A 113,683-nucleotide genomic window follows, 5' to 3' on the forward strand; every position below is an offset into this window, starting at 1 on the left:
ATGTACTATTGAGAAATAATTAATAGTACCTTTGTTTTGTTTTTTTAATAAGATATGTTAAATTTATACTGTTTAAGCTTTTTTTTAAAGTGGTTTAGCATATGTGAAGGGTATCAGCCTATTGATAAGAAATTTAAATAATTAATTTGCAGCAAGATGTTGTTGTTAAAAAGAAATATGTGAAGGGAGAAATTAAAAAACTAAATATGACCAATAAATCTTGATTGAATCAAGTTGGTTAAGTGTGTTTTGGTAAGGTATTATTATGGTAGTTTATAATTTTTTTTTACTAACTTATAAGTTAGTTTGATCTAAACCATATCTCTTTTATTTCATGTTACCTTCACTTAAGTTTATTAAGTCAAAAAGAATAAAAATAATTTTTTTAATAAAAACAAAAATTGTCTACATTTTATGATTTAATTGTGAAAACTTTTACGTTGGTTGATAATTGATTTTTTTTTTTGAACGGATGGTTGATAATTGATATACACATTATATTATTATTTGTTAAAATATTACTTATCGCAATTTAACTTAAACGACTCTTATCTAATGATTATTGAGTTGATACTAAATAATTCCCCGCTTCTCTTAAATTACTCTTTTTTTTTTTATAAATCATTTTGGTTAGTGAACTAACTTGTTAACATGATTTACTCAGAAAAAAGTATACAATTAAATTTTACATGTTCATAAATTAAATTAAAATTATGGAGATGCATTCTTATGATAATAGAAATAAAAAAATTACAAATAAAGAATTTGACTATTTGAATATGTTTTTAAGGCTTGAAGGGATAAGATAATTTTTTTTGGAGAAATAGTCTATTTAATCTGAATTATTCATTCGTTAGCAAGATAAATTTAACCAACCATTAACACATACTAATAATTTTTTAAAATATGACACTTAATGTCAAAGATCCAATAACTATATGTTTACGGATAAATTAGTTTATAACATATATATAACTTATAATAAATAGTTTGATTAAATTGTCACAACATCTACATATTTATAAATTAAATAAATTATTTTTGAAAATATTGAAATTAAATTATCATGCATAATTGATTAACTAAATAAAGTCTATTTATCTTCTTATTTTTTTTTTCATATTCTATACTCTGCCGACAGTGGACTTCAACTTGTGATCTCCGGTGTTTCCGGCTCCACTTTCCCACCATCACTTCCTTGCTTTCAATCCCGCGTTACTTTTATCTCCAGTTGCCCGTCACCTCCCAAATGCTGTGTTCTTTTACTAATTTCTCAAGAGAGAATGCATTTTGTTTTGCAGTTGATTAGTTGGCAGCATACTTCACAAATAAAATATAGGGTTTGTTATTTTTTTTTCTCTTATCTTTTGTATTTTTTCGTTTTAAGTTTCTCAAAAAAATTTGTTTCTAAAAAAGACATATTATTCCATTTTTGCCCTTGATGTAAAGTTTTTTTAGAGAATAAAAATGGAACAATTTTTTTTAAGAACTAAATATGATTCTTTTTAATGACTAAGACAAGTAAAAAATTTATGAGAGATTAAAAAATCACAAAAAATTGAGGACCAAAAACTTACTAAACCCTAAAATATAAAGTTACAATTTTCTTACTAAAAAATAATTCATAACCAAAAATTCAACAATTTCTTAACTTATTATCTTAGTTTTAACTTGATTAATCTTAACAAAAGTCTCATTATGGGTTGGCATATTATTTTTGGCACACTATCAATCTCGTTTGTCTTTTCATTTGACCGTTATTTTTGACTTTTTGGGTTGGCATATTATCACCAATTGGCAATTTGGCATGCAAGCAAAAATGTGTTTCTGCCTAAACTATCTGAAATTCCTCCGCGTTACTCAAATCCGGTGTAGCAGCAATGTAACCAAAACCTCAAAACTCAGCTGCATAAAAATAAACTTTGTCACATTGTGTGCAATGTTTTGAAATTGAATTAGAAATCAAAATGGTAACATCGATGTAAAATATTGTTCTTCTAAAATAAAAGTATACTGCAAATGAAAAAATATAAAAGATCATTACAAATTTAAATTGTTTATAAATTTAATTAACATGATTGCACCGTAAGAGAGAGAGAGGGTGAAGGGAAAAATATTATAAAGAAAAATGAGCCCATACTGATACTGCACCAATAAATAACTCGTGGCAGAGGTTAGTTTTTATATTTCTATACACATAAATCACATAATAGTCCTTTTGATCATAACAGATACCAACTCAACTTAAAACCCAAATCAATTTTTTATGCATAAGATGAAACCATGAATTATGCATAAGATCATTAAGATGAAACCTTGGGACAACAAATCTGAGAGCAAGTAGTATCATCCCAGTTTAAGATTAGGCAGAATTTAGCAGGATATCAGTATCAGAGAGTGTGAGGTACTGAAATTTTCTATTACTGACGTCATATGTCTACTGAATGGCTCCTGTATCCTTATTAAAAGGAAAAATTGTAAGTTATATATAATATTGGGCCTTGTGACCCACCCCCATTCATCAGAGACTGATACCATGGGCTCACCAGGCCCAAGTGGAAGACCCAAAAACCCTCCTGGTTGAACGGCTTTTGTTGAATTGGACTTTCCTCATTTTTTTCTCAATTGCTTGCTTTTTCTTCTTTTCCTAAGGGTGTGTTCAACACAAAAGAATGAGAGACAGTAAGTAGGTAAAAAGAGAAAAGAAAAAATAAATGAAAATAGATGGAAATAGAGATTGTTTCAGTGAAAAATAGGATGGAGATGAAATTGTTTGATTGAAAAAAAAATGAAGAGAAACAGAGTGAAAGTTAAATTTTTGAGATCATTGATTTATGAAAAGAAAGAAAAAATTACTATTATTATCGTTGTTGGTACAATCATCTTTCGGACCGAAGAAGAAAGGCTGGAACTCAATATTTTTTATTTTTATCTTTTTCTTCACACTTTCGAGAAGAAATTTAGTCATGTTAATTTAAAAAATTTATCCTCACTCTCAATTATACGAGGTGAACCGGAAGAACTTTTGTGTGGGTAATGCTCATAACAAAAATTTGGAAGGAATGATATAATAAGGGGAATTATTTGGTATAAGCTGGATAACATACAATCATATGCTATAAACAACCATGTTCATATGTAATTAAAAGGTTTAACGGTATATTTTATCATTTAATTTATTATTTTACAAATATTATCATCTAAGCTTTTTTTTTTTTCAAATTTTATCATCCAATTAATGATCACTAAAAAGTTACAGAAAAATAAAATGACTTCATTCTTCCAAATTTTAGTGTTAAATTGATTTTTTTTCCACTACTTATCTATTTATTTTAAAATGTGACATCAAAACACACTAGTTATAATTTTATTGATCAAGTAAAAAAGAGACATCAAAATTATTAGAAAATACTTAAGTCCCACATCATCTAAAAATAAAATCACATTAGAATGTATAAATAAGGAACATTCCTCATCTCTTGAGTTAGTTTTTTGGGGTTGAATTAAGTCTTTCACATTATTCATTTTAACATGATATCATAACACAAGCAATCCAGCACTAACAGTTGAATAAGACGAAATTAGAAGAGTTTACTATTCTAAGATGTTCAGTGGTGAATTACCTATCTTGTATAAGAATATTAATGGATTCTTGTAAACATAATCCATTTTAAAGATAAGAATATTAATGGATTCTTGTAAACATAATCCATTTTAAATTAACAATGGATTCAAGTACTCTTTTTATTTTATTTTTTTCACTTCACACATATCTTTACATTAGCAGAGCTAAATCTGATTCTATGATCTATGATCATAAATGAATCTCATTTATTTTGGTTTGCTTCTTAGAACATCATAAAACAGTTCACAGTGGTTGAATTAAGTTCCAAATCTAGACACTTGACCAAAGGACAGATCACCCACTAAGAAAAGTTCAATGCCTGCACTTACTGATATTTGATTAAGACAATGCCTCATATTAAAAATAAATATATATGGTTCAATGAATCTCTCGAATTAAATACAATCTCGGCAACTTAAATATGCGATATCCAAAATGGAGCAATTATATATACAAGGTCTAAAATTCATATAGAGAATTACATCGTTGGAGAAATTTTCCAAAGGGCTTTCAGCATATTCCTCATACCTCAATATACTCTGACACATAGGACATAGGTTAGGCATCAGGTATGAGCCAAGTAAGTAACATGTTTACAATCAAAACTTCCAGCAGTTATACCAGAAAATGTAATTGCTACTCAAAGTAGATGGAAAATTTAGTTTTCTTTCACTTCATTATGCAATAAGACCCTCTAGAGTCTAGATGTAGGGGGTACTCACAGAATTAATCAGCACTAATTAAGGAAAGGTTTACTATTAAACTTGAATTGATTGCTCGAGATCCTGTCACCTTCGTCAATATTATAATATTTGAGAAAATTAGATTATACTATTACACATGTTTTTTATCCTCCCAGTATTAATTTTGAAATAAACATAATTAAACACAAAATAAAGAGATCAAACGAGGAAACACCGGAGGACACATCGAATTGCACCATGATAATCTCTCTTTATATGAGTTGGATCAATTATGTTAAACGAGAGTATTCTTAGAAGTTATTTTATAATAAGAATGTTTTTAGGATTTTTTTAATATCTTATCTCTTTAAATATATTATTTTTGTTTTTAAATTGAATGTTATTATTTTAAATATAAATTATCAATAATTAAAAGTAACATTATATCACAATGTAAGTTATTTATCGTAAATCTAAACGAATTTTAATTATATATAATTTATACATTCAAATATATTTATTCATTATGAATTTTAGTTATACAAAATAAATATTTATTATGCATAAACTAAAAATACTAGTTTTTAATAAAATATATTTAATATTGCTTTCATTTTGTTACTGTAAATGTCTATTGTAAATTATTACTTAGACTTAGCGGGAACTTGGCCTTGAAATGGAGTAGTAGACTTTGTCTTCCTTAACTTTTGATTACCATTATCTATCTTGCAATTCAGATGAATCAGGTCAATATGACAATATGTAAAAGATTGGATCAAAAGAAAAGGAAAATTTTGCAGCCTCAGTTATTTATATCAATTGTCGGTGAGTTTTAACTTAGAAGTTAAAACCAATTTGGGTTTCTGTTTCCTCTTTCCATTATTTTATACAGGCAAGTTAAAGTCCAGTTTAAGTTAAAGCTCAAATCCATTCTATTTGGTATTTGTTGGTGGCTTTTGACTTAGAAATTGGTTTTACAAATACGTCAAGATCAAATCAATTTCAATTCAAAACATTTCATGGCAGAAACAAAAGGAAAAATATATATTTGGAAAAACGTTAAATTCAACTGCTCCACTCGGATAATTCTTTGCCAGCTGCAAAATTTTCTGACATGAATTTCTCTAAGTCTTCTAATTATTCATGCATTATTATACTCTAAACCAATGTAGTGTGACATAGTTAATAAATAGTTTTGTCTCTTAAATGAATCTTAAAAGAAAATTTTTATTAAAAGAAATAATATTGTTTTTTGGTTATCTCTATATCTCAAAAAAGTTAATTTCCAGTGTCAACCAAGAGATGTCCTTCATGATTTCTTTTTTGAAAGTATATATCAATTAGGTAAGTGAAAGTCGAATACCTTTGCCCACTGAAGTGGAACCTCTCTGAACAGTATTTTTTAGTACTCAAATTTTAAAAAGTAAACTCCAAACCATGTACTTAAAGATATATTTGAGAGTATAGTTTTAGAAAAAAGAAGAAAAAGAAAAAGAATTTATTTTTAAATTAAGTTATATTCTGCTTATGATAATAAACAACATATTAAATTTATATCAATTTATCAGTTTATTTCCTCTATTTTAAAAAATTATCAAATTAGATCATGTTTATTAAAAATAAAAATTTGCCGTTTTTCTTCAAAATCCAACTCTCAAATATTCTCTAAAAAACCCAATTCCTTTTCGCCCTAACCAACTAGTGTTTAGCAATGACATTGACTTACATCATGATTGAGATCCTTGACAAAGTGAAAGAGTGAGAACGATAACAACTACTTCATGCTACTTTGCTCATACCCTACCTCATAATTCACATCATTTAAATTTTTTGATAGAACGAAATGACACCTTAACCGTTTTCACGCATTGGATGCATGAATTAATGTACTAAAAAAACAAGTTTGATAAAGATTTTTCAAATCAACATAGTGTTGGATGCAACCACTATCTACCACTCTCGCATTACAGCATAGCATGTGGGAGATAGCATACATGCAGGGTCCTCACTCCCCAAACCATTATTAGCAAAAGCATGGATGTTATAATGATATATTTCTTTTAACAGTGCAAATGCTAAAGCATATCTCTTGATTGATTACTCTGGTTGCTTGAAACAGAGTCTTCAAGCAAGATTTTGCCACTGTCTTGGTTGAAGCATGAGTGTGTTTAGATAAATGAAGAGTGAATATACAATTTCACTCCTCGAAGTTACAACCTGTGTTGTAAAGTTGTAGTCCTTGAAATTGTTTTGGCCTATATAATTTAGTCGTTTAAGGTATGTTTTGAGAGTTAAGTTTTGGAGGAGAAAGCAAGGGAAACCGATTTTTTTATTTTCAATAAATATTTTTAAATTAATAATTAAAAAAAAACAAAAATTTATTCTATTGAGTGAAGTTGCTTATATACATCATACAATGTTATTTCAACCTATAAAGTAGTCTAAGAGGTAAGGGTTGTCTCTCACTTATATATTTTTATGTGGGATTATTTTTAGTCGATGTGAGACTTAAATTATTTTCAACATTAAAGATCAAATCTTCAAAAATATTATTCACGGTGATATTTCTCTTATCGACTTTTTCCAAAAAAATTCACCATCTTTCTCTTTCCCTTTTCAAACTAAAAACCACAACCGTGATTTTCTTTATATTCGTCTAAAACATCTCAACTGATTTTCTATCCCTTTTTTTTTCCAATAAATATACATTGATATCTCCTTGTATGCAAAATAATAAATTAGTGTAAATCCAATAATATGTTAGAGTTTTGTTTCATTTTATTAGCATTATATAACTGTCATGATTTTAAAAATAAATCATTCGATCACCCTCCTCTTCCTCCCCTTCACACTCTTGAGAGATGAAATTGTTTACAAGTTAACAACTTGTATAGACATGTAGTTGTTGGAATCAAAGCAGCACACATTGTCATTTCAGAGACCAAATTGTAATTAACTCCATAATGAAGCTTCCTTGATTATTTAAAATCAAAAAAGAAAAATAGGCATTATATTGACATACAAAATATTTACTTCTCATCAAAGAAATGCACAATTTCTGTCTCATCAAAGTCACAAAAAGAAAAAGAAAAAAGCAAAATCTAATTTCAATGGTTACTCTTTCTGCCATTCTTTCCAACATTGTGCAACCATCCAATTCCTTTGAGTGCCTTGGAGAATTTGAGAAGGTTAGGCCTCCCCATTCCTAAATTCATCTTCCCTGTGGAGAATTTCAAGGCCTGCAAGCAGCACAACTTACCCTCCATGTCCTCTTCTTCCTCTTCCTCATCATCCTCACTATTCTCAACCTCACCTTTCTTCTTCCCTCTCTTGGTGTTGCTCTTCTTCAGAATTTTGTTGGACTCTGTCTCATATGTCTCCCAAAGCATGTCCATTCCTTCACTCCCATCTGCATTGTGCCTCTCCTCAAAAAGCTTGCAAGCCAATGTCCTCCTCCACTCTTTCTCCACTCTCATTGAACCAAAACTACCAAGTGCTTGATTATTATTCCCCATGCCTTTTCCACTGTACACCCAGTTGCTTTCTGGACTCCCAATATTTGCTTCTAGCCTTTGTGATAAGGACTTGACCCTCCCTGATGCAGCAAAAGCAAATTCCCCATCACTGTTAGTACTCACTTTATTGTCTCTATTACCCATCACCACTTTGGATCCACTTCTCAAGGGCCATTTCTCTTTGCTTTCTTCAACTTTATTGAACTCAGCAATCAGTGGCTTCACTTCCTTGTGTTCCTTTTGACAGGACAAATCTTCTAACTCTTGATTCTCTTGGAACAAGCTCTCTAGGCTCTTGACTTCTACAATGGAGATAGGGGCTTCCACTTTATCAACCTTCTCAACTGGGTTTTCATCCCAGTTTATTTGGTTCTCCACTAGTATCTTCCTGTGGGGGCAATCTTTTTCGAAGCTCTGCCGGGCACTAAATATAGGCACCTCTTCGGACGGGGATTCGAACTTTGGTTGTGAGTGAAGGATTTCATCCACGACTATCCTCTTTTCTAGACAATCTTGTTCGAGATACTGTCCAACACTGAATGCGGACACTTCTGACGAATATTCCAACATTGGTTCACCACGTTGTTGTGAGGAAAGGTTTTCGTCCAAGTTGACACTAGGCTTTGGCTCTTCCATTGGACGAGAATCTTCTCTTCCTTCAACTGAGCACTCAACATCAACTGCTTCAAAGCCTTCTGAGCAATCTTGCAGTGACTTAGGATCAACCACTTCAAAGATTGATGCCTGGAACATGACAAGATATGCCTCAACCTCACCTAGGAGCCCCATTTCCTCATCTATCTCATCAGCTTTGGAATGAAGCCATGCTAGAAAAGATTGCAAAACAGAAAGCAGAATGCCCCATTTGGACTCAGAAAGCTCAGAACCACCCTTTTCCTGATCAAGATTGTTGGGAGTGAAAGTGAGAAGGGCCACAAGGAGAAGAGTTGTGGTGATGAACAAAGGGGAGAGGAAAGACAGGATCCTGAGGAGGTAAGGGGAGAAGAAGATGAAGTAGGAGAAGTATAAAGGGTGAGAAAAAATGGAGAAACAGAAGTGGAAGAAGATAGAGAAGAGGTTACTAGATAACTCATTCTTCTTGTTTGAGAAAGATAACTCAGTCATGTTTTTTTTTTTTCTTGTGACCAAAGAAGAAGAGAGAAAGAGAACAAATGGTTTGGTTTAATAGAAAAAACTAAGCATGATGTTGTGTTGCGTTGTGTGTGGATTGTGTGATGATGTTGCTTTTGGAAATAGAGAAGAAAGTGTGAAGTTGGAAGTGAGCACGGCGTGAATATAGGGGAAGAGATTGGTGAGAGAGAGCAATAACTGATGAAGAGTAAGGAACACTTCGATTTATGAAGAAAAAAGCAGCTTTAGAAACTTTTCTTCTTTCTTTTCTTGTCTACCCACCTCTCTTTTTTTTTTTTTTAATTGTACAATCACTATTAACGGGAAGGTAACTAGGACGATTAAAACACAAAGAGAGCTCACATATGAGTGTACTAATGCAATAAATATTTGATACTTAATCACAGATAGTTGGTCAATAAATAATAATAAAGGAAGCTGTACATAATTTGATGTAAGAACTCGACAAAATGAACTGGGTCAGATTCAATTCAAAGATCATATAGATTAGTGCTCTTGGACACACAAAAAGAATCTTATTTAGAGCGTGTTTGGATTGTTGGTATCAACCTCCGTTTGCGCCAACCTCCGTTTTCAGGAAGCATTTTCTTCCTTGCTTGTATGTTGAATTTGCCTCATACTTCATGTTACAGTAAAATCGCCAGAGATTCAAACACACATTTACAATCATGAAACGTGTTTTCGTTGAATTCTATATACAAAATAATATAAGATATGTTTGAATTAGTTTATTTTTATTCGTAATGATATCTTATAATAAAAGTTGAACTGAGATTTTTTTTTAAAAATAATAATATTTTTATTAAAAAAAAATAAGTTAATTCAAACGTGGACTTTGAACATAATTGGGTAGACATAAACTCTTTAAAAATAATTTGTTCGTAAATTTAAATGTATAACTTAATTACTAAAATATATTTGTTTGTGTAACTAGATGGTACCTAAAGTTTAACATACTTAGTCCAAAAGTATTCAAATGAGACAAGTGTGATCTATCTTCTAGCTTAGTCATGTCCTCCAGATTATTATTTTTGGAGCCTTCCTCTTTGCTTTGTAATGGTCACCCCAACCTTTAACTCCTCGTAAATCATTATTATGGGTATCTTGTAACGATATTTTTTGAGTAATAATTACAATTCTAAAGGAAATTATAAGGATGATTATCGTTATTGGTACAATATCGATTACCAATCGACAAATACTATATGAGAGAAGTCATGGACCGATCGGCAAATGATCGGTGCAGAACAATATTAAGAAGAGTTTATGAAAAAAATAAAAATATTTTCATAAAATCAAATAAGTTCTTCCAAATTTCCTCTATTCTATTAAATATATAAATGCATTATTAGGTTATATTTGGTGTTTGGACAGAGCATAATGAAACCTAATGTTGTGTTATGTTATCCATAATTTTAATGTATTATTTTTTAATAATGAATTTTGTTTTGTTTTTCTGTTTATGTTAAACATAAAATAAAATTCATATGTTATATTTTGTTTCGCTCTAATACATATATAAAGAAAGATGTACCCTAAATTAAGTCAAAATGCCTTACTCGTTCTAATACAGAGTAGAGGAACGAAATACCTTACTATTAAACCCAATAATATGTTTCCATTGAAGAGTGGAAAACGGAAGCAATGAATTGTTCATTTATGTAACAACTCATTAATGATAATCATGATTGTTTAGACCAATAAGAGAACAAAACTATATGCAAATAAGGATTTGTCAGACTTTGTTCCATTTTTTTAAGGAGGAAACTTACTGAACTTCGTTCATAATAAGAGAAAAAAATACAATGTAGAATATAATCAAAATCATGGATGCTAACATAATATCATGCAATCCTAATTAAGGTGTGGGTTACATGATTGACTTGTCTCTTAATGAAACTCTCCACTGAATTTTGTAAACTGTTAAAATAAGCTCTACACTTAGATATGATGCCGAGAAAAACAGTGAGCCCCTGTGAAATATACAGATTTCCAATAATTCCATGTTGAAGAATTAGTGCTTTATTTTTGGGAAAAGATCATTAATCCCCCCATAAATTTTACTTCTTCTTGCAAATAGACATCCTAAACTTTAACTTGTCTCAATTCATCCTTAAATTTTACTTCTTTTAAAATGTATGACACTTTATAAAGTTATGAACTTAAATAAGGGTTTTATAAAATGAAATATTAAAGGAACGAGCCGTTTACAATCTCAAGTACTAAAAATGAGGTTTATGTGTTGCTTAGTTACATTGTAAAGTATAGTATAAAAAGGAGATGATACCTCTAATCCTATAGATGATACAAATTTCTACAATCCATAGTCAGATGCATATTCGTCTCTAATCTTATATCTGTTTTATTTAGAGACGAAAATTTTCAATTTTAGATACTCTAATTCAGTTTTTTTCTAGTAGTGAGCATAATGAATGATCCGAATCTAAGAAAGGGTCAAAGAAAACACGTAGAGATTCTGAGGAAACAAGAAAAAGAAAAGGAGAAGGGTGTGGTTTAGTTCATATACAGGGCCAGTTATATAATAGAAGGTGAGTAAGGGGTTTGGGATATGGATGAATATTGCACATGGGAAACTACTCATGGCTACTCATGTGTATGCTATGCATGCTCCCTTCCCTCCTAGAAAACTTTTCTCCTTACAATGGCCCATATGTTTGTGGTTACACTTTAATTTACTTTATATATCTAAGTCTTCACATACATTTTTTATTTACCTTTTCCTTTTCTTTTTCTTTTTATTATTGTTTGACCGGTAATTATTTGTCTTTGTTTCCCCTTGGTATAGACCAGTGATTATGGTTCCTTTCTAAAGCAAAAGAAACAATAAGATCCTTTTGTTATCAGAAAGTGAAATCACAATTTGATGAAATGAATATGTGTGGAATATACAGGGAGATCTCGCGAATTTTAAGAATTAAATGGCGACTAATGATAGAAAAATTATTCATGTTTCAGAATTTGAGTTATATATTCAGATATATAAGTTATTATATTTCTTTTTATACACTTTTTTGTTTGAGAATGCGAGTTGTCAGAATATTAGAATATTTAGCACTGTAAATTAATGGATAGATGACAAGATATGGTCATCATCTTCTTGTAAGAATAAATTATATTTTTATACACTGAAAGATGTTAAACTAAATTAGTTTCTCTCTTAGGTGGTATTTGTTTTGAAGGATGAAAATAATATTCTAAATTTTTTTTTGTATTTTTTTACGTGGAAGTCATATTTTTTATACTCTATTTTAATTAAAAACATTTTTCTATTTTCATCCTCTAAATCAAACATATCTTTAATTTTAAAAAGTTACACTTTACTTTCTTTAAAAAAATATACTTTGGTCTATTTTAATGTAAATAATCAATACTTTTTTAGTAATATTTTTTCTATTGTCGTGATTTTCAGAAATATTAATAATTAGTTTGACTTCTACTATTATCTTAGATGCAGTCTAAGATGATTGTTCATTCTTTTTTAAAAGTTTTTTTTACTGCATTTTTTTAAGTTTTTAAAATTAGCTGGTGGTGCAGTGACTATGATAATATTCATAACCTTATGACAATAATGTGAGAATGTAAGATAATCAGATTTATTGTTATGTATTAAACTTAATTATTCCTTTAGTTATGCAATAAACTTTCAGGACTATTTTCCTTCACGAGTCCAAATTCTCAGCTTTAGGGGCAAAAATGAGGATTTACTTTGTATATTTTTATCAAATGTCTCAAAAATATTTAGATTTATAAATAAGATGAGGGTCTTCAAAAGTTAACAATTTGCTTTTTTTTTTAACATACAATAGTTATCTTTTGTATAAGACAATCTTGAGTCAACAAATTGCTTCTTTTTTTTATTTTTACATACAATAGTTATCTTTTGTATAAGACAATCGTGCTTGAGTATGTAAAATTAGTGAGAGACAATACTCTATTTCAAAGTATGTTATGCAGTTGTATTTTTAATACTTAAACTCAAGATTATTAGTTAAAATTAAACATCCTCATGTTAGTTAATTTACACATCCAATAATAAGAATTCACCTTAGTTAATTTACACATCCAATAATAAGAATGGGTAGACTAACAAATATCAATAATTTAATTATTTACTATATTAATATTAATGTTTGGTTTATAAGAATCAAATGTATATAGATAATGGTCCTTTTAAGAATGTACAAAAGGATTTGATTAACTGTACACATACAGAAAATGGAATATATAAGACATTATTGAAATGGATAAAATTCACTTTTACAATATGTAAACTTTAAGTCTCTAATTATTTATTGTTTATATCTAGTGTGGAAAAAACACTTAATATTCTCATTACTTTTTTCACCTTTAATTTCAATCAAACTAACCTGAATTAAACAATCATCAAAGGCTCATAGCAGTAGATGCTGCTGAGCTCTTCATATATGATTGCAAATCCGTAATTCATAGCAAAATAAAATGTCCAAGAAAGGGACTGATGCAATATATCACCAAATTTAGCAGATCAAACACCAAGTCATAAAACCAAAGAAGAAGAAGCAAGTAATTAAATAATAATAGAGAGGAAGAAGGCTCTGGGCGTTGGAGAAAGTAATGATATAAAGGGCCCTTAAACGTAGCAAATGTCAACCTCCAACAAATGAAAATTATTGCCTTTAATAAGCTTTTAGCCCGACAGAACAGAAACATAAATGAAGCACTCATCAACCGATAGAGAAAGTGCCAATTACACCCCGAGTTTCAACCCATGCAAATTACTAACAAAAAGCACACTTCGAAAGGACCAACGCACTACCATTAAATAACTTCACACCACATCATAAATTAACCACCGCAACTGACGCATTCTATCACTAAAGCTTTTACAAATTTCAAGCAGTATTGTTATCTAAAGAAAGCCAATTAAGAAAACAAGTAATAACAGTTGAAATTGCAATAAAATATATAAATATTCATAATAATATATTTTGTGGAAGACAATTCTTCTCCAACCTTGTAAGATCACTGGACAACTGATTCTTTCTCAATATTCAATGCATCTGCATATACTGGATTCAAATTTAAAATCACCAATTTTGTGCGAGTTGATCCAATTAAAACTTTTAATTTTTAATTAACTCTTTTTTTCATTCAGAAATAGTTTTATCTTTTTGTCTCTGAAGTATAACAATTATTTAAAGGAGTGAAATCCTATTAATTAGCTAGATAATGCACAGGTAACAAATAAAAATAGACATAGCTACCGCACACCTGGCATCACTTGAAATGCATGCAATTGTGACAAATAATAATGGAAGTTACACTTTCCATTCCAAAACTAATGCACCAAGTGTGCTGGGTTAGCCAACTAAGTTGGTTAGGATAATAAATGGAATCCTAATTAATGTAACCTTTTCCATTTCTAGAGCTGGAAAAACAAACTTCCATCATGAAAATGTGTTAATAGTAGTATTAATTAGTATATATAAAGTATTTCATCGAAAAAAATATATAAAAAGTAGGATAAATAGTCATTTTTGTCTCTGAACTTGTAATTCGCTGACACAAATATGTTCTTGAAATATGAAAATACAAAATTTAATCCCAAAAGTGTAAAAAGTATAACAAATGTATCCAATCGTTAACTTTTTTCCGTCACCATAAATAAAATAACCCACATGACACAGAGAGACGAATTTATCACTGAAATGATTGTCAACATAGTCATCTCTAGTTGTCAACATATAGACATATTTCTCATATAATATTTTCTTAACTTTTCATCTTCTTACTCTCTAGGAATATGAATGGGTAAATAGTCACTTTTGTCCCTGAATGTGTAATTCAGTGACAAATTCGTTCCTAAAATATGAAAATACAAAATTTAGTATCCGAAAGTATAACAAATATATCTGGTCGTTAACTTTCAATTGTTACTATTAATAAAATAGCCAAGATTTGAAGAAGTGAAATATGAAATATATTTATCTTTTAGGATAATTTAGAAAAATTTGTAATGGTTGATATATTATTACAATGTTTTATTTTGATAGACTGGTATGATGTTTATTTTGGATAATTTCTATTGTGTCAGACAATTTATAGTTGATAATCAATATTATCGTTATTATTATGTTTGTTTAAAATTATGTTTGTCAATATATTTTTTAAAAGTAATTATTGTAATGTTATGCTTGTAACGATAAAAAAAATGATAAAAAATTATCCTAAAATTATATTTTACCCTTAAATGAAACGAAATTTTGGGTTTAGGTTCAATAAAAAAATTACTGACATTTTCATCTAATAATGGTAATTTATTAACATTTTGTGTCCAATGGAACGTACTGACATTTAAGTACAAAAAAATTATTAACATTTTTCTCCAATAAAAAAATATTGACATTTTCGTCTAACAAAAAATTAGTGACATTTACGTATCTTAGTGACATTTTTGTCCAATCTAGTCAGCATGATCACGTTAATCGTCATTTTAGTGACAAATTCGTCCTTTTGTATCACGTAGGTTATTTTATTAACCGTGACTGACAAAAGTTAACGGTTGAATATATTTGTACTTTTTACACTTTCGAGAACTAAATTTTATATTTTCATATTTTAGTTACGTATTTATCAACAAATTACACATTTAGAGACAAAAATGATTATTTATTCTAAAAAGTATTTGGTCATATTACTAAGCTAGAATGGGATCAAATTACAAACATAACAAAATGCTTTTAAAAAATAAATAACAATGTTATTATCTACTATATTAACAATAGGCCAGTATAATATGATAAAGCGTAGAGAGAAAGTTGGTTACGGCTAGAAACAATTATGAATTTCATTGAAATTATATATGTTTTGCATTCTTAATGCTGTAAAATCTAAGAAACTGAAATTTTCAAAAGGTTCGCAGTTCTTACAATTAATCAAACAACTATGTAAACAAATAGGGATATTGAGGATCAAATCGTATTCTTCAGGCTTCAACTCAATCCAAACCTATATATGTACTTTTACCATGTCCCTAGAAAATCTTTTCATTGTTTCGAGTTCTAACTTAGAATCTTGTTATCAAGATGAATTCAAATCAATATCTGAGTGATATGGCCATATGGGCCAACATGTACATAATATATATTTTTAATTACGTTCAAATAAATTATTACTCATCTTTTCGTACTCTATTTACTTGTTGAAAATAAATACACTTGCTTGACATAGGTTTTTGCATCACCCCTTTTCTCAAATTCCCTCCTTCCTTGTTTATACATGTCCCCTTCCCTTGTTCACTTCGTTTTCATTACTTTGCGGTCCTTTGTTATCTTTTAGAGATTGAGGAAGGCTTATAAAATCTTTTTCTGTTAAAAAAAAAAATATTATTTCCACAATTAATTGGTTACTCACCGACATTTGAAATCGTTTTGTGGTAATTCTTTTCATTTCCACAGTTAATTGATTATTAATCGATATTTTGAAATTTAAGTCAAACAATTAATAACACATGTTTATATTGTTATTTTATTTTATTAAACATTTCAATTTTGGCCAATCAATCCTATTCTACTTTGGCTCAATTTTAATTGAACATAAATCACTAAATTTCTTCATGTTTAGGAACAAATTTAGATCTAAAAAATTGGATAAGAAAAATAATAAGATCGAGACAAGGAATAAGTATAACCCATCTTGTAGGCACTCTTACCATCAAGAAAAGAAACAAAAAATAAAGAATAAAAAGTATATTATTAAATGGTTAAAATATTTTTTTTGTCCCAATTAATATAAAAATACTTAAAATCTATTCCTATAAAAATTTTAATATTTTTTTCATCCTGATCGACAAAATCAAAATGTGTTATTGTTTTAGAGTGGATAAACATGTTTACAACTGTGCACATAAGCCTGCAAAGTTTTGATGCCTGTGTGGGAGAGAGAGAGAAAATGATCATCAGGTTGGAGGTGCGGTGGCTGTTTGGTTAAAGTGTGGTGGTTATGGTGTATGATGGTGGTGGGTGAAGGTGGTGCAGATTCTTGCATTTTTTTTTTCATTTGTGATGATTTTTAATCGTCATAAATCATAAATTAAAAATTTTAAATGAAAAAAATGATATATAGACTTGAATTTACTCAAACTTATATTCAGACAAAAAATTATACATTTTAGTTTTATGAACAAAAAAACACATCAAAAATTTTATAAGAATAAATTTGAAATCTTTCTATATATATAGGAATGAAAAAACATATTTTAATCTTATTAAATTTATCCATAAAAACAACTCAATACATTAATTTCTAGCCAAAAAATAAAATAAAATCCCACGGTCCTTAAGCTTAACCAATGTCAGTCATGTTGGCACGCAAATGAAAATGTCTTCTTTTCATCATGTGCGTAAAAAAAATGCCTTTTCAACATAGGATGCTAAATAAATGACGTCATTTCATTTTTTGTTTGAAAACCCAAAGTTCCTTTTACCCAATGTTTTTTGGTGGAAGTGGACATACTTGGAGTACCAAGTACATTTTCTTCTTTAAGAGAACAGGCTTTTGTTTAAATCTGGTGTTTTTGAAAGTACTGAATTAAAAAAAAATAATCAGAGTTGATCAGTCGCTAGAGAGATCACTATGACTAGTAAAGTTCATCGTTGAAATCCCTCGAACACTCAAAACACAAAGGTGTCATGGGTTCAACTTTCATTTTCTCTTTTGTTTAGGTCTGACGATGACGATGAGAGGGAAGAGCATTGGGTTGAAGTAGTGTCGTGGGTTTAATCGAAGAGGAATGAAAGTTTGGTGTATGGGGAGAAGATTAGGGTAAGGGAAGGAGAATGGGGAGGATTCAACCACTATAGAGTCAAAGTGGTTTTTTGACGCTGTTAAGGTTGAGAAGATTCCAATGATCGATTTTGTGGCCTACTTGAAGAACATTGTTTCAAAGAATGATTTTTTATGTGAAGGATAGATTTTAATTTGATCCCACTAATCACTACTCACTACTAAGTAACTCATAAGCATGTGTCACCTCACCAATTTAATTGGTCAATGTTAATAGACAAACAATCAACTAAGACAAACGGATGAAAGTACGAAAAAAAAATGTCAGCTTTGGAAACAGGCCAGACTTAATTTTACAATTAAAAACAAAAGGATAAAAATTGCTGATTTGCGAAACAATGAAAACCAAAATTACAATTTAACCTACATGTTAAAGCATAAAAGAGAATATATGAGAGATGTCTAATAATCCATTCAACATATATGAAACCTTATCATATATGAATAGCTCGAGAAAAGAGCAATGAAAGCTTTTAGATTGGGCGCTTTTTTACAAATGGCATGTTGGACGCCTTTTTATTTTTCAAAAACATTGGATAAGTCAAGATAGAATGTTATACCTTATGTTTTGTGGATCATTTTTCTGCACTTAACATAATTATCAATATATTTCAAACTTTATTAACTCTTTTTATGAGTCAAACGATTCATATGTTTTTAGTTCCAACAAAAGCCAACCTGACGAAATCCAATATGCCAATAGTAAAAGTTACCATCAGAACATGAGTATTTAAGCTGGTGACGAAGTAATGGAAAAGTATTTCAAACAACTTTTAAACGAGTGACTTCATTGCATGTGTCATGCGTGCATCAAGTTCAACTTGTGTCCATTATAAGTTTTCGTTATAACCATATCCAAAATCAAACCATTACAATAACAAAGACCAACATCGCCGGCATATACTTCAGAACACAGCCAAAAAGATCTTAGTTTAGCACCAAATACAATACCTACCACCTATTTTCATTCTACAACTGAATGCAGCTCAGCTGTTATCACTCAGTCATTATAGGTTTGTTCTCGCTGGCTTTGGGTTTCTGCTCTTTTGGCTTCTGTTCGTCCGATTTCCTGAGACAAAAAAGAACAATTTCATTAATAACCATAACAACATAACAGGACCAACATTATATACTAAGGGAAAAAAATTCCAAAATGCCACTACAAAACAGAATTAAGTTCAGGAAACATTAAGGCACATCTATACATGAGAATCATTAACCACAACTTCAAGAAGTCATTCACACACGAAAAAATATGAGATTTTATAAAAATTGGAAGCATGTAGTTTCAGACATGAAGTTTGTAATGGATAAAGTGTTTTGATGGTAATATTCTTCAAAACTTTCTTTTTCTCACAAGTTCCTATTCGATAACACTAACATTTTATTATTGAATAAAGAATACTTCATTTTGCAACCTAGGAATCATCGATACTAAAATGTCAAATTTTTAGAACCAAATGGCGTGTTTTCTTCTTCAAAAAAAGTGCATGCATGAAGAACAGCAAAATCAAACAAAGTAATAATATAAGATGCTTAAGTCATTTCTTTTTTCTTTTATAACAACAATAGTTGTTTTGAAATACAAATAAAGCTCCCAACCATATAGCAAATTTATATACCGCCCCCTAATAAAAATGAAAAAAATACTGATTCTAAAGGCAAACAACAAGTTATTAGCAAGATGAATTTGTGCTGGTCAACATTAACATAATAAAAACCACAAAATTATTGTGAAAACTGTTTGACAGAATACCCAAACTTCCATGATTGTGACAATCTTACAGACATCATATTGTGACACCAATAGCACAACAGGATTTCAATAATTTCCATGATTACAAGTCTATAACTCCTTTTTCCCTGGCAATGAAACCCAAACTTCAAGACCACAAAAACCAAACTAGTTGCATACACCCAGAAAGAAAAAAAAGGTTATTCATCTTCGTTTACACGTCTATTTAACCAATCCATAATTCAAAATTAACCTTTACAAAATGTTGTTCGGTATCTTAAAATACTTCAAACAGCCAAAGAAAACATCCTTTAGTGGATGACATATTCCAAATTTAACCTAGTTATCTAAAACCTATAGCCAGATACAAATACTACAACCCTTAGCGGCTGCAGATAAAAAAAGTATATTAAAAAAAAAGCAATCATAAATTTCCCTACAAAGAAATTACACAAACAAGCAAAATGGGTAAGCCGTAAAATCAAAGGCAGATAACTAAAGATTAAAACTTCAAAATAATCGCATTCGAATTCGAATACCCCAACGATTGACAAGAGAGAAATAGAGGGGGGGAAAACCTCTTATCAGAGGAGCCTCCCTTCTGGCTGAGGAAGGATCGGAAAAGAGGAGAGTTAACGTCGTAAATCATTGTCGTTTACTGATGGCAAAGATGAAACCCTAGTTCTAGTTCTTTCTCTGCGCTACACCGCTTCTGCTTCAACTTTTCGAAAATTTATTCTTGTTCCAGAGCCCCTAAACGGCGCCGGTTTTGTTTTGGGTCAACCGTTCATATCTTGCTTGTTAGGCCCATATTAATGACTGCATTTTTTTAAAAGGCTGTTAATATTTACACTCCCCTTTTACTAGTGCACCCCCCCTTTTCATTTTTTTATCCCCAACTGCCCACCAAACACTCCTCTCATCTCTTTCTCCCTCTCATATAATTCTCTTCTTTATAAAAAAAAAAGAAAAGAAAAAAGAAACACTCCCCCTACACACCTCTCTTGATAATGCAACACATTTGACAAAATAATTGACATCACAATGTTGTTCGACGTCACAAATTAATTGTTCACTCTGATAGACATTCTCGGTGTTGTCAACATGAATCCCGTTGAAATTCATTGATTGTGTATGTGAGCTCAATTGGGTACTTTAATTTGAGAACAAATATTTAAACTGTATTATATTCAGAATATTGTGCCTGGATTAAAGGCGATAACATGGAATATGACAAATCTTGATCAAGAATCACAGACCATGCAGGCTGCAACTTTTATTAATTTGAAGGTAAATTCCACCTTTTAATCTTTAGTAGACTAGGAAATTTTCTTCATTGCCAATTTTATGTTGCACTTGCTTTTTTAAAAACAAACGAGAAGTAATATATATTCATATCAATTAACTGACTTTATTATTTTGTATATATGTATTGCGTGTAAAATGATCAAATGTGGTTTTATCCCTTTATGTGATTCTACAGTTTGGGAACTGGAGGGGGGAAGGGGGTGGAAGCTTTCTGGAAAAGAGTTAAATTCGGGAGAAAGGGAAGAGGAGTGTCTTTTGCAGGATAGTTTAATGGAAAAAATGAGAATGGGAAGTGTATTAATATAAAGGGAAAGTGTATACGACAGCTGCTTTTTAAGAAGGTATGAAGAGTGTGGGCTTATAGACATCAATTTTGTGCTGCAAATATCTTTCTACCTCAAGGTGTTGTTGGTTTTTCAATAAGCAGTTGCGCTCAAATAATTTTATTATTAAGTAATTAGTTTGGGCTTATAGAGTTCTAATTATTCTAATAACTTTAAATGGATTATATCCTTTTCATTTATTTTTTAGATCTAATGGTTATAATAAATAATTAATCTTAATCATTAAATTCAAAAAAATATGATTAATAAGAAAGTGGAATAAGTCATTTAGAGTTATTCGTGAAATATATGTGTGTGTAGGATGCTTTAAAATTGTTATTCTCGTTGGAGGAATCAGTGTGGTGGCATTACGTGAGTAATAGGATGTAGCGAACGCTGCGTACAACAAAGACAACGTGCTCGTGTCATAGAAGATAGAAAAAAGGAATTTTATTTATAAAAAAAAATGAAGTGAAGTTACATCACTACCTTTATTATTTGTGCCGGTCTAAATTAAGGAACAATGGTTATTTTGTCAAATTAAAAAGTTGTAGGTTGCTATTGTGCTTCTTCTTGTTGAAAAGTGAGTGCGAGTATTATACCAATTTCAGTAGTGGTTTACCGTGGACCATGTTTAATAGTTGTTAGATTCATCTTAGGCCTACAATAAAATTGTGCATCTTACACATTGAACCATTTTCCCACCTCTCTTTACAGCTCTTTCTATCGCATGAGAGTTAATTTTGGATGTCTCATAAATAATTATTTACGAAGAGTTTTGACCAAAAGTTGAATGATGTTTCATAGAGTTGAGTCACTTAGTAGCCCTTAGAATTTATATATAATATTCACACGTCCCAATAACCCACATGCAGCACGGGCCAACAACTTATCAACTTCTACCACTACTATTCTTAGTCGATCTAGGGCACAACAGCTACCCTTACTCCTTCCTGACTTGGAGGCCAAGTCGAGTACGCCAACAACATACTCGCGTTTGCGTTAAGCCCTCTCAGTGCATACGATATTGCCGGCCAAAGATTTTGTGAATGAGCAAATTATTGTTTTGTGATTCATCGAGAAGCTCGAAAGGGTGATGAGCCTTTAGATACCACTAACTTGTCACCACAAAATAGAAAACTAAAAAAAAGTTATTGGACTAGTCAAAATAGGTCACCACAACCCAACAACATAAGGGTGTTGATTATTATACAAATCTATAAAATTGAAAGTGAACAAGAACAGTGCAAGGTGAGTGATCATCATGTGCCACGCTAAAAGATCGAGAAACTCACCAAGAACTTCATCCTCCTAAGTCGAGAAAATCTAATACATCACTGTTGAACTTACAAGAATGAAAGTCCTGGTACCATGATGGTGGGGTCTGTTTGCCCTTGCAGCGGTACAACCGTCTAGTGTAGCAGGAGAGGGGGAAAGAGAGAGAGATAAATTAGTCATGGGATTGTTGAGAGAAAAAGATAAAAGAGGAAACATAAGAAGGAAAGATAGAGTGAAGTGGATCGTCACAAAAAATTATCTCTGATAACAATGTGAATGAGAGCATGATGATATTTTTTTTCGGTGTTTTTTTTCTCTCTCTCTTTAATGACTAGAAAATTGATAGTAAAGGTCACCGGGCAATAATGCATCACTATCCTTTAAAATTTAATTAATAATTCCAACAATTACTATATATTAGTCCATTATAACCCATTTGACAAGTTAGTCCACCTTAGCCACCCTCTAGGATAATATGCACTTGGTACATGCAAATTTTTCAAAAACCACTTGGTACCCGAAGAATGTCAAAAAAAAAAAAAAATGAGATACGTGGGTCACACTTATTTCAATATTCAATATTAATGGGCCACATTTAGGTAGCCATATGGTAACATCGCTAAAGAGTAACGCGTATAATTTACTATGAATGGAAGGAAGCTACCATAAAAATAATGGAAGGAAGCTGAGTGGTTGACCTATCTTATGCAATATAATACTACTTTATATGTGTCTTTTTTTTCTTTCAAAGAGACATATATCTCATCGAGTTAGAGATTAATTTTTATTTGTGATATATATTTATCATTATCTCAAAAAAAATTTATATACGATAAGAATTAAACACATTTCTTCTATTAAATATATTGTTCACACTAGTGTGAGAGAGAGATATTCAGGTGATATTATGTAATTTAAGTTATATATAATTTATTTCAATGAATTAAAATTTCCAAAATTCAATAAGTACTCTATTAATTATGATTATTTATTTTAAACTAAATATATAAATTAAAAAGAGACTTCATGTATAATAATAATAATAAAAAGCGTTTCGTTCTTTTAACAGTATAACAAACATGCGTAATCCATGTCCATTTTATCATATTAACGAACATGATAAGAAATTGTTTTTTATTATATATTTATAAGTAAATAGTATAAACAATGATAAGATAAAAGATTTTCATTGTGTCATTTAATAATAAACTATGCATGTTAAATTTATAAATTTTTATATATATTATATCTTTAATTAAAGTCATACTAATTATGATTTTTAATTAGTTAGAACTGTAAAACTATTTTGATTAATAATACAGAGAAATTAAACTATGTATATATTCAATATAAAATATTAACATGTTGGGCCATTACCTATAATTTTATTTTACTTTTGTACAATGCATTATATTATGAATTCGTTCATATAAATTATGGCAGACTTTGATGTTTGGATGTTGATCCAATGATCCTCACTTTCAATTTAGGTTTGAATAATAATTATCATATAACTGACTTGCGGGCTACCTAGAACAAAGTAAGAGTTTATTTATTTCCTAAAAAAAAAGTACAACCCATGGGTCATATTGCGTTATTTTATTAGGGTAAGGTAAACAATTTAGTGACCTTATTATGATCGAAACAAAGGAATAAGTCGCTGATTAGAAAGATTAAGGTTAATTAAGGTTTAACAAAGGGTTGACGTTGTTGGCGGGACATTATCCGAAGGAAGGCTTTTATATGCCAGGCCACCCATCCAATCAGCATTTCGTCGGTGCCCTTAGTTTGCTACCAACCAACTCATACTATTAATAATTCCCCTAACTCCTTGTCTTGCCCTCCCCAATCTCCACAATGACCATTCTGTCCTCATTCCCTTTTCTTTCAAATTAATGCTGAAATCGCATAATTGACCCTCAGCTTGTTGCACAAGCATATTTAGTAGTTGTGTAGAAGCTAGTGCGTGATTTTAGTTGAGGAAAAAAAATAAGTTTGTAATAACAATGTATTTATTTTAGTACATACTTAATTACTTATTAGAAATTCCTTTAGTATATATCAATAATATTTTTTGGACTCCCTTTGTGTTTTTCATGCCGTCCATGACTCAATAATTTCCTAATTATTTCAAGTGTCAAGTATTGTTACAAGACAATGTCTTACAAGTGTTTGTAAGTTCCACTTCTCATGTCTCTATCACTAGCCAAAATAGTATTTTGTAGGTGAACCGGTTGGATAGTTAATATAGGTCACAGGTCACGTGGAAAGTCCAATAGGAGTACCAAACAGTTGCCCCAAAGTCAGTGGTTTGTGCTAGAATTTGGCATCAACTTGTTAATAAAGCAATTTTAAAAGGGGTCCAAAGCAAATTAGAGTTAGAGACGACTCTCTAAAAAGTCTATCACTGAGCACTAATAAAGACATACAAAGAAAATTCTAGCAAACGATTGAGACCTTTGGTGAGAAGTGAAACCTACAAAGATTTGCACAAACACGCCCATGCCCAAGTCAATGATTGTCGGGAATGTATGTTCAAAGGGATTTTGGGGCCGTTAGACATGGTGGATATGTCATGTGGTGGAGAAAATTCCAACAAAAGGCAAGGACCTTTAGTAAGAAGTGAAGCCTGCAATTACACCTACACAAACACTTCTATGCCCAAGTCACTGAGTGTAGTGTTGGAATGAAAAACTTGGATAATGTCTAACCCCTACAAATCTCATAGTTTTGATCATAACAAAAGACATAAAACTTTGATGAACTAATAAGGTTTATTGAACTATGTAGGAAAAACACGCATCCAACAGCGTTACAGGTATAATCATTCTTACCTTAGACGCGAAAAACTTGTTTTAAATAGCTAGCATCTAATGCCCTAAAGTGGATTTTATAAAATGCTAAGCGTCCAAAGCCCTATATGAAAAAGATGTGTCTGTCTAAAGCTTTTCATAAAATATTCCACTTTCAACACGTTGTTTTCGTCCAACACTTCTTAAGAAAACTGACACTTAAATATTTATATTTTCAATAGTTTTTCTTCCTCCAAACCGAGCACTCGCTTGAGCTCTTTAATTATTCTATAAAGTTTGAATGTTAAGGTTAACTACTTATACTTTTTCTCGTATAACCTTACTATGATATTCCTTGTATTTTTCGAATAAGCTCTATTGTTTGAATTTAATTTCAAGCATTTAATGAAAAGCAAGGATTTTCAAAGTGTAAGTATAACCCTGGATCAAAAACAAACTTCAAATCAAGGTCTAGTACAAGGAGAAGATTGAAGTTGGTGTAAGCATAGTAGCATAACACGTTTCAGAGAGTGTCAAAACCTTTTTGGGAAAGAAAAGACACTTACCTTTTCTCCCTCCTGTAAAAAAAGAAAAAAGTAGTAATTATCTCACAACCAACATAACTCACTTGAATCCTATACAAAGATTTGAAGACAAGATCAGAGACAAATAGAACTAACAAAACATCTTGAACGAAACTTTCTTTTAAGTTTTGAAAAAGTCTATAGGCGAAGATGACTTTTATGGTGGAAGCCGTCATTTCCCTACAGTCATCGGAAGCCGTCGGTGCTTTGATTTCTGAACAACTAAAAGAATGTTAATCGACAATGACGTACGACAACAACACAACCCCTGCGCGTGGTGGTGCTCATTAATCGACAACAAGGGTAAAACGAGGGTTCCAGATCTGATGTGAACAACAAAGTTTGGTGCATGCATAGTCTGAGAAGAGGAATTGGTGCCGATAAAGTCGTGTATGGCGGTGGTACACCGCAGATCTGTGCAAGGTAGTCTGCGCCTTAATTGTTGTTTCCTTTTGAAAATAAGACTGATAATGAATCGTAAATGTGGATTCCTACCATGCCTCACTTTTTATCCTTGTCATCCAAATTATAATGGAATCTCATTTCTTGTGTAATAGTGTAATAGTTTCACCGCTTATTTTTTATGTCAGAATTTATAAATAAATAGATTGAGACAACTTATTTTTCAAACAAACTAATAAATATCAGAGTTCAAAATAAATTAACAGACTTAGGTTTTAAAATGACTCAACTGACTTTGGTCAGTTATTTATTTATTCAAATAATACATCAAAAAAATATTATAGCAACCGATTTTTAAACATTTCTTTGTTTTTTTTAACACAATTATGAAATCGGTTCTCTTGAACCAGTTTTTTTAACACAATTATTTGTTTTTTATATTAATTTATAAAAAAGAAAATTTTATTTTACATATCTTGTTAGTTTATTTTAAATTAATTTATTTTAAAGAAGTCAAATAGTATTTTTTTTACAAAAAATTAATCTATGAAATATTTAAAATAGGTGACATAATTTAAAACTAATTGTACGTAGTTAGTTTATCTAGATTGAAAAAGACAAAAAAATAAGAAAAAAAAACACTTAGATAAATAACTTATGCAGGTGACTTTTTACTTTATTTTATTTATGTTTACCATATTTTATCGATTGAATGTTAATATAGTCCCATAAATATAAATTGTGGATTAAATTTATTGTGTAATTTGTATTATTTATTTTTCAAATAATAAAAGTATTTTTATTCATTATTTATTTTATTATAAAAAACAAGTTTTATATGCATTTTAAGATACAATCAAAAGTAAGATTTAATTTTTATATATACAAAAACTGAAAATAGTATTTTATATTTATTAACTTTAATTATTTGAAACTTTATAAATCCTTTCCTAAAATTATATTTTTTTAATAAATGCCTTTTGAAACTAAAAATTATTAAGATGAAATAGTTAAATTGAATTTAATAATTTTATAAATATTTTATTGAAATTTAAAATGTTATGGGTTAAATTAATAATTTTAAGTTTACTTATTTGAATTATTTATAATGACCATAAAAATACTTTGTTGAAATTCAAAATTTTATATTATGTTATGACAGGTTCCTTGAAATTGAGAATAGTTAGAATTCAAAATGATAATTTCAATTATCTAAAAATTATTATAAACACTTTCTTAAAATTTTAAAAACACTATATATACATTTTTAAAATTAAGAATAGTTGCGTGTAAATTAGTAATTTCAAATTAAAGGATTTTAATTATTTAAAAATTGTTATCAACTTTTAAAAGATGTTATAAATGTATTACTGAAATTAAGAATATTTGAAATCAAATAATTAAATTTATATTTACTAACGTACATTGTTTAAAAAATTTTTTATCAGATAATGTGATATCTGATTAAATTTGACACAAATAAACGTGAATATAATATTATGTTGACTTTTTAATCATTTAAGTATGTGATAATTAGATTTACATTTATTTAATTTTGTTATCAATCATTTTTTTGTATAGAATGTAAAATTATTGATATTCATAAAAGTGATTATAATGGAATAATCTATATTAGTTATTTTGATAAAAGAAAATTGGGGTTTGTTGGGCAGTTTATTTGTTTATACAAACTTCTTTGACTCTAAAAGAATAATATTGTCAAAATTAATTTTATAATTGTATTTAAAAAGTATTCAATTCAATTATATTCTATTATTTCATATTAATAAATAAGTTATATATTGTAGACATTTTAATTGATTTTATCTATTTTCAATAATATAAGAAATTAATAATATTATTAATTGATTGGGGATAAACTTCTTTGGCTTTGGGAGAATAATATTGTCAAATTTTATTTTATAGTTTTATTTAAAACTAATCACTTTCAATTATCTTTTGTTATTTCTAATTAATAAATAAGTTCTTTATTATAAACATGTGAATTGATTTTATTTATTTTTTCAATAATATAAAAAAATTAATAAAATTGTTAATATAACTTTTTATATAATCTAAAAAAAACATTTCTTCCAAATTTATTCCTACAATCTCATGGGTACTATCATGTATGATAAGTTTTTTTTTTTATACAATCATCCAATTACAACTTATCATGTATGATAAGTTTGTTGACTTTTAAAATAATTATTTTAAAGTCATTTAAATGATAATTTATGATTAAATAATAATATAAAATTATTTTACACTGTAAATACATAGACATTAAACTCTATAAATATAATATAAATATTATATACAAACTCTTGATTATTTAATTGTGGTATAGGAAAATAAAAATCATGCCCATAATAATCTAATCCCTATGATACAAGTTACAACATACAAATTAAATATTCCAATATCATTAATCCTGTATTAGTTTCCGTCTTTCCTTTAATAATTATAACAACAAAACCTTTATTTTTCACATTTTAGAATATGCAGTGCATTTGTTAAAACTTATTTTTTATCATAAAAATATTAAAAATAACAAGAAAACAAATAGTCAAATTTTAAGCTAATCATGTTATAAATATGAAATATCTCTTTTGTAAAAGTTACAAGTATAAAATATCTGTCATTTTTATTAATAACTGATGTTTGTAAAAAATCTTATTAGTTAGGTTTAATAATGTCTCTCTTGTTTTTAATTTCATTTAGAATTAGAAGGTTAACATTAATGTTTTAGGTAAGAACTTTGGATTCAATTTCACTTATAATTTTTTTATCAATAAAAATCAAAGATAAATATAATTTTTTTTATAACAATTCACATATTTTATTCCATCAATTAAGTTACACTCATTTAATAAATAAATGCTCAATCAGATATCTTAACATTCCTTTGCAAGACGCCAACATTTATTCATTTTTGTTTTGTTAAGAGTGTGGTGAGTTTTGAATTTTGATAATCATTGACTAGTCAACGAGTACTACTCGTTAAGGTGGAGTAAAGTTCGGAAAAACACCAAAAAAACAGCCACTACAGTACAAGCTCAGTGAAGTGTTGTTGTACAATAATGGAAATAAATAGGTAATATAGGTGTGAGGGCAATATGGGAAAAGAGCAATGTCTCAAACGTAACTAACCCAGTGGTATTTGTTGGCTCTTTAAAGGGTAGCATTGACATTGAACGCTTAATAAAGTACTCAGCAGCTAGTAGTTACGTTCTCATTCTAATTTTTCAACCCTCTCTTTCTCTCTCTACAAAGACTTTCTCTGTCCACAACCATCATACCATTATACCTTACCACCCTTCCCTTCTCTCTTTTATACACACACAGGAAAGAAAGAGGGAGAAAACAAAAACAAAATCAAAAGGTGGTAGATGCATGAGCCACAACACAACACACATTATCTCTTACCACACTCACCACCTTGTATTCCCCAAAATTCACATAATTCTCCTTCTCTTGCCTTTTCCCTCAGATTTCTCACCCCTTCTCTCTTCTGTGTTCCCACCCTTTTCAGGTATATTTGTCAACAACAATGGCTTGTTGTTCATCTTTCTATGCCTTTTTTTTTTGTCTGTTCTTGCCTATGTCTTTCTGGAGGGTCCTTCAGTTTTTCCTCTTTGGTGTGTGATGATGAGATTTCTGGTCATGGGCATTTTCAGTTGACTGGTCTAGAGGCCAAAGACTTGGTCTTTATCTCTTGTTGGCTTTTCTGGGTGTCTTGAATTTTCTTGTGTATGTGTGTGGTCAAATGGGTTTGTCTTCTCTGTCACCACCCCCTTCCAAGAAAGGTGGTAGGTTGATGTGGTTGACTTCCACCCGAGGAGAAAGACTTGGCTTATTTTCGTGATTTTTGTTTCCAAAATTGGATTCCATTTAATGTTGTGGCCCTGTGGGGGAGTTTTCTTGTGAAAACCATGATATTATCAACTTTGTTTTAAATTTTTTTTTTCTTTGAAATGGTTTATCATCTTTCAGCTTTGAAGGGGTTGGTGATACGTTGTTATGATAAAATCGGATTGCTGATTTAAACAATTGTTTATAAGGTTTGTTGTCGGCAACAGTGGTTGAAATTGTATCATCATGATCAAGGTTTCTCTGCATTTGTGTATGTTTGTTTATGGATGAGTTTGGCTAAGGTGGTCCTAGCATGAATAGCAAGATCACTTTGTTTGCACTGCATAAAAGTCAAAGCAGGATGATTAGCTAAATCTTGTATTGTTAGGATCTAGTTCTGAATGTGTAATCAGTGTTTTCCTTCTTTACTGATAACTTCTGATGATTATCTATTTATTTCTGGTCCAGAACTAGGAACAGATCATTTCCTTTTGTAGCATAAATAGTCATGTGCATCCTTCTAACACACCTTTTGTCTTTTACTCATTGGCTGCAAATTATTTTTTTGACTTGATAGTAAATATTTGGATATCTGACATGATATTATTCGGTTTCACAATATGGAACTGATTTTGGAACTGTCTTCTTCCCTTATAGTTATAGGTCTAACTTGTCATTCTCATTGCCTTAAACTATTCTATTTGTAGGTACTCTTCCTGCTAAATTGATGGAAAAAGTTGGTATCATAGGAAGTTAATCACTGTGCTTTGATGACTTGGTAAGAAAACTTGAACTGACAATGGTAAGTTTGAGAAGGCGCAGACTTTTGGGACTGTGCTCAGGTAAATGGTGGTTGGTAAACATGTTTCTATCCATTGGTATGGAGAATATTGATGTGAATTGTATCTTAAACTCAACTGACATTGTTTTCCAATATATTTTCCTATTTCAGGAAACAGTTCCTTTGTCACACCACTTCCTCTATATTGTGAGAATCTTTCTGGTTTTGAAAATTCAAACCAGCAAGCTAAACCTAAGAGTGAACAGCCTGCGCTTTCTGATGATGCAACCAACCCGGACAGTGTATGAACAAGATTAATAGTGATAAATAATTATATACATGCTTTTTTTATGCTTCATTTATTTTTCCTATAAAAGTACTTCTGAGGTTTTTGGTCTTGGTATCTGTTTAGGGAATCTTTTAGTATTTAGCATTCCATTTCAATGAACTATATATCAGAATCATTCAAACATTTATTCTTGAAAATGATAATGAACTTTTACTATATTTTGTTTTTGTTACATTACTGAAAATTCAATTGAAAGAACAGGTCGGCAAAAAACTTTGACATCTGTTTTGCCATTGTCTATTTCCTTTGAAAATGTTTCAATAATTGAGAATTCGACCAATGAGAGTTGCTCAATTCAATTTCAATAACAGCTTTCAAATAATGATTTGTTCTGATCATAAACATTCATCTTTATGTGTTATTATCTCCATTTCTTCAGCATGGGTATGCCCAATAGCTAAGTGGTTGGCAATTCCCTTTCTTTTTTCTTTTCTCTGACATTTTGGCTAATTAGTTGGATAAACCTGATGGTCCAACTATTCAAATTTATCTTGGGTTTATTTTCTTCAAATCTTCCAGTTTCTCACTTCATCTCCCAGTGGTGATTCTTTCTAAACCAGATTAATACCAGCGACTCAAAGACGTCTAAATGCTTTATCTCCTAATTATTGTGTAATGCGCTGACTGATTCTGAAAATACTTTTCAATTGTTAATTTTAGAGGACGTGGAACCAATAGAGATTCTCAAAGGCTTTAGTGCTGTTCTCAATTTGCAGTTATTTGGTGTATCTAGTTGGAAAGAAATGCTACAATTTTTACTGGTTGATTGTTGCCTCTTGAGTTAATTTGGGATCAATTTGTGGTGTCCTGCTAATGGTCCTTTTTGGGAGTGTCTTTGGTAGATATACAGAGAGATTGACATGTTGTATTACATATTTCATGTTCATAGTTTTTTTTTGTTTCCTTTCGTTCTTGGTGTATTTTTTGAGGATTGCTTGTCCTCTTGCATTTGCATCTCTCCTTTTCTTTGTAAATTCTTTGTATATTAAAAAAACATTAATAAAAAAGAACGTAGAAGGTAGAAGTTACCAGTCCCAACTGTTGTTACATATTGGATAAAATGGTTGGCCAATATTTCATTTGAGTTTGAAAATAGCAAGGTATGTGAGTCTAACTAGACTCCTCTGATTTTCAGGAAAGATTAGGACATGTCTGTAGCTTGCAGAATCAATGTTCCTTGTGACTGAAAAACCATTGACTAAACGAAAGATATATTTTTCCTTCTCTCCCATTTCTGGTTGCATAAGTATTCCCATTTCTCCCCAGGATAATTATTATTGTGTTGTGATCTGCTTTTGCTTGGATCAACAACAATGAACACCACTGTCATGAAGCCTTATCCCAATTTGTGGGGTAGCTACATTGATCAATTGATACCACAGGGCTCTATGTTTCAATGCTAGAATCAAGAAGATTTTAGATTGATTTCCATGAACAGGTTGATGAATTAGCATTTGTGGAGTACATGTGAATATGCGATTCAAATAGATTTTTACTAAGTTGATAAAATTAGAAAGTTTTGCCCTTGGTACCATCTATCTGTTATTTAAATCATAGATAGCATAGAACTTACAATAAACTGTTTTATTTTTACCAGAATAATGTTGTGCAAGAAGAACCGGGATCATCAAATGCTTCTGGTTCTAGCTCATCGAAAGAGCAGCTTATTCAACAAATTACAGGTTTGTCACGTAAGAGGCTAATTTTTTCATGTTTTTTGTTTATGTCTGGTTCAGTTTATAATGACTAAACTGATTTTAGTAAAATGATAATATTTCCTTGTGGATATGCTTGGAATTATTAAATTCGAAATGATTTGATGTGATTTTCATTGTTTTGAATTAGAAATCAATTTTCATGTTTGGAGCTCATTATAAAAGAATAGGATTTCAATTGATTTACCAATCAAATTTATTGTTTGGAACACAGAAAAGATGAATTGAATTGACTTTATATTAATAATTTACCTTATCACCCTTAAAATAAGTTAAATGCCTTAACTAATAAGGGAAAAAATGTCAACTCGAACAATTGAAACTAAAATCAAAACACATTCAATTCCTAACATATTTGACTCCTTTTAATATACTTAGATAAGATTGTATTTTCAAAATCAAATCAAATCAATACCTAAAATATGTAGCTCCAAATATACTATTACAGCTATTGTCTTTTAGCTTAACAACCTGAAAAAATTTATACATCAAACAAAGTTGACATAATGATAATTAAACTAACATGACATGAAAATATAACAACAGAGTTTGGTATGAAGTAAAAATCTTAGTCTTAATGGAATCACTTTAGGCCTGTTCAAGTCAGCTTACCCAATTAATTTGTGGGAGCTTTCCCACAGATCAAAGTTATGTATGAACAACATTGTGCACTATACTCATACAAAACTTTTTTTTTAGAACCTCTCATACAAAACTTTGATGATGCATGGTGGAGGGCCTATATGGTGGTTAAAAACTGTATTCATAGATTACGCATGATTACACTGACAAAACCTGCTGAGGTAAATATAAGCCAAGAGGCTTTGGGCCTTGGATTGGGGCGCCACCCCCTCCTCCTAAATTTAAGTATATAAAAAAACAAATGATTACACTTGATTAGGTGAGAAGGACTTGTGCTATTGTTTTCATTAATGTTTCATGTATCTTGAGGAAAAGCCTACCTAATTTGATGTTAGTAGTAGAAATTTTCAGAAGTTTCCATATATTCTATTCTAGGTATCAACAGTTGGTCATCAACAAGTGCTTCATTGATCCATTGTCTAATCATTTCATTAGTACGATGAATATTCACTGAAATGCGTTGTTTTGGTATATCATTTTACACAAAACTCTTAACAATTAGAATCAGCAATAAAGAATGAGTAATCAATTCTCTAGTGCACATCCTGTATATATTCAGTATGTGTGACTAACTAAAGCTATGGGTTATGACCTGCTGGCATGTGACCTTGGACCTTGTGCTCCCTATCTATTTCCATGATCCTTGCTATCATGCAGTACATCATGGTTAAATTGCCAGAAAGAAACTGAATGTAAAAAAGTTTATGATGGACGTTAGTTTGATTGGGGGCATATTTCAATTCAACAAAGACACATTTAGGGTCTATTTAATTTGAGAAAATATTTTCTGCTTTCATTCCTTGTTGATAATAATTACAAAATTGCCACTTTGTTTTCACTACCTTATTTCAAAGATTTGCATTGGAAATGGTGAAACTAATAGAATGCTAATTTCACCATTTCCTACACAATAAATAAAGTGAAAAAATAGTGATATTTTTGTAATTATTATTGAAAACAAGCAATGTACATAGAAAATATTTCTCAAGCAAAATAACTCTATTTTACTTTTCTCATTCTTTTAGGGTATCATTAAATTTTCTGTTGACCTTTTTATTTATGTCTGTAATGTCCATTACCTCTTTTACCCTGATTTAGCAGGACCTCCTATTAAACGCAGAAAGCGACATAGAAGAAAGAATTTGCACAATCAAGAACAATGCATAATGAGGGGTGTCTACTTCAAAAATATGAAGTGGCAGGCAGCAATAAAGGTGGACAAGAAACAGATCCATCTAGGGACTCTCGGGTCACAAGAAGAAGCTGCTCACTTATATGATAGGTAGTACTTTGAATTTGATAATTATAGAATATTTATTACTAACAGCAGTCCCTTTTGATGCCTCAAAGTCACAGTGAGAATATGCAAGCCTTTTCAATTGTAATTGATGAGCTGCCAGTTTACCTGGTTCTGTTCTCATTGTTTGAGTGCTAACAATCTTATACTTTGTATAGTTTGGAGTGATGCTTTTTTACTGTCTGTTCCCTATTCCTTCTCTATTCCATATCCTAACATATGATCTTTTTTTTCCACTTCATAATCATTTATTTTTGGAGTTCTTAGTTACTGCAATCCAACTGAATTGAATTCAGTAGCTGAAAAAGAAAAGGCCTAGTTTGAATTTTGAGCACATTATTTTTATTCCCTGAGTGTTAGGTTTGAGATAAGAACACTCCCTCCGGACAAACATTCTTTGGTGTTCCAGTGTTATACTGTTTGATTTTATTTCGTAGAAAGTAGGGAAGCTACTTATAATCTTCTACTATTTTGATTGCATGTATGTGCATGGTTCCCAGTGGTGGTGATTGATCTATATGTAAGGACTTGTTTGTTGTGGTAGGTTCATGTTAATTTTATTTTTTCTATCCACTTTGACAATGTTTGAATGAGCATGCCGTACATGATGAATGCATTTACATTTTTCTATACATGCATGTATATTATTAAACTGTGCAAGATCATATAGTCGCTTTGAATGTGGTCCACATAGCTTATTTTGCATTAACTTTTCTACTCTAGCAAAGTTCATTGTGCAGGCTAGCTACCATAAAACCCTGGTAAAATGCTCAAAGAAAATATTGTTAGTAATTGAATGACTTGATGAAAAGGACTATAAATCTGTAAGGCATAGAATGTGTCCTGCCATTGCAGAATGTGAGAGATTTGGCACTGTAATGGTCAAGTTCTCATTTACTATATCATGTCAGCCATGACCTTAGTATGATTATATCCCTTTATTTATCTGTAGGGCTGCTTTCATGTGTGGAAGAGAGCCCAATTTTGAGCTTCCCGAGGAAGAGAAGCGGGATTTGAGCAAATTTAAATGGGACGAATTCTTGGCCATGACTCGCCAAGCAATCACACGCAAAAGTAATGTTTCTCTTTGAACCGTTTCCTATGTCTTCCAAGATTTCTTTTTCCTGATATTTTAACAGTTGCACACACATTTTTGCAGAACACAAGAGAAGGCTTAGTCCCGGACCAGGTAATAGTCATGATATGCTTCCACTGTCCAAAGATGATTGGGACACTAAGCAAGGAGTGATTGAAGATGCAGAGCAGGAAACATCAGTGTCGTGAAAATTATGATTCTGGAAATAACCCAAGAGTGAAGATGGAAAGCCTCTAGTCCTAACACTTCAACTCTAATATCATGCTAGATCCATTTTTATTGTAGAAAAATGCAGCATTATGTCAGACCTTGATAGAATTGATTATCCTTAATTTATGCAAATTGCTATACCTAAACCCAATAAAGAGTCCATTCAATGTTAGACGTGTCAACTACCAACTGTTGAACTCTATATCAGTTTCATCAAACTAGTGCAACGCCATTTTCTTCTTCCACTTGGTGGGAATATATGAATTTTTCTCAAGCAGTTAATTGAATTGTTTTTTCAACTTACATTGTCCATATTCATAATGTTTAAATATTTAATTTATAAACTATGAATATAAATATATTCTACCTGCATGGTTAAGTGAAAGGTTGAAACTTGAAAGGTAAGGGTAGGTCTTGATGGTAACAATTCATGTCTGAGTTGATGGTTACACATATGCTATTTGTATATTAAGTAAATTGCTATAACAGCAACCATAGTTTGATTCCACTAGGTGCATGGATCACACGGTGTTATTGAACATGATTAAAAACCAAAATTTCAAGGGCATTATTTATTAAGAGATCATTTTTAATCATTTCTGCTCAAGTCCATTTTTGTTTCCCTCTACCTCTTCATAGGGTTGAAAATTATACAATCTACACTTTTTTCTTCGCCTTTTTTTCCTTATGTCTAACCGATGATTTTTGTTATCTTTTCCTTAATAATAGGTGTTATAGTATTATCTTTTTATATATTAATCATTTCATATTCAATCACTTCTTGTATGATTACATGTTCATCTTAATATTTTTATTTTAATATTCATTTTTTTCTATTTGTTATCTCTTTAAAATCCAACATTCACTACATAGAGTATAAATGTTGTAAACATTATTTTTTAGTTTGGTAGGTACTTCAAGTCACGAGTAACTTTTAATACATTTTTCTATTTTAATCTCAGCTTGTATCCTCTGTGTATGATATCTTTATTTATATTTTCATCATTTCGTAATATTGATTCTAGATACTTAAAGTTAGAAACGTGGTATATGACATTGTTTTTTTTTTTTCAATTTTTTCCTGCAAGTAATTTTTCTCTTATTTTTTGTTAAAATTATAATGCATATACACTATCTCATTCTTACTAAAGTGAAAATCTTTTGATTCTAATGTTTATCTCCAATGCTCAAGTTTATAGTTAACATTTTCTCACAATTCTTCAATTAAAACTATATCATCCAAAAAAACATGCATATGGAAATAATCTTTCATAAACAAGTAAGATTCAAGGTTGAATTTTGATGTAAACCTATACTTACAAGAAAATCTTTAGTTTTGTCGGTAGATTATCTCATACTTTTAGTAAATAAATTGATACGACGATTTATTTCTAAAAATATTTTTTCTATATTCCTTCTCAACAAATTTCAGTGTACGGTGCAAGAAAAACATATATATAAGATGCTTTTGATTTTTTAATAAGTTTTTTAAAAGTGTTTTTAATATTATTTTTTTTTATGTTTTTCAAAAGCTACTATTTCCTAACTTGTGAAACAGAAATAATTTTTTTGGATTATATTTTTTATTTATCTAATTATCTTAAACCTTTTAGACATTTTAAGCTTTTTTTTAAAGACATTTTTAAGTTGAAAAAACATAATGATATATGTAAGTAATAAATTTCTCATACGTCGCATGAGTGTCATTAACTTTTAGTAAACTTTAATAATAAAATTAAAAAAATATATGAGAAATAAAAATATTATCCTCGTTAAACAATGAGGTTGGGATATGTCTTCATATTTAACAATGGAAATTTTATTTTTTTAGATTGGAATAAATGAAAGAGATAATAAATTTGAAACTGAGGAACAAATTATGAAAATAAATTATTTGAATTAAGACATATAATTCCTAAATCTATAATTTGATATGATCAATCGAATTTTGAATAAAAAATAAAATTGATTAAATTTAAATAATAGTATTTGAGAAGAATACAATTTTTTTTTAAAAAAAATATAAGTACAAAGAAGCCTTGCCATTCATCAGAAAGAAAAAGAAAAAGAAAAACAAATGAATCCTTAAGGTGTGTTTGATTTAACGGATGAAAATAAGGATAATGAAATAAATAAAAGATAAAATTTTAAATTAAAATGAAATGTAAAAAGATATAAATCCCATAAAAAGTACAAAAATTCTCTAATATTATTTCCATATTTTCTGTGAGGATCTGCATCTTTTCTGTTAGGAAAGGATTCATTGTTACTTAAGTTATAATATCAATGTTGTATATAATTCACAAACTCCTTGCTGTCATTTCTGTGTGTTTTGCACTTTCGTGTGAGTGTGTTGTTTGGATAAATAATAGAAATAAAAAATAAAGAAATAAAAGATAATTTTTTTAATAAAGTAGACTCATTTTTCTTTTCTATTTCTTTCCTTTTTTCCCTCAAGGAAATTGCGAGCATGAGATTATAGAAATAATTTTGATTATTCATGCATAGTTGTAAAGTTTGATTTACTATTCTTTTTCTTACCTTCTTGTACAAACACTTCTCTTACTAATTTTTACTTTCTCCTGTCTTTCAATTCATTCGTATCTCTTAACAAAGATCAGTTAATTTAGTTAATCAAATTTAAAATGTCAATTATTTGTATTATTATTTCAAAATTATTTTTTCATATTTTTCTATCAACTTAATTATTTTTCATCAATCTTTAAAGAGAAAATAATTAACTAAAAGTATATAGGAAAAAAATAATTAATACATCCAAAAATTAAAAAAAAATCTTATAAAAAAAGATAAATAAATTTCTGAAAATAATCTTATAATTAAAGATGAAAAGTATATCCTCTAATAATAGTATTACCAGGATTATCAAACAAATTAATAGTATTGACTATCGAGGATAGACATAGGTTTCATTTTTTTTTTTGGGAAAGTTTTTTTAGAAAAGAGAGGATAACTCGATCTAACATAAAGATTAGTTTCATTTTGCATTTTAAAAAAGTAGGGATTAAGACCACTTATTTCAAAATATAGGAATAACACCGAATTTTTTACATGTGCAAAAAGACCATTTACCATTTTTTTTACGTATATTTATCTTTTCTTGGGTTACAATTTGCTTTGGGTGTTGCCCAAGAATATTATGAATGATGATGTGGAAATGAGAGGGTGGGTCCTACAAGGTTTGATATTGAAGCATGTTGCCATTGGAGGGTTCCTAACTCATTGTAGGGCTAATTCAGTGGCCAGAAGCAGGTGACTGAGGCTGTGTGAGTGGAGAAGGAAATGAAGGAGAAAGCACATGAAGCTGTTCAAGTGCCCTTCTTCAAACACTCAAATAGACCACGACCGTTTAAAATAAAATTCGTTAAATAATCAAATTCATCGTGTGACTGTGATGTACTCATAAATTAATTTCTTGAAAAAAATTTAATGGTATAAAAAGTGAGATAAATGAGTCTGACTATAAATTTCTGTAAGATCATTTTATCATCAAATTATAATGTTTAAGGATAAATTTGACAATAAATTATATTTTTTATGATTAATTTGATATTAAGTTATAAAATTTATAGATCAATTTATTATTAAATTATATGTAAGACTAATTCGTCATATATTTTGTATGTTAAAAGATTAAATTTAAATTTTATATCTTTCAATGATCAATTTATTAGTATCTCATACTTTAGAAACAAATGTAATTATTAATCATATATTTTTTATTTTCTATCTTGTTAAAATTAGTTTAAGAATGGATTTGTCTTGTAATAACAATAAGAATAAAAATAGTGATAATAATAGACTATAACTTTCTCTATATGCTGTAATGATAATACTTTTACTTTCCTTGTCACGTATTAAATAGTTCTCCAAAAAAATTCTCAATGCAAAGATTGTACTGTACATGTAAGAATTTCTTTCCTTGTTCAGATGAAGCTTAAGTACCAGAGTTAGAACTAAGCTTATGTGCATAAATACTACTATAAGCTTAAGTGCTTATACAAAAAATGGGCTTCAAGATACTAAATGTGGAAAATAATAAATAAAGTTTCTCTCGAAAAAAGACTAACAAAGAAAACATCATTGTTGATGCTAGCTATTTTAGTTTGTCAAATTATTTATATGGAAGTTATTTAATAATTTAGAGACAAATGTGTATAATTGTATATTATTGTAAAAAGATATTATTCAACATTGATTTATTTTTCTTCATAAAATTCTTTTAAAAATGAAATAATAAATGAATTGTTATCGAGAACTAAGAACAACTGATTAATCGTCTTAATACAATTGATTGATGCAGGAAATGTATCCCTATAACCACCTAAAGGGAAACATCATTTTATATAAAAAAACTGGTTTTATATTTACTTGACTGAGTCTTTTGTTTATAATCTAGAATTGTAAATAAATAAATAGACACCTTTTTAGCATATAAATATTTTTTTATATGATATATGTTAAATTTATGAAATATGAATAATTAATCAGATCATAATTGAATGAATTGTGGCATGCATCAAAATAATTAAGAAAGACTAATTATTTATCCTTTTATTTTAAAAGGCAAAGATGAAAGGTTATTTATCTATTAATGTAGTTATTTCTCCATTAATTTGAATGCCTTAAAATATTTCTAAAATAATTTCATAATAGGATAACATTTTCCTTTCCTTTCTCAAAGTCGATAACAAGTATGCATTTAAGATAAAAGATTTTACTGTAAATCTAAAAACATATACTTACCTAAGGTCATAATGGTTTAATTATGTTCTGTCATGAACAGTCGTGTCTATTCAATTTTTTTTTTCAAATAGAAATACTATGGTTTCACCCATTCATTTAAATTCATTCAACTATATATAATACTAAATTTTCGAATGTATATTTAATGTGCATGTGAATTTAAATAATAAATTGTGACAATTAATTTTAATATAACTCATACGAATCATTTAATTTATATATTTTTTATAAATAAAAAATATTCACTATTAAAAAATTTAATATATTAATAAATCAAAAAAACATTTTTAAAAAAAATTAAAAAAAACACTTACAAATTATATCATCTGTATGAATCATACGAATTAACTCATAAATTACGTAATCTGTATAAATTAATTCGTATGACTCATACAGATCACATAATCCATATGAGTTACTCATACGATTAATCCATATGAGTAACTCATACGGATTACATGATCCGTAAGTATTTTTTTTTTCAAAGATGTTTTTTTAATTTATTAATATATTAAATTTTTTAATAGTAAATATTTTTTATTTATAAAAAAAATATATAAATTAAATAGTTCATATGAGTTATATTAAAATTAATTGTCACAAAATTTATCATTCAAATTCACATGCGCATTAAATATATATTAAAAAGTTTAGTATTATATATAACAACATTATTTATTTTATAACATAAATTAGCTTATTAGTTCAATTGATTGAAGCATTGTGTTAATAACTTGAAAATCACATGTTGGATTCTTGTTTGGACCATTAATTTTGAAATACCACTCAAGGTGCTTGTAATGTAAACATAATGGTGCATGCATCTCAACCACAGGCAGTTAATATCCCTGAGGACCTATTTATGGGGTGAATCAACTAGACATAGCCAACTCAGTAATTTTGAAGTCTAACTTCCCATTTTCTAAATCCATGAAAAAGAAAGAAAATAAATAGTTCTTTCTGCTCTCAGAGCACTAGGGGGAGGGGAGGGGGAACATATTTACCCAGTAACAAGACAAAGTATTTACCAAAAACAACAGAAGTGATTTTATACAGATTTCTAGGAGCTAAACCATACCAACGGCTTATAGCTGTTTCCTTTCCAGTTTGAGATTTTTGGGGGCCGGGGGCAATGAGGTCACGATATCAGAGAGACAAGAGAAACAAACTCGAGGGTGACACGGCCCTTGGACCTTGTGTTGATGACAAAATGCTCAGGGTACTTCCTTAACAGCATAAGCAAGCCATACCAAGGCTTCCCTTTGGATTCAGGACCAGGCCAATCTTCTGATGTAAGATACCTCCTCACTCTGTTGTGGTGCCAAACACTGCTATATTGCTCCAACAGCTAAACAAAAATGAAAAAGATAAGTTACGCACTCAGAATTAAACGAATGAGTTTCTGTATCTTACCAGACATGTTTTAGATGCATAATAATGCATTTTAAGCTTATATTAGGGTAATTACAAGTCATTCCAGTCTACCTACCCAGAGTTATTAGAACCATTATTTTCCACATTCACATTGTTCACCTATTAGAATGTTATCAAGCACCCTGTTGGTGCCGCTGTGTACAAGTATAAGCAAAAAGAAAGGATGAAACGATCCAATGGTTTTCCCCAATGTAGGTGTTAAAAACTGAAACCATATAACACATGGAAAAGCATCATATTACTAGGCAAGCAATTGTTACAAAAGCATCAATGATACATTGTAGGCACTCTCAGAAAACAGCTTATTCTTGGACAACAATTGTGATTTGAAGAAACATGGGCAACTACAATGTAACAGTTTACCCAACCCGGGAAATCCAAATCCTACCATCATATGCCAGATGAATGACTGTGCCAATAAAAAACAACATTTGTATACGCCTATGAGCTTGAGACTTTAAGAGTAGGTTTGGAATCAATGATTACAGGAATATTTCTTAATAAAATATTTTGTTCAGAAATTTATAAAATATAATGTTTCGAAATGGAATTCCATTTTTACTTCAGTTGTCTTAAAACAAGGTAGTTGAATCGGGATACAAATCATGATTCTGAAGGCCCATTTTCCAAATCAGGAATCGAATTGTATAGTGAATTGTACGATTCGTGATCAATAATAAAATATAGCACATACAACTAACGAAGACATTAAAACACATATTTCATAACCAAAAACTAAAAATATAACTCTAGGAGCATGAGATGCAGGAGTTCTGTTAAAATTTGCTATAATAGAATAATATTAAAATTTATAATAAATATTCTGCTATTAAAGTTATTATATATGAAAATTTATTATAAATATTCTACTATTAAAATTATTATATATTAAAATTTATAATATATTCTACTATTAAATTTATTATATATTATATAAATATTTGTATTTGAAAAATTATAATGATTTTACTAAGTTTTATAATGGATTTTATTTATGATAAAGTGATTTGAAATAAAAAAATTATAAGAAATATATTTTATTTGGTACTAGATATTAGAGATTAGACAGTACTTAAATATCAGGTCAATAGTAAGTTTAAGTTGACAGTCCAAAGTTCAAACACGTTCTATCTTGCACAAAAGTTGCTAGAGTTCAAAAATAAACAATACGCTGTTGTTTAGGCCTTCTAAGTTTAGGAGATTGGGAATTAGGTCATCTCTTCGCTCTGACCCGCTCGATGCAACCGCAGCCATGAGCGGCGTAATGCAACGCAGTGTGGCGTGATGTGCCCACTCCAGCCATAATGTTCTGCAATTTTGAAAGCGAAAAGTGCCATTTGGCCAGGCCGGCCCTTGGAGGTGTGGCAGGGTGCTATGACTCCTTCTGAGGCCTCGTTAGAACTTGTGCAGGAATCGTCCAATTCTTCCCCAGATCGCAATTCTTGCATTCAAGTCCAATTCAAGTGATTCATGGTGCATTTCAAGCACTAAAACGATTTATATCGCCAGTTGCTCAAATTGTACCAAATATTAGTATCATATCATGAAAGCACTCAAATCTGGTTGGATTTGAGTTGATTTGATTTAAGTTTCAATTGATGTGATTGTTCTGATTGACATTTCCCCCTCATTTGTTAAGTCATTTAATTCTTCTAAGGATAATAAAGTTAATTCTGTTCAAAAATCTGTCTAGGTTGTGAATAGCACACTATAGAGCCACCATAGCAGCATCGCATCACATACTGGCAGCTGGTCACTATTCTGAGTTAGTTGTATTGTGTTTTATTGTAATGGCTGTTGTGGCTGCTATACCAACAAAATCCATGGGTGTTTCACGCATACCTAGGCGTATAAGAATACCTTGCTGGCTATCCTGAAAGCATTCAATTCAAAAACACAAATATGCCCCAAATTTTTAGCATTACAGAGGCAAGTTTTTGTTGAGGGTATTTTGGGCTTTTAGCATTGAAATTGATTTTGGGATAAAACATTTCACACCTCTTCTCATTTTCGTGTTCTCTCTTTGATCCAATTCTCTGCTACTGTTTGATCCATCAACCAATTGCTCCCTGTCTATTTTCTGGCCATGACCTGGTTTTGTTCAGTGACCACATGCTCTCTCTCCACTGACTCTGCATGTTTTTGGCCAGATCATCTGTTTAGCCTTTTGTTCTCACTGTCCCACAGGTTGTTGCTTTTCTCTTCATTCTCTTTTTTATTTCCTTCTCATTTTGTGTTTTTGGTTTCTGACTTTCTGTTCCATTTTTTTTTTCTCTAGTCTGAGATTTTGTGTGAGTCATCTGTCTCCCATAGACCCAAACTCAATAACCTTTTTTTTATCCTCCTCACTGTTACCCTTAGAGTTAGAGATTTAGAGGCTTATACTTGGTGACTTGGTGACTTGTTGTGCCTTGGTGACTTGTTGGTCATGGGTTCGAATCCGGAAACAGCCTCTTTGCATATGCAAAGGTAAGGCTGCGTACAACATCCCTCCCCCATACCTTCGCATAGCGAAGAGCCTCCGGGCAATGGGGTACGAAGTTTTTTTATACTTGTTTTTTTCATCTACTTTCATTGTTATTTACCTGTATGTTTAGTTTTAGACATGTTATTTTTCATTGTTAATTATGAATATGACATGAATAGAGTATTTTTTTTTTAAAAATTGAGCATTCATATGTATATATGTATTATATATTATAAATTATAAATTACACCATGAGTAAAAAATTTCAGAATAGCACCTATGCTGCTATGTGCAATTCTGCAATGTTTTTGTGATTGTTCACCATGCACCGCTATTTAAGATTGATAACTGTAATGTGTTCCAAAGTAGTCAATCACGTGCTGTAGTGTGGCTATAGTGGTGAGGTATGTGTCATGGCCATTTCAGCCAATATAGTGCTCGAAATCGTACAATTTCTCAGCAATTGCTGGTGTGACTGGTAACCATAAACCATAAGGGTTGGAAACCTATTACCCTCATAATACTGTGAACTTTGGGTTTTATTGGAGGGAAATTCCGAGATTCGCATTGCATTTTAATGTTGTGGGCATCCAGCCACAGTAATGCCAGAAATCATACAATTTCATAGCAATTGTGGGCAAGACTGGTAACCCTAACCCACTACAGAAGTTTCAGAGTTGGCTGCTATTTGGGATTGATAACTACATCTGAACATGAATATTTAATTGTAAATCAATCAAAACCTCCTTGTTAATGATGTGTTGCAAAATGAAAATTGATTTCTAAATCAATTCATTTTCAATTTTTGAAGATTCCACACATAACCTTAAGAGTTAACGTTGATTCATAGTGATGGAAAAATGCTAGTTACACGAAATATTCTGGACCCCCACTATTTAGTGTAATGTGAATTTTACCTTACAAGAAAAAGTACGTTGAAGAGTGCATTGTCAATATTCATCCAATGTTCTAATGGGTCCTACGACTACAACATATAACCTTCTATGTAGAATTCTAAAACATATATGAAAGGTTCCCGTACTTTTGGAACTTTATAAAATCACAAAAGTTCTGTAGCAAAAGCAACTTAAAACAAAATGATCAGAACTAACCTCCGTATGAAGTTTCTCCATAGGCATCCACTCTCCAGGACCACAGAGATCAGAAAGAACAGTAGCTACAGATGATACTACATCTTTTTCTTCCAGCTGCTGAAGCTGAAGATTATCAGCATCTCGATCTACTCGGGATCTACCTTCAGACTTCTTATCTGCAGGAACCAAACCATTGCAGTGACATTACAAATTCTGAGACTATTCATGTAAAATAGGAGCTGGGGTAACACCAATAGAGAAATATACAAGCTGGATAAAAATAAAACGAATGGATTTCCTATTTACTAATTTGGGCAGCTTCGTTGTATTTCTGATGAAAAATCATGCGAGTTTTTTAAAAAGTCATGTGAATTTTTTACATTAAATCCCAACCCTCCATTTATGGTTATATAATCCATATTTAATCCTCTCACTCACATATAAGATGTTTCCTCTCATAAGATATGCCCTCTCTCTCTCTCTCTCTCTCTCTATATATATATATATATATATATATAACACTCATACAATTTCCACATGTTAGATGTCCCATTATGTGAAGGGAGGTGTATTGCGATCCCACGTCAACTCAAGATATGGCCAAAGTAGAGCTTATAAAGGTTTTGGGTAATCCCCACCTAATGGGCTAGCTTATAAAGTTATAATTTCTGCTTTAACTTATACCTAACCTAATTGGTTCAGGCAATCAGGTATGTTAAGATCCCATATCAGTTACGAATATGGGCCATGATCACTTGCTACACTATACTCTTCGGTAATCGGTACAGATACAAAGTACGTTGCTATGGTCACATAATATTCACAAGTATATTTGGTATACAAGTTGGGTTCAACTTCAAGGTATTTTCTTAATATAAACTTTAAAGAAACTAAAAAGCCATATAATATGCTCTCATCTATTATCATTTTTTTCGTTCCCAATAACCAGGTGGAGTTCAAATAACCATTTCCCAAACTAGTTTACATTAATTAAACATGCAGTTTTGACAGAAGTCACAAAACTGCTTGCACTTTTGTGAACTATGATCTGCATGTTCACCACTATCTATCTATTGAATTAAACATGCAGTTTTCTCTATCATTTTCACTACTATTACAGCTGTAGATTTCATTTTTGGAATTTGAAATCCCAAAAATAGCCCCATAAAAAGCCACAAACCTCTCTGTTAAGAGAGATTTTTTGGAATCAACACATAGCACTGCTATCCCAGCCGCTATGGCTCCTATTCAGCCTCTATTTGGTCTATAGTACGACCACTACACTAAACTTTTCCAGTACAGCAGCCCCAGACTACAGTAGCAGCCAGGGGCCACTCTGCTCTGCTATGCCACTATAAAGGTGCTATTTAAAACTCTGCTTGCAATTGGGCTATTGACAGTTATATTTATTTTATTATCATCATCTAATCCCTAGCATCCACAATGTAGATCATAGAATACAGAAAAATGCCAGGCATCAACCCAGGTTCAAACTCATCATAACTGTGAAGATCAATTATGACTATAGATGGTGGGGATGAAGATATGTTATCATCACAGCACTATGCTAGAATATGATGTAGAATTTATAGTATCTACACTACCAGAAGTATATGCTAAACTTTATATTCCAGACTATATGTATTGGTGGGTAGTCCAAACATTAGTTACAAGAAATAATATAAAGAGAAGATTGTTTGATTTTAAATTGTGCAGCAATAATCTTATAGGAGAGAGACATTTACAATTTCAACCTATAACATACTATGCTTATTAATCCAATATTCCAGTTGATGACACAATTAACAAACCAAAAAATGTTTGATCAGTGATAATAAATCTAGAAATTGAGCATGGTATAAGTTATAAAATGTGAAGACGGAGGTTGTATTACAATAGAAATAATATAAACATGAAAACTGAACAAAGTTTCCTTTGCAGACAAATACTTGCTCACTGAAATGTTAGAAAGGAGATTGATTACAATTTGCAATATCATTAAAAGACGCATAATAATTTTCTAGAAATTGAAATTCTAAAGACTCCCATGACCAGCATGCTCTCTTTAGCATCCCCACCAACTTAATTGGAAGACCCCAGTTAGTCCTCATTGCCACTCATCTCCCCGGGGGATTGATGTTCTGGAAAATTCCATGTAGATCTTAAATCTAGTCACTGCAAATAATACCAACCAGAGGCACAACCAAATATAATGGCAAGTGGCCACTACAACAAGAGATAACAACAATCGAACCTTGCAAAACTGATGACCCTCATGGAACACAATTTCAAAAATCATAACAAAGTTACATTTCACACTATACTCAAAATCACACCAAAAATTTCAAATATAAGACTATAACAGGCTCCACAATATAAAAGCAAGTTGAAAATGTAAGACCTCAACTTCACACCCGCACTAAATTTCATGGACTAAACCCGAAGAATTAACTAAAAAGCAGACACACATACATGCCCTTCCCTAAAGATAAAAAGACTTGTATCCCCCTTTAGCAAATTTAGTAGCAAGATGGATAGCAAACAGAAACAGTGTACATATCCTACCACATTCACTACATCCAATAAGGCAATCGGTAAATAACCAAAGAATCAGACCAAATTCAGCAGCAGATAAAATTAAGCACACGTCATGTATACGATTCACCATAAAACCTGCATACACTATATTAACAAAAACACAAACAACAAAACTTAGACGTAGTTCCTTAGATGTTTATTGTGCTCTTCTCAAATCAGAATCAGAATCACAATTTCACCAAGATAATTCACATAATAAAGGCTTGCATTAAAACTCAGCATAGGTTATCAGCGAAAAATTCCAATTTTGATTGCAGAAAAACAAACCCTAAGTTAACAATTAGAATTCCAATTAGACTTACAAGTTACAACCAATACATACAACAACAAAAACAATCAACCGAAGCGAAAATTCCAGAAAACAATAACATACCCATAGGTGCGGACAGCGAAGACTTGCCACCAGCGTAGCCATATCCATCATACCCATCCCTCCGCATCTTCCTCCCACCAACATCATCCTCATCATCAAACTCTTCCTCGTAGTACTCCCGTCGCGGCGCCTTCTTCACCGGGCCGGGGCCCAAATGGTAATTATTATAGTGCGGCACGACGGGCCCGGGTGCGGCGTGGTTAGGGTAATGCCTCGGGCCGACGGGCCCAACAAGGATGCTGCGAACGGGCAGGAGAAAGTAGAACTCCTTGTCCCCAATCTGGAGGAGATCTTGGGAATCGAGCTTGACGGGGGGGTTGCCGGGGAGGTGGAGGACGCCCTCCACGAGGCAGCCGTTTTTGCCGAGGACCTCGAGGGCGAAGCGGCGGCGGGCGAAGTCGTAGAAGATGCGGGCATGGTGGCGGGAGATGTTCATGCCGCCACCGAGGCTGGAGAGGTCGACATCGACCGTGGACTTCTTGGAGTTGCGGCCAAGGACGATGGAGTAGGTCTGCATGTAGTACTCGAAGTCCTCACCCTGGAGCTTCGCGAACCCTGCCTCCACGTCGCCGCCCGCCGCCGCCGTTGACATCGCCAGAGAATTGGAATTGTGAAGAACAAGAAAAGGGTTTGGATTGATCGGAGAGAAAGGGAGCGCGCCTGAATGAAGAAGAAGAAGAGAATGGGGACTTTTTAAAAGCTAAAATACATGTTTTTTATTCCCAACAAATTTTTTTATCTGTTTTCTATCGGTCTAAAATTACAATATATTGTTTTTTTTTCCTGAATGAATGAGGATGGCCTATGTGACATTTTTATTTAATTTTAAATTTTAAAATATAATTGATGAGAATTAAAAACTGTTACAAATTATCATCTTGGTAATGTGTTAATGTAATTTGTGGTAATTTATAATTCTCATAAATTGTGCAAACAATGACACTTTATAATTTTAGAGGGATGAAAACACATGTGAAATTTTTTGCAAAAGACTAACTTGGAACTTTGATAATTTTGTGAAAACGGAAACAAGTCTTTAAATACTTGTCCAATTACAAACAAAAGAACAAGTCGGGTGTCTGCAACCCAACGGTCTAAAAACCAGCTCTCAACACTACTCTAAACCTCTAAACAACTATAAACCTCTAGAGAACTCTCCTTTAATTTCTTTTTAACACAAAATCTATGCATTTATCTGGTATCTTCTTTTCTCTCTTGAGCCTTTCCTCTATTCTGGCCCTATTTTAATTCATGGCTTATCAAAGTCTCGTTTAAAAACATCACTTTAACTTTTTTGTTACATAATTTTTTAAAAATCTATCCATTTTTTTGTATCTCTGATGTGTAAAAAAGCCTGCCCGGATTTTCACTTCTAAACATGCATTCGAGATTTCGTGTGTTTCCTGGTAGAAAAATATTGCATAAAACACCCATTTTGTTATAAACATGCATCCGTATTATTCCATTTATAATGTGATAAAAAATATTTAAAAGAATAAGATGTTTGTATATTATTATTTTTTTGAAATAACAATGTTCATTATTTAATTCCCGTGCTTTCCATTATTTAATACCCATGCTTTCCATGCTTTCCACATATATTAAGAAAATGTTTAAAAGAATAAGATGGTTTACCGTGCGTACGTGGAGAATGATCACTGATGCAATTATAGGCATATATAATTTTATAATACTGAGCAAATAGATAACATAGTATTATTAAGTACTACATATTAGCTTTCCCTGAATTCAAATCTTCTTCTCATCTCACACCCCACTGTCACCTGTATTCACAAAGCTCAACAAAAATTATAACAATACACAAAGAAGGGAAAAGACGAATCAGAAGACAGAGATATCTATCAGGTTCGGCCTCTTTTCGATCTCTTAGGAAAAAGGTTTCATTTGTAAAACCACTATTCCTTTCTGTTATTTTTCTTAGGATTTGTTCTTATATATTATAGGACACTTGCATTGCTCTGTAGGAGAAAGGAATTTATGTTATGATTTTATAATATCGAAATTATGTATTTTTCACAAACTCCTTCAGAGTTGCTAGATGATGGTAAGGTAGATTCTTTTGGTTTTAGTTGCTGTTGCCTTTGATCTCAGACCGAATAGGTCTAAAACTCAAATTTTAATTATTTTAGCTTTAGATCTGAATATTGTGGATGCTATTTGTTTGTCTTATGTATTTTGAAGCAAGTCAAACCGCACCGATAACCATGTTTGATATCTGGTTGCCCACCAGACGGATCTACTACTAGTTTTCAAGTTCTTTTTAATATAATATAATGTCTTCCCATAATTTTAGTTTAAAAAATCAATCTATAATATAAATATTGCATTCACAAATTTATATAAATAAATATTCTTCTCACAACATAAATTTTTTTGTATCCGTTTTGAATTGGAAATGACTTAAAAGTAATTGTTTTCTTCCCTCAACCATGCATTTGTGCTTTTAGCAGATCTTTGCATAAGTTGATTAATTTGTCTGTGTTGTAATTGGCGTGTTCTGGTTTTTGTGCGACATAAACAGGACTGAAAAAGCAATTTAGAAAGAGAAATCCGAAGATGGAAGACTTAGAAGCAAAGATATCAGATTCAAAACCAGATGACTCAAGTCCTCTAAAACTCTACTTGCTCCCTTTTCTTGCTCCGGGACACATGATCCCACAAATTAACCTTGCTCAAGTTTTTGCCTTTCGTGGCCACCATGTTACTATTCTTACCACTCCTTCCAATGCTAAACTCATCCCAAAACATCTCAATGTCCACATCTTGAACTTCCCCTCCGAGGAAGTGGGTCTCCCTTCAGGCCTTGAGAATATCTCCTTGGCCAAAGACAACAACACTGCCTACAAGATATGGAAGGCCTCAAAGCTTCTCAAACCCGAAATCGAAAACTTCTTAAATCATAACCCTCCTCACGCTTTGATCATAGACATCATGTATACATGGAGATCCACACTTAACAATAGCATCCCCACGTTTGTTTACAGCCCCATGCCCGTCTTCGCTCTTTGCGTTGTTGAAGCCATCAATCGCCATCCTCAAACTTTGGCTTCTGATTCTTCACTTCCTTATGTTGTCCCTGGTGGTCTCCCCCACAATGTCACGCTTAATTTTAACCCCTCATCAACTAGCTTTGATAATATGGCTCGTACTTTGCTACACGCCAAGGAAAATAACAAACATGGTGTTATTGTGAACACATTTCCAGAGCTCGAAGATGGGTACACTCAGTACTACGAGAAACTCACCCGTGTTAAAGTCTGGCACCTTGGCATGCTCTCACTTATGGTGGATTATTTCGACAAAAGAGGCAAGCCACAAGAGGATCAGGTATCGGAGTAAGCATAAGATTAGTGAGGGTGGTGGATTATAGCCTTTAAGATAATCTATAATAAAAGGATTAAAATTAAGTAATTTTAAATGAAAATTATTCATGTATAGTTGTAAAATTTAAATTTACTCTTCCTTTTTTTTTTTTACATCTTATACAAATACTTCTCTTGATATATACAATATATACTCTGTTAGTATAGAGCAATAAAAGAAGAGAAAGGAATAAAGGGAAGAAAGAAAAAGACACAAAGTTTAACGTGGTTCAGCACACAATGTATGTGCCTACGTCCACGGCTACACTAGGAGAACTTTTTATTACTTGCACATAAAAGCTTACTAGGTGTCTCTATATATAACACTAATGAGACACAAGTTTTACAGACCAAGCGATGTGGGACAAAGGAACTAAGATCACAAACTCTAACAATTCTCCCACTTGGGGTCTAAGTTCCAAACTCTAGCAGTTCCTTGTAAGCAATGAGTCCATCGACTCTTTACCTAGTGTAGCGCCTTCATCTTCAATTATCCTTGAAGGCCAACTGAGGCAATGCAAAGCCTCAGTTTGTCAGTTGTAACAACTTTAGTCAACATATTTGCTGGATTCTCTGATCCTAAGATCTTCAATAAAGATAAGTCTCTATCATTTATCAACTCCCTAATAAAATGGTATCTTAATTGAATATGCTTGCATCTAGAATGAAAGACTGGATTCTTAGCAAGACTTATAGCACTTTGACTGTCACTAAACATTGGAGCATCATCTTGTTCTTTCCCTAATTCATTGAGAAAATTCTTTAGCCAAATCATCTCCTTAGCTGCTTTTGAGATAGCTATGTACTCGGCTTCCGTGGTTGAGAGAGCAACTCTATCTTGAAGTTTAGACTTCCAACTCACAGCAGTACCTCCCAAGGTAAAAATGTAGCCTGTGGTGCTTTTCTTGGTATCAAAATCTCCTCTCAAGTCTGCATCTGAAAATCCCTGTAAAGTGAGATTGCCTTTTGTGAAACACAAACACATCTCTGAAGTACCCTTCAGATATCTGAGTATCCACTTTACGCCTTCCCAATGCTCCTTTGTTGGATTTGATAGGAACCTACTGACAACTCCCACTGCATGTGCTATGTCAGGTCTGGTACACACAATAGCATACATCAAACTCCCAACTGTTGATGCATATGGTACTCTTGACATGTAACATTTTTCTTCATCTGTCTGCAAAGATTGCTTCTTTGAAAACTTCAAATGAGATCCCAAAGGGGTATTCTTGGTCTTAGAATCTCTAAGGTAAAACCTGTCAAGCAATTTGTGTATATATTTTTCCTGAGATAGCTTCAAGATTCCTTCTGATCTGTTTCTAAGAATTCTCATACCAAGGATTTGTTTAGCTGGACCAAGATCCTTCATTTCAAAGTTTTCTGCCAGCTGCTGCTTCAACTTGTTAATTTCTGTCATACTAGATCCTACAATCAACATGTCATCAACATTCACGACAAGGATAACATAACTATTAGTATATTTCTTAACATAGCAGCAATGGTCCATGTCACATCTTTTGAATCCTGAGTTGCTCATAAACTCATTAAACTTCTTGTACCACTGCCTCGGTGCTTGTTTCAAGTCATATAAACTTTTGTGAAGCTTGCATACAAGATTCTCCTTGACTGGCACTTCAAAACCTTCTGGTTGGGTCATATAGATGTCTTCCTCTAAATCCCCATGCAAGAATGCAGTTTTAACATCTAACTGCTCCAAGTGAAGATTCTCTGCAGCTACCATGCTCAGAATAACTCTGATGGTAGTCATCTTTACAACTAGAGAGAAGATCTCTGTGAAATCAATTCCTTGTTTCTGCTGAAACCCTTTCACCACAAGTCTCGCCTTGTATCTTCTTCTACCGTCAGATTCTTCCTTTAGCCTATAGACCCACCTATTCTGTAACGCTTTCTTTCCTTCTGGCAATTTAGTTAAAGACCACGTCTTATTCTTCTGAAGGGATGTCATCTCATCTTTCATCGCTAGCTCCCACTCAATAGTGTCATTCCCCTGTGTAGCCTCACTGAAACATTCTGGCTCACTAGCATCAGTTAACAACAAATAATGCAATGAAGGGGAATACCTATCTGGTGGTACTGAAATTCTGCTAGATTTTCTTGGAGGAGTTGATGGTTCTGGTTCTGACTCAACCTCTACGCCTGTACTCTGGTTTCTGTTGGCTGCATCACTTTTTGAAATTTCTTCAAGTGTTGCTTTCTCAGAAATTTCTGACAGTTTACCTGCACATGTAGATTCTGCAAAAAATTTGTCCTTATAAAATAAGTTCTCATTAAAAGTAACATTTCTGCTTCTGATAACTTTCTTGGTTTGGTCATCCCAAAACCTGTAGCCATACATGTCAGATCCATAACTAATAAAATAACACTTCCTCGCCTTTGGATCCAATTTATCTCTACTATTAGAGTCTGTCAGTATATATGAAACACAACCAAAAATTCTCAAATGTGAAAGTTTTACCTCCTTTCCAGACCATACTTCTTCGGGCAACTGATAATTCAAAGGAACTGATGGTCCTCTATTGATGAGATATGCTGTTGTGTTTATTACTTCTGCCTAGAATGCTTTAGGCAAGCCAGATTGGATCCGCATACACCTTGCTCTCTCGTTCAAGGTTCTATTCATCCTTTCTGCAACACCGTTTTGCTCAGGTGTTCCTGGTATTGTCTTGATCATTCTGATCCCAAGTTCTAAACAGAAGTCTTTAAACTCCTGACTATCATACTCCCCGCCATTGTCAGATTTCAGACTTTTAACCTTTAGACCTGTCTGATTTTCAACTTTTGTTTTCCACCTTTTAAACACAGAAAACACATCAGATTTATTTTTAAGAAAATAAATCCATACCTTTTTGGTAGAGTCGTCGATAAAGGTGACATAATAGCGTGAGTTTCCAACAGATTTCACTGGGGTTGGCCCCCAAACATCTGTGTACACCAATTCTAGCTTTTCAGCTTTAAGAGTCTTCCCTGCCCTTGAGAAACTAACCTTTTTCTGCTTTCCAAGGATACAATGTTCACAAGCACCAACATCAACATGCTTGAGGCTTGATAGCTTACCCTTTGCCGCCATAAGCTTCATTCCTTTTTCACTCATGTGTCCAAGTCTTTGATGTCACATGGTTGAATTATTGACAGCCTCAATAACTGCTACCATATCCTCATCTGCAATCATGTAAAGAGATCCTCGCTTCTTTCCATGAGCCACAATGAGATTGCCTTTTGTTACCTTCCAAGCTCCATCTCCAAAAATGGTGTGATGTCCCTCATCATCCAACTGCCCTATAGATATTAAATTTCTCTTTAAGGCAGGAATATGTCTGACATTGTGCAATGTCCATAGGGATCCACTGGAGGTCTTGATGTTGATATCACCTCTTCCGACAATGTCAATAGATTTTCCATCTGCAAGGTAAACTTTTCCAAATCTTCCAGAAACATAGTTAGACAATAAATCTTTAGAGGGAGTAGTGTGGAACTACGCACCTGAGTCCATGATCCATGAATCAACAGGACTATCCAAACTGCAAATTAATGCATCATCAAGTTCATCGGTTGCTGCATTTGCGGATTCATCATCATCGCGCTTCTTGTTTTTGTGCAACTTGTTCTTCTTTGGTGCCTTGCACTGATTGCTAAAGTGACCTCTCTTGTCACAATTCCAGCAAGTAACGTCACTTTGAAATTTTCTCTGACCTTTCCCTCTTGACTTTGATCTGCCTTGACCATTCTGACCCTTCTAGGTAGTCCTTCCCCTGCCTTCAGTATTCAATGTTGAATTGGAAACATGACTAGAAGATTCTCCTGAATCTCTCTTGCGAACATCTTCGCTTAAGATCAAGTCACGGATGTCACTAAGCTTTAATGTGTTCTCCCTTGTAGAACTACTAACTGCAATAACAGTTGCAGCCCAATTATCCGGTAGTGATGACAATAGAATCAATGCGTTCACCTCATCCTCAAATTTAATCTGCACTGATTCCAACTAGGCAAGAATAATATTAAATTCATTAATATGATCAGTTACAGAGATACCTTCTCCCATCCTGAGGTTGAACAACCGGCGCATCAAGTATACTTTGTTGGCTGCCGACGGCTTCTCGTACATATCTGACAACGCCTTCATTAAGCCTGCAGTAGTCTTCTCGTTCACGATGTTGAACGCGACGTTCTTGGTTAATGTCAATCTGATCACGCCAAGAGTCTGTCGATCTAGCAAGTTCCATTCTTCTTGCTTCATGTCTTCTGGCTTAACCCCTGATAAGGGCTGATACAGCTTCTTCTGATATAGATAATCCTCTATCTGCATCTTCCAAAAGCTGAAATCTCTGCCATCGAACTTCTCGATCTTCACCTTCCCCTCTTTTAATGTCATTGCTCCCACTGCCTCCTCTAAACTGAGAAGACTCTCACTAATTCCTTTAAACTATGGAAATCCCGTGGAGTAATCAAAAGCTCTTGATACCAGTTGTTGGGGAGATTCGAGGGGTACATCTGTGGACCACGAGTCACCACATAAGGAAACCTGACACCACACTCTAACCCAAAACCTTAAGGCTCAGGTTTATGGGTCTTCTCCTCACTTATATGGTGCTCAACCTTTCCACTTCTACCCAATGTGGGACTTCACCTCACACTTGTAACCCAACACATCTCCCCCTCAAGTGTGAGTCTCTTCCACATGGTAGTCTCCCCCTCGAGCGGAAGTCTTTATCATCCACGAGTATAGTCATGGCTACCTGCGGTACTTGCCCTATCCGCTAGCCATTCTGGCCACCCCGCTCCACCTGCGGAACACGCTGTGCCGTTAGCCATTCTGGCCACCTGCGGTACTTGCATACTCGTCTGAGCCAGTCACCAACTTGAACCATCGGCTCTGATACCAGTTGTTAGTATAGAGCAATAAAAGAAGAGAAAGGAATAAAGGGAAGAAAGAAAAAGACACAAAGTTTAACGTGGTTCAACACACAATGTATGTGCCTACGTCCACGGCTACACTAGGAGAACTCTTTATTACTTGCACATAAAAGCTTACAAGAAGTCTCTATATATAACACTAATGGGACACAAGTTTTTACAAACCAAGCGATGTGGAACTAAGACCACACAAGTTTTACAAACCAAGCGATGTGGGACAAAGGAGCTAAGACCACAAACTCTAGCATACTCTTGTATGTAGGATAGGTTTAAGGCCCAAACAGCCCAAACAAAAGCTTTAGACCCTTCAAAAAAAAGGTCCCAATTTTTTTTTGATATTAATATATCTCAAAAAAATATATTATAAAATTATATTTAATTGATCATTTTATATCACAACAAATTTGAAAATTTAATTTTAAATAAAACAATAATAATTTTAATAAATTATTTTATAAATAAATAAAATATTTCATTCTTAAATTTATCTCTTAACTCCTAACTCCTTGAGCCTACCTTGTATATATATGAGGAATATTAGTAACTTGCTCAAATACTCTGTGTCAAATTGCGTGTCAGTCGTGCCAGGCTAGCAAACATGTTAAGAGTATCGAGGGCATGGATTTTTTTTATGGTATCTCTGTCCAAGACCATGATTAATTAATTTCATTGCATTTCAAAAAGTGGGAATTAAAATCAGTTATTTCAAAATGATTAAATATCTTTTTTCGTTGACACTAATTTAGTGCTTTTTTAATTAAAAAAATTATTTCATATAAAATAGGTATATTTTATTTTTTATTCTTAAAATATTTTAAATAATACTTTGAACATTAAAAAAATGTTCTAATAAGTAAAAAAAAATATTATTTAAAGTGTTTTACAGATAAAAAAATCAATTTTGTAAGAATTAAAACGATTTTTTTAAAGAGAAAAATGAAAGAAAAAACATTAAATTAAAGAATAAAAAATATATTCAAATCTTTTAAAACATGAAGATAAACACCACATGAATGTTACACGGACAAAAAGACCACTTACCAATTTTAGGTATATCTATCTTTTCTCAAGTTATAATTTGCTTACTATACTAATTTTTCTTTATCTGACCCTACCCTTTAATTGTAGGTCGACGACGAGTGCCTCAAATGGCTTAACACCAAGGAGTCCAACTCAGTGGTGTACATATGCTTTGGGAGCTTGGCCCGTCTCAACAAGGAGCAAAATTTTGAGATAGCACGTGGAATCGAGGCCTCTGGGCACAAATTCCTTTGGGTGTTGCCCAAGAACACGAAAGATGACGACGTGAAAGAAGAAGAATTGTTGCTGCCACATGGTTTTGAAGAAAGGATGAGGGAAAAGAAGAGAGGAATGGTAGTGAGAGGGTGGGTCCCGCAAGGTCTAATATTGAAGCATGATGCCATTGGAGGGTTCTTAACGCATTGTGGTGCTAATTCGGTGGTGGAGGCGATTTGTGAAGGGGTGCCTTTGATCACCATGCCTAGGTTTGGTGACCATTTTTTGTGTGAGAAGCAAGCGACTGAGGTGCTTGGGCTTGGGGTGGAGTTGGGTGTGTCTGAGTGGAGCATGTCTCCTTATGATGCGAGGAAGGAGGTGGTGGGTTGGGAACGAATTGAGAATGCTGTGAGGAAGGTGATGAAGGATGAAGGAGGCTTACTCAACAAACGAGTCAAGGAAATGAAGGAGAAAGCACATGAAGTTGTTCAAGAGGGTGGAAACTCTTACGACAATGTTACTACCCTTGTTCAATCACTCAGACGGATGATGAATGTTCATGGTTGATGTTAATGCTTCATTAGTTTCTTTTTTTAATCAACTTCTGGTTTGGAACTCTAGATTTGTTTCATATAATTTCATCATGGTTATTAAAGATAATGCTTCATTAGTTTGTTTTTTTAATGAACTTTTGATTTGGAACTCGTTTCATATAATTTCATCATCATTATTAAAGATAATGCTTCATTAGTTTGTTTTGTTATTGAACTTTTGGTTTGAAACCCTAGATTTGTTTCATATAATTTAATGTTATCCTTAAAAATAGGTAAAATTGTATTTTTGGTCTTTTATTTTGTCTCTAATTTCGAATTTGGTTCCCCGGTAAATTAATTTACAAATTTTGTCCTCCTATTTTTTAAAATCATATAATGTTGGTCCCCAGAACACGATTGGACGTTGAGCGTTAGCAAGTGAAATTGACTATCACATGTCACGTTCTTATTGGATGACGACTGTCACGTGTCATATTTTGAATGGTCAATGAAAACAACAATGCATCTCATTTTTCATGAAGTTGGCATCTAATAATCATAACATGGCACGTGAGAGTCGTTATCCAATAAGAACGTAACACATGGTAGTCAACATCACTTACTAATTGTCAACGTCTAATTGTGGTCTGGGGATCAACATTGCATGATTTTAGAAAATAGGAGAACAAAATTTGTGAATTAATTTACTGGGAAATCAAATTCAAAATTAAAGACAAAGTGGGAGACCAAATTTATAATTTTACCTTAAAAATAATGGTATGTATAATAAAAGGCGTCTTAAAAAAATCTATAATAAAGTTTAAAATTAAGTAACTTTTTCAATATTTTTTTTATCGTTAGCACATGTAGATATTTTATTCTTAATTTGATTTATTTCGTTCTCTGATTAATAAACACATATTATTATAACTTGTGTCAGCAAGTCATTTTCTTTCTTTTCATTTACTATTAATTTATTTTCACTTCCAATACTACTTAGTGAACTTTTCTTAATTTTTCTATTTTTCTTAGATGTTTTTTTTTTGTATCCTAATACTTTGTTTTTTTTTTGTCTTTCTTTTCTTTTATTTGTTTTCTCTATCCAATGTATTTTCTACATTGAATGATAAAATTATATTATTTTTAATTTAAATATACACATCAAAATGAATTGATGTATTTTCTTGTTTTAATTAATCTTTTTAGTACAATTGTTATGTTTTAATGCATGCGATTAGTGAGGTAAAAAAATGAAATTAGAAGTATACATATGCATTAGGGTTTTTTCACATCAAATACCTATAATTTTTTAGAATTTTTTTATAAGCCAAAATCTCATAAGAAAAATTAACTTGAGAAAATAGATCTACTCAACACAATATAATAAAAAAAAATGTGATATTAAGCAATGAATTGTAAAGGATAGCAACCCCTCCATACTAATAAGAAAAACCCTAGACCCACACTAAGGGACAAAACAAAACTTATTATTGGAGATTTGGACTAGCACTTGACTTGATGCACACAATTGAATTGAGTCCAAAAAATGAAAGAAGTTGCAAAAGCGTCCAGACTCATTTATCAGATCATAGAGAATTATTTCACATAAAACAAGGAAGTGTGGAAAGGTATTAATCCTTATGCATCAATGTCCGTTGCTTTCTTCTAAATTTTGAAAGATCGATTGATGAATGAAGCAGCAAATTCATCCCTAAGGCTCTGTTTGTTATAGCATACAGAAATAATGATTCGGCACGTTAATTAATTTTAAATTGAATGGGACCACCCAGATTCCTTATTTCTCTCATAGTCTCGTTACATTATTGACGGGTAAATGGAATAATGAGGGTTAAGATAAAATGAGTGTTTATATTTTTTTTTAAAGTCTTTCAACTAAATATTGATCAGTATTAGTCCTGTGATTAATTCCCATGCTTTCCACGTGTATTAAAAATATGTTTAAAAGAATAAGATGGTTTACCGTGGGTAGGTGGAGATTGATCACTGATGCAGTAAGTTATAGGTATATATAACCCCACTCTCAACAAAAATTATAACAATACACAAAGAAGGGAAAAGACGAATCAGAAGACAGAGATATCTATCAGGTTCGGCCTCTTTTTGATCTCTTAGGAAAAAGGTTTCATTTGTAAAACCACTATTCCTTTCTGTTATTTTTCTTACTTGCATTGCTCTGTAGGAGAAAGGAATTTATGTTATGATTTTATAATATCGAAATTATGTATGTTTCACAAACTCCTTCAGAGTTGCTAGATGATGGTAAGGTAGATTCTTTTGGTTTTAGTTGCTGTTGCCTTTGATCTCAGACCGAATAGGTCTAAAACTCAAATTTTAATTATTTTAGCTTTAGATCAGAATATTGTGGATGCTATTTGTTTGTCTTATGTATTTTGAAGCAAGTCAAGCCGCACCGATAACAATGTTTGATATCACTACTAGTTTTCAAGTTCTTTTTAATATAATATAATGTCTTCCCATAATTTTAGTTTAAAAAATCAATCTATAATATAAATATTGCATTCACAAATTTATATAAATAAATATTCTTCTGACAACATAAAATTTTTGTATCCGTTTTGAATTGGAAATGACTAATAGATGCTTTACACAAGTTGATCTGTGTGTATATAAACAGGAGTGGCATGGAAAATCAATTAGAGATGGAAGGGTCAGAGGCTCTAAAAATGTATGTCCTCCCTTTCCCTTCGCCAGGACACACGATCCCGCTCATTAACCTGGCTCAAATTTTGGCCTTAAAAGGGCACCACATCACCATCCTCACCACTCCCTCCAACGCTCAAGTCCTCCCAAACAACCTCAATGTCCACACCTTTGATTTCCCCTCCGACCAAGTTGGTCTCCCTTCCGGCCTCGAAAACGCAGCCTCCGCCGGAGACAGCGTAACCGCCCACAAGATTCTGAAGGCCGCGCTGCTTCTGAAACCACAAATAGAAACCCTAGTGCAGCAAAACCCTCCTCATGTTTTGATCTCAGACTTCATGTTTAGATGGAGTTCGAAACTGGGAGTCCCCACGCTGCTCTTCACCCCCATGCCCATCTTCGTTGATTGCGTTTTTTAGGCCATTTATAGCCATCCCCAAGTGTTGCCTTCGGTTGTTCCTTTTGTTGTCCCTGCTGTTCTCCCACACACTATCACCTTTGATTTCAACCCATCATCAGCACCCGGGTTTGATGCTTTGGCTCAGCTTTTTCTGCACACCAAGCATAACAACACACATGGTATTATTGTCAACTCCTTTGAGGAGCTCGAAGATGGGTATACGCAGTGTTACCAAAAACTCACCGGCGTTAAAGTGTGGCACGTTGGCATGACTTCACTCATGCTCAATTTTACCAAGAAAAGGGCATGCACATCACAAAAGGATCAGGTATGCGGGTGCCTGCGTGTATATTAATTGCATATGTTCTAAAAAAAATATTTATGAAAAGCAAGGAGAGTTGGTGTTATTTCATGAAAAATGAAAACTGAGTGTTTTATTCTAACTTTTTTCATTATATTAATTGTTAGTCTTCTTGTGGCATATCCATTTTATGGGTATAACTTATCCTTTTTATCTTAGCACCGGGAGACAAATCTAATAAAAATCAAATCGAGTAATGGATTGTTCCATGTCAAATCATATATTTAATTTAGTCTTATCTTCATCTGCATTATTGTCGTGTTACATTTCCATACCGAACCCAAGCATTGCTGGTAAATGATATGGACCCAGGTGCATTTAATATTGATTCTCTATTTAACATTTAATATTGATTCTCTCATGCATATATAATATTAATCTTCTATTTTGATTTAAAGACTATTATTTAATCATCTCATCTCTTATAATAAAAGTATATATATAATTATGAATTTATACTTGTGGTTCTTGTTACGTCCTAATTGAATTAAATCAGAATAAGAGAAATATTAGATATATAGTTAAAGAGTGACCTAAAAAATTAATTAATATTATTTGGATAAGGAGATGTATCTACTTTTTTAATAGTTTATTATTTAAGAATTTTAATTATATATTATTGATTTGGAGTAATCATGAAATTAATGACCTATAATAATTATCTTCACAATGGAATGTGAGTAATCAAAAAGTTAAAAATCAAGATGTTAGAGTCCTTATATTTAAATATATTTGAATAAATTTCTCCAAATCACAAACACTTATAAAAATAATAAGAATAAATAAAATAAATTTTCACAAATTAAAATTTTAACTTATGTATAAACTGATTTATATAAGCTTTCTCATCCTGATTTTTTTCAAAAAGTTTATTTTTAATTTATGCATAAATTAATTTGAACTTATGAAAAAATTTCTTCCATTTTTTTTGTATTCTTTTCCTGATTATATAGAAGTTTATCTGAACATATTCGTAATAATGTCATGAAATTTTTGAAATAATTTAATGACAAATAACTTTGTCTCATAAATAGTTTAGAATAAATGAATATGTGTATATAATTATCGATATATACTTTTGACTCTAATGATTAAATGCCTCATGAGTATAGAATTGTGATGGCTTTTTAGTATGAAATAATTTATATTGAAAGAAAAATATCTATCTTGTATATATTTAAAGTCTCCGACAAAAAAATATTGTTGCTTTTGATAGGCAAGACTTCATTCCAACATATGATTAAAAAACTGTCTCATGAGTAATATTAGTAGCACACTGGGATTATTGAAATGTCTAATAATTATAAATTGGTTTGACGTATAAGTGGTTAAGTGTCTTAGGTGAACATTTGATGGCAACTCTTAGTGGGACGATTATAATTCTTTTTTATAAAACAAAAAAGTAATGTAAGACACTCAAGTTTAATTTTTTCACACATGATTTTTATCAAGAAATATGTGGATGTACAATAAAAATAAAGGTAGTGACAAAATTTCTCATTTTGATTAGCTATTCCAAATTTAGTTACTTGGTTTTGTAGGATATATTATGTTCCTTAATTCATTTTAAGTACTTAAAAATAAAATATTTTATTAAGAAATATTATTTTCATGTAATAAACATTTTTAATAGCTTTCATTTATAATTTCTTAAAATTAGTTTCAGTGATGGGCAAGCATGTCGTACTTTTATTGTATATGAAACATTAGTAACTGATTTTTTTTCCTAATATTCTTAATGGCTTTCTTCGTCAGACTTTTATTAATGTTAATAATTGTTTTGATTTGAATTAGAGTTTTACTATTGACACTTGCATAACTCTACAAAGTAATGGGCAAATGACATTTATTGACACTTCCTCAGTGATGTTAATCATTTGTGCCATTAATTCATCTAAATTTTTCTTGGGTTAAATTATCCATTTATTTCCTATATACATTTGATGCTACTTTAAATATTAGAAACGTAAGTTTTAGTCCTTATACCTGCATTTTTTTGTTCACGATTGATCCTTGCCATTACATCTTTGTTAACACTGTTAAGCTGTAGTTGATTAATTGGTTGACACCCAGCAATGTTGCGACTAAAATTAATTATTTGATCCTTATATACTGTTTTAAAAATTATTCTGAAGAAAAAAACAAAATGAGTTTTAGTCCTATACTACCTTTATAAATACAAAAGGGTTCTTATCGATCGATACATTCTTTCTTAACTATCAAGAAATATAGTTGGTAATGGTTCATATTGGTTATGAGCACCAACATTGCAGCAACGTTGGAGATTTCTCCTTTGCGACGGATTGTGATGAACACCTTCTTAGCACACACATCTTATGATCATTTCAACCTCTAAATAATTAATTTAACTTCTTTTTTCATATTTATCAATCCATTGTCATGTTTTAATTTGCCTACTCTAATTATTTTTCTTTATCTAACTCCTCCCTTTTAGATTAGCGAGGAGTGCCTCAATTGGCTTAACTCCAAGGAACCCAATTCAGTATTGTAGATATGCTTTGGGACCTTGTGTCGTCACAATAAAGAGCAACAATTGGAGATAGCACATGGGGTTGAAGCCTCAGGGCACGAGTTCCTCTGGGTGTTTCCTAAAAATATGCATGTTGAGGTTGAAGAATGGTTGCCACATGGTTTTGAAGAAAGGACTAAGGAAAATAACAGAGGAATGGTAGTGAGAGGGTGGGTCCATCAAGAGTTAATATTGAAGCATGTTGCGATTGGAGGGTTCCTAACGCAGTGTGGGTGGAATTCAGTGACAGAAGGGATTAGTGCTGGGGTGCCACTGATAACCATGCCAAGATTCGCTGAGCAGTTTTTGAATGAGAAGTTGGTGACTGAAGTGCACAAAATTGGGGTTGAGGTGGGGGAGTGTGAGTGGAGCATATCTTCTTATGATGCAGGGAGTAAGGTGGTTGGTTGGGAACTAATTAAGAATGCTGTGGAGAGGGTGATGAAGGATGAAGGAGGGTCACTTAGAAAACGAGCCAAAGATATGCAAGAAAAAGCACATAAAGCTATTCAAAAGGGTGGCTCCTCTTATAATAATCTCACTGCCCTTGTTCAATCCCTCAAACAAAAGAATATCCATGGTTGATGTTAATGGTTATGGTTGAACTTTTGTTTTGGAACTCTAGATTTGCTTCACATCATTTTCATCAGTATTGTTGAACACTATGCTTCAAGCACAAAATAATATTTGATAAATGCATCATCTTTTCCAACCATGTGCTCTACATCAAACACTAATTCACGATACCATCACCAATAAAGGAATGATTTTTACACATTTTATTTTGTAAACATATGGTCAACACTTCTTATATCTTTTTGTCTTTTTATATGGTATATCATATTTATATTATTTTTTTTCTTTCTCTCAAGAGGTGTTTAACATTTGAAATGTCTAATTTTATTTTGTTAACAATGGAATAGTTTGATGATGTTAGATAAAATTAGTTGAAAAGTTAATTTATTACTCCCTTTGTTTCTAATGATAAAATTATTTTCACAAATTTATTTGGTCTTTTTTATAAAATTATTTTTTAATTTTTAGATGTATTAATTATTTTTTTCTTCATATTTAATTTTTTTTCAAACATTAATGAAAATCAATTAAGTAGATATATAAAGAGATAAGAAAAGAATAATTTTATAATGTTGATACAAATAATTAACAGATTTAATATGATTAATTAAATTAATTACTTAACTACTTCTTGAGACATAAATTGGTTGAAAATATCTTATAAATGGGAAAGTAGAGGGTAAATTTAAGTGTTAAAAAAATAATTATTGAAATAGTTGAAAAGTGTAAAATGAGATAAAATGATAAAATTATAATTTATTTTTAAGAAGATAATAAAAAAATTGGGTAAATATATTAAAAATAAAAATAAAAGAAAATATAAAAAACTAAAACTCAAAAATTAGTATTTTAGTGTTACATTAAAAATAAAATAATTATTATTTTTTTCTCATACACAATAATTATATTAGGATGGAGGAAATATATAAAGAATAATATGTTTTGATTTTCGATCGGAGCATTTCAAATGTTTGAGAGTAAGATTAATTTAGGATAATGTGCGGAGTTTCGTTACCTAAACATATATTTGAAAATAAATTTTTATCTTTAAAACTCAATTAACGAAACTTGAAAATTGAAATACTCTTCCAAATTTAAGTTTAATAATTTTAATCCAAACACAAATTAAAACTCGTTATACCAATATTTTTTATGATTAAACAGGACTTTACAAAAAATTTATTTAAGTTTATTTTTTTAATTATAATTTCTAATGTGTTTGTTTAAAGTATTTTTTATTAAAAAAATACTTATATAAAAATCATTTATTTTAGTTTTTTTTTTAATTTAAACAAACTGATTCAATGAACTCTCATGCCAAACAACGTCGTCCTCACTCTCTTCTCTTCTCTTCTCTAGACACTCAATTTTCCTTCCCTCAGAGGAAAGCATTCATTGTTAATGGTAACCCATTTTTCCTTTCTGTTTTGTATAAATTATAGAGATATCAGATAAGTTTGTTGTTTTTATCTTTCTTAATTTCTCTGATGCTTTGTTCTTATTCATCTATGACTCGCAAATGGCCTCTGTGTGGGAACGGAATTTAAATTTTTGTGAATCTGAGTTGAACGCCCCTGTCAATATCGTGAATTTAAATTTGATTTATAACGTGATGGTAGTTGTGTATTAAGTGTTTGATAAAATGCCAACTTTAGGTGATCGTTTGCAATGTGAATATGTTTATTTGCGTGTTAGGAACGAGAGTTAGTTAGTTATAAGTTTGTTACTCGTTGAGTTGTATTACTTGGTTTATGTACTTTGGTTTAAGCATTCTTGAGTTAAAAGATCAAAGTTATTATTATTCACAAACTCTGAGTTTTCGCTCTCTTTACTTTGTATTACATTTCGTCCATCTCTCTTGGTTTTGGATATTGCTTCGTTGTGGGCCCCCTTTGGTTTGAACCTGTGCTGATTACATAACAGTAGGGTAGCCTTTTCTTTAGTGTTATTAAGTTGACTTTAGAACATTTTAGTACTTTCTGTTTGTCTTGCGAGTTGTTCATTTTAATCTTCTGATTCGGTTTGAGATGCATCATGGATGCTGGTTGCCTTATGGTTTGTGCGAATATGTTTGAAGCAAGTCACACTGACCTAGGATAGCATCTTGGTAGTTTAGACAACATTATTTGATAACTGGTGGGTTAAGAGGTGTATGATATGTTGTAAATTGGTTATGACTTTAAATGGAAGTGTTTTTCCCCACAATTTTGCATTTGTGATTTTAACAGATCCTTTACATAAGTTGATTTGTCTGTATTATTATTGGTGTGTTCTCTATTGCACTGTACAAACAGAATTTTGGTAGTATTTTTCATAAGCTATTTGAGTACGAATTTGGTTAGTTAGGTGATTAATTACCAGTAGTAAATATGGGTTTGTTTTTTAATCAAAACTTTTACCATCATTCTTGTATGATGTTTACTCCCATAATTTTTATGTTTGGTTTTGTAATTGGTTAGATCCGTTTCAGTGCATTTTGCAATATGACTCTGGTGATTAATGTTTGGTCCTATTTTCCATCTCATCTTGCCATAGCTTGCTGATTCATCGAAGTGAATCTGTGTATCTAGAATAGGAATGGCTGTTGAAACTTTCATTTTTGTGAAATTTTCGTCTGGTTATTCTCATGAGCATATAGTTTTATTTCCCTTCTTTCTCCAACTTCAACTTAGAATAACTACAGTACTGTGTTGTGTGTGGGTCAAAGTTACATAACAAAGAGAATATTGTGCATGAATAAGGAAGGGAATAAAGCAAGTGAGAAAACATTTGAATGGGTAATTTTGGTGGGATCCATGTTATGCTGCAGGTCAGCGTTATGGCCTTGTCTGAGCTGGTTTATGTGAGTTAATGTTCATTAAACAAAATCTCTATAAATTCATACCAAGAGATATATTTCAAGGCTTCTATCACTTATTCAGCACTGTTTTGTTATTTCCTTCAGATGAACGCTTAGCAGTTTAAGTTCATTTCCTTGCATGTGCTTGCTCAGACAATGGATATAGATGTTGTATCTTCATTGTTTTACTTGTGTGTTTAGAGGTACCTCTAGACTCAACAGTCATTAATATTAACAGTGCTACACTGCTACCTGATTATTTTTGCTTCCACATCCAGTATATAATTTGCATCACAATTAATTCATAGGTGTTTTTATAATGCACACAATGGAAATAAAATCTAAAACCTATATGAACTGTGGGTTTCTTGGTATGTCTGTTCTGAACTTCAGAAATAATTATGGCCAGATGCAAATCCAGTTAATGTGCTCTACCTGAGAGAAGATTGCTCTGGTGAAAATTGTTATATGACTCTACATGCTAATTGCAATTTTAATTGCCTGTGAATTTTGGACATCAAATTCTTTCATTAATTATGCTTTCTGATTCTTTAAATTTATTTTTCCTCCAACTATAATTTTATGCCTAGATGAGTTCTTATGAAGATAAGATTTTCTCCATATTCTTTTGCTTATAAATTTGCAGTGCATCAATCACAATATCATTTGATCATTTAATACAAATGGCTGAAGCTGGTAGCTCTCAGACAGAGACAACGACCAAACCTCCTCAACTTATATACCGGTGTAAGAAATGCAGAAGAATTGTTGCTTCAGTGGAAAATATAGTTTCCCATGAGCACGGGAAAGGAGAATCAAGCTTCAAGTGGAAAAAGAGAAGCAGTCAATCCTGGGAAACGGAAAAGCAATCAGTTGATTGCACCTCAGTATTTGTTGAGCCCATGAAATGGATGCAAGCAGGTACTTGTAAAATTCCCCTCATATTTTATTTGCCATAAAATATTTTGTCAAACTTCACACTAACACTGGATATGGATTGGATTTGAAGTACACGAAGGTCATGTGGAGGATAAACTTCTCTGTATGGGTTGTAATGCTCGTTTGGGTAACTTCAACTGGGCCGGTATGCAGTGCAGCTGTGGAGCCTGGGTTAACCCTGCGTTTCAGCTGCATAAAAGCCGATTAGATGAGTGCAATATGTAAACCAATCACCTTGCATTCCTAGAAGACCAGAGCTAGAAAAATTTTAGGTTATCCTTTTTGTGAACAAAAGACATATGGCAGCTTAGCTTGGAAGATTGCATTGTACAACTTCATGCTAGTTTTTGAATGAAACATACAGTAAATGGTTCTTATCATACTAATCTGCAATATAAGTTCCTCTTTTTTTTCCTTCTGTTTTTTCACCATTAAAATTTTCATTTTTTCACCATGTTCAGATGTAATGACTGGCATGTCAAAAGTGATACCACGATGTATGTAATTTGGGTCATGATAGAGGAATAAGAATTTTTGTAATGGAAATTATTTGGACTTCAATATCGTTCACAAACTATCAACTTATTGAGCTAGTAGCTAGACGAAAAAATTAATAATAACTTGAGAGGACTTAATTATAAATTTTTTAGTTTGAATAAAATAATAATTTCAAAACTAATATGTGAAAATCATTTTTCTTATTCTGTATGAAAAAAAAACTAGATCCTAAGGAAAGATACTTCTAGGCGTCCGCTAATAAAACTGCACTATTTTGATCAGCATGTGAAATTCATTTGGGTCAAACTTTTTTTGGTCATGGGTCAGACTCATAGCAGTTTTGGAAAGAGACAAATTTTAGTTAAAATGTTAAATTCAATAATTTTTTTGTAATAAAACTGTCTGACAGGTGTCCATTTTTTAAAGGTTCAACGGACTGTTAGGCCTCCAACTTTCGGAGGAAATAACACTGCTCTAAAAAAACCCTATAAAAATGCTCTTATTCAAGATTAGTTCCTATAAATACTCATTTAAGATAAATATTCATTTATAATCTATAACATTAATAAACGCAATAGCGTAATTTGATCTTCACATTTGTTTAGTTGTTTTTGTCCCTTAACTAATTCTACAAACTCCCCTCAAATTTAAAAAAAAAAAAAAACTAATTCTACAAACCATGTAACTAAATTCAATTTCAACCCCTATGACCTGCTACTACTTCTACTTAAACTCCACCATAGTAAAAGAGAAGAAGGATATGACATATTATTTCCTTCCATTGTTATTAGCTTTTTAACTTAATTATATAAACAAAGTTCTTGAAGAAAAAATTATAATGATTATGATTCAAACTTCAACAACAAATTAAAATCAAACTTTATGATATTGAGTTATTTAAAAATATTTAATTGTTTTCCTAATGCATGAACAATTTACAAAATAATATTAACTATTTTTGCTACTATTGCATACACCAAAAGAAGTTAATTTGTCAAATTTAAAATTGTTAAAATCCTATTTGAAACTATGACTCAAGGTAGATTAAAGAAACTTGTTTTGATTTCTATTGAATATGATTATTTCAAAATTGATTATCCACAAATTATTATTGATTTTGTCACAAAAATGCAAAATAAAATTTAAATGATTATGAGGGTATAATTTTTCAGTTCGCTCATGCCACTAAAAATATCAGTACCTACCCCGATGGATATCAAGTTTTTTACCTTGCAATTGGATCCTGAGATTAACTAATATTTGTTTTTTGACTGGCTGAGATTAACTAATATATTCCCATGAACTTAGAATGGACCACAATTAAATAAGATAAAAAAAATTAACGAACAAGTAATATAGTTATGATCCTCACATATAACAGAAATTTCAAAAGAAGGCGAACAAACAACCCAATGATTAAGCATTCCTGTCATTAGATTCTACAGTTTTAAAAATATACAAAACAACCACCAATATAGCCATGGTGTATAGATGCCTAGCCTAGTAGTTCAGAGGATATAAGTGTTATTCTCAAATCCAATGGTGTTATCTTAGGCAAATAAAGGATTATCTAGTAAACTAAGCACTATGAACATCAGAACAATTCATCATATTAAAAGGGACATTCTTACCATTCCTAGTATAAAAACTAAATTAATTCAAAAAACAAAATCTAAAGAGTCCATGGCATCATTTAGACTATTTGTCTTTGTAAATAAAAAATGTTGATATCAATCCATCCAGACCTACAAATGACCTTTTTATACTTATCAGAATTTCTTTCTAATAAAATTCAAGAACAGCAGAACAAAAACTCATCAAAATGAAAGGAAGCATGCTACAAATTAACACTAAAGCAAATCACATCTCATACACTTAACTAAAAAAGAAAAGGACATATAACATCTAACATAATAAGAAATGTAAACCATCCATTTTACATACAAGAACACGATATTGAGTTCACATACAACGTATGGAATTATCACCTTCTATCTGTCATCATTACAAATAGATAAATAAGACTGCAGTAGTTGGTTTTTAATGTATATATCATGACTACCAGTTGTACCAAAATCAAATGTTAAACCTAAAAAAAAAGCCATTATCCATTCCTGTGGCGAATTTTTTTTTTTACATGAGAGGGCCATAAAAACCGTAGTACTACTTTCTTATGCCACTGTAAAGTTGATAATATATATGTGCAGTGGAAACCACAGAGGAACTAAAAACAAAGTTCGTTAATCGCGGTGGTGTACCTGGACGACGAGCAGTGATAAATAAACACAGCATAAATCCCAATTATTGGCAAAAATAGAATCGAAATGTAGCGTTTTGAGCGCGGGCAGGTGAATGGACCCAATGGTGGTGTACCTGGACGACGAGCGTTGTGCAGTTGAAGACGCTGCTCGGAAATTCGAGGCTGCTGAACGACGACGTTTAGCCATGACTCTATGTGGGAGTAAGAGAGGTCGTTGCGGTCTCAGAACATGCTGGAGTTGAAGCAGAAGCGCGTGAGGGGATGAGTGAGTGAATGGCGGTGTCGGCGAACGTAAAGAAGGAGGAGTAGGGTTTGTCGTTTTGGAGAAAGGCTTTGTCGTCGAGGTCGAGGTCGTCGTCGTCCAACGCGCTCAGCTTGTCCTCCTCTCCCATTCTGCGATTCAGGGGAAGGCGCGCTGAGAAAGGTAGAGTAGAATAACTACCTTCTCTTTCTTCTTCTTCTTTGATGTTTTTTTATAACCATTTTTTTTTTTTTTGTCTTGTGAAAATAAAGTACAATTTCATTAAAATCACTTATGATATATTATTAAATTCTATCCAATAAGATGATTTTTTTTTTGGACATCTTATCTTATATAGTTTAATAAATAAATAAATAAATAATGATATCTTGATCTTTTTTTGTGAATATTTTGATCGTATCTCAAACAGTTAATTAATACTTTTAAGGTTAAATTTTACTTTTACTCTTATTTTATCTTTTTAGATTGATCTATCATCTTAAAAAAATTAAGTTTAATTCTTTATTTATTTACCCTATTTTTAAAGTGGCTCCAAATAATTATTTTCATGGAAGACATTACATTCAACATTAAAAAAAATAATAAATTGACATTTTTGGTTGATTTTAATCCTTTAATTTTTAAATTTGATTTTTTTTTAATGTGAATTTTATGACAGTTTAAAATTACTTGCTAGTGATTTTGAATATCACAAAATATGATTTCTTATAATTTAAACTAAAAGACTAAATTAAATTGATTTGAAAAATTAAAAAACTAAATTGAATAAAAAATAAATTAAAGAACCAAACCCAAAAAATAAATTAAATGACTAAATAATTAATTTAACCAACATATAACATACTAGGAAATGTAAACAAATCAATTGCGTGCAAGAAAACAATAATGGTTGAGTTCAAATACAAAGCATGGAATTATCTCCTAGTACAATTTGGAGGAAAAATCAAATGCTAAACCTAAAAAAGCAATTATCCTGTCCCCTACCAAAAGAAAAAAAAACATATTTTTACAGGAGAGGGGCATAAAAACCATGGTGCTATATTTTCTTGTGCCACTGGAAAGTTGAAAATATGTGCAGAGGAAATTACCAACAAACTAAAAACAAAATTAACCATATAGTATTCTTAGTTTACTTTATCTTCCCTTATATCTTTTAAACACAACTTTCTTGAATGAGCACTCCGCTAAGTTCCAAGTCAATCGCTAACTTCAAAAGCAAATGCATAACCTTTTGTGTCAAACATACATGCTAGCTAGTCGCACCTAACTGAAATTTCAATAGAAGTGGGAGAGGAGAAGGGGGTTGAGGAGCCACAAGAAAATAACATATTCTAAGCAGTTTGTATCTTAGGTCAGCCTCAGTGGTAATGAGTTCAAAAATATTTTGAGGTTAATTTAATGATCCACATTGTAGACATGCTGAAGCATACTCAAAGTTCAGAGCTATAAATCCAGTCCTATGTACTGAATAACAAACAGATTAAATACAAAATGAAACAGATGAATAGCAAAATAGACACTAAATGAGTTAACCTATATTGTACACACAAACACAAATATGTGTAACCAAAATTAGATTTAATATGTAATATACTATATCACAAGTTCATAACAATATACTACCAATCCTCCAAAACCATGAGTCGCATTTTATGTAGAAGCCAATAAAAAATGTAATCATCCGGAAACAATTGCACTACCTACAAGCCTATCAATTACCATCATTCAAATAAAAGTTTGAAAGTCGAATTGCCACTCTGGCACATGGCCAATTTTTGTAGCATTTCAAGGTTGTATCGTCGATTTGAGGAATATCTCTTGTAGACTGTCATGATCTGTAAAGCTCTTGAATTCTGCATTATATATTTTGCAAATTGCAGCTCTCATTCCTTGCCTTCATAATTCTTAATAGTGCACCTTTTAAGTCTCGTAGCAATGCATTTAGGAACATATTGTGGGCAAGCCCAAATCTTCGGACGAGACGAGTGCAAAGACAAAAGCTTATTAAGAACAAAAGTTTGAAGCTTGGGGCAATGCTGTAGCATTTCAAACATCAAATTCCATATAATATTGCTCCTAAAGTTGAGCTCCAAACGAATCAAATTATGAAACACAGGAAAACACTATTGGTGACGCTGCAAAAGTTGTAAAGACAACATGAATATTCAGGCAATATTTTAGTACTTGTTTATCTAAAAAAAGAAAACAAATCAGCAAACCTCTAAGTAACACTGGCGGACCTCCAGTCATGTGAGGGTGTGCACTTGCATCCCCTCATTTTTTAAAATTTATCAAATTTGTAAATAAAATCTTATATTTTTATATTTTATTTCATTTATATTTATATAATTGAATTCACTGATTTTATTTTTTATAATTTGTATCCATTGACTTAGGGTTTAGGATTCGTCACTGGTAAGTAGAACCACAGATACTTCACATTACACACCACCTTGAGAGAAATCTCGAAGCCATCGTTATGACAAATATATATCTGCCCTCAGCAACTTGGGCATGCTCAGTTAAGGAAGGAGGAGTAAGGTTGTCGTCGAGGTCGAGGACGGAGAGCCGCACCGCCTGCCCGCCAGCACTTCGAGAGAAGGCTAGCTTGTGGCGATGGCGTTAGTATTTGGGAGGAAGGACAGAATGTGACATAGCACTCTGTTGGGTAAGCTGATCAGTGTGTCCTCCTCCCTTTCCATTCTCACACTTAATACAATAACCACCTTCTCTTTTCGGACTCAATTTCTTTCCATTCTGAATATAAAAATATAATTTCATAAAAATCGGTTAATATATCATAATATTAAATAAAAGCATTGCTATAATCATAAAAAAATAAAATAAAATACAATGTCTTTATTTTATTTTAAAAATTATAAGCTCATTACAACAAAAAAAGCCACATTGGATCCTACAAGAGCTTCGAGGATTCCCAAAGAGCACATGAACAACAACTTCCGTGGCGTGATCAAAGATATCATTTAGATGAACAAAATAAAAGTTAAAGAAACATAAACATTGTTACATTAATTATTACAAAATTTAAAAGTTAACAATAACAGAAAGGTTGTGGACAGAAAATTGAAAAAAATGACTAAAATAAAATCTTTCGAAAATGTAAAAGATTAAAATAAAATTTTTAAATATTAATGTATCAAAATAAAATTAACCTATATTTTAATGGAAAACACTTGTTAAATAAAATATTTTAATGGAAAACACTTGTTAAATAAAATATTAAATATATCTAATAATTAGTACGTATTTTATTTGGTGTGTTTTGTATGATAAATATTTTATGTAATTAAATTTTATCATAAATAAATATTTTTAATAGGAGTCTTAAAACCAATCAAATCGTTTTAAATAGGTATAAAAAACAAAAAAGGATAAAACTGAAAAAACAAAAATTGAACAAATCGCATTTTGTACTGCGGGTTGATTCAATTTCCAATTTCTACTGTGAAAAATGAATAAAATTAAACCAAATCGCTCATTATAAATCGATAGCAATGAAATCAATGGAACACAAATTAATGAAATGAAAAACTAAATACAAATCTATAAAATCAAAATTGAAACACAAATCAATGAAAAATAAAAGCAAAACATAAATTGTAGCAACAAAATTTGAGAGTAGAAATGCACAAAGATGAGAGAGGGGGGGAGGGACGAACCTAATCGCCAACAAGAAAGAGGGGGGTGGCTATGATGAACTAAGAGCATTAAGTCAAGGGATCGAGTGTAGAGCTGTAGAGAGAGAATACAATTTCCAGTTCCTATTGTGAAAAATGAATAATATTAAACCAAATCCCACGTTATAAAACGATAGCAATGAAATCAATGAAACACAAATTAATGAAATGAAAAACGAAACACAAATCAATGAAATGAAAAGTGAAACATATATTGTAGCAACAAACCCTAATTTGAGAGGAGAAATGCACAAAGATGGGGGAGATGAACCTAACCACCCGCAAGAAAGAGGGAGGCTATGATGAACTAGGAGCACTGAGTCGAGAGATCCAGCGTAGAGCTATAAAGAGAGAACACAATTTCCAGTTTCTATTGTAAAAAACGAAATTAAACCAAATTAGGGGTGAAAACCAAAATAACACCATAAACAAATAGGACTTATTGAAGAGGACATTCTTACCATTCTTAGTCTGTGAAAACTAAAATAACACCATAAAAAAAATCTAAAGAGCCCATAGCATCATTTACACATTTGTCTTGTAAAAAAGTTGAAATCAGTCCACCTAGACTTGCAAAATGGGCTACCTTTTCTACTCTATCAGAATTTCTTTCTAATAAAATTTCAACAACAGAACACACCTCATCAAAACAAAAGGAAGGATGACCACAAATTAACACCAAAACAAATCACACCTCAAGAATTTAACCAAGAAAAAAGTAAGACGTATAGCATACTAGAGAATGTGTAATAGTTGGTTTTTAATACAGTATACCATGACTACCAGTATTCTACATCTGCTTTATTTGCTTTTAAAAATAGCTTTCTTGAATGAGCGCTTATTTAAGTTCCAAGTCAAATACAAACTTCAAAGCAATAGCATAACATTTTGTGTCAAACATGCATGCTTGCACCCAACTGAATTTTAATAGAAGAGGTGGTGGAGGATAAAAGCAGTATGAGGAACTAGAAGAAAATACTCAATTCCAAGTGGTTGCTATTTGGGGTCAGCCTTGGTGGTTATGAGCTCAGAACAAGTTAGAGGTTAACGACCTACCTTGTAGACATGCTGAAGTATACTCAAGTTAGGAGATCTAAATCCAGTCCTATCTACTCAAGAACAAACTGGCCAAATACCAAGCAGATAAATAGGAAAATGGACACTAAATGAATTAACCAATATTATACACACAAATATGAGATAACAAATATTGATTTAACTAATATATATCATAAGTTCATAACAAGCCTAACAACACTCGAAAATAATGAGTTGCATTAATGTAGAAGCCAAACTGAAAATGTAATCATCCAAGAACAATTTGCACCTATCTAGAAGCCTATATATGTAATCATATAAATAAAAGTTCGCAATTTGCACAGCTCCTCAGAAACACCATCAATTCTTGTAGCTTTTCAAGCTTGCCCAGCAGTCCCAAAGATTCAAGGAATAAGTAATGCTGATGCTGTAAATTGTGGATTATGGATTGTCAAGGTATGTAAAGTTCTTGAATTCAGCAATATATTTCACAAATAGCAGCTTGCAGACCTTGTCTTTATAATTCAGAACAGTGCACTTTCTTAGCTATGAAGAAATGCATTCAGGACCATACTCTGTATAATACCAAACCTCGCGAGAATACCTTTCAACAGGAAAAAATTAGGCACAAAAGTTTGAAGCGTGGGGCAATGCTTGAGCATTTCCAACATCAAATGCCAGTTCATAAATCTCCCAAAGATGAGCTCCAAATGAATAAAATTGTGAAACCAAGGAAAGCGTACTTGGTGGTTGATCAGTGACTGTTTTAAAGACAAAACATGAAAAATACTGGTGACATTTTCTAATAGAAGATTGCTAGTATCAATGTTTTAAGACTATTTTCTTGAAACACACTCTTCTATAATTTAAAACCTTGGCCTAAATTAATGGGACTCGCGTAAAATTCAACCACTAAGAGAGCGAGTCCAAAAGAGAAGAAATCATTGTACCCAAGTTTATTAACTTTTTCTTGTTGAGAAATTCGGTTACTTGGAGATTAGTTGGATTAAATATCGGTAGTGTAGCAATTTCGTCGCGTTTCTTGATATCGGGGACAATTAGGGTGGATGCGGTCCCAATCACAGTCCCAGACCGCTTTTTAAAACCTTTTGCAACTAAGGAATGAAGCCAAAAATTGTTTATCTAAAAACGAAAACAATTTAACAAGAAAAGTAAAAAGTTTTTTTTTTCGTTTTGCATTCATACCTAGACAGAATCGTAGATACTCCACATTACAAAGTGCCTCCAAAGGAATCTCAAACCCGTAATTTTCATAAATATTAGCCCTCAGCAACTTGGGCATGCTCTGAAACTCTAGAACAACTGAGTGGGGAGAAATTAAAACCTTAGTCGCTTTGCAAATCCTCTACAATGGGGAAGATACCGGGTCTCCAACATCCTAGCATCATCCAAAGGCGGAGTTTTGAGCTCTGGCAAGTGTACGGACTCAACACTGTTACTGTCCACAAACAACCGACACAGCTTGAGAACGACGAGCGTTTTGTAGTTGAAGATGCTGCTCAAAATTTGGAGCAGCGCCAGACTGTGATTTCGCGGTGCCTCGATTTGGAGGTGTTTGACGTCAAGCTGAACAACGATGGCGTTTAGCCATATGTTGAAATGGAGGAGGTCGTTTTGGTTTCGGCACACGCTGGAGTTGAGGTGGAAGTGCGTGATGGAGTGGGAGGGGTTGCGAGAGAGAATGGCGACGTAGGCGAACGTCAAGAAGGAGGAGTAGGGTTTGTCGTTTTGGAGAAACGGTTCATCGTCGAGGTCGAAGGCGGGGACGGAATGCCACAACGGCTTCCAGCGCTTGGAGAGAAGGCTCGTGGCAATGGCTTCGTGAGTTGGGAGAAAGAGGGAAATGCTAGGTGCACCTATCAATTTTTATGAATGGGTCATTTTGTCCTTTAACATAAAATTATAAAAAGCACGAATTTCTTTCCAAAGAAACACTTTTTTCGAACAGCTTCTTCTTCTCTTCCGTGAACCTGCTTCTTCTTCTCTTCTCCGTGAACCTGCTTCTTCTCTGCGAGGCGCGCCAAGGTTGTCTTCTTCTTCTCCGCGAACAGGTTAGTCTCCCTACCCTTTGTTGTAATATGCAGCATTGTTGTAGCAATGGAACCTTAGGATAGTTACCTTAGGATAGTAACCTTAGGGTAGAAGACGAGAGTAGAAGACGCCGGAAAAAATGGGAAAAAGGGCTCACGGCAGAGGCTTCCGGAAGAACCTGTTCCGGAAACTTTCCGGAAGAAGTGTTCTTCCGGAAGTTACTAAGGCTCATCCCTTTTTCCCATTTTTTCCGGCGTCTTCTACAAACAGCTTTTTACTGGTTTTCTTCTCTAAAAACTAGCCAGAAAACGCAAAAAATATCCATAAATGCGTACTTTCGACGAAATAGGAAGAACAACGACTAACAAAACTTCAAATACGGAACACCTGTTTCACAGGGACCACCAAATCTTCAAATACGGAACACCTACTTCACGGGACCACCAAATCTTCAAAGCTACACAGCGTGGAAAGCAATAGCAAGAAAACGAAAGAAAGCAACGAAGGATGGAGCGCAGTAAGAAATGGAAGCGTGAAGCGCAGTAAATTTAAAGAAAATTACATAGGGCAAAATCGTCATTACATATGCATTAAATATTATTTTATTTTTACTTATTATTATAAAATGAAAATTATTTTTTCTTGACATTGTTATAAAATAATAATCATTTTTTATTATATATTAACTTTTGTAATACAAATTAAATGTTATCATAATAAATATTTTATATCTTTAATAAAATATACGAATTAATTAATTTTTATGATTTAAATTATACTAAATTGTCACACGAATTAATATTTACATTTACATGCACGTAAAAAAATTACAAATATTAGTCATAATTATGTTCACTAATTATTTATGTATAATAATATTAATTATTTTATAACTTAGTTTATTCATTAAAATTAAATTATTAAAAAAATATCATTTTTTTTAAAAAAAAATTTCCGGAAGAAGAAGGTTATCTTCCGGAAGAACTTTCTTCCGGAAACATTCCGGATGACGTTCTTCCGGAAAGTGTTCCTTAGTTCTTCCGGAATCACGTTCTTCCGGAAGAAGGGTCTTCCGGAAATTTCCCGGAAAAAGTGTCTTCCGGAATGATTCAGGAAGAATGTTCATCCGGAAATGATATTTGCAGAAGGGCATTTTCATCCATTCACTGTTTGCTGGGTGCACGTAGCAACTCCCGGAGAAAGAAGAGAATGCGACACAAAAAGTCGTCTGGTAAAGCTCTTGTCTGTTGGGTTTACGAGGAAAAATTATTATGATTTTTGCACACTCATTAGAGAAGATTTTTCATATTACAACTATGGATTCATTCACTGTTGGATTAGACTTAGTTTTTGACGGTAGGTTTTACACATGTGATATTTTAAATTATTCGGTTGAATTGTTAAAATGATATCTAACTGTTTTGCATTCTCTATTCTGCATTTTGGGGTTTCATCTTCCTATCTTTTTATTGTAAGCATTGATATTCTATTTTGATTTGGCTATTAGTAGCACATTTCAGTGTACTTGTTGGAAACTTTCTTGTACCTTTATTGATTATAGTGAAGTTATTTCTTTGGTTTGGACGATCTGTGATTTTTACCCTTGCATTGAGGGGTTTTCCATGTTAAACAAATTGTGTCTCTTGTGTACTCTTGATTTCTATTTTGCATTTTATATTTTATTGTTGTTTTTCATAGGTTCTTGCAAGTTTTAAAAAATTTATTTTCACTGCATATTGCTCTATTATTGATTTTGTTATTGTGTTGATTTATTTTTTCATTAGAGTGGTATCATAGCTCTTTGGTCAAGGGGAAGATGGGATCTTTTAGTGGAGCAAACTATCACTTTTGGAAAGGCAAGATGAAGATGGTATCTCTAAGTGGAGCAAACTATCACATTTAGTTGTAAAGTTTACAAACCAATTTGTCATTAAATTATCTATAAGACTAATTTGTTGCATTTTTTGCACATTCAAAGACTAAATTTGTGTTCTTCATTTTTTAGAGACCGATTTGTCGGTGTCTCACAATTTTGGTCCCTAAACTTTTCAACGACCATTCAATGTTATCCAACTTTTTTCCCATTCAAGGATTTAGTCTTGTTCATCTATTTCACCGTTAAATGATGACATGATGTTTAGTTTTATTATTATTTTACTATGAAGTAAAGTGTTTTTGAAAGGATTAATAAAATGTGACAGTTGATAGTCGTCACAAATTGCAAGAACCTAAAAAGCATGCAAGGTACCAGGAAAAAGATTAATACTATGAAATTGAGTGTAACTCTCTCGCAATGTATTAGATCAGTATGTAGAAAATATGTGTGGTTCATTTATAACTATACACCTTATGTGTAGCTTTACTAACATCATTTCCAAAGTGACTTATATGTCATTGCGTGTGTCGTTGTTGTCACCCTCTATGTGTCTCATCGTCGGCGTCAACGCCCTACCCAAACAACAAGATCTCCAGGTTCGCAATCTCTATGGCTAGATGTACAACCTCTATGGTCAGGTCTGTGGTCTCCATGGCCAAATCTGTGACCCTTAGATATCATATATATGACACAACAACCTTCACATCATCGCTTAACTTGTCGCATGTTGTGAAGGTGGATTCGTGAATTTAAGGCAATGGATTGTCGGTTGTGGACGTAGCACCAGAAAGTGCCATTGAGTTTTATGCTTATGAAATGATGAAAAATGTAATTGCAGATGGTCAAGACAACAAATTAGATATTGAGTAACTAGCGCATGCATATTTTCTTTTGATTCATGGAGGACTTGTTGTACATGGCCATCGCTCTCTCAATTGAGTTGATTCATTATTATTGGGTTCAATGTTTCTTGCTAATTGGTTATGGTTTGTTTTTTAATCTGAATCCATTTTTTTATTTCATTGATTTTTTATGTGTTCTTCAATTTTTGGCGATTTTTAATGACTAGAAAATGTATCATAATAAAATAATAATAATAAAAGTAAGCATCACATAATCATTTAACAATGAAACAAACGAAAATGACCAAGACCTAAGACAAAAAAAAGTTGGAGAACATTGACCAGTTGTCAAAAAGAATAGGGACCAAAATTATAAATGTCGAAGAGTTCAATGATGAAAAACATAGTTTACCTTATTAACTATATTCACTCGAAGCCATATTATATGTTCCTTGTTACATTAATATTATAACCACATGTGGTTATATTATAATTTATTGATTTAGTCTAAGAAGGTACTAATACCCTTCAAAATTTGCACACATGGTAGAATTTCCCTATTTTGCATTAGAAAGATAGAAACAAGGTTAATAAAGCAACAAAAAAATCAGATTATGCTTAGTTTAGAAGAATTTTCGTGTTAAGCATAGATGTTTGCCCACAACTAAAATTCAATATGTGGTCAATATACGGGTTTGGTGAGCTTAGAGAACATAACCTATTCTAAGATATTTCTATGAGGTTAGCCTGGGTGGTCATGAGCTCAAAACAATTTAAAGGTTAATTTAAGGATGTACATTTTAAAGATGTTGAGACATACTCAAAATTAAGACCTTTAAATCTAGTCTTGTTTGCTTAAGAACAAATAGGTTAAATACAAAATGAACCAGATGAATAGGCAAATAGACACTAAAAGAGTTAACATTTACCATACAGAAACATAAATGTGAGAAACCAAATATCAATTCAACAACTATTATATATCATAAGTTCATAACAACAAATTGATGTTCCAAAACCATAAGTTGCATCAACCAATTGAAAATGTAATAATTATTTAGGAACAATTAGTACCCACTTACAAGCCTACTAATTATGATTTAAATAAAATTTTGCAAGTTGTAGAGCTCTTTGGGCACATGGCTAATTCTTGCAAGATTCTAATCTTGTCCTGAGGATTTGCGAAATATGTATTTCTGACTCTTTTATTATGGATTGTCATGGACTGTAAAGCTCTTGAATTCTGCAATATATATTTTGCAAATTGTAGCTCATACTTCTTACCTTTATAATTCATAATAGTACACCTTCTTAGTTTTGAAGAAATGCATTCAGGAACAATTTGTGGGAAAGTCCAAACCATGGGAGGAAATGATTCCAATGGCAAAAAAAGCACAAAAGTTTGAAGCTTAGGGCAATGCTTAATCATTTCAAACACCAAATTCCACCTAACAACGAACCAAAAGCTGACCTCCAAGTGAATCAAATTGTGAAACACAGGAAAACACTCTGTGTCAGGCTGCAAGAGTTGTAAAGACAAAACATGAAAATATTAGTGAAATTATCTAGAAGAAAAATGCTAACAACACACTCTTTTGAGACTCATTTTCTAAAACATTATCTTATTAAAATTTTATTTGAATCCCACTAAATACACGAGTCTTATACCCTATTTGGTGGATCTTATTCCTTCACTAATGAGACCTACATGAAAATAGTGTATGTCACTAGATATGTAGGTCTTATGCCATATTTAGGGAATCTCATTCCCAAATTAATGTTATCCGCATGAAATTCAACCAATGAGAGATTGTGCCAAAAATGAGAAATTATTGTAGATTTGACCATGGCATATTCATTGTCTCAATCAATCTCCATATGACATGTAGTCAATTTTATGACTTCTTTATTATAAGTTGAAATATTCAATTAACAATCTTATGGAGATTGATTGGACCAAGGGTGAACCCAAACCATGCAACATACAATGTTTCTCATAAATGTGAGTGTCTCTTTATCAAAATAGGAAAACAATTTAAGAAACTACACATTTTTTTCTTTTTTCCATTCTTACCTTGATGAAGAATCTCAGATACTCCACATTAGATGCTACCTTCAGAGGAATCTCAAACCTAAAATTAACTTTAATCTCTGCTTTCACTAACTTGGGCATGATCTGAAACTCTACCACATCTGACTTGTTGTAAAAAAACATATTATTCGCTCGCAAATCCTCTAGAATGGGACACTCATGAAGAACCTTTGCTAGATGCCAAGTCTCCAACATAGTAAAATTATCCAAATGCAATGTTTTAAGTGCGGGTAAGTGAACTAACCCAAGAGCATTCACACGGAACCGATACAACTTAAGAACAACAAGCGTTTTGCAATTCAAGATAATGTTTGGCAACTCAAATGGACGGGGCATCTCAATCTGAAGGTGCTCAAGACCACGTTGAATAACAGCATTTACCCATATCTTGAAATGGGAGTAGGGGAAGTTGTTGTCATATCCGCAAGAGTTGAAGCGGAGGCGTGCAAGTTTGAGGGGTTGTTGCACATTACGTGCTAGGAGGGAGCCAAAAGCAAAATTAAAAAAGGAGGAGTAGGATTTACCATTTTGGATAAAAGTTATGTCATCGAGATCAAGGATGGGGATGGAGAGCCACAATGGCTGCCACCGCTTAGAGACAAGACTTGTGGAAATGGCCTCTTGAGTTGAAAGGAAAGACAAAATGTGACCCAAGACTTCATCAGGTAATGCGCTGATCTTGTCCTGTGTTTCCATTTTTCTATTACTCAGAGGAAGGCAAGGATGATCTTGAGAATGGTAGATGAAGTTTTTTGTTCTTGTATTGATTTTTTCCAAAGATATATAAGCAGATGAAATCCTTTCCTAATAAATGAAATACATATTCATTAAAAGCAAATGCAATATAATATTAAATTTCATTTAATGAGATGGAATTTAATATTATGTTGTAACCGGTCTTATTAAATGGTTTGTTTTATGAATAATATTTTAAGTTTGCGTATTGTACACGAAAAAAAGAAGTTACTTTTATATAGTTAAAATTAAAGTAAATTACATTCCACTCTTCTGAGTGATACATGTATTATATTGTCTTCCCTTCTTATGTTAAAATAAATAGTTTAGTCCATTTAACTTAAAACTATTAGAGTGAATTACACTTCTTTTCTAGAGAAAAACAAGTATTACATTATCATCTTTTTGGTATAATATATTTTTGGTTTCTAAACTTTTCACCTTTTTTGCTTTTAATCTCTAAACAAGTTTTTTAGTGTTTTTCATCCTTGTATTTTTGTTTATTTACAATTTTACTCCTTGTTGTCAAGTAAAGCATTAACTGATGACATAGCAATGTTTTCCAACTATGTATTTTTTGTAAATTATCTTTTTAGTCTCTTATTAACTATTCTAACATCACCAATTACTTTAAACAAACGAGAGTTTACAAATAAAGTTTTCTTAAAAAATATACATGTGACTAACCCATCTGACTCTTGTTGAATCTAGACTCCGAGGTTTTAATTATGACAAACTATTAGTAAAGAAAATTACAAAGATGGTCAAGGAAAGCTATGCAAGCTAAAATATTTGCTAAGTGTTTTGGTTGAAAATATAAAGAGCATATCAGAACAAGTACTCTAATGAGTTCGAAACAAGTTTATAAAGAATGTCTTAACATTGCATAAAGAAATAACTCTCAGAAGATTGAATGAAACTCCATTTGAATGATGAGTTAGAGCTTCCTATAAAGACCTTAATCTTAGCAAGTTGTAAAGGACATCAATAAGGTCTTGCTCAAAATGAATATCAGAGGCTATAATGAGAAGACAACATCATAATAAAGCTAAACCAAAGTCAAGACCTTGAAGGAATTTGAGAATGAAACATCATAATGATGTACATAAGCTGAACTAGAATAAAGACTTAGAAGGACTCTAAGATTGGAGCATTATAATGATAAAGCAACATCTTGTTTTTCATATGAATCACAATGATTGAGGATTAATCAAAAGATGCATAGAGTTGAAGATGAGACAAGTCATTAAGAGATTCTGATATTGAACATCAGAATAAAGAAATGATGACTATTCAAAAACCTTCACCAAGGAAAGATTAAACAAGACACCAACAACAACTTACATTAGTTATCAATGTTGAAGTAAGCTACTTCAGGATGGATCTTGATGTAGGATTGACTAACATGATGAAGCCAAGATATCTACAAGGAAACATCATGAAGTTTTCATAACAAAAAGTCTACATCATAATAGGTTCTTCCACGATAACATCAAAATGAACTCCAAATTGTTTTGAAAGAGACAATTTCAAAGATTTCAGTACCTTTGAGTTTAAAAGAATGTCATCTTGCAAACATTTTTCAACATGCTCAAAATGATCATCAATGGGAGAACCATAAAAGGGAATAACCGACATGGAAGCTGAAGGAGATTCGAAAGTATTGTGCCAAAGTATTTTTGGTGACATGTGGAAGTGTGGGTCGAGTAAAATTTGATGATGAAGTAGAAGATGCAGTGGATGTAATGCTTGTCACATGAGATACAAGTTTAGTTTATGGTTCATCTTGAGGTGGATCCTTTTTCTAAGCAATGTTAGAGTGGTGTGATGGTTATGAGTCATGCAAGAAATATGGAATAATGATTTACTTGAATGGTTGATGTGGAAGTGCCTAGTTTCAAACGCTTTAGCTTTCAACTAGATGATTCTACAGGAGTTATTTTTTGCTTAAATAGACCCAGGTTAGAATGGCAATTTGATAAGACATGAAGAACATTATTAGAAGAAAATGTACCTAAGAAGCTGTTGGAACCTAGCATGGAGTAATTGCAATTGTAGCATCCGTTAAAGCTATAGTCTTTCTTTTAAATTGAAGATATTCCTTTTCCCCTACAGCTTTAGTCTCATCAAGATCAATGGTTTCCATTTCTTATAATATTAATGATATGGACTACAAAAATAAAAAAATAAATTAATGATGATAATGTTAATTTTATAAAATTATTATTCTTTTCATCTATTTATTAGTTTTTCTTGATCTATGTAAAATAATATAAGACAACAATTATAATGTGACGAAAGAAATACATGTTTGCATGATTATCAAACTCATGAGTTAACTCGTATGAGTTCACAAGAACCATAAGTTAACTAATGAACAAACACATTTTTAGATAAACTGGCAACAAACTTAGTGGTCCCATAGCAAACTTGATACACTTGCGAGTTTAAGACTAAGTTATTGAGATTGTCATATTAAAAAATAACTTAAATATATTTTGTCCTTCAATTTTTGTAATTGATTTTTTAGATCTTAAAAAAAATATTTTTATTATGTTGGGAAAAATCCAAATTTTACATCAACTGAAAATAAAGTTAAGTTAGAATATATAAGTGAGGGACAACCCTCACCCCTTGAACTAACTTTTGGGGTTGAGTTAGGTCTAAACTCACATTCTAAGATTCTAAGATGGTATTAAAGCGTATTCAAGATTAATCCAAATGGTCACTCACCATTGTTATTCACGCACCAAAAAGCCCAAGAAATGGTGGACGTGAGGGGGTGTATTGGGAAAAACCTAAGTCTCATATTCAAGATTAATCAAAAAAGGGTTACCCACCATTGTTGTTCACACACCAAGTCCACGAAGGGCTAGACGTGAGGGAATGTATTGGGAAAAACTCAAATTCCACATTGACTAAAAATAAAATCAAGTTAGAATATATAAGTGAGAAACAATCCTCACCCATTGAGTTGGTTTTTGGAGTTGAGTTAGGCCTAAATTCACATTTTCTCAAATTTTCAAACATCTATTTTTAGTTTTGTGTTCATAGTTTTATAATTTGTGACAGTTTTTAACCACAACTTTTTTTTATGATTTATGATTTTTTTTAATCATGGTCTTAGTATGAAATTGTTCTTGTCAAAAGTAGTGACAGATCTTCATTGGGGACCTTGAGCATACACACGGTATGTATTTTTCTTCCAACATAATTTATTTCATACCCAAAGACTAAACATGATTGGAACCTATTTTCCTTCCAACACAATTTATTCTATACCCAAAGACTAAACATGATTGGAACCTATTTTTCTTCCAACACAATTTATTCTATACCTAAAGACTAAACATGATTGGAAACTTTGATTGCTTGATTTAGAGACACAAGTGGCTACCACTTGTGTCAACCGTTATTGATATTTTTTATGACTTTAAACAACCATAATATGTAAAGATAAAAAGAAATATGGATGTAAAGTGAAATTGTGAGAGTATTTTTTTTCTTTTTACATATGTTAAAAAATTTAAATCATCAAAATTCATTTTAAAAAAATTAAATTTTCTAAAATTATGATGATAAAAAACCATCACAAATTATAACAACATTAATCTAATGAAAAGAGATAAAAAAAAAATAATTTTTTGAATATTTGATGAAGTAAAATTAAATTTTTTAAGAAAAAAAAATATAATTTCTCAAATGTAAAAGACTAAAAACATATCTTTAAGTCCCAACAAACACCAGTCATATAGAATAGATCTCTGTCGTTGGTTTTAATAAACGGTCTGTATTTCCTCAAGTGAACACTCGGGGATCCGTGTCCCGAAAACGCAGGTTTAATGGGCAACTAAACAGACAAACCCTTGATCCTTTTTTGCGACTACTCCAGTCCGGTTCTGGTATTCTCTCACTCGCGATTTCGTCTATTCTTGTTTGGTGAAGGGGAAGACCTCGCTCACTTTGATCTTCAAAGTTCAGAACGCGTTTTGAAGCTGTAACTATCCTTTATTTTCGTTCCAATCTGGTTTAGATGTTCAGTAATGAAATTCATTAGAATTTCTGGATTTCTATATTTTTTTTAGTTGTTGCCATCTTGGTTTATTGTTTTGCTTTATTGTGGTGATGAAATGTTGAATTGGTATATTATTCGTAGGTGTTTTTTTATTGTTTTATGTGAAGTAGACTCTTACGAGTTTATAGAGAACTCCCCTGAGTACGTATACTCTCCGGTTTGATAACCTTGCGGGCTTGAAATAAGTTCTAGGATATGCTGTCATAACCATCCTAAATGCTTTCTTTGTTTAGAAATTGCTGCCATTCTGAATATGATGGAAATTGGAAACCTCTGTTTTGAATTGATTCATTTGATGTGTGATGATTTTTGTGTTGTTGGTTTCCTTGATTTAGTGACATAGGTTTTTAGCTGATAGAGTTTGTATCTGATACTTCCAAGTGATGCTGGGAGATTGCGCAAGGGCTTTGAGTTGCATTAAACTATGAAATGAGTTTCATGGAGATCCCACCTGATGGAAGTGGCAAATAGATTTTTATTTAATAGCCGTCATAGATGCTTTCTTTGTTTAGGAATTGGTGCCATTCTGAATATCATAGAAACCTCTGTTTTTAATTGATTCATTTGATGTGTGATGATTTTTGGTATTCTTGGTTCCTTCATTTTGTGACATGGGGTTTTAGTTGATAGGGTTTGTATCTGATACTTCCAAGTGATGCTGGGAGATTGCGCAAGGGCTTTGAGTTGCATTAAACTATGAAATGAATTTCATGGAGATCCCACCTGATGGAAGTGGCAAATAGCTTTTAATTCAATTAAGCAGTCATGAAGGATCTGGTTTTTTCATGAATGTGGTTTCAGTTGATTATTTATTTTGACCCTTCCCCTGGAGGTAGGAAATGATTTGAAATCCTGTATGTACTTACGTTTTTAGCGGTGATTGCATTGATGTAATGGTTGTTGATTAGTTTTAACTTTTAAGGCTATATTAGCATTTTGAATACATTTGATGTGCGATGGCTGAATGTCATGAATTGAATTCCTTCATCCAATTCATGAGTTTTTCTGTTTTCTTTTGATATTTGTTTTCCATTTAGGTCTGGACCAGTTGGTCTTGATTTTTAGGAAGTGTTTATTTTCTTCTTTTGGACCAGTAATACAAGGTCCTTTTAATATGTTTTTTTATTCTTTAAATCAAAGCAGGTTAAGATGTAAAATCTTCTACTCTTTTACTTATTGGATTAGTTGAGAAATATGAATTTGATTGTTGGGAATTTATTCTTGTAACTTCCAAATGATGCTGGGAGATTGCGCAAGGGCTTTGAGTCATTTAACTATCATATTTATTGTTGACAGTGAAATGAATTTCATGGAAATCCCATCTGATGGCAGTAGCTACACAAGTTTTTTACTATGTTAGATTTTGTTTTTAAGGGTTGGGTTCCTTTGATCTCTCTTACTCTTTGATTCATTAATGAAGGTAGGAAAGATTTGTAAGATACTATAAACTTTTGAAAGTAATAAAAATATATAAAAAATTTCTGAATGTATAACATGCAGACAATTCCTCTTAAATCATGTTTAAAGCTATATGAGCATTCTGAAAAATTATGATGTATTTGAAACTACTATAATATGACTAAGAATCTAGACATCTGTGATAACTGATAACTTATAATGCTCAATGGGTTTGCCTGGCTGAGATATTTCTCTTATGTCTAAGTGTTTGAGTGTACCTTTTAAGGTTTGTTTAAAAGCTCTATTTTAAAATTATGTTTGAATATTTTATGCATTAATTTAGCAATGTGGATTTAAGTGGTGGGGGTTTTCATCCACTTCTTCCTAATGAGCCTGGATGATTGAGTAATGGCTTTATTTTTTACTGGACTTCTGCTTTTTCATGGGTACCTTGTTGATGGTAGTGGCAACAATTATATTTTTCCTAAATTAAGGATTCAAGGAGGATTCTTGTGCGAGTAGATTTGTATTATGGTTATTGTGTCTTGTACTCTTGTCTGAAGGTTTGAAAGACAATATATATTACCTATATATGTTGTTTTTGTCATGAAGTATTTACAATTGTAATCATTTTTTGTATAAATGAATTTATACACACATTTATATAATTTCAGATTGATAAATGAAGCATATTGTGAAGATTTTGACATTGGTAATGGCCATTACTGCGTTATGGGTTGGCCTTCTACAAACTTCTATGATTCCATGCAGCCATACTTGGTTGGTAGGTCTTAATTTTATTAATGCTTAATTTTTAATTTTTATTTGTTTTTTGGTACAAAAAGTTTTTGGGAAGGGTTGCTTTCTGTTTCCAAGGCTAGGGCATGCAACTGGCCTCAATGAGTGCTTATAGTTGTGCATGTAGATCCCCTACCAAGGTGGACTACTGGCAGCTGGATTCAAACCCAAGCCTTATACGCAAACTGCTTTGGTCTTTTCCAGCTGAATCAATCCTGTTTTAACTCTATTTTGTTGAATTCTAACCTGTATAATGCTGACTATGCCTTGTTCTGTACTCTGTGCAGTTACCCATATATTTTGTTGTGTCTTTAGGATGTTATGGTCTTTTAATGGTTGGAGTTGGTCTGATGAATTTTCCAACCTGTCCTCAAGAAGCTCTATTATTGCAGAAGGTATTCTTCTACACCTTCTGTTCATTAGATATTGTAGTATTATTTAATTAAATCCATGGTTTGTGGCTTTGTGCTTTTATAGTGCCTTTGAAATATGGATGTTACTAGATGTTCATGCATGTGTAGTTTACTCATTTGAAATTGAAAATTGTGTGAATAAACCTATAAACTATAAATGATTTCAGGACTGAAAGATGATTATGTTTAATTTCAACATACTTATTTTGGATGAAAAATTAGCTATTATTGAGATTCATCAAAATTAGATGTTATTGAGATTAAAAAAAGTTATAAGAATAAGATGTCCTCTTATAATATTACAAAGGAGAAGTAAAAAAGAAAATGAAGAGTCTTAAAGATGAATGACCACAAAATCAAGCCAGTCACAAGTCTCCTCAAAGCACACTTGTTTTTCCCCCTGCCACCTACTATTTGGCCCTTTTTAAAAAAAAATTACTATTTGGCCTGGTTTCTAACTATTATGATCATTGAAACATTTAAAGACTCCACTCTATAGTTTAAAGCATGGGGTGCATGTCTCAGTTGTTCTAATTACGTATGGAGTTAATGGCTGTGTCATTTACCACTGGAGTTGGTAGGATTATATTGCCAAGATCCTTTCCCTCATATTTATCATTTTGATTGGCAAAAAAATGTAGGCGCAGAATCTGGACTGGACATAAAACTGATAGAAGGATAATTTTGTAAATCCAATGTAATCACAAGGATATTCTAATATTTCATATCTGGCATACTGCAAGCCTGGACTATGATTCATATCCCTCTTGCTTTGTTGTATAAGAATGTCCATCACACTGTAATGGATCATCTGCATTGAACAATGCTTCTGTCGCTGACATATAGTCTGCCCCTTGTTCCATGTCAAGCTTCAATTACTCTATTAGGTAGATTTAAATGAATGTTTTTGTATCTCCAACACATACTTTCATCAATGAAGGTTCATGTTCCCATATGTTTGTGAATTTTAGTCAGCCCTCTTTCCATATGCTGGCAGAAAGTAAATTCCATCAGCTAAATAGAAACCTAATTTTGCCTACATTAGGAATCTCAACCCCAATTTATGAGTGCTTTACTGCTCTTGCTCTTCCAAAATTGCACTGCATCTATAAGAAAATGATCTTGCTCCCCCAAATCTTAACTCTGTTCAAATAGTTCAATTATTATGGTTATTATGCAATTGCTAGTTTTATCCTCCTATTTTCCCTTTAAGCAATTCAGTAGAGCTGATCATTATGACCAGATTATAATGGACAAGTGCTGGATTCATGATGTGGCAAAATTGAAGCGATTGTTCTTAGATATAATTCAGATATGGTTTGCTGATTGTGGCATGTCGCCAAAGAAAGTTGCTTATTTTGCTTCTTTTCAGGACATTGTTGAGGCCAAGGAATATCTGAAACAAAAAGGAGTTGATGTTAGTTCCAGTTGATGCAGTCTCATATCTCATGATCTTCTGAATTAGCTTCTGAAATTACCTGATTGGGAGTTGCGAAAGATTTTTGGCTTTTAACTTCATACACAAAATACTAATGTGGGGTTTGTTTTCGATTTTGGCTTATGTACATGAACTTTTCAGTATAATCAATGGATAGCTTTTTCTATTGGTGATTATTTTTATTTTTATTTTAAAAAATTTATTGCAATTTGTAGTGTTTGTGTATTACTGGAAAGGGATCTGGGTAGTTTGGATGAAGTCATAAATTCGAATTTCTTTGTCACCATTGTTGTATCAAGGAAAAAAAAATGATAGCTCAATTTGGCTTGATAGGCATGTCTGATTAAATGGTTTCAACAGAACCAACTCGAGTTGTTTACATAGTGTGTTTGGAAATGATTTGAGGAAAAAAAAATGCAAAAGCAAAGTTTCAGGAAAACCGTGATTTTTTACGTCAAGTATGTCCCACGACATACTTGGTGCAGAGAAGCAATCTTGTGTTTGGGTTGTACTGTGGTTGACTTTGGCCAACACTTCAATTATTAGTTTAGGCCGAGAATGACATCTAGGTTGAAGTAGTTTGTTTTTACATATTGGGCTAGTCAGTTCAGAGCAATTCACAGGGTACATTGTACCTTTCATAAATATTAAATTTGAAAAAAAATGATTTAATTTTTAAAAGCTCGTTTAAAAATAAATTTCTTTAAAATAAAACTAAAAGTCACACCAACATTATGATGGTTTGAGTAGAATTAAACTTACATTTCTTAAATAAAGTCTCAAATTTGAATCTTATATATATAAAAAACGTGATTGAAAAAAAATATTAAAGATGTCTTCCTTCTTAAGTTTTTTTTTTTTTAGAAATTAATCATTAACAAAATAAATGAATGCTTTGCCATTCAAGGCTTTATGTTGACTCCAGAACGTGTGAACTAAAGTGAAGTGGGGAGTTTTCAATTCAAGGCTTTCTGTTGACTTCAATAACTAGATAATCCAGGGTGGAATACTGTACTCAACATGGAACTATAGTAATCACCTTCAGTCATCTTGAAAGAAATCTACATTTTGGCTTAAATTTCTTATTCACCATAACTAGTCTTTGCACATGTTTCATAAAAAATAAAGAGCATATAAATATGGAGAACAAAAAGAATATAAACATAAAGCCACTATACTCTTTTTCTTTAAATTTTCTTTTTTTTTTGAATTTTACTTTATGAAGTAGAAACATCATATATAAAGTAGCAATCAATCAAAACATCCATCTGGGTGAAGGAGAATGAACAGCACTTTGCCGGGGTGGTGGCTTGCTTGAGCCGCTGTTACGTTTCATGATTGAGGAGACAGTGGGGCTGAAATAGTCATTGCTTCGCTGAGAAGTTGTTGCACCTTGTGAATACATTCTCTTCACATGCATGAAGCTTCTCTGATTTTCCACCATCATCCCGCGTGCAACTTGGCTTCTTGGTGCAGCACCCCACCTATTGTAACTCACACAACTCTGGCTCCTTCCCACTTGTTGAAAGTTAAACTCTCTGGGGCTTGTGTAGTTGCGAGACTCAGCTGTTTCTGCCGAGTACATGGTCTCTCCTTCGCTGCTGTATCCATTTTGCATCTCATATACTTCCACGGGAGACGAACTAGACTGAACCTCACTTTGAGCTGCTCCATTGACAGAACCTGTTGAGGAAACATCTGGAATAGGAGTTGTTGGCCTTGTGTGCTTGTTTTGTTCTCCTTCTACTTGGTTTTCGGGCAAAGGTTCTTTGGCAAGATTTTCAGCAGTTTTTGGTTTGGATGATTGTGGAAAAACTGCAGGTTTGGAAGTCCTTGGAGGAAAATTGATGTCCAAAAGCTGTAATGGTATGTTTTCTTTCCTTCTGAGTGGGACAGCAGTTACTCTAGGTGATTCGTATATTTCGGGAGTGGGGATTCCCTGTACATGTGCAACATTGGGATTAGTGATCAAGCTTTCTTCTTCAACTGCGTTGGTAGCAGCAGAAGAGCTTGGTCCCTGATCCCTTGCCTTTGAGGCATTGTTTGATGAGGAAGGGGTGTCATCATCATCGCCCTCAGTTGACTTGAAAACTTGCCGCAGGGTGAAGGAAGCACACGAGTGCTCGCTCTTTGGGCCGGTTGACATCAATCGCATGATTGGTAATTTTGGCTTGTTAAGCTCATCAAGGTTGCCTTCCCAATGCTGGTTTAACCAATCACATATGACAGGAATTGGTATGCCAAATTGCATGGGGTGGTCTTTCTTCCAAGAGGATGATGATGATGACGTTGAAGTTGAAGGCGATTTGGTATTTGGTGATGTGGCTAATTTCATAGGATCACATATCATAAAAGCTAGATTGCCATGCACATCAAAACCTGCAGAACCGGGACCCCATTGAATTCCATCAGTTGACAGTTTTATGAGATTATCAGTGGCAATGACCACCTTTCCTTCACCAACAGTGAGCTCCTGTTTCTCTGTGTAGCCTAAAAGGTAAACTGCACTTCCCAGATCTAGATTGGCTTTACAACTGGTCTTCAAGTAGTGAGGGCACTGACCCTGTGCATTTGAGTCTCCATCCGCGTCATCTAAACCCACAATCGTAAGATCTAATACAGAACTTGAAATGAAAAACCTGAAACCAAGTAAAAAAATAACGCTCTGGTTTAAAAATAATCACTCTAAGGACTGCCATAAGTGGTGATTTTCATGATAAGATAATAATAAATTAATTGGAGAAGACAATGAGATATATTTTCTAAAAGTAGCTCCCCACCCCCAAAATAAAAAATAAAAATGACTAGCTGAGTAGAAAACACTAAAGTTCCAATCTCTTTGAATATCCACCAAATGACTTTTTAAAGGAGTGGTCTCAACGACGCAAGAAGCAAGATGAGATTTAAAAAACCCAAATTCACATAATTTTGAAGCAGGGGAGTGAGGCAATCACCTTTTTTTTTTTTAAAAAAAGAGAGAGAAATAATATATATGATTAAAATCATTAATAAAAATTAAGACCACAATGCAAATTAAGTCATTAAACACAACAGTATGCGAACATAATGTAATTCAATATATGTTTACAAAGTTAACAGAAACATAAAATTGCAAAATCTGCAAAATTGAATGAAAAACAACATAATGATAAATGGTGCTGCCCTACAAAATAAAATGTCATTTGTATCTACATGCCAAAAGGAGTACTAGGAGAAACTTCAAACATGCTACTAGAAAGTGTTGACTGAAGTTTCAGAATGCAGAGTCTGAATTGAGATGCTAGAGTATTGGATACATAATGCCAGAAAAAAAGTACTCAAACTAAAGCAAACTTCCATTGCACATTGAATACCATGAAAATTCTACATAATGACACATTCTGCTCTTCATCAGAGTCAGTTACTGCAGAACCATGTTCTTTGTATTATGAATTTCAGCTAAAAGGGTAATATGAAATAGAGAATTACTAAAAATAAAATCAGCAGAAACTTGCTTCAAAGGGAGCATAGTAAATAAGTTACTCAAGTATACTAATAAAATGCCCATAAATCCATAAAATTCTCAGATTAAGGATGCAATATTCAAACTAACGGGGGAAATTAGACATATTAAAATGTATGACAGTATAATAAATGAGCCCAAACTCTTTTTAGGGTTCATTTTAAATGAAGATCTTACTAAGGGAAACTGTGTTCTATGTCTACTTTTCTTTTGGAACATTTCCTATGAAGAAAACTCTACTAAATTATTAAGAATTATATTATTAATTAGACAAAATGCTAAAACATCAAAACCAAAATTTTGACTTTGAATTTGTTTTAGATTGTTTATGATTCCATTCCATGTATCATGAATTGTCATTTGTTATTTGTTAAATATTATGCATAACATTTAGATGACTTTTTCACATTTCAGATAACAATGCATCTTGTATATGCAACCACTCAACATTTTCCATTATAATCAACTAAAAGTTTACATCTTAAAATACCTTTTCCAGCTTTTTAGTTAAGATCAAGTATATAAAGTTTTTAGAATTTGAGCTTCGGGCCCAACTCAACCCCACGAAACCAGTTAGCTCCCCCCGCCCCCGTTTTTGAGGCTGCAATTAAGGTAGACTTCAAAGAGACCGCAATTAAAGTGAGCTAGGTGTAAACGCAATGAAGATGACTTTCCAAAAAAAATATTATACACCAGTTTCTATATATTCAAGATGTGTTAAGATGCTTTAAGTAAATAATGACAATAATTTTTGAAATGTGAGGTGAATCATGTAAATGCCTTGCACAGATAGTCATATATATGAAGTGAATGAGAAGGGAACAAACTATTTAGTGGGTGTTTGTTTTCCCGTTTCACCATGTGGGCACACATTCCAAAGCTTAGTTTGTGAGAAGCTACAAATTCCAACTTCTGCCTGATCGTCCGCTTTGAGGGACAAACATACTATTAATGTTCAATGGTATTAAGGAAAAATTGAAAATGCGATAGCCTTTCTATAAGATTCTTGAACCTTCTGTTTATATATTTTTGCCTTTGCTGAATAAAAGATAAGATAAGACTGTAATTTGATTTCCTGGTATTTAACTCTTTGATGAGTAACGGTAAGGCGGTGGGGCCAGACAACATACCTATTGAAGTGTGGAAAACTCTTGGAGATAGAGGTCTTGAGTGGCTCACCAAACTCTTTAATGAAATTATGAGGTCAAAACGCATGCCGGAGGAATGGAGGAGAAGCACGTTAGTGCCAATCTATAAGAACAAGGGGGATATACAAAATTGTGCAAATTATAGGGGAATCAAGCTCATGAGTCATACCATGAAATTATGGGAAAGAGTGATCGAACGGAGATTAAGAAAGGAGACTCAAGTTACTGAGAATCAATTTGGTTTCATGCCGGGAAGGTCGACCATGGAAGCGATCTATTTATTACGGCGGGTGATGGAGCAATATCGCATGGACCAACAAGACCTGCACTTGATTTTTATTGACTTGGAGAAAGCGTATGATAGAGTGCCTAGAGAGATTTTGTGGAAAGCTCTAGAGAAGAAAGGGGTTAGGGTTGCATATATTCGAGCTATCCAAGATATGTATGATAGGGTATCGACTAGTGTTAGGACACAGGGTGGAGAGTCAGACGATTTTCCCATCACAATTGGTTTGCATCAAGGGTCAACCCTTAGCCCCTACCTTTTTACCTTAATTCTGGATGTCCTCACGGAACAAATCCAAGAGATAGCACCGAGATGCATGCTTTTTGCAGATGACATAGTCCTCCTTGGAGAGTCGAGGGAGGAGTTGAATGAGAGGTTGGAAACTTGGAGACGAGCTCTAGAAACACATGGTTTTCGCCTAAGCAGAAGCAAATCGGAGTATATGGAATGTAAGTTCAACAAAAGAAGGAGGGTTTCTAACTCAGAGGTGAAAATAGGAGACCATATTATCCCTCAAGTCACACGGTTTAAATATCTTGGGTCTGTAATACAGGATGATGGAGAAATTGAAGGGGATGTGAATCATCGCATTCAAGCAGGATGGATGAAATGGAGAAAAGCATCGGGGGCGTTATGTGATGCAAAGGTACCGATCAAGCTAAAGGGAAAGTTTTATCGGACTGCGGTAAGACCGGCGATTTTGTACGGAACAGAATGTTGGGCGGTCAAGAGCCAACATGAGAATAAAGTAGGTGTAGCGGAGATGAGGATGTTGCGGTGGATGTGTGGTAAGACTCGACAAGATAAAATTAGAAACGAAGCTATTAGAGAGAGGGTTGGAGTAGCGCCTATTGTAGAGAAGATGGTGGAAAATAGACTTAGGTGGTTTGGGCATGTAGAGAGAAGACCGGTAGACTCTGTAGTGAGGAGAGTAGACCAGATGGAGAGAAGGCAAACAATTCGAGGCAGAGGAAGACCCAAAAAGACTATAAGAGAGGTTATAAAAAAGGATCTCGAACTTAATGATTTGGATAGAAGTATGGTACTTGATAGAACATTATGGCGGAAGTTGATCCATGTAGCCGACCCCACCTAGTGGGATAAGGCGTTGTTGTTGTTGTTGTTGTTGTATGATTCCATATACACAAGTTCTTAAGAGAGATAAAGTACTTTTAAAGAACAAGACTGGAACTACCATAGACTACTGAATACCTCACATGAAAATGCTAACAACTAGTTACCGACTGTAGAATCATACCAGTCTGTGTAGTTTGATGTACAAGTGCCAGAACATCACGAATTATATATAGTCAGGAAAATAAATTTCAGCATCTTGAAGGAATACATATTCACACATTTACATAAATAATGCTACAAAGGATCATAGTTAGTCTAGAACCAACTATAATAACTATTAGATTATTGACATCAATGCACACAACACAAGCCAACATTTACAGTAATTTTTAATTACTATTTTGGTCTGCTCTGCCTAGAAATAGCTAGCTCAGACCATAAATTAAATAAATTCAACGTTTCAAATTAAATATACAAGACTCCATACTTTGCAGTTGGTAATTCTTTCTATCTGCTTGTAGGCCAAGTTGGTAAGGATTGGCCAGCCAGTACTGAAAACTAAGTAGTTAAGCTTACAAATATGTGAATAAGCAACAACAATGTAATCTACATCAACACATGCAATGGAATCATATGATACTGGTTAATACGTGTAGAACTTAACTTTCTATAAGTAATTAACTAATTTTTAATAAGCAAGTAATTGACTAAATTAGCAACCACCATTAGTATTCTACATGAATATCCTTTGATAAAGTGAACTAATGTTAGGTACAACTGCTATAAAAATAAACAAGTAGCAAAAAATCTCAAACTTCATTGAATCGAAGGTATACAGAAAGTCAATGAAGGAAGAATATATCATTAAATGAAACATAAAATAGAGACAAGGGCTTTCTGTTGAATATCTCAGTGTTGTACAGTAATACACTAGCAAGAAGTATATTGCGCATGCACAAATAGTTCCAAAAAACCAAGATGTGCTACTAATATTTCTTTTTGAATGTTTGCTGGTTCAAAGAGTTTTGTTCCCCTCAAACAATGTATCAAGTTCAAGTCTTATAAATAGAAAAAAATCAAGCAACAGGAGCTTTTCCCTCCACAAGCGAATCTACCCGATCCAACCTGAAGTAGCTTTCAAATACTAGGATCTAAAAAACTGAACTCTTCTCAATTCTAACAACAAGGTTTTTCCAACATTTAGAACTGAATCCCTATCCAACTTGACCACATTAACTGCATTGGTTACCAGCTTCTAGAAACAAATCTCAACTCAAAAGCCAACTACCCTCAAGCCAAATAATCATCTCCACTGGCATAACTATCTCCCTCTCCTACCTAGCAAACACAAAATCTCAACCACCCAAAAAAAAAAACAAGAAAAAAGGATAATGACAGTTTGGCTACATTTTCTTCCAATTATGACAAACACATGACACAAACTACAGCAAGCAAAACCAAATCACAGCATTGCCTTCAAATGGGGGGTTACCTCTGAGGAACAAGAGTGGCAGCCACACCATTGTGAAGCCGGATCTCAGCGGTGTCGGCGGCGACCACCGACGGAAGATTGGCGTGAGTGGTCAATAGAAGGTTCCGGTGGATTAAAAACCCGGTGCCGAAAGCCCCATTAGGCACGGCGGCGGTGGAGGCGGTGGCGGTGATTGTGGCCATGGCCTGAGCCTTCCCTGTAAAAATAGCAGCTTTCATTCTCTCAGACTTGCTGACCCCTTTGCAGAAACACCATGATTCCCTCAGACTCACACCCCCCATCATAATGGGTGTCTCCAAAGACTTCAACTTGGGAGATCTAATGTTGCTCTTGTTAATCAATGTGGCTTCTCATCTCAGTTCCAAGATCATGGGTAGGGCAACAAGCAACAATGTGGAACACACACGCTACACAAGTAGTAGTAGTAATAATAATAATAATGTGGAAACAAGAAAGTGCAAGAGATTGGAGTTGTTCTTAACTTATCCTAGGACTTTGTCTTTGGGAATGTTGGAAAATGCCGGTGTCTGTGTGTTTGTGTGTGGATTGGTGACCCAAAAGTACATTGCTGCTGCTGATGAAATGGAATAAACAAGTTAAACACCACACCTTAGCTTTATTAAAGCTTGATAACAAAAAAAATCCAAAATATTATAAGACTAAAAAAATTAGGAATCAAAAGTGAATTATTTCTAAATTAGGAATCAAAAGTAAATCATTTCTAAATTATAAGACTCAAAAAATTGTAATTAGATTTAAGGAACTGAAAGCAAATTTGACTCAAATTTATGGGACAAAAACTATTTAAGATTATTATTATTATTATGCAATGTTGTTTTGCATTTCCAGTAGTTTTTAGTAGGAACGACTAACGAGTAAGGAATGAGAAATGGATGATAATAAAATAAAAAAGAAATGTTGAAACCGACGGACTCTTGATTTAATTTCATTGACTTTTATAGCTTTATTCTGTGTAATCATATATTGCCTGTGGGATTCCACCCAAAAAATAATTATTTGAAAAGGTGAAGTTACATTCTTTTAATAATTATAATTATATAATTCGGTTCAGTCAATTCACTCAGGTTGAAATTATAATGTTAGTGTTTGATAATAATTAGTTGATAGATGATACTTTTCACTTCTAATAAATAAACAAGTTTAAATTCGTCAGCAACTTAATCAAACTACTCTCAAGAGTTGATAAATGAAATATTATGTATTTTTATACTTTTTTATAACCACGTTATAATATTTTAAATAATGTAATTTTTTTATTCTAATCAAGTAATTTTAAAAAATACTTCATGATCAATTCACACTTTATTAGAAGATTATCATTATTTGTGAGATACTTTTTTTAAGAAATAATATAATTAATTAAAAAAATCATAGGAACCATTATTCCCTTATTCATTGCCGACAAAAATAAATTATGCTCCAAACTTCTGAAACTGATATCAGGCTATTAGTATTATAACATCTTCAATCCATGTGGTTTATATGACTCTCATCATAATTTTGTTATCTTATTATTTTGTATGAATTTAAGTATTTTAAACAAAAATTCACTTCAATGTTAAAATTGTTAAAGTAAAAATTTAAATAATTTTGTAGATTTTATTATACTTAAAAATATATATTTATGATATAATATTGTTAAGCAATATAAGCAAATTTATGATTACTTATGTAAATAATGATATTTATATAAACAAATTCACCTTATATACTCAAGTGAAAAAAGACACTTAAGTAATGTTGTTTAATATGAAACAACTCATATAAATACTCCTCGATAAATATATTCTTAGAGTTGCTTAAAAATTGTTAATCATAGAGCAACTCCCCATCAATGAGTTACTCTTAACACATATAAATATATTAGTATATTTTTATTTTATTGTTAGGAAGAAAATAAATAAAAAATAAGGAAAAATAAAAATAAACTCTTTACAATATTATTCTAACAATTAAAAGAATTTGATTCTCAAATAATTATTATCACAGTTTTTATTTTAATAACTTGAAATTAAACTATGCTGCAATTATGTATATATTTTTTTATAACTCTTTTATAATTGTAATCTCGTATAATAAAACAATAATCAATGCATATTAGCTTGAATATGCCCAAAAAAAGCCTATTTGAATAAAAAAAACATCATAGTTAAGATCGACAACTCATTCGAATGTAGTACCTGTTAGGGATATTCCCTGTGATGGACTTTTGGCCATTTAATTATGTGCCTTTGGTGAGCAGTGTTAGTGTTATTATTTGAGAAAATTCATATTTATCTATAAATTAGAAACGAGGATATTCAGATCCTGATCCCTATGACTTGTTAGGATGATCACATTTAAAGTATTTAGTACTCAGTCGTCTATAGTGATTTTGTCTATATTGGAAGATATTTTAGTGAATTAAGAGAAAATAATATTTATAAATGATGTTTGATTTTAATTCTTAAGTAAGACTTTGATTTTAATGTGAGACTTTTGACATGATAGAAAAAGTTTGTTAATTGAGACTAACGGATAAGAATAACTTAAACACTTCTTCTCTAATGTTAATATTCTGAGTTGAAGTTTATTGACATGGTTAGGATTATTATAAGTGAGATGATATTGTTCACTTTAGTACTCGATGGCTCCATCATAAGTTGTCCTTGTTAAAAAGCTGCTTAGTGACTTCCAGAAGCAAATTTTACATCTTTTGTTCGAAAATAGGAAGTTCTGAGGAAAAAAGTCACACAAAAGACCTTTAGGCTAGGATCCAACGTGAAGATCAACATAAGGGTTCTAACATGTAAAGTTTCTATCCCTTCCAGCTCTTTATGTTTCCAATTGAGATTTACTGCTTTATTACAATCATGATTGACTGATTTTCCTAGATTAGGGTTGTGATATAAGTATACTAGTGTACCCTAATTGTGATTCGTAATTTAGTTCTCTTTATTATTCAATCAACTAAATCTCTTCATTGTTGTTAATTGTGACTTTAGAATTGATCAATCTATATTCTAATTAATTATTTGCCGGTCATTATCTAGTTATAATTAATCAAATTGTAAAGCAATTGAGTTCGTATGAATTTTCAATTAGGCAATTGCCAAAAATGTTGACAAAAATGTTGATTAATGAGTTTCATAGGCAATTGCCAATTGAAGTATATTTAGGATTCAATTAAAATAAGACTGAGGAGAATTCAGGGTACGCATGAGATCATATTCTTATCTGAAAGTTATCTTCAACAACACTACTTGTTTTTTTTTTTGTGCAAAATATTTGATAAAAACTTTTTTTTTTTCAAATTGTCGATTAAAATAAAATTGTTTGGTTTATCGCCTAATTGAATTATTTTGGAACTATAACTGGTCATTTGTGTATTATATTCAGAGTTAGGTACATTGATAATATCATATAGGATACGTTTGTTATCAGTACAACGAATATTCAGCGTGTTAGTATCCACTAATAGGTGTCTCACAGTAGCCACAAGTGTTAATATAATATTTCTATCATAAAATATATGATCAAGTCTTGAAATCCTAACCCAAACAAGAGCGCGATCAACTTTTGCTTCCGATGAGATGAATGAAGGCAGTGGCGTACCTACATTATTTTGAGGGTGTGTATTTATATCCCTCATTTTTTAAAATTTATCAAATTTATAAATAAAATTTTATATTTTTATATTTTATTTTATTTATATTTATATAATTAAATCCACTGAATTTATTTTTTATAATTTGTACTCATTGATTTAGGATATTGGATCTGTCACTTATGAAGGAAACCATATTTAAATTGATAAATACTAATCAAATATTATCCATTGTCCTTCCTCCATGACCTTATTTTTGTCATATTCCTCATTAAATTAACCATACAAAAATCTAAATCCTTCATTTAAAAATCAAATATATCTAAAGGCTCAAAATTGTTTCTCACGGTGAGAGATTTTTAGTTTTATTTTTACGAAAAATTTTAATCGTCATAAATCATAATTTAAATTCAAAATAAATAATATCAACTTTTTAGCCACCAAAAATTACATTTTAATTATTTTAACTATCACATATTCACTCAACTGACCACAAAAATTTAAAAAAAAATACCTTTTTTTAATTAGAACTTAACACAGATTAAAATTTATTGAAAACCTAAAACAAAATTTGAAAATTTATTTAAATCTTCTTTAAAAAAAAGACACAAACTTTGTCTTTTCCCTAAACCCCTCTCTCTATATAAACGTGTGAAAATTATGTTTTCCTATACCTATACTCTCCTCACTCTCCCTCATATTCACTTTTATTTGAATACTATCCTTTCAAAAAGTGGTGAACTTCACCCTCTTTAAGTACTAACAAATATGATATATCATTTTGAGAGATTTTAATATCAATTGAACAATTTAACAAGCTTTACGTGAATATCAAAAATCAATTTCAAATTATATTTTATCTTCAAAATTTAAATATGCTCAAACATGTATATGATATATTATCAGATACTTGTAATATCAACTAAACAAATTGACCTAACTTCTTATCTCTTTTTGATTTATCATTTTCAATATCTTCTTATTTTAACTTGAATTTGAATAGTTTAAAAAAATATTTTTTCAATATATAAAAATTATTTATCATAAATATAAAATATAATTTATTTGTTCAAAAATATTTATTTATTATATATTTTAATTATAATATAATTTATATATTTAGAAGTATATTTTTATCATAAATTATAAATTTTCATTTATAAAATAAACATTTACTTTATATAATACATAGACTAAAATACTAGTATATTTAAATTAAATGCAATATTTAAGTTTAAATTTAAATTGAAGATTTTGAAAAATAACAGATTAAAAAAGATAAAAGATAAGAAAGTAAGATGAATCGTTTAGTTGATATTAAAAATATAAGTCGAATCATACTCTATCGCTTATAATAAATTTATCAATTTTTAAAAAAAAAATAAAAAAGAATTATTTTAAATAATATGGAAACGATTATCTGTGATTAATAAATTAAAGTATGCATTTAAGAAAAGTAAAGTTCCCCGCTCAAAATGACTGAATGAGATACAAGCAGCAGTGGCAAGCCAACCAAAATTGATTTAGCTGTATAAAAAAGAAACCCAACATTGATTTAGTTGTACTTTATTGGACGGTACAAAAGTTGAAAAAGACGAGGTTGGTTCGGTTTGGTGAAAACAGAGAGGAAAAAACAGAGCCCATTGAGAACACACGTGCTTCATTCACTACTTCAGTGTCGCTTCCCATCTCTATCTCTTTCACAACGTTCTTCAATTCAAAACCACTTGTTTCTTCAGTTCCACTCTGCTTCTTCCCCTTTCTCTTCTCATACTCACCCAGCTTTCCTTTTTATTAAAAAATAAAAAAAAATGTTGAAGCTTTCGTGCAATGGCTTGGACCGGGCTCACTCGCTGGCCCAATGCGGCTTTGCGGGCCGGCCCGCCTGCGTCGTCCCTCGCCGGAGGATAAGCGGCGTCTCCGGATTCTGGTCGCCGGGCGGCAGGGCGATCCGGGTGTCGGCGGCGGTGGTGTCGGCGAAGGATGGCGCGGTGGCGACCCGGGTGGAGGCGGAGTCCGGGACGCTGGCGGACCGGCTGAGGGTGGGGAGCTTGACGGAGGATGGGTTGTCTTACAAGGAGAAGTTCATTGTGAGGAGCTACGAAGTTGGGATCAATAAGACTGCCACTGTTGAAACCATTGCTAATCTCTTGCAGGTCTTGATTGTTGATTTGTTTGTTCAATTGGGTGATTTTGATTTGATTTGATTACTTCATCTTGTTTAATTGGTGGATTGATTGGATTTTGAGCATCTGGGTGTTTCTGGTTCATGTGGGTTTGTGCATGTTTTAGATTGGGGAATGGGATTTCTTTTTTCTCTTTCTAAAATCTAAAGTGAAAAATGACGATATTTTGGCAATTGGGGTTGTTTTGTTTGGACTAAAACAGTTTTAAAGTTTACAAATTGAAGATTTGAGGCATTCAAGGTTGTTCTGTGTATGATCTATAGTAGTTTTTTGGTTTTGCTGTTTTGTGGCAATTTAAGGATTCCAGATTGGGAGGCACCGAGTTCCATGCATGGAGTGTTGGAGTTTGGAATACAAGATTTTGGAAAAAGTTTGCTTTGTTTTCTTATTCGTGCTTCTTTTTTGTATTAGTGCTAATTTGTTTCCTTGATTTTAACTCCCTGATTCAGAATAATCGTCATATTAAGAACTAGTACTCTCCTTTCTAGTCCCAGTCTTATGAAAATACTTATATATGTTCTTTGATGGTTTGCTCATTGTAATACCATTATGGCGTCCCAGGTTTGAGAGAAGGCAGTCCCTTAACTCATCCAAACCAAAAGATGAAAATCAGTTGGAAAATATAATTGATTTTTTATTTTCTAAAGTATCAAATGAATTTGGCTGTTTTTTATAGACTGTTTGATTAAACAGAAAAACAGACAGATCTACCTTAGGAGCCGAATTTATCTAATATAAAGAGCATGTGCTATTGTATTCCTCAAATGAATTTTGAAATGTTTGGTGACTTTGTGTAGGAGGTTGGATGTAATCATGCTCAGAGTGTTGGATATTCTACTGATGGTTTTGCAACCACCCCTACGATGAGAAAATTGCGTCTCATATGGGTTACTGCTCGCATGCACATTGAAATCTACAAATACCCTGCTTGGTGGGTTTTTGTTCTTTATGACACTCAGTTTATAAACTCTAGTTTGAAAAGTCTAAGCTAAACGATTCCAACAGGAGTGACGTTGTTGAGATAGAGACATGGTGCCAAGGTGAAGGAAGGGTTGGGACAAGGCGTGATTTTATACTGAAAGACTATGCAAGTGATGCAGTCATTGGAAGGGCAACAAGGTAAAGATTTTCCCTACAAATTGGACAGTTGTGAATTGTGATGCTTTTAGAAATTTTTCCTACAGCAGTTAGATGATAAATATTATAATTATGCACTATAATATACCGAGTTTTTTCTGGCATGGCTCCTTTCAGGTCTTAAATGGCAGATCAATTGTTAACAAGTAGGATATGCTTACTTTGTGTAGGACTATGATGATATCTGACCACTCTTTGATTTCTGGGCAACCTTGTAGAGGACCCATCACAAGCTTTTCCTTTTGATCTCTTTCCTCAGTTGAGCTCATGATAGTTTCTTTTGGTACCAACCAACTATCAGTGATGAGCCTATATAATATAACCTATGCTATTTAGTGGCAAAAAGGATAGGAGACTAAACTACTGGTTATTAAACTTTATCCCTAAGTAACAAGGATGCTAGGGATTTTATAAAAGCATAAAGCTCAGAAGTTGTGCCTTGGTGACTTGTTGGTCATGAGTTCGAATCCGGAAACAGCCTCTTTGCATATGCAAGGGTAAGGCTGCGTACAACATCCCTCCCCCATACCTTCGCATAGCAAAGAGCCTCCGGGCAATGGGGTACGAAGTTTATAAAGCTCAGAAGTAATACTGTCCCAAAATCTTAATTTGACAGAAAATTATCCATTGATGCAAATCAAGATACATTAACTATTAATTCCTTTGCATCATAAATTGGTGCATCTCTAAATTTTGGCATGTTTATGTTTTGTTGCATACAATAGCAATACTGTCTGATGAAATAATTTGTTTTAGATACTTTCATATAGTTGACTATTTACATTTAATTGTTTCAGCAAATGGGTAATGATGAATCAGGACACCAGACGACTCCAGAAAGTTTCTGATGATGTTAAAGAAGAGTATTTGGTTTTCTGTCCTCGAGAGCCCAGGTAGTCACTTTTCTTTATCATATGCTGCCAAGGCATTACAACTTACTCAAACTTTGTTAGACGATTTGTTTTATTTAGGTGTTCTTAATCATTGTTGTAATAACAAGACTTGATAAGCAGAAGAGATCAAACTTTCTGGGGCTTCTTAGCTCACTAGTGCAAAGAGGGTTACACTACTTGATCAATATTCTATATCTTTATGGATTCTGGAATAAATTAAATTATAGCATATGATCTTGCATGCATCAAAAGTACATTTTGAAATGACATCTTACAACTTTTATTTTCTGGTTGGAAGGAAGAGCTTACCAGCTTCATATAGTTTGCAGTAAACTGCACTGCAGGTTGTTAGTTAAGCCATTGACTAGGTACCAAGTGAGGCATCACTAATGAGGATGTCACTAGATTGTCAAGTAAAATCTGGGACACATGTTCACATATTTATGTAGCCTTATATTTGAAATCACTTGAATTTATGAATTAACACCCATCAAATTCTGTGACTCTTATCACTTGTGCTATATCAAGTCAAGAGTCTCCACTTTTGGCAGTGTCAGGGCTCAAGCTTTAATTAATTGGGCGAGAAGGGTTTTTGAGGGAAGGGGTATAGGTTGAGGAAAGGTGGAGAACTATTACCAAAAGAACAAAAGTTGAGCACACCTCAACCCAACTATGTTATCCTACCCATTCATATATATCCAGAGAAATATTATTTCTTGATTGTTACTTGAACATTTTCCAAAGAAAGTTTCACCAATAACAATAAGTCCAAATGAAGTAATACAAGTATAATTTTTTTCATACCCTCCCTCTCTTTGTGTGATAGATTTCTTGAAATAATGATTTAGCCTAGGATTATAGTTCATGTGTGATTGAATGAGAGGGAAAATAAGGAAACAGCATGTGGAGTCCACCTCCTTGGGTAGAAACCATGATAGATCAGTGATCAGAATTCCTGTTCTAAACTGAAATCAATCCTGTAGTTGTTATTTTAATTAACCTCACTAAAACACTTCTAAAAATATGGAGATCCACTATTTAAAGATCATTCCACATAATTCTAGAAATGACTGGATCTTTCTGAACTTAATGACCTTTTGGTTCTTTATCAACTGCCCTTGATTACAGACTCCAAGTGGTGAAAATAACTGTTTTCATTACTTCATAATTAAGAATCAACTATTGCTAATCTCTAAAATTCTTAATTGACAAATAAAGGAGATTTAACAGCATCACCATCATTGTTATTCATAACTGATTGTTGACATTGTGATACCATTTCTATTAACAACACAAACCTGGATTTGATTACTTTCAGCAGCTTCTGCCACTTACCTTTTTTAGGAAAGGACGTGAGGAAGTTTCGTAGTGATTTCTTATAAAATTGTGGGAACTTTACTACAAATACCATGTTCCATTATTTTAAAAACGAGTCTTCCTATAATGACTCATTATTCATAACTGATTCATGTTTTTTTTTTGGTAATTGCCAATTGGTACAAAAATTGGCTTTTGAACAATTTTTTCTTAGCATGCTACAAGTAGCTTGGTTGAATTGTTATGGCTGAATGATCATACTACATTGCTTGTCTTGTTACTGTTAGTGATTTGGTGTGTTTCAAATTTCAATACCCTGGCTGGATTGCTGCTTAACTTGTGATTTTGTTTGCTTTGTCCAAATTCTCTTATGTGGTTTTAGGTTAGCAATTCCAGAGGCAGATAGCAATAACTTGAAGAAAATACCGAAATTGGAAGACCCTGCCCAGTATTCCAGACTTGGACTTGTGGTATGATCATTTGCCTCATGAACCTTTTTCTGTTATCCTCCCCCCCCCCCCCCCCCCCCCCCCCCCAAAATAGGCACAAAGGAAGGGATTTTATTGGAGAGAAAATAGTTGGCAAATCCAGCATATTTCAATTTTCAAGAGCCTGGCCTTCTCACTGTGCCTTTTATTTTTGCAGCCAAGAAGAGCGGATCTGGACATGAATCAGCATGTTAACAATGTCACCTATATTGGATGGGTGCTTGAGGTTGATAGATTGTGTTTTTAATTTATTGAAATACTTTCTATTTCACTTTTTAGCTAGTTTATTTGTCACAAAATCAGCTTTTGGGTAAACAGTTTATATCATGTTCTCGTTTAATTTTACTTTTATGAAATCTTTATATCTTAAGGTGCAGTGTTTTCAAAATTAAGAAAATATCTATTACTTGATATGTTCAATTTTTCTGAAGATTTGGATTTTTCTCTTCTGGTTTGTTGCTTATTCTATATTTACCCTTGTCATAAATAACGTACATGTGACCTATATCATTGATTTTTATGTCAAAAAATGTGTCTTATCATGTTGATGTCATTAACATACTCTTACTTTTATCAGAGCATGCCTCAAGAAATCATTGATAGTCATGAGTTGCAGAGTATTACCTTGGATTACAGACGAGAGTGCGGACAGCATGACATAGTTGATTCCCTCACTAGTGTGGAAGAAATCCAGGGTGGTGCCGAGGCAGTTTCAGAACTGAAAAGTACAAATGGATCTGCCATGGCAAGGGAAGACAAACATGAACACCAGCAGTTTCTGCATCTACTTAGGTTGTCTACTGAAGGACTTGAGATAAACCGGGGACGAACGGAATGGAGAAAGAAAGCTCCAAGATGAGAACCATTACGTGTGCTTCCACCCAAATCCATGATTCTGTTTTTGTCTTTCTTGTGTTGTTTCACGTTACCAGGGTTGTCTTATCAATTTTCCCTTTATATTTTGCTTAGAGTTTGTGCCCTTAATAGGGGATTGGAGAGTTAAAATTTTGTCGCTGTTTTCTTGTCATGCTCACAAATTTAAATTGTTGTCCAAATCCTGTAGTTAGGCTAAATAGGTTGACATCAATCTCTGATCCATTAGCATCAGATTCCATGAATGTCATTGTACCTTAAGGGAGCATAGAAATCCAGGAAATTGGTATGGTTCTGTCATCTACTGTATGATTCGAACAATGCGTGTTGCTAAAATAATCATTTTAAAATTATTCAATTAGCTAATTATTAATGTTCTGACTAATCTTGCTGTCTCTATTTATCAAAAGTAACTTTTGTTTATTACCATTACTTACTGCAGTACATGTTTATCTGAAGAATGTAGCATTTGTGATAGGAGTTATGTTTGCCATTGCAATAGGCTGTTATAAAGTACATATCAAGCTGTGTTGTTCTGGAGTAAGTGTTACTTTTCTGAAATAAACTGTAATGTGTCATATATCTGGCTGTGTAGCACTGTATTTTCCGGTGGTGGTAGCACTTTGTTCTATGCATATATCTGGCTGTGTAGTATACACACTGAGCAGAATAGTACAATACAAGTAGCAAAGTCATAACGTATTTTGTTTTGTTTGTTGTATGGTAGTAGATGCATTATGCAAGCAATTTTGAAGGAAAGGAAAAGAACAAATAAAAGAGGAGTTATCAGAGAAGGGAGTCTGTCAAGGATTATTGAGGATAGGATGAAAGATCGCATATATATATATATATATATATATATATATATATATATATATTTTTTTTTTTTTTTTTACTTTAAGATGATATTATGTGTGGGATAAATAGTTGTTTCTTACTTTGATTTATTGAGTAACTAGTTTTTAAGACTTATGCTAATGTTTTGTTTTCTTCAGTTTCAAAACTTTTTTTCTTCTGAAATTAAAATAATTATTTCTGTACTGTTCAGTATTTTCAGCTAATCAAATGCAACTCGAGCATTCACCAAAAAAAATGTTAACCTTAGGGGTTCTAATACTTTTTCGAATCCTCTCTTCCTCATTGCCAAATATGAGAACAAAGCCAACCTCAACAACCATTGTTGACCGAATAAATCTCGCTGTCCCCATTACTTCATTTGGCGCTTAAGTTATCCTCCAATTTTTTTTAGTGCAACTTAATGCTACAGCGGTAAATGACTTATGTCATTAAAACATGATAGGAGAATTCCTTATAACGGAAAGGAAAAGAAGAAAGCTTTATTTTCTTCAGTAGTTCTCTTCTCCAAATGTGGGTACGGGACACTACTGAAAAAAAAAAAGACAAAAAAAAGACATATTTAACATCGGTCTTATGATTCGTTTAATGATGATTTTAAAGTTAATATCGTGGAAAGTCAAGACTTTTAATGACAGTTTTTAAAAAATCTTCTTAGAAAAATTATCATTTTAAAACAATTTTTTAGACAAATAAACGTCTTAGAAGGATACTCTTAGAATCGTCTTAACAGCTTTTTTAAGAGCATTTTGATTTGAAAATCGTCTTAGAATGTATTTAAAAAAAATTAAGAAATGTATTTTGATGCATTCCATTCACTTCTAAGGAGAAAGGGCTTTAAAGCCCGAATTGACAACCATTCACTTCTAAGATGGTTTTGTAAAAACTATCTTAGAATGCTGGTCTTCCACAATGATTTTTGCGAAATCGTCATGGAACGATAATTTCCAACCGTTTTCGTTAAATAATCTCGTATTTACAAAATTATTATCATATGACATTTTAAAACAGTTCCGCATAATCATCTTGAAATGTGTGTCATAAAAGTAATTTTTTAGTAATGAAGATTGAAAAGGCTTTTTCTACAAATTGATATACATGCATAACTTTGTTAGGTAGAACTTGTTTATGATTTTATAAATTTATATATATATATATATTACTCCTCGTTAAAAAAGAGAGTTTAATTTCGATGGATATGTTTTGACATTGTCACCTTACACTGTATTGACACTTTATTAATAAGATTGACAAAACTGATCATTAAATAATACCGCTATAAATTATATATGATGAGTGTATATAAATCTTTTTTTTATGCGATAGTACATTTAAATTTTAAAATAATATAAAAATGCATATGGTAAAATCCTTTCTACTCACGTACAATGAGGTTCTTGCTTCACAAAATATGAAATCGAGAGGTGCTATTTAGTACGAAAATCAGGGGTGTGAATTCTTACAAAAAATAATAGTAATCAATCAAAGTGGTGGATAACATTTCAATAATTTTACCTTAATTATTTAAAATTCGTATGGATTTGTATTTATATCCTTGGTACTAATTATCATATTCACTTCATTCTTTGATACTTAGAAAATGATGCATTGGCGAAAATATTAGTTCAAAGAATACTTACAATTTTAGCCAAACGCAGTCCGTAAACATAATTTCTTATATTATTCCAATATTCCTCCTTTGGCTAACAGCTCAACCCTATATACTATACAACAACACAAGGAAACCATGCCTCAACATTTAACTCAATAAATGGTACACACTGGCTACAAGTTAACCTTAAATTCCTCGAACTAATTCAATTCCCTCACGCAAACGTAAATTTATTATTCAATTCCCATCTCAGGTAATCAAAGGGTCGCATCATTTGGCCCTAGTTTTATAAATTGGAGTCATTTGGAGCCAATTTTCTCAAAGCAAAACGAAATTCAACAAATAATTAAGCGCAACGACTCATCATCATATGGCCAAAACCAAAGCTTTGGTGGTTTTGTCTCT

The 113,683-nt window shown here is 32.1% G+C and overlaps 12 protein-coding genes and 1 long non-coding RNA gene across 19 annotated transcripts; 7 read left to right on the top strand and 6 right to left on the bottom strand.

Moving 5' to 3' along the window:
• Window positions 1-7,254: 7,254 nt before the first annotated feature.
• LOC102663802 (uncharacterized) lies at window positions 7,255-9,166 on the bottom strand. The gene has a single exon (XM_006586158.3). It carries the CDS (start codon window positions 8,946-8,948, stop codon window positions 7,416-7,418), a length of 1,533 nt encoding a protein of 510 aa, XP_006586221.1. The 5' UTR covers window positions 8,949-9,166; the 3' UTR covers window positions 7,255-7,415.
• A 9,413-nt stretch (window positions 9,167-18,579) lies between these two features.
• LOC100817608 (wound-induced basic protein) lies at window positions 18,580-20,301 on the bottom strand. Its single transcript, XM_003532220.5, has 2 exons — window positions 20,133-20,301; window positions 18,580-18,888 (listed from the first exon to the last, which is right to left on the bottom strand). The coding sequence occupies exons 1-2, from the start codon at window positions 20,201-20,203 to the stop codon at window positions 18,816-18,818; spliced, it is 144 nt and encodes a 47-aa protein (XP_003532268.1). The 5' UTR covers window positions 20,204-20,301; the 3' UTR covers window positions 18,580-18,815.
• Window positions 20,302-29,471: 9,170 nt separating this feature from the next.
• On the top strand, window positions 29,472-36,468 carry LOC100306701 (ethylene-responsive transcription factor-like protein At4g13040). 5 transcript variants are annotated; one of them, XM_006586159.4, is made up of 7 exons: window positions 29,472-29,776; window positions 30,804-30,938; window positions 31,049-31,179; window positions 32,824-32,917; window positions 34,682-34,865; window positions 35,833-35,954; window positions 36,040-36,468. In XM_006586159.4, exons 2-7 carry the CDS (start codon window positions 30,896-30,898, stop codon window positions 36,162-36,164), a joined length of 699 nt encoding a protein of 232 aa, XP_006586222.1. In that variant the 5' UTR covers window positions 29,472-29,776; window positions 30,804-30,895; the 3' UTR covers window positions 36,165-36,468. The 5 variants fall into 5 exon arrangements, with proteins under 5 accessions (XP_006586222.1, XP_006586224.1, XP_003532270.1 ...); XM_006586161.4 differs by having other exon boundaries at window positions 29,473-29,776; window positions 32,824-32,908; XM_003532222.5 differs by having other exon boundaries at window positions 29,476-29,776; window positions 32,824-32,908; window positions 34,685-34,865.
• A 5,380-nt stretch (window positions 36,469-41,848) lies between these two features.
• LOC100819026 (FHA domain-containing protein FHA2) lies at window positions 41,849-49,926 on the bottom strand. Its single transcript, XM_003532223.5, has 3 exons — window positions 48,917-49,926; window positions 45,964-46,121; window positions 41,849-42,298 (listed from the first exon to the last, which is right to left on the bottom strand). Exons 1-3 carry the CDS (start codon window positions 49,506-49,508, stop codon window positions 42,089-42,091), a joined length of 960 nt encoding a protein of 319 aa, XP_003532271.1. The 5' UTR covers window positions 49,509-49,926; the 3' UTR covers window positions 41,849-42,088.
• Window positions 49,927-50,563: 637 nt separating this feature from the next.
• Window positions 50,564-59,295, top strand: LOC100820273 (UDP-glucose flavonoid 3-O-glucosyltransferase 7). The gene is made up of 3 exons (XM_003532226.5): window positions 50,564-50,782; window positions 51,459-52,264; window positions 58,363-59,295. The coding sequence occupies exons 2-3, from the start codon at window positions 51,494-51,496 to the stop codon at window positions 59,035-59,037; spliced, it is 1,446 nt and encodes a 481-aa protein (XP_003532274.1). The 5' UTR covers window positions 50,564-50,782; window positions 51,459-51,493; the 3' UTR covers window positions 59,038-59,295.
• A 2,371-nt stretch (window positions 59,296-61,666) lies between these two features.
• LOC106794274 (UDP-glycosyltransferase 73B5-like) lies at window positions 61,667-62,104 on the top strand. Its single transcript, XM_041017696.1, has one exon. The coding sequence runs from the start codon at window positions 61,667-61,669 to the stop codon at window positions 62,102-62,104; it is 438 nt and encodes a 145-aa protein (XP_040873630.1).
• Window positions 62,105-62,274: 170 nt separating this feature from the next.
• Window positions 62,275-65,767, top strand: LOC100817412 (UDP-glucose flavonoid 3-O-glucosyltransferase 7-like). The gene is made up of 2 exons (XM_014779492.2): window positions 62,275-62,413; window positions 64,902-65,767. The coding sequence occupies exon 2, from the start codon at window positions 65,064-65,066 to the stop codon at window positions 65,559-65,561; it is 498 nt and encodes a 165-aa protein (XP_014634978.1). The 5' UTR covers window positions 62,275-62,413; window positions 64,902-65,063; the 3' UTR covers window positions 65,562-65,767.
• Window positions 65,768-66,848: 1,081 nt separating this feature from the next.
• On the top strand, window positions 66,849-69,737 carry LOC100775363 (probable inactive dual specificity protein phosphatase-like At4g18593). The gene is made up of 3 exons (XM_003532227.5): window positions 66,849-66,956; window positions 69,038-69,312; window positions 69,401-69,737. Exons 2-3 carry the CDS (start codon window positions 69,075-69,077, stop codon window positions 69,553-69,555), a joined length of 393 nt encoding a protein of 130 aa, XP_003532275.1. The 5' UTR covers window positions 66,849-66,956; window positions 69,038-69,074; the 3' UTR covers window positions 69,556-69,737.
• A 4,174-nt stretch (window positions 69,738-73,911) lies between these two features.
• Window positions 73,912-79,011, bottom strand: LOC102660936 (uncharacterized). Of its 2 annotated transcripts, XR_001389652.2 has the most exons (5): window positions 78,293-79,011; window positions 76,277-77,847; window positions 76,031-76,132; window positions 74,803-75,107; window positions 73,912-74,485 (listed from the first exon to the last, which is right to left on the bottom strand). It is a non-coding gene; the product is annotated as an uncharacterized lncRNA (long non-coding RNA). The 2 variants fall into 2 exon arrangements; XR_001389651.2 differs by having other exon boundaries at window positions 73,912-75,107; window positions 78,293-79,009.
• A 355-nt stretch (window positions 79,012-79,366) lies between these two features.
• LOC102665056 (F-box/LRR-repeat protein At4g14103) lies at window positions 79,367-84,675 on the bottom strand. The gene is made up of 2 exons (XM_041017788.1): window positions 83,931-84,675; window positions 79,367-79,435 (listed from the first exon to the last, which is right to left on the bottom strand). The coding sequence occupies exons 1-2, from the start codon at window positions 84,642-84,644 to the stop codon at window positions 79,367-79,369; spliced, it is 783 nt and encodes a 260-aa protein (XP_040873722.1). The 5' UTR covers window positions 84,645-84,675.
• Window positions 84,676-88,457: 3,782 nt separating this feature from the next.
• On the top strand, window positions 88,458-92,971 carry LOC100775904 (dolichol-phosphate mannose synthase subunit 3). 2 transcript variants are annotated; one of them, XM_003532228.4, is made up of 4 exons: window positions 88,458-88,680; window positions 90,831-90,940; window positions 91,242-91,349; window positions 92,740-92,971. In XM_003532228.4, exons 2-4 carry the CDS (start codon window positions 90,839-90,841, stop codon window positions 92,797-92,799), a joined length of 270 nt encoding a protein of 89 aa, XP_003532276.2. In that variant the 5' UTR covers window positions 88,458-88,680; window positions 90,831-90,838; the 3' UTR covers window positions 92,800-92,971. The 2 variants fall into 2 exon arrangements, with proteins under 2 accessions (XP_003532276.2, XP_040873632.1); XM_041017698.1 differs by lacking the exon at window positions 88,458-88,680 and adding an exon at window positions 88,750-89,590.
• Window positions 92,972-93,855: 884 nt separating this feature from the next.
• Window positions 93,856-101,109, bottom strand: LOC100817940 (uncharacterized). Its single transcript, XM_003530805.5, has 2 exons — window positions 100,311-101,109; window positions 93,856-95,444 (listed from the first exon to the last, which is right to left on the bottom strand). The coding sequence occupies exons 1-2, from the start codon at window positions 100,592-100,594 to the stop codon at window positions 94,061-94,063; spliced, it is 1,668 nt and encodes a 555-aa protein (XP_003530853.2). The 5' UTR covers window positions 100,595-101,109; the 3' UTR covers window positions 93,856-94,060.
• A 4,374-nt stretch (window positions 101,110-105,483) lies between these two features.
• LOC100776450 (oleoyl-acyl carrier protein thioesterase 1, chloroplastic) lies at window positions 105,484-111,196 on the top strand. Its single transcript, XM_041017682.1, has 7 exons — window positions 105,484-106,073; window positions 106,901-107,034; window positions 107,109-107,222; window positions 108,038-108,133; window positions 109,833-109,920; window positions 110,096-110,164; window positions 110,516-111,196. The coding sequence occupies exons 1-7, from the start codon at window positions 105,729-105,731 to the stop codon at window positions 110,795-110,797; spliced, it is 1,128 nt and encodes a 375-aa protein (XP_040873616.1). The 5' UTR covers window positions 105,484-105,728; the 3' UTR covers window positions 110,798-111,196.
• Window positions 111,197-113,683: the final 2,487 nt, after the last annotated feature.

This window comes from Glycine max, chromosome 8 (assembly GCF_000004515.6).
Source record: "Glycine max cultivar Williams 82 chromosome 8, Glycine_max_v4.0, whole genome shotgun sequence".
Lineage (NCBI taxonomy): Eukaryota > Viridiplantae > Streptophyta > Magnoliopsida > Fabales > Fabaceae > Glycine > Glycine max.

Bases quoted from the DNA above. Each gene is read 5' to 3' on its own strand.
- LOC106794274 (XM_041017696.1), top strand. From the start codon at position 61,667: ATGGAAAATCAATTAGAGATGGAAGGGTCAGAGGCTCTAAAAATGTAT.
- LOC100817412 (XM_014779492.2), top strand. From the start codon at position 65,064: ATGCATGTTGAGGTTGAAGAATGGTTGCCACATGGTTTTGAAGAAAGG.
- LOC100817608 (XM_003532220.5), bottom strand. From the start codon at position 20,203: ATGATTTACGACGTTAACTCTCCTCTTTTCCGATCCTTCCTCAGCCAG. The intron at 18,889-20,132 runs GTTTTCCCCCCC...TTTTTGTCTCAG, and splicing joins GGAGGCTCCTCTGATAAGAG to GAAATCGGACGAACAGAAGC.
- LOC100817940 (XM_003530805.5), bottom strand. From the start codon at position 100,594: ATGATGGGGGGTGTGAGTCTGAGGGAATCATGGTGTTTCTGCAAAGGG. The intron at 95,445-100,310 runs GTAACCCCCCAT...ACTTGGTTTCAG, and splicing joins GCCACTCTTGTTCCTCAGAG to GTTTTTCATTTCAAGTTCTG.
- LOC100776450 (XM_041017682.1), top strand. From the start codon at position 105,729: ATGTTGAAGCTTTCGTGCAATGGCTTGGACCGGGCTCACTCGCTGGCC. The intron at 106,074-106,900 runs GTCTTGATTGTT...GACTTTGTGTAG, and splicing joins CCATTGCTAATCTCTTGCAG to GAGGTTGGATGTAATCATGC. The intron at 108,134-109,832 runs GTAGTCACTTTT...ATGTGGTTTTAG, and splicing joins TTCTGTCCTCGAGAGCCCAG to GTTAGCAATTCCAGAGGCAG.
- LOC100306701 (XM_006586159.4), top strand. From the start codon at position 30,896: ATGGTAAGTTTGAGAAGGCGCAGACTTTTGGGACTGTGCTCAG. The intron at 31,180-32,823 runs GTATGAACAAGA...TATTTTTACCAG, and splicing joins ATGCAACCAACCCGGACAGT to AATAATGTTGTGCAAGAAGA. The intron at 34,866-35,832 runs GTAGTACTTTGA...ATTTATCTGTAG, and splicing joins GCTGCTCACTTATATGATAG to GGCTGCTTTCATGTGTGGAA.
- LOC100775904 (XM_003532228.4), top strand. From the start codon at position 90,839: ATGAAGCATATTGTGAAGATTTTGACATTGGTAATGGCCATTACTGCG. The intron at 90,941-91,241 runs GTAGGTCTTAAT...TACTCTGTGCAG, and splicing joins CATGCAGCCATACTTGGTTG to TTACCCATATATTTTGTTGT. The intron at 91,350-92,739 runs GTATTCTTCTAC...GCTTCTTTTCAG, and splicing joins AAGCTCTATTATTGCAGAAG to GACATTGTTGAGGCCAAGGA.
- LOC102663802 (XM_006586158.3), bottom strand. From the start codon at position 8,948: ATGACTGAGTTATCTTTCTCAAACAAGAAGAATGAGTTATCTAGTAAC.
- LOC100819026 (XM_003532223.5), bottom strand. From the start codon at position 49,508: ATGTCAACGGCGGCGGCGGGCGGCGACGTGGAGGCAGGGTTCGCGAAG. The intron at 46,122-48,916 runs GTATGTTATTGT...TGGTTCCTGCAG, and splicing joins TTCGCTGTCCGCACCTATGG to ATAAGAAGTCTGAAGGTAGA. The intron at 42,299-45,963 runs GTTAGTTCTGAT...ATTTTTGTTTAG, and splicing joins TGGAGAAACTTCATACGGAG to CTGTTGGAGCAATATAGCAG.
- LOC102665056 (XM_041017788.1), bottom strand. From the start codon at position 84,644: ATGGAAACACAGGACAAGATCAGCGCATTACCTGATGAAGTCTTGGGT. The intron at 79,436-83,930 runs GTAAGAATGGAA...TTTTCTGGCTAG, and splicing joins ATCTGAGATTCTTCATCAAG to TTTTTAGAGAAGAAAACCAG.
- LOC100820273 (XM_003532226.5), top strand. From the start codon at position 51,494: ATGGAAGACTTAGAAGCAAAGATATCAGATTCAAAACCAGATGACTCA. The intron at 52,265-58,362 runs GTATCGGAGTAA...CTTTAATTGTAG, and splicing joins GCAAGCCACAAGAGGATCAG to GTCGACGACGAGTGCCTCAA.
- LOC100775363 (XM_003532227.5), top strand. From the start codon at position 69,075: ATGGCTGAAGCTGGTAGCTCTCAGACAGAGACAACGACCAAACCTCCT. The intron at 69,313-69,400 runs GTACTTGTAAAA...TTGGATTTGAAG, and splicing joins CATGAAATGGATGCAAGCAG to TACACGAAGGTCATGTGGAG.